We start from the raw sequence: 127,580 nt of genomic DNA, 5'->3' as shown, positions 1-127,580 counted from the left end.
CTTGTTTCCTTGATTTCTTCACTTTTTCTTTGAATTTCCACCTAGGTTTTCTTGTTTTTCCCTTTGTTCTTCCTTTGTTCTTGTTGCTGGTTGCCTAGGCAGAATATGGTGAGAGAATTGGGGATTTAATGGGCTGATTTCTATAGAAAATAATAAAATAATCAAGCATGCCACGTGTCACATGCTTATTGGCTCAATTTTTTTAACTTTTTGACTTTTTCTTCTTAATTTTCCACCACAAATATTCTGGTACTTATCCAATCCTACCACAATTAAAATCCCTTGGTCTTGACAAGTGCTGGGGCGAAAAATTTACCGATTTGCCTTCGGGGTGAAAAAATTACGATTTTACCCCTATACTCCGAAATATACCAAAATCACATTATTTCTACTTTTCAACCTCAAATAACACTAATATTGATCAATATTAACCAAATGGGGCAAAAATCGTTTTATAAAAATTCTTGTTTAGTCCTCTAGTGACAAAATTATCATTTTGCCCTTGTGCTCCAAAAATACTTGAAATCACAATTTTTCACTGCTAAATATCATTTTATACTCCAATAATCATAATTATATTTCATATAATTATTCTTGGTCAAATGTGATCAAATCTTGGCTAGAAATCTCCATTTAATCATCAAATGGTAAAATGATCGTTTTGTCCCTAATCAGTCAATTTTTCTGATGGACTCCAAACTGGATCTTGAACTCCGAATCACTATTCTAAGTCATTCTGTGGGTTTCAAAATTTTCAATTTTCTCTTAGAATTTTTATTTGAACTAGTTCAAGGCTCGATTTAACTTAGTTGTACCACTCAGTACAATACCGTCTTTTAATCGAGCTTGACAGGGTCTCACAAGGTCACCATCCAAAATCACAATAAATATCAAAAATCATATCAAGACAATCATCCAAAATATGAAATAAGCATGCCACATACTCGTGTTGAATCCTTAATTATTACATACCTCAAACAACATGGCTTTTAGTCCATCATCGTTAAGAAATCGCTAGCTCTGTTAATACCTTCACTAGTAAGTTGCTTTGTAGCACTATTAGCCTCATTTAGTATTTGTTGGATCCACTAACCCTTCATTTATGTTCCCATGTATTCGATAAATGATATGTGGGATATAACTTCCATAAAGCAGTTGTAGGTTTGGTTACCTAGTTAACTGTGTTGCCCCGAGTCACTCTTAGTTAACAACTAATGTGACATGACCCATTTAGACTTTGCAAACATCATGAAAGCTTTTTTTTTCTTTTTTGCTCAACCAATCAAGAGGATTGCATTAAATCACTAGAAATATCACTACAAAAAAATAAGCATTTTCCAACGAAAAATTCTGTTGAAAATAGGCTAAATTTCGTTGGAAATGCCTATTTCCAACAGATTTCCAACGAAAAATTCTGTTGAAAATTCTGTCGGCAAAAGCCTAGTCGACAATACTTTTTGTTGGAAATTCGTTGGAAAAATGAACTGACTGTAGGATACCCAACTGGATTTTCGTTGGAAATTTCCAACAGAATTTCGTTGAAAACAATTCCGTTGGAAAAGCATTTCCAATGGAATTTCGTTTAAGCTAGTACAGATGATCAAAATTAAAATCTTTTAATATTAAAACAACACAATTACTCAATTAGGTTCAAACCTGGTAAAAACAGACTAGTAAATGCAAAACATATACCAAGATCTACTATAATAAAGAATTGCAAACAAAAATCAAACCATGTCTAACAATGGAGATGGTAAGTTTCAAACATACGGCCTTTTACAGTTCCTAATGGTGGTATTGACCTAAGGTTTAATCGTCTTCCTCTTCATCACCATCTCCACCAACAGCCTTCTTGACAGCTGCCCTCTGGTTCCTTCTTTTTACTCTTCTAGGGCGACCACCTCCAAATGGACTTGTGAAGGAGAAGTCAATATGCTTTTGAGAGTCCACCCTCACCATGAAAGATGGGATGTTGACCACCTGCCTCCCAACCCTATCAAGGAAACAAGAAACATCAGGATACAACATTTAATAGCATTTATAACATCTTTCAGGCAATGAAAGAATATGTTTACAGATATATTCAACTAGGCTAGAAATATGAAACAGCTCAAACAAGACAATGCATTAAAGAACATGCAAAAACATGGGGCAACAATTCACAATTTGCAAGCAAGAAGCCAAAGTGGCATCCTTATGCCAAGACAAAGACGCAAGGATAAAAGGATCAACAAGTACCATAAAAAACACCAATCAATAATCAGTCTAGAGATTTGATGTAGCAACAATTATTGCAAATCTACCTCTAAAAGTCAATCACATAAATCACATTAGTGTTGAAGCAGAGGGAAGGAGTTTGCACGTGAAAAAGCCAAACAAACATACTTTTAAACAAATAGTTATGCACATTCATTCAAGGGATAGCTGACACATATAAAAAGTAACAACAATGGAATGAAACATAACAATTAACAGATATAAATCAAGCAGTAAAATATCACGGCAGCTTCTAATGATCAAACATAAACTCTGTAACCAATCACATAATGCTACCATCTCCAATTTAGCTACATAACACAATACTCTGGTTTATAACTAGATTAATAATATTTGAAATATCCAAAAAATATACAAAAAAAAAAATGGGAGAGACGGCGATGGCCTAGGATTTTGGGTTCAGATTTGTTTGGGTTAGGGAGATTTGTGATTTTTTTTGGAGGGTTTGAAGGTGGGATAACCGGCATCGAAAAGGAGGGAGAAATCGGAGTTCTTTGCACCGATCAAGAACTGGCCAGCAAATAGGATATAAAGATTCAAGTTTTTTTTGTTAGATCTAGGGATTGCCGACGAAGGGAAGAGATATTTAGGGTTTTGGGTGACCGAGCTTCAAGCCATCGATGAAAAGGAAGGTGAGAGAAAAGGAGAAAGAGGCAGCTGAAAAGTGTAGAGAGAAGTGAAAGGGAAAGAAAAAAATGAAGGGAGAGGAGAAAAAGAGGAGTTTTTATACCTAGGGTTGGTAGCTATTAAACGACGTAGTTTTAAGAGATAGAGGAATTGCCTCATAAGCACCAAACGGTACGTTTGGTGTGAAGCACACCAAATTGAAGAGACAGGCCTGGGCTGCTCCTGCGTGGATCGGTTTTCTTGGGTCACTATTTAAGCCTAAGTCAGGTAAAATCTTTATTTTTTTTATATAGATCTGTTGTGGCTTGGGCTGATCCATTTTGTTTGTTCTTAGGATTATTGTGTAATTGTGTAGGATTGAGTTCAAATTATTTTAGCATGATATTATAAAAAATCTCTAGGTAATATTTTTAGAGTTAGGAAATTAATGCAAACAAAAAAGTATGAAAATAATAATAGCAAAAAAATAATAAAGTAAAAATATATTTTTTAAAAAAAAATTTTAGTTATAAAAATTATTTGAATTTAGGAGAATATTTATAAAAAATATATAAACCTTGGCAAATGAAACATACATATAAAACAAAATAAATAAATGTCTAAATAAAGTATAGTTGTAGTAATGAATTTAGTTTAGTTAGAGAAATAAATAATAAAAAAAGAAAGAAGGATAAAAGTAAAAAGAAAGGAAAAGAAGAAAAAGGACATGGGAGTAAGTAAATGATTAATAAAAATTAAAAATAAATAAACAAGTAAAATAAAAATATATAAAAATATGATAATAAAATAAAAGAAAAGTAAATATTTGTCAACAAGGGTTAAAATGATGACATAAAAATATATTAATTATAATAATAAAATTTATGTTTTGGGTCAATATTAAATATTAAGAAAGCATAGAAATTGAGTTTTAAATATTAATCACAAGAATAATGTATATATTTATGTAAGATATTTAAATATCTCATATACTTACATATATATATTAACTTATAAAGTTATATCAGTTAAAGAATATAACTTGTAATTTAATATTAATACAATAAGGTTTTTTCTTTTAATAATGCAGGTTTATATCTATAGTCTAATATAGCTATCATTCTAATTTGTATACATAGATATAATAAACTAATATATTGTAAATATATTAAATTAATAAGTTCATTATATATATATCTTCTTAATTTATATATATTAACTAATTAACCCTAAAACATACATAAAGTATTAGTATTTTTTTAAAAATTTCTTATTAGATCTTATCATGTGTTTTTTTTAATTTAAATATTTATTTTCTTCTTTTTATCAATTTTATAATGTTATAGAATCAATTAATTTGAAATTATTAATTTATAATTTATGATTCAATAAAGTTTAAAAAAAGTAAAAAATAAGCAAAAGAAAACATAATTAAACTTTTAAATATTATAAACTTCACATATGAATATATTTGCTTTTAATAATATCAATTTTTTATAAAAGATTAATAAATAATAAATTTTAAAATATTTAATAAAAAATATAAAATTATTATTACCAACGGAATTTTCCGTTGGTAATAACTTTTTCCAATGGAATTTTCGTTGGAAACTTCAACTGGATTTTAAATTTTAGAACTTTCCGACAGATTTCCAACGAAAAATTTTTCATTGGAAATTTTCAACGAAAATTTCGTTGAAATTTTCGTCGAAAATGGCAGTCTCTTGTGTTTTTGTTCTCCCCAAAAATTTTTCTAACGAAAAATTTTTCGTTGGAAATGGTGGTCTCCTGTTTGTTTTTACTCGCCAAAAATTTTTCCAACGGATTTTCAATGGAAATTCAGTTGGAAATTCCATTAGAATTGGTTGTTTTCTTTTTTTTTTGCTTGCCAATAATTTTTCCAATAGATTTCCAATGAAATTTTTTCGTTGGAAATCCGTTGAAAAAAATTGATTGAAATTTTTTTAAATTTCTATTGGAAATTTCCAACGAAAATTTTTTTGTCAAAAAAAATCAAATTTTTTGTAGTGTATACTGTGAGTTTCAACCATAAGGTCATAGGTTCAAGCAACTACCTATAGTGTTAACAAAATAGGGTTGATGGTACACAGTACCTCTAAAAAACATAACAGCTTAGGATACAAATAACCAGCAGTATAATATCATGAAAAAATAGACAAAGCTACACTAATCTGAGACAAGAGAGTCCTCCACAACCAGTAATGTATCATGACAGAATAAAAGGTCACCACCAAGTAGAGAAAGTGGAGGACTTATCAACACCATACTTTGCCAAAGAGTTTGGGAAAAAAATTACCTTCCTTTAGGATATGTGCAAAAGAAACTATTCCAAAGGAGAGTTGCAGCAAGTCAATCTCATTGAAGATGTGCCATTTGTTTCAAGGTCTCTACTCCATTTTCATCACCCATGAAAGCGTAATTTTAAAATCTAATTCAATGATCAAGGAAGAACTTGTATAAGTGGAGACAAAAAAATGTTGCAAAGCATGAAAAATTGCTATTAGCTCTGCATAGTTAAAGTCACGTAAACTGAGAGGACAAAAAAAAACCCCAACCACAAAACCATTACAGTTCCTTAACATTCCTTCACAACCTACCAAGCCTTATTTGCTTCTAGTCGAGCCATCCACATTGAATTTATACTCACCCATTGACGGTGGTTCTTATGATACCCCAAGTCAATGGTGAAGAAAGATCCTTTCTATGGCAAAGTTTTGTGGCTTTGACCACCAATAGGACTCATCAATCACATCATTTTCATCACATGCATGGAACTAAAACAAAGAGCGCATTCTAATAAGGAAAAGAATTCCATATCCATCCCATAGCTTGTTATTAAAACTAGAATCATTACATGCCAACCAAAGAGACCAAAGAATTTTCCCACATACAATCATCCAACTCTTGCGAGTGGTGCCCAAAATAGGATAGTCAGACCATGCCTGAATAACCACGAAAGCTTCTTTTATAGCCAAGTAATGTGAGGAAAGCTTATTTAACTAACACCCCCCTCGCCTACACAAAAGGAAAAAAATATATATAAGAGAAGCCTAGGTGAGGCTGCATGATTTGTTTTTGATGCATCATGACCCGAGTTTAAACCTCCTATTTTGGATTTGCAAAGCAACCATGATAAGTTCCTATAAGAATTGTTTTCAAAAACAAATTGTACTAGCAATATTTATCTTATGATTATTTTATATTATTATAATTTTAGTGAATTTTTAACAATAAAATTACCCTTTAATTAATGAAATTTTTGGTTGAAATGAAATTAAGGAGAATGCTAAATCTTAAACTTAACAAATTTTCTTTACAATTTTCACAGAAATGATTTTACATTTAATTATAATACATATACATTTTAATAGTTCATAGTATAAAGTTATTTAAGCTTTCACTAAACATTTTAATTAGAAGGCTATAGTCTTATGATTATTTTTCAATACATTGCTAATGGAGTGTGAAACTTCACAAGCAAATTTGCACTCTTTTGTTTCCACTCTATAATAAATAAAATAATTTTTTCCATAAAAATTAATTAATTAATTCGTAATCATGAAGTTAACATATTTAATTAAATGTAAACATGGAAAAAAATTAAAAAATCTTGTCAGAGTTTTGCACTCTATTATCTATAGGTTGAATATATAATCCTTAAATTACATTTTTTTTAATATTTGATTTTAAAAAATAGAATTTATTTAAAAAGATGAAGACCAATAAAGAATAATTATATGCTTTATATATGATTTTTACAATGCCCAATGTTGTATACAAAAAATAAATAAACCCTAAACTAAAATACACACAATCTTCTAATATCCAACGTAACATGATTTGTATCGTCAAAGGCAAACACCACACCAACATCACAAATCAACAAATGGTAGTTTTTTTTCTTTTTTCAAAGTATACAACATTTTTTATAGGAAAACCATACTGTTGTCAATCTCAAATCTCATGTCCTCCATGTTGGAAGCCACCCCATGATCTCCCAAGCTGTTTTCTTCCATGTTCATGTCCCACAAGAACTCGTACTCGTCATCAACTTTGGAGCTAACTTCGTTTGCGGGATTGTTATTGATCTTTTCCTGAGAATATTGAAGCAGGTTTAGCAAGCTTTGGCCGTGGCTTTGATGGGTAGGTGTGGTGGATAAAGAGCTGATTTGTTGATACGCACAAGCCATGGTTTGGTCTGTTAAAGAAGGGGCATGAGTTGAGGTCTCGAACATCATTGGAGGGCTGAGCTTGCTGCTGTTCTCTCCTTTGCTCTTGTGGAAAACTCTACAGAGAACCCAGTCTTCCTGTCAAACATAATGTCAACTTTATCAGCTACATAATAGCAGGACGAGAAATGTTAAAAGAGAAAATCGAAATAAAATATGACCACTATCATTTAAAAACATTCTTTATTTTTGAATGATTTACGATTCATGTCACTATATATAAATGATAAGATTGATCTGATATATATTATTCTTATAAACAAAGAAAACCAATTTATTTAACCGTATTCACAATTGAGATACATATAAATAGATACATAAAAAAGTAAATAAAAAAGGTGATGCAATTCTTCATTCAAATGTTTTACACTTAACAAGTATCTAAACTTTCAACTAAGCACTCAAACCTAAGTAGAGTAGTACCAAATTGGCATTTATATAAAGAACATGCTTCATGGCTAAAAAAAAGAAAGAGGGGATTTTCAGACTTATAATTAAGATGGAGATGTAGGTTTAGTGAAAATATAGAAAAAAGACAAATGGTAAGCACACATATATGGTAGCCATCAAATTTGGGTTGGTGAAAAGCCTGAAACATCCCTGGACAATAATAATAGTATTAGCTGATTAAGAGAAGACAGTGAAGAAAAGTAAGTGGACAACTTGCATGCCCACTGCTTTATATTTGCTAATAAGTTCCCCTAGAGAAAACACGTTATTGATTTATTTATACATGTGTATGTGTATGCCTGGCTGCAATAGTGTCGACTCTCTCTTTCTCTCTCTAGCAGTCATTGTCAAGATTACACAGACATATGATGATGAGTATAGTTGAAAACAGAAGCGAGGAAACTGACCTTGGGAGGCATATGTGGGGTCTCGAGGCGAAATTCATGCATGATCCAACCCGTCTTGATTCCATTAGGGGCTCGGTTCCTGTAAAACACCAAGGTCTTTCTCATCCCTACCACCTCTTGCGTTCTTGGGTCGACCACCGTTCGATCCTTCCCTGTTGCTTTCCAGTAGCCAGATGTTGTCGCCCGATTCGTTCGGAATCCCGTGGCATACTTTCGGTCACGAAAGCTGAAGAAGTACCACTCGTTTGCGTTAAGCTTCGCCACCTCTTTAATTTTAGTCCCATGCACACACAAAACAATAATACGTGGATAATTAGTTTTAATTTAATTGATACTCAGATAAAATAACTCTTCCATACGGTCAGAATATAATTAATTACTGTTCGTGCAAAATATATTATTTACCAAGGAGACAGAAACTTGGGTGAGTTACATCAAGCTTTGCCATGGAATGCTATTTTGCTTTCAATCAACTTTTAAAAAAAAAATCAAAGAAATCATCTTCACTAACTTTTTCTCCTTAATTACTTGAATTACTGAGAGTGTTGGTAAGTCTACGTCACCCAATGAGTTATGTCTAAGAAAGCTAAGGATTTGTCTGGCATTACATGCTAAGGAAAAACAATAATTCCTATAATAACTAACAGTACTATTTTGTTTGCCTTGGACGATTTTATTAAAAACTTAAAAGTGACGTTTTGGAGAATTGTGGGGAAGCAAACTCTCCCTTAGTAAATGCTATAAAACAGCTAAATTAGATACACTTGTCTTGTATATACCTCAAATATCCTAGAAATAAACTTTAAAACAAAATAATTAATAGTTACGTACAAAATTCTTCTTACTGCTCGATTTATATTTAGAAAAATCTTTATGTTATAAACTTTTAAAGTCTTTAAACTAAAAAAAGAACTACCACGAGTCAAGGAAGAGTGGGAAAAAAAAAATAAGGAGACAAAAAGAGTAGCTTCTATTTCGAGGCCTCGTGTTATTCCAAGACCACACTCAACATTTTTAGGCATTATGTCTTGTGAAACTTTCTCTATTATAGCAATCACCCAGTAATTGAATTACCTGGCATGAGATCGTAATGATCTTTCTCCCTAGTGTAGGACTTGCCAATTCAGACTATAAGCAACATTATTCTTAATGAACACGACTGTATTAATTGGAAAGTGCACGAGATAACAGGAAGAGTGAGAAAGAGAGAAAAATTAAGAGGATATATGGGCCAAGGTATGCTACTTGCGTATGAACACCATATATATATCTACAGTTTCTACTTTTGAAAATGAAAATATCACAGTTCCTGCAACAAAAGTGAATGCATTTAGGGGAAGGCAACCCCTTGTATTTACTTGTGGTGGCTAAACACCACGTCAACATGCAAATGCTAGCTGTTTTTCTGGCTAAGGGTTGGCATAGAAATAATTGATAGATATTTTAACTAGTAACTATTTGTTCATATAATTTATACGAAAACACTAATCCTAACGATAAGTTTAATTAATAATTGAGATTTGACAAAGGGGAAAAATGTAGAATGATGAAAAGTTGAAATCCTCACCACTTGTTGGTATTGAATGGAAAATATATCCGTGACATCAGGCTATAGTTCTTAAAATGTATAACCAGAATCAGACCATCACAAGGTTAAAAAACCTTTCATTTTAGTTCTTGCAATGTGCCAAAACATAAGCATAAGCAAATGAGAGAAAAAACAAACAACCTTACCTGCATGACTTAAAGAAGAAGGTGACAGCATACAGAATATGAAAAAAGAAATACTATTGGTGGATTCGTCCGAAGAAGAATTATACGTTTTAGGAAGTTACCACTTACCACTAAACAAGTTGGCATTCTGTATTTCTATTCAAGGGAATGAAGATGAATAAACTATATATATATATATATATATATATAAGATATACACATGCACGTGTATATGTTTGTGTGAGTGTATATACTCTAAGAAAAGTCATGTGCATCCTTTCCTTTCTCTCTCTCTCTCTCAGAGGGACGAAAAAACGTGTTTATAATTTGTCTGCTGTTTCTAACACCTAACATGGCAGATGGCACCCCATGTTTGTCTGCCTAGTACCAGAAGAAGTCAATAATTTTTCTCCTTCCTGTTTGTCTTTAACATGTTGAAACAAACCAACAACAGCAGCAAGAGACTCCCCTAGTTTGCTTAAAAATTTCTTATCAAGCAATGATTGTTTTCTTCAGCTTTAATGGAACATTTACCGAAAAAGCCGAAAGGCAGAAAATATCCAGAATTCATGGAAGACCGAAAAAGATCAAAAGAGAATATTTCAAGCAACCCTAAAGGCAAACCGTGGAAGGAAGTAATTAATAAGAAAGCAGAGAGAAACATACCAGGAAGCTGCCATGGCTCACATGTATGCAAATCAATTTCCACCAAAGTACCCTTCAAGACTTCCTCATTGGCAATCTTTTTGTACAGATAATGGCAGACCAATTCCTCGTCGCTTGGATAAAACCTAAACCCAGGAGGCAGTGTAGCTCCAATGTCCCTTAGCCCCATATTTATGATGCTAAGAAGGAAAAGGGGGGTGGTGGGTGGGGAAAGAAAAGAAACTTTATTTCTCTAGGAGATCCTTGGTACGGGGGGTTTTGCAAAATTTAAGGTAGGAGATGTAATGAAAATGAGCTAAAAGAAGATATGGTATGATTTTCTTTGTTTGGGACTTGGAAATATTATATGGAAGAGGAAGGTTTGTATCATAGATAATATATATATAGCTAGTTTGGGATGAAAAGTGGCTTTGCCAGTTAGAATTTCTTACAATATTCTAGCATATATAGGGGCCATGCTTGTGTAACTAGTTAGTTATAATTGGGAAGTTTCAAGAAAAACCGAAGTTACAAGAAATCTTGTTTATTGTGGGTGCTTGGAGGTAGGGGTAGAGCAATTGAGGCCAATAGATATATATATGGACAAGGATCCAAACAATTTTATTAGAGAAACACTCCAAAATACCCCTTTTTATCTATCATATTTTAAAACGGATTATATGTGTAAAATAAATAAATAAAAAGATCAAAATAAAAAAGCTCATATTTCTTAGTGTTTGTAGGGAGACCCCTTTTAAAAGAGAAACTGTGTCATCGAACCCAATGATACCCAAAGATAAGAGTATTTTTCATGGTCATTATCATTTACTTTTGTTTTGGTAACAATTCTACTTTGTGTGGTTTATAAGTTTCATTAACCTTTGTGCAAGTTTTATCTGATTACATTGTTTGACTATCTTTACATATAGTTGATGTTCATTGGACCACTTGTGACCAATTAGGAAGAAAAAGGGGTAAAACAGGATACGCAGAATTTTCCTATGACAAGAAAACACGTAAAATTAGAATTGGATTTGGAATTAGAATATTCACCACTACTCCCCTTAATTAGTATGATACAAAAGTGTTTGATTTCATTGGAAAAAAATAATTGCAAAATATGCTAATTAAATCAACATGTACTTATTTTTCATACGTGGGAATAATAATTAATTGGTCGGACAATTCCATCAAAGGGGGCCATTATCATCTTCAATAGAAAGGCCCTCGGAAAACCTAATGTCCACGACCACGTGAACCATTTGATTGGTCTGAGCAACAACAGAGACAGCTCAAGAAAAAACTAAAACGAAAAAGAAGAGGAAATAAATAATCAAATATTAATAGCTGGAACCCTTTTTTTTTTCTTTGAATATGTTCATAATTATAATCATCAACTTCAGAGAGAGAGTCCCATCTGTTCAAATTTTGATCACACAAGAAAAATTCTGGATGGATGCAAAGCGAAAACCAGAGGGCCTGATGGCTTGTCTTTGATCTGGGGTCCACTAATGATGAAGGGGCATCAGACCCATCTCAGAAAATAAAATATAATAAAACTAAAAAAGAGTGAACTTATCTATACATTAATAATACTATTTGGTTGATCTTCCTTTTGTTTTGGTTTAGAGGTGAGTAATGTTAGAAAGGCAACTATTGCAATAAGTTAATAATAACAATAATAGAAAATGAGGACAGAAGGATATTTGTCACAACATGTGTCATCTGATGATAATAATTAAGGGATAGTATATAGCAGATGATGACTGGACTGGGGTCACCAAGAGCACACAATTAGATTGAAATAATGGAGCTCAAATTTCACTATACCAGTGAATGTGACAGAAACACACACCCAAAAAAAAAAAAACCCTAAGACCTAATTAAAACTTCTAGATATAGAGATATATTTATATGCATATATCCGTAGCCAAAAGTCGATATTGTCCTTGTGATTTAGCGTAGGGGGATAACTTGCATAGCAGGTCAAGTTGGCTGGCTAGCTATTGAGATGAAGGGTCATTTTCGCCATTAGCCGATAACTATTGCCCTCTTTATTAATTATGTGGCATATACGGGAAGAAGAAGAAGAAGCAGAGGCAGATGAAGAATGCGATGCGACAGTTGTTAAAAATGGGGGTTGGTCTCTTTTGATTCTTGTCGGAAAACAACGGTAATTTAATGCGTATTAATTTGCCAGCATATATTAATTTATCAGCTGAGTTAAGATATGAAAGTGAGGTTCTAGTCATAATCATAATCTACATATGTGTAGTTGTTGCACACTCTGATTAACTTGGGATATCAATCAATGTTTCATAAGTGACCCAAGCTTGGGCAGAAAATATTGACAGAGGAGTTTACGAGAAACGGAAACAAGTAAAGAAGAAGGAAGAGTCGTAAACATTTTCAAGTCAAAGTAGGTCATGGAGTTTTCTTACTAATCTAGAGGAGTAAAAACTGCCCAACATATAGTCTTTCAAGCGAGCTTGATGGATATCGATACACATGTATATTATAATGTTAAATTTGATTTTTATTTTTTATTTTTTATTTAAAAAAAAACCCTAAATTCACGGGGGGATATCGAAGGCACCAAGTAGTCATGTGATCCACATAAAAAGGTACACGTCATAAGGGGGGATGACGTACAGATTATTCTAAAAGAAATCATGGAGAGATCCCTAGCAAGGAAAGATAATTGAAATGATTGTGAGTTCCAGGGTTAGGGTTTTTTGCCAGGGAGGGAACTTGGGTTAGGTGTGGTTTGATGTTGGACGATGAGTGACGGCTTAATATTCCTCTTGGGAACCAATAATTCCAACAGTCCCTCTTCCCTCTTCCCCAAAATCCCTTTCAGAAGTGTGTCCTTTTTGCTTGATACACTTCCATAAGTTATGGGCTTCTTCTTTCATGGGATCACAACCCTCATAGCAATCCGTCCGCTTCCTCGCCCCTTTCCCACCCTCGAGATTTCAACGTCCTCATAATTAATTAGAAAGTTACATATTTTTCCTTGTGGGGTCCACCTAGACATCACCAGATTGCTTCCAATGGCGTCCCGCCAACTCAGCCGATGCGTCGGAACCCCCACGTGGCTTTCTCTAATGTTCTTTGGCCGCTTCTTCGTAATTGGCAATTGGCGTTTGTGATGGCAAATCATTCCATCCATGGGCACCTCCGCCTATAATAATAATAATACTTGCCTCCATCGTCCATAGTGCATATATAGTCTATATTTACGCGTAGAATCATGTATAAAATTAATACAATGTTATGATTTCAATGATTATCCTAAGATTTGCATACTGACTTGACAAGCTACAACTTTTTTTATTTATTACTCCCCTAGTTAAACGACGGTCGTATACCAACAAAAAAGAGGAATAGTTTTCTTCTTTCCTTCCACTTCCTATGATTCAGACCCCAACCTTGCTCCCCTCTCTCAATGTTTTATCTTCACAATTCTTTATTATTTATTTCCAGATGCAGCACCAATGTTCGCTATTCAAATATATAATCTCCATTCCTTCCATTTTTATTACACATTCTATTCTAAAGAGAGTGAGGGATAATATTATTATATTGATATCTCTAATTTATTTATTTTTTCCCTGGCGGCTGCGTGATTTTCTCTTCTTTTTTTTTTTTTTTTTTTCTTAAAGTTCCTCAAGAGTATGAAAAGGATCTTAGAAAAAACCAGCAGCCAGCCCAGGCAGGGGGCTTAAGTTGTAAAACGTTATCCTATGAACAACTATTTACAAACAGAAGTTGGGCATGCCATGGTGCAAAAGGCAGAGAGAGATTTACATCTTCACCCTCATCAAGAAACGTACTAACTTTTTGCAAATGTTTCTTCTCATTGTCAAAATTCAACAACTTTTCTGCGTATCTTCCATGAATGATAACTTTTTCAAAGAAAAACTGGAAAAAGTAATCTTTATTTGCTTTATGCACTTTTGAAAATTGTGGTAAGTGATGAGGATATCTTTGGTGAATGGTGACTAACACTATTGTCCAACTTTATCAAGAAACAACTTTTGTTTTGCTTTTATGAACAGATAAAACATTTATGGAGGCCGGAGATTGCTTTTTGCAAATCATCAGGGAAAAAAGATAAAGAGACTCCACTCGATGATTTCTTGTTATCCAATATTTTCTTAACCTAGGGCTGGGGTTAATTTGAAATTCCATCTGATCTCCTTCCGACTATAATTTAATATTTTTACTCTTCATAAACTCAGTTTTTTTTTTTTTTGTTTTGTTTTGTTTTATCATCAAGCCTTTTACCTCCAAGGCTTTATATTGTCTTCAAGTACATTAAAGAACTAATCCACGCTTCTTCCATGTTAAAATAAAAAAAAAAACGTGTTGGTTCATGTGATTGTAATCCTTCCAATTCAATGTTTCGATCCAAGAATTTTTCTTTTAATTCAATCAGAAATCAGTTTTATTACATATCAATAAGTTGATACGTATATATAAATGAGTTTAAAGCTGAACGAATCAAATCGAGAAAACAAAACAAAAATGAAACAGTATCTCAATAGATAGAGCTAGTCCATTACTTACAACACTTTGCAAACCACCATAATATAAAAACTGAGATTAAGCACAAATTGTTCAACCCAAGATTTGACTACTTCATTTATTTTCAATAATATATGCACAAGAAAGGAAAGATATAATTGCAGAAGCAAAACACTGAAAGCTAGAATTATTCGAGAAAATATATAATTTCATTCAATGTAAGATTAGGTGAATATGATGATTATTAATGTACCAAAGGGAGATGTATTTATATATGTATGTATATATAATATATATATATATATATATATATATATATATATATAATATATCTTTCTTAAAAGATAAATCTTTCTTAAAAGATAAATCTTTCTATATCAATCTTATCGACATTGGTTAACAAGATTTTAAAACGATAAACTAATCTTTCAATGACTTAAAACAACTTTAATTATCATGCATGCACTTTTGTTTGATGATTAATTAACAGTCTCGTCTTTGGCTTTTGAAAGGATTGTTTACCTTTTTGATTTGAATTAAAAATCTCATCAGTTTCACAACCCGAAGAAAGATTTTGCTAAGAATGGGCATTGATTTAATCTGTGTAACCAAAAACATGATGCTTAAAAGTTAACTCTAAGATTCTTAGGTATAGGAACAAAGTAGACACCTCATTTGTCAACAAAGCTATGGTAGATTCGAATTAGTTTAGTGAAGTTGTTGGCGATTACACCATCAAAAGGAATTTCCCACAGTGGATTTGAAGCTGATTTGGAATTAAATGCCACCCTCAAATGGGGTACATGATTACTAGACATATACCTTCATCACACAGACAAGAAGCAAAAAAAAAAAAAAAAGAAAAGAAGAAGAAGAAGAAATTCATAACTTTATGTCTTTTTCAATTCTCTCTCTCTCTTTTTTTTTTGGGAAGATGTAAGCACATCAAAAGATTCGGTTGATAGCTTGAAAACGCGGGAAATTGTTATCTACAAGTATAAGCATCGTTGATCACGCAGCCATGGATGTGATTGGCAGTCATAAAGGCTAACTCAGACAATTGAATCTACTAAGCTAATTTGTCACTCAAGTTATTTAGGGATTTTATGTTTGTTGATTTTAACACCAAAACTATTTGGCCGACCACTACATCGGCATTGGGCTTTTCTTTTCATAAAAAAGAAAGAAAAAGAGAGAAAATAATTTTGTGCTTTCCCAGGATTTGACGCGTATGCGACCAAGGGTGACGTTGCATGCTTTGTGTGGCGACAGCTGGAGACTCATACGGGGAGTAATAATAAGAAGAAGCTAGGTTTTGTGATTGCAGAGAAAGCGTGTATGGAGAAGGGTTGAGGTGATTTATGTGAGAGATAGACGCCAGCTCCTCCTTATGGGCGCCGCAAATGTTCCTGAATGAGCCCACAAATGCAGACACCAATGGAAGAAGAAAGAAAAGAGGAAATAAAGGCAAAAACAGAATCCCATGCATGACTATCATATGAAGGATTCTGTTCCTTTTTCCAATATAATTATTTCAATTTCAAAAGACGCACATACATATCCAAAAATAAACAACCCTACCCTGAACAACAACATCTTGGCTTCCTGTTTCCGAGGATGAGATCGCTCCCATCCATTCCGTTCCATTATTATTTGCTTGGTAATCTGGACTCCAGAAGAAGAAGAAGAAGAAGAAGAAAGAAAAAAAAAAAAGAACCCTAGCTTTGATGACTTAGTGTACTGGCTTTTGAAAGCTATTGTTCACCTAACAATTTTGTAGAACACGCACACAAACTCTGTGATCTATTTCTCATCCAAAGCTGTTGTTTTCACCTCCCCACCCTAATCTATTTGAGGGTAAGCTGTTGAACTTGTTCTGAAATCTGACCTACGTTGTTTGTTTCCTAATAATCAGCCTTTCTTTCTCGCTGCAGGCTGTACTTGAGATGTTCAATAATGGAGAAAGAGAGACCTATCAGATTCAGCAGCTGTCACAGTAATCCGTGATGTTTAAGCTAAGCTAAGATAGATCATTAGTCTGAAATTGATCCTCTCGTGTCAGCTCAAAGTATTTCAGAGAAAGTGAAATTAATTACAACTTGAAACGTGAAAATTGTTATACTGCTACAGCTACGGCTCCTACTACATACATCATACAAACATCTTGGATTCTTAATTTTACATGTTGTCAGAGACAAAGAAGACGCGTGTCTTGTACTGCTTGGTTGGCGATAAATATTGACAAATAACAATGTTTTCACAGGCTATATCAATCAATCTGAGATTCTTATGTAAAATGGCCTACCATCTCCCATAATTAAAAGTAAGCATCTATATACAATTAGGGACGCCATGATATCTGCTCTAGCTAATAACATCTGCAGGTCTCTGATTGCACGTTGGATTTAACTCTGGGTTCCACATACACCCCTCCTAAAGCCTAATCCAAATCCAAATCCAAATTATTAGTATTTTCAAATTTACCTATTTTCTTCTACCACATTAATGTTTATTTTGGCAGGTAGCTCTGATCTAACCTACAATCAACCCAACTTCATGTCATGCAATACCCTTTATTTTCTCTTCTACTCAAAGGCCAGAATGAGTGTTTCATTTAAACTGCTCTTTAGCCTCCAAATGAGAACGATCGAGTAAGGTATATGCCCCTTTAGTTCTTTACCAACTAGCTAGGACTAATACTACTATTCTCCTTTGAAAAAATCTTGGGAGTATTCTTTCTCAGTTTGGGTTTCAAGGGACCCTTTTTTCTTTTTTTCTTTTTTTCCCTTCTCCCTCTCAAACCCCACTTCATCCTTTATTTTTTTTCTTGTGTCAGCTTAAGAGGAACACTGACAAAAGTTTCATACTCCCAGCCCCTCTGGAAACAAGCCAAAAATGGTCCCTCAACCCCCACAAAACTAAAATTAAAATTAGAACAACTGTTGACACGCCACCTCACAATGATACCAACAAAAAACAATATAAATATATAGAATCTTAAAGCAAACCGTTTAAACAACCTTTAAGAAAACTTATCCGCCTAACTCCACTCTGTTAGTCTTAAAGCTCTTTCCTAACTACAGGTCAGAGAATTATTAAACAATCCCCTTCTGCCTATTATCTTGCGATTCTAATTAAATAGAAAATGCAACACAAAGAGTTATAATCAAACAAGAAACAAAATCAAGTATGTCACCAACATCTAAGATATTCCTACACCACCAGACAACAATTGTTTTTCCTTGTGTGAGAATATTTGCATTTAAATAAGAGATTTGAGATTTACAGATTACATGGGATTCGAGGAAGCTTGCAAAACTGCTGTTGCAATGTAATTTATCCCCACATTAATTCTCATGACGCTGATGCCTTTCTAATCATTATTTAAACTTAAGTGCAAATATTTTTGCAAGATTTTATTTGATTATTATGTAAAGGTATATCCTCTCTTCGTTTAAATTCTCGCTCTAAACGCGTATTCCCTCAAGGCTTTTTGTTAAATACCCTGTAGAGAGATTCCTATTCGTACCTTGATGAGGTCTTCTTTTTCCATTGTGATTAACATTTGTCAACTTGATTATTGTCACGTATGTAAATGATAATGATACTTTTGTATAGATGTATTATTATGTTAAAAGGGAAAAAAGAAAAAGAAATTAAGTTCATTGAAGAGCCTACACGGAAATGTTTTATCAGGCAACTATGTATATGGCCTAATTTGATAGCTGTTGATAAATCCAAGGGGGCGTGGAGAATTTTGGAAACATTACATCAACATGATTAGCTTAACACATATCAAGTTTTATTTGATTAAAAACTCCATGGGAGTAGAAAAAAAAGGATACGCGGTGGGGAACGAAAATATAAGATACTCTTGCTTACCCGTCTCAATCCCCCGCTTGGGAAAAGAAGAAAAAAAAACCCCAACACCTCTGAAATTCTAAGCCCACTTTGTGAAGAACGACTAAGAATGAGTAAACAAGTAGAATGAAGTTAATGGTGGCAAAATCATCATCGTTTAAAAATGGGAAAACAAGAGTTTAGCAAACCCTTTGATCGCCTAAGGACGAGCCTGAGCTGTCAACTAGCACCACATGACGTGGAGTTCTCGGCATTCAGCCCCACGGGCTGGCCTGGGAGGTTTTAGGCATGGCATTTGCCCTTAGTCGTCAGCATCCAGATGAATGATGAGCCCACATGGATACAAACCGCCAACAACATGATTGTTTTCCATAGCATAAAAGGGCTCAATTTTGGCAGCAAGGGAAGGTGCCTGGATGCTGATTTAGTCATACTTTTTTTTTTTATTTCTTTGGCTAAGATTTAGTCGCACTTTTAGCTACCTTTATTTTCATATTATTGGAGCATTCATGTCCAAACAAAATTATAATTATTAAGTTCTCTAAACTTTAATAGTTTATAGTAACATACATTGTACAGGGCATAGAAAATTAAAAAGAAAAAAAAAAACTGAATCACTTGCATATCATCCCTGGCATACTTTTGGATTTGATCCATTCCCTTGAAAAACTAGACAGCATCCTAAACACCCTATCTTAATACCTTTAGTCCTTAAAAGGGGAAATGTTGATTCTAAATTCAGGAAACTAATAATTCATGCCATTATCAAAGTGTTTTCAGATAAACATATTACCTATTGAGCATGGTACTAAAAATATGAAATCGGTTTCAAAACTAAAGAAATAAGTAAATCAACACACACTATTCAACAGCCGCCCATACACATCAATGCTCTCACTATCACAGGCAGAAATCCACATTCAATTTTCACATCTAATATTTCTATGAGCAACCAACCCGAAAACAACTTATCAAAGATAATAGATTAAATCTAAGCAATCGGATGAATGGATAGGGTTGAAGCAACCTAGGTATATAGTAAAATACATACAGGCCAATAGGACAGGATGGATTTTTTTAATTGAAGCAAATAGCCAAGACATGCAAATGATGAAAGCTTTCCACCTTATGGCATAGATGAAAAGGTACCTTGCTTTAATAGGATTAAAGTTCTTCTCACAAATCTTATCACATTTATGAGAACTCAATGCAAATATGACAAATCCTACGGTTATTAATGACCATGCAAGTCTACAACATCATGGACCCCAAAAAATAATCATTCAACAATTAATTGTCCTAATTATGAGGAGCTGGCAACAGGAGTCCAGTTCTCCATATAATCCTACTTGAAGTCATTTCTGCACGGAGATCTCAAGAATCTAAAATCTTGCTGGTCCTACAGGTGTTCTTTCTTTCTTTCTTTCTCTCTCTAGTTAGTATGACAATACAATTGATGTAACAATAGTAGATACACAAAATTTAGAAGATGTAACATCAGCTCCAATAGATGGTGATACTCCAAACTCGATCAATGAGAAGAATTCACAGTAGAGACTGTTGGGGAAGTAATGACGGAATAAAAGCATAAGCTTCTCTAACATTAAATTCCAATCCAACATCTTCAATTAAATCAAAGGTCAGATGACTATTCTCACAGCTTGTCACCACAAATCATATTTACCAGCATAAGCATCGTGTTCCATTGAATAAACACATTCCCCTAACACATAGATGACTTTCTCAGGAATGCATTTGTTTCTGATAGAAGGTTGATATCCTTACTTTGGACCAAATGGTCATGTCACTGAATTCAACTGATGTTTTTTCCTCATGCTAAATTTCATCAACTACCTAAAATTCTGAAGCATAAGGCATATCAGCCAAGTTACTACCAGACCATATCATGGATTTTCTCTCTTAAAGTAGGTTTGCAAACAAAGCAAAACATTTTCCTTAGAGATTGTTACACCAAGATCAAAGATAAATTTAACACTAATGAATGTTGCAGCAGCATCAATATATTCCTTCTAATCCTTTAAGATTCCACTAGGTGGTAGCTGCACCATTGTCAAAAACCTTAATCCATACCAATGTCACAATTTGATTTGATTCTTTATCCCATTGATTCAAATCTTATATCTTCTCTTCTAAATTTGTTTAAAACAGTTTACATTCTTAAGAATTTCCTAATGAGCGAGAGAAAAGTCTTCTAAACTCTTTATTTGTTTGACTATTTTCAATATATTACTTAGAAATTACCAGTATTTGATCATAAGATCATTTAAATGTTCAGCATTTCAAGGGGAAGATGTTTCTTACAGTTCCCTTTTTGTTTTTCCAAACATTTAAGCACACAAAGACAACAATTACAAATATATATATATATATATATACATGAAAGTGCTTATAAATGTGGTCAATGAGCATGAAATGTTTACCAACAAATTTTCACTTTCAAAATATTTTGCCTTCTAGTATGTATACAAATATGATATTAATAGTAAAGCATAAGGTTTTATTCTCAATTCAAGACTTTCAGCAGCCCTAACATTCCAATGTTCAAAATATTTTGTCAATGTCTTTGGTATATGTATTCAATTGCTCTCAGTTATGGTTTGGATCTGCATGACTGTATAATAATCATTTACAGTGGTTAACTTCAGTTTAAAGATGGGGAGATCAAAAGGGTAGTAATGAAACGTTAGATTTGCAAGTTGATAAAAACAAAAACAAAAAAGCTAGATGAATTTGCAATTGACCATGACATGCTACCAACTGAAATATTATTAGTGTTATGCCTTACAGCAGTTTTAATCAATCATGGAAGGTTGCCGAATAAATGAATAATACAAGATTTAGAAGAGAAAAAACTCACTTCATCCTGCATTTGTCAATTCTGATGTGCATGATTGCAAGAAAGTTATTGTTTGTTCTTCATTCATCAACCTGATCAAAATTTTTCATAATTTTATTAACAGATGACATAGAGCATTAAAAGCTAATGACTCCAGTGAATTAGTAACTACACCTCATATTCCAAGCTAAGCCAAAAGAGACGCAATAATCGAGCTGTCACTACTAGCGGTATCCTCCTGTGATCTAATCTTTTGAAACCCGAACAACTATGCCAGTTGGTGAATGGGCAGTTTTGAGATGTCCAGATCCAATCAAGTCACGAAGGTGAAATCTCATATCAAGAGGAGACAATCGAAGGCGCTTCTTCTCCAAAGGGACCAACATCATCTCTTTATATCTTCTACGATTTAAAAGAGAGAGGAGTTCCTTCCTTCCCTGTGTACCGAGCAAAATAAGAAACTGTAAGTACGGTGCTGACAGAGTAGAGGACTAAAAACTTAAATATCTCCCTATAAAATATAAAAACATTCTAACCTTGCTAGACCTAAACAGCATCTAAATTATTCAAACCGTTTAAAAAGTTTTGGAGGATAGGTATCTATATGTATGCAATTCATACTCAAGTATAAGTCCACAGGTTTAATATTACACCCAGTTCCTAAGTTCAGGCTCCTTCTGACCTCTTAATTTGATGGAACTCAAATATGCAAAACCACAAGTTTTGACAACTGGGAACCCAAAATAACATAAAATAATTCAATGGGATTCTAGGTTTTAAATATCTGTTTTAACTCCTTTTCATTATCAGCAAAATGGACCATTAGATTTACTATATAGTTCCAATAGTGCGTTAGTATTTTTAGAAATCCAAGCACCTAATTCACAATATGCCCACAACTTGGGATACATCAGTTAGCAACCTATCAAGGATAAACATTCTCCCCCTTCTTGGCTATTGCCTCAGAATTATAGGAGCCTAACAGACCTGGTGAGTGAAAACACTTAAACTCAGCAAACTTGTAAAAGATGGAATATGACAAGCAAATATTTACATCCACTAGTTATTGCAGAAAAATTAACTAAAAGAGGTTATTTACCTGGGAGATGCCTTTCAGTATTGAACCAATATTTGGGATTGCAAACCAATACATACTTGGATCAATCAATTGGCGAGTCTGAGAGGAAAATGTCATTGTTAGAACAGAAACAGACTCAAGGGGACATCAAGCATGTTTAAGAGCAACTATGCATTAAGAGGAAAAGAAGAAAACTAAAGGGAAATGGAATTGCATAAGTACCATCTGGGGGAAAATTAAAAAGAAAGAAAAAAGGAGTTATAAAAACCCCGATATGCATTCAACTACATACCAATATAAAGTAAGTGAAAAGCATTTTCATGCGCAAGTTTACACTTGTCCATTCTAGTAAATCCGTCCAGTGACATTAACAATATAGGATGTAATTCTAATTTGATCTAATTACTGAATTTAATAAAGGAAATCGCTTTTATGATGTAACACAGCAAGTAGTCACATGATATATCCAATCATGGAATTCCAACAAACTGAAACAATATGACAAATTCATCAGAAGCAGAGTTCACTTACAAGAAGGCCAGCATTGATTAGAAGGGAGATGTGATCATCTTTCACCCTTCCTCCTAGTGATAAGAGTGAACACTGCAGGAAAGAAAGAAAGCTATGAAACTACAGAGACAAACATGCATGCACATGCAATTGGTAACTCAAACAAATAAAGGTAATAACATTCTGCAAAGAATATTACTAACAAAAAGTAGGAGGAACATAATCCTGGTGACAAGGCATTCTTCTTAAGGAACATGAAAATTTCATGATATAAGATCTCAGAAGTCATCACATTTAACCCACATGTCATGTATTACACATAAATAAATGAGTCTGCCACCATATAAACAACTTGATAATCAGTAACTCAAAATTGTTTTAAAATTTTCACATCATAAGGAGTTAATAAGTGTGTCAAGCACACCAAACGTACACTTACCTACAACTAAAATAACTGAAATATATCAGCACCCAAAAATAATAATAATGTTAAAGACTGATATATGTTGTTATGTGTTAGGGCTATTGTAGGTTTAGGACTGTTTTAGTCTTTTCCATATTCTCTATTCTATTATAAATAGAATAACCATATTGTGGAAAAAGACCTTTATCAAATATATGAAAGTAGTTTACATGATAATAGAGCCTACCTATCCAAAACCCTGAAAAAAAAAACCCAAAACCCTAAAAAGAAAAAGTCCCAAAACCAAAAAAAAAAGGAAGAAGAAGAAAGAGGTACTCATCGGATCATTGTAACTATGTGGATTGGGTTCTATTAAGATTGGTAGAGCCTGTTAGTTCAATATTGGGTTGGTTAGTTTTTGATGTGTTAATTTTTTTTAATAGTGGTGGATGGCATCAGAAGGTTGTAAGAGTGCGGAGGTTGTGTCCTCACATCACAAAATAGTTGATGTTATGCTAGCTAGAGATGGTTCTTATTTTGTAGAATGGAAGTTTCTAGTTAAAGTTAATGTAAGAGGACTTGGGAAGGAAGCACATCTTACTGAAACCTATCCAGATAAAGAAGATGCTACCAAAATATGGATGACAGATGATGGAAGATTGTTTTCTTAGATTGTTAATTATATTGATAGAAAGATGGTTCTTTCAATGCAACATGGTACGATGGTTAAAAAGTTATGGGAGTTATTGCATGAGTGTTTTCCAGGCACAAAGAGTATGAAGAGATCGTATGTTTTACCACTAGAGTTTAGTCATCCAAGTCAAAATGGACGTACAATTATCGAATATTACTATGATTATAAGTGTGCTATTGAAGATTTTTACACTGCCATGCCGCTTCCTACTAGTGTGGCTCAAATGAAAGAATAGCGTGAGAGATTGTTTGTCTTTGGTTGGCTGCCTGGTTTAAATTTAGAGTATGACATGATTCATTCTCAACTCTTGGCTAACAAGGATGTTTCTTCATTGTTTGATGTTGTTACCACTGTTCTAAGTGCTATCAAGGAAAGTGTTTTTACCACTAATGATGTGTCTGATCAATCTCTGCCTTGGTCTCACGGGGTAATAAGGGGTTTGGCTATGGATATAGAGGAGGATCAGGTGCGGGATAAGGCAATTTTAGAGTAGGTCGTGGTGGAAAAGGAATAGATGCTCGTGGAGGTCCAAAAGTGCGTTATAATTATGGAGAACAAGGTCACCTCAAGAATCAATGCTCTAAACCCGGCAGAGACAACAAAATTATCATTATCAATCTACTTCACAAGGGTAACAACAACAGCAGCAGCAGTATCAAGTCACCTCTAAATTTGCTAATGCAGCATTACAAGTTGGCAATTATACTACACCCCGCATTGAAGGCCATATGACAGGAGTTTTCTAGATATACCCAATTCCAGAAGTCTCAGTAGCCTTCATCCTCTTCTATTGCAACCTTAGTTTAAGTCAGGTAATCCCACAACATGTCTTTCTTCTTCATTTCGTCACTGGGTCATTGACTTAGGTGCCATTGACCATATGACAGGAAAAGGTCAAAAGACCTATCCAGTCCCTGTACTCTTTAATTTTGTTCAATTTAATCCCTGTACTCAAAATCGAAGCAATTTAGTCTCTTGATTTTGGGAATTGCATCAATTTAGTCCTTCCCCCCAATGGCATTCAATTTTGCCGTTAAAAAATTACGTCAGGTTGACGTGTCATATTTTGATGACATAATGTTAAGTTGATGACATGGCATGCCATGTGGTACCGAGTGATGACGTGGCAATGCCACGTGGCACTATACGATGACGCAGCAATACTGACGTTAGCATGTCAGTGCCACGTGACAGATCAAAAAAATTTCCAAAAAAAAAAATTCTATCACGTCATAGGGATTAAATTGAACAAAAATATATAGTATGAGGGCTAAATTAAACAAAATTGAAATGTTAAGGAACTAAAAAAAATATTTGAAAAATACAAATCTTTTAAGTATATTATTGATATGCTTATTAATAAGTCAAATATTTAAGTATAAAAGATTTATAGTGTTAAAAAACATATATAAATATTTTTTTACTTGATTGCTTGATTCTAGAATATGTAAATTAATTTATCTTTTTTACAAAAAATTAAGTTTGAATTCTCCTTCTACAAAAAAAATTTGAAAAAAATTTCATAACTAAAATCAAATTTAGATAAATAACTTATATTACATTAAAATAAACTAATATTAAAAGACTAAATAAATTCTTTTTTCTCTTATTTATAATAGTATAAAAATTTGAAATTTATTTAACTTAGTTTTTAACTTAAGCTAAAGTCAAATTAGCAAAATATATTGATTTGATTTTTTTCTAAAAAAAATGAAAAACAGAGATATAGAGTTAACGATGATTATAAAAATAATTTCTCATTTTGACTTGCTTAATTTGGACATGATAAACCTCTTATTACAACCATAGAATTTGAGCTCCACCATTCTAATTTTTTATTTATTTTTTATGCTTTTATTTCATTTAATATTTCAAGTTATATTTTTTAAGTTGAAATTTCCTAGATTAAAGACTGCATTTATGGTTCATAAAATTAAATATAAGTATAAATATTTGACCATTTATTTTATTAATAAATTTTTTTGTAAATCCAAATTAATAATTTAAATTTAAATTTAACAAAATTTGATTATAATATTTGAATTTAAAGAAAATCGTTTTATAAGAAATTTTGAGTAAATTTAAATAAAAGATAAATTAGGTAAAAGTTGAATAATTTCAAAGGAATGTGTATTTGTAAATTGTGAAGTTGTAACTAAATCAACATATTTTGCTAATTTGAGTAAATTGAATCAAAAGGTAAATTGGGTAAGAGTTAAATAATTTCAAAAAAATATCTATTTATAAATTGTGAAAGTTATAACTAAATCAACATATATAGTCATTTTACATTATTTTATTTTAACGTAATACAAGTTATTCATCTAAATTTGACTTTAAGTATGAAATTTTTTTAAATTTTTTTTAAAGAAGGAAAATTCAAACTTAATTTTTGTAACAAAAAATTAATTTATTTATTCTAGAATCATATAATCAAATAAGAAAATATTCATATATATTTTTTAACACCATAAATCTCTTACACTTAAATATTTGGCTTATTAATAAGCATATAAAAAATCTACTAAAAGATTTGTATTTTTCAAAAAAAAATTTTCAATTTAGCCCCTCAACATCTCAATTTTATTCAATTTAATCCATGTACTATATATTTTTATTCAATTTAGTCCTTATGAGGTGGTAAAATTTTTATTTTTTAGAAAATTTTTTGATCTGCCACGTGACACTGACATGTGAACAATGCCACATCATCGTATAATGCCACATGGCATTGCCACGTCATCACTCTGTGCCACGTGGCACACTACATCGTCTCAACACCACATCATCAAAATGTGACGTCAGCGTTGACGTCATCCTTTAATGGTAAAATTGGATGCCGGTAGGAGGAATAACTAAATCGACGCAATTTTCAAAATCAATAGACTAAATTACTTTGATTTTGAGTACATTGACTAAATTGAACAAAATTGAAAAGTACAGAGACTGGATAGGTCTTTTGACAGACAGGAAATTCAAGTATTTTTATCCATTTATAGACATTCCAACCACTGTACAATGTCACTGTTGCTAATGGGTCATGATGTAGTCGAAAGGTTTAAGACAATTAGAACTCAACAATTAAGTGTGAATGGGGTTGATTGTGTTCAAAACAATAAAAGATAATTAGGTTTTAAAGAAACCTCCTGAATAAAACTTCAGAATAAACAAAAATTAATAATAATCCTCTATCTAGGATCACCTATTTATACTAGCTAAGATAAATCTTAATTCTAAATAAAGACTTAAAGTACTAAAATTTTAATAAAGAAAGGACAAAGAATCTCAAACTAAAGAAAATAAAATCCTAAGGTAACGAAAATACTAAATAAAATAGAATACTAAATGCACCTACATCAGTCCCCTCAAGTTAGAAAAAAACTCAACTCCGACGAGTAGGCCTTAACAGACTCCTCATAAATGTTTGGATTTACTTGTTACAATTCCTCTTCATTACCATCTTCAATTACAAAATTTTCAGTAGATAAATACCTAGCAATTTTGCTGATATTGCTACTTGTGGGGCTTGAAGTTGCCAATTGCTTAGCTTTTTCTTTAAGAGGATATGAAATATACCTCTTATTATCCTTATAGAAGGAATAGGTATTTGACTACGTTTTATAATCCATATCATGATCATACAACCAAGGTCTACCAACAAGAATATGACCAACATCCATTGGCACAACATCACATAAAGCCTCATCATCTAAGTTACCTCTCATAGTAAATTTCACCAAACATTAAGTAGTTACCAGTCCCTCACGTCATTTCTTTAACCACCAAATCTTGTAAGGATGAGGATGTTTGCTTGTAGGAAGCTTCAATTTTTCTACTGCCTCTTTTGAAATAATATTTTGCATCTTTCCTCCATCAATAACAAGATCACACACTTTACCTTCACAAACAACACGTGTGCAAAAAATACTTTGCCTCTTCCAATCTTTTGCTTCCTCATTAATTGTTGTAGTCATCACTCTTCGTACTACAAAGGACTCACCTTGTGTAGGGTACACATCAATTTCCTCTATTTTCTCATCATATTTATCATAAATGGGTTCTAAATCCTAAGGCATTATACTCTTGCCTTTATCATTCTTTTCAACATTGGTTGCACCTCCATTAGTTTTATTGATTGGGGTAGCCTTTCGATAATTTTGTAGGGATGTTTGGTAACCTTGTCTTGCTCCAGAATCATTTTGCCAATTGGTGCGATATAAGGGCTTTCTAGCACCATAGCGTGAAACTCATTTTTTTTTGCCGCTAAAGCATATTGACAAGCATCTTCAATAGTGTACAAATGAAATACTCTCATCTCATCTCTAATAGAATGATTCAAACCAGCAAGATAACGAGAAGTAATTTGTTCGTTACTCTCAGTTAACCCAACCGAAATTGATAGGTTATTGAAATCCGATGTATATTCCTCAACAGTCATGTTATTTTGTTTCAAGCAATGAAACTTTTAATAGAATTCCATAGTATAATCAGCAAGTAAAAATTGTTTTCGTAATTTACTTTTCATGTGCTCTCAAGTGATGATTTTAAGCTTCCCTTGTCATGCACGTTGCTCTTCAACTCTCTTCCACCATTGAAGTGAAGTACTCTTCAATTTCAACTTTACAAATAACACTTTTCGATTTTCTACCATGGGTTTCCATTCGAAGAAATTTCCAAACTAGCTTCCCAATCCAAATAATCCTCTGCATGAAACTTCCCATGAAAACCAACTACTTCAACCTTGATTCCTCCACCGTTTAAATCAAGGGCGTGTAGTAATCGGCCTTCCAATCCAACTCTTGCCGCTTGATTTGCAGGTCCATCTTAATGAAAGGGGTTCTCATTCTCAAAATCATCATCATTCTCGAGATCTTGAATCTCAAGGGGGTTGTGGTCACCTTCCAAATTCTCTATTTGGGCTCCCACTGGTTCCTGATGCTGCAAGGCATGCACAGCCCAAGTCAAGTCATCAATCATTCTCCTCATCTTTACCAACTCGTTGGGGCTGATTACCTCTACCTTGACCTCTGTCTCGACCAACCATAGTCTCCTAACTAAAATCCTTATACGATAACAAGATCGTTTGCTCTGATATCACTTAATATAGTAGAAAGGTTTAGGACAATTAGATTTGAGTGGGGTTGATTGTGTTTGGAACAATAAAAGATAATTGGGTTTTAAAGAAACCTCTTAAATAAAACTTCAGAATAAACAACAATTAATAATAATCCTCTATTTAGGATCACCTATTTATACTAGCTAAGATAAATCCTAATCCCAAATAAAGACTTAAAGTACTAAAATTCTAATAAATATAGGAAAAAAACCTTAAACTAAATAAAATAAAGAAAATAAAATCCTAAGCTAACGAAAATACTAAATAAATAAGATTGTTGATGCGCCTACATCAGGTCAACTACTAAAGTTTTAGGTAATGGTAGTACATTTGTTACTTTGTCATTTCCTTTATCTTCAGTTTTGCATCTTCTTAATTTTCTATTTAACTCGATGTCTATTAGCCAAATAACTAAAGCCTGAAATTGTTGCGTTGCCTTCTTTCCTGGTTATTGTCTATTACAGAATCTCTTGACTTGGAAGATTATTGATAGTGGAAATGAATCAAACAGATTATATTTACTAGATGAAGTTTTTACTGCTTCTGGTGGTGCTTCAATTGCCTATTCCAGTGATCTTTCCCCTTTCCAACTTCATTGCCGACTTGGTCATCCATCAGTGTTGAAGAAAATGTATCCTAACTTAGTATTTGTATCTAGTTTACCATGTGAATCTTGTGAGTTTGCCAAGCACCATGTGTGCCATATGTGTCTAGAGTTAATAAGAGGCTACGTCTCTTTTTGACTTAGTTCATTCACATGATTGAGGTCCATGTCTTGTAACTTCAAAAACCAATTTTAAGTTTGTAACATTGTTCATGGTTTTTCCATAAGTACTTGTTATATTTAATAAAATCTATATCTGAGTTATTTTCCATCTTTGTTACGTCTTATGCAAAAATTCATACTCATTTTCACTCTAATATTAGTATCCTTAGTGATAATGCTAGAGAGTATTTCTCTTATTGTTTTAATTCTTACATGATACAAAATATTATTATTCATTAGTCTTCTTGTGTTGTTAATCCTAAGCAAAATGTAGTAGAGAGAAAATCGTCATCTTAAAAGTTGTTAGAGCATTAATGTTTCAAATGAGGGCTCCTAATGTTTTTTAGGCTGATGTTCATACAACTACTTTTCTTATTAGTCACATGCCTTCAGCTGTTCTTCAAGGTCAAACACCATATTATATCTTTTCTCCAAACCAATCCTTATTTCTTATACCTACCAAGGTATTTAGTTGTACTTGTTTTGTTCAAGATATGCAAACCCTTGTTAGTAAGCTAGACCCTTGTTCATTAAAATGTATATATTCTTAGGTTACTCACGTACACAGAAAGGTTATAATTGTTACTCACTAAAGTTAGGCAAGTATCTTCTTTTCTTGTGATGTCACATTCTTTGAGCATAGTCCTTTCTTTGCTGGCCCTCCTTCCTTTGTTTTTGAGACTGAGCCAATAGATGATTTCTTGATTTATACAATGAGTACTCCTAGTCTTGATACTGTCTGTTTCATCTTGACCTCCTATCACACAGGTGGTACACCCATCATCATGGCACTGATGCAACAGTTCTTCAGCCCGTAGATACGTCATCGGATTCACTTTTTGTACTGACTTCTATGTCATCAGATCTTGATCTTGATCTCCCTATTGCTCTTTGAAAAGGTAAACATCAGTGCACTCATTCCATCTCTTTTTCTGTGTCCTATGACCATCTTTCTCGTTCTTCTCGTTCCTTTGTTGCTTCTCTTGATTCAGTTTCACTTCCAAACACTTTTACTGGGGCATTATCTCATGATTGTTGGCAACTGCTATCGAAGAGAAAATGTTGGCTCTTCAGACTAATAGTACTTGGGATTTAGTTTCACTTCCATCAGGCAAAAAGGTCACTGGGTGCAAATGGGTGTAAACAATAAAGGTGAATCTTGATGGAACTATTGCTAGACTGAAAGCCCTATTGGTAGCTAAGAGTTATGCTAAAACTTATGGTGTGGATTATACAAACACATTTTCTACTGTAGCTAAATTAACTTTTGTTCATATACTTCTTTCTTTAGTTGCTACTCATCGTTGGCCTTTATACCAATTGGATGTGAAAAATGCATTTCTTTATGGTGACTTAAAAGAAAAGGTGTATATGGAACAACAACCTAGGTTTGTTTCTTAAGGGGAGTTTGGTAAAGTATGCACGTTGAGAAAATCATTGTGTGGCTTGAAACAATCTCCTAAAGCTTGGTTTAGGATGTTTAGTGATGTGGTATTGGAGTTTGGACTGTCGCGGAGTTCATGGGATCATACTATGTTCTTTCGACATACTGAAAATGGTTGTATTTTGCTGGTTGTTTGTGTTGATGATATTGTGATTACAAGTGATCAACAAGGTATTCATGATCTTCAGGTTTTTCTTCAAGCAAAATTTCAAACGAAAGACTTGGGTTCCTTAAAATACTTTCTAGGGATTGAAGTAACTTGCTCCTAAAAGGATATATTTCTCTCCCAAAATAAGTATGTACTAGATTTGCTCAAAGATGTTGGATTGCTTGGAGCAAAGCCTTGTAAGACCCCAATGGAATCAAGTGTGAAGCTTATAGCAAGAGTAGGAGGCATTTGTATATCTTGAAAAATATACAAGGTTAGTTGGTAAATTGAATTACTTGACAGTGACTCGTCTTGATGTTTCTTTTCTAGTGAGTGTACTAAGTCAATTCATGTCAGCACCTACTACTATTCATTGGGATGCTTTGGTTCGTATTCTAAAGTATTTAAAAGGGACACCAGGCAAAGGGTTCGTATGTGGAGATCATGGACATACTTGAGTTGACGACAATTCTAATGCCGGTTGGGCTAGGTCACAAGCTGATAGAAAATCTACTACTGGATATTGTCTGTTAATGGCAGGAAATTTGGTATCATGGAAGAGTAAGAAGCAGAATGTGGTAGCAAGGTCTAGTGCAGAGTTCGAGTATTGCACTATGGCACTAACTACTTGTGAGCTTATGTGGATTAGCCATTTGTTGGAGGAAATTGGTTTTGCAGATTCATCTCCTATGAGATTGTGGTGTGATAATCAAGCAGCTCTGCATGTTTCTTCTAATCTAGTGTTTCATGAAAGGAAAAAACATATTGAGGTTGATTGTCATTTTGTACGAGAGAAAATTCAAAAAAAAAATTGATATATACTTCCTATATGAGCACGGGAGAGCAGTTAGCAGATTTGTTTACTAAGAATCTTTCTCAAGTTAGAATTGATTATATTTGTAACAAGCTGGCCATGATCAATATCCATGCTCCGGCTTGAGGGGAGTGTTAAAGACTGATATATATTGTTATGTGTTAGGACTATTGTAGGTTTAAGGCCGTTTTAGTCTTTTCCATATTCTCTATTCTATTACAAATAGAATAGCCACATTGTGGAATAGACCTTTATCAAATATATGAAAGTAGTTTACAAATAATAACAACAAAAAACCACATGGCAATCAACATCCAAAACAAATTTCAAAACGCTATTGAAATACGAATTACAAGTTGGCTATAGATCGGTAATGATTACTTAAGGAAATGGTTTGAACCACTTGAAATACAACACAAGTAGCAAATTTATCTGTAAAGGACATCGACAGATTAAATACAAAAAGCTTTTGGCATGTCAAATCTCCAAGTGAAAGGAAGGTGTGGTAAGAGATTAAACTTAGGTACTATAGTTGCATCATAAAGAAAATTAGGATTACTTGAACCTATGCCCATTTTAACAAATGTTAACCTAATTCAAGAAAAAGATATGTGCATCTGTCTGTTCTCTGCATCAAAATTCAATAAAGTAAGAGACCAAAGAGAAAAACACAAAAGCTGGAGATCCAAACTAAAGATTTAATAGACTTCTAGTGGCTAGGATCTATTAATTTGTAAAATATTTTTAATTATAAAAACCAATGTTCCTCAAAGGAACTTTCAAGACAATACCTTATAAAGGGGGGAAAACTAGGTGCACCACACATGGATTATAATAGACAAGCATGGTAAACACAAAGAATAAGCACCCAGACATACAAACACAAACAGACATGGAAAAAATGTTCACACAATGACTCAAAATTGTACTCACAGAATGCAGTTGGTGACTGAGGATTCCAATAAACACAGTTATGTCTATCTCGAGTAGAGTAAAAAGTAAATAAAGAACATATTTCATTGGTGTTTGGGTCACTCACTAGTTCTTGATGTTCAATGCTAGGTTCCAACTTGGATTCAATAACATACACTTTAAACCACTCAAAAACTTTGAGATCACGTTGTTTCCTCTCTTCCATTCTTTTGACAGCATGTTCTATCTGTACAAATATTATGGGACACAGAAAATTGGTCAAAATGTAACTCACATAGTTAGCATTGCAACAAAACAAACGTCCCTTATCAATAATACTGAGCAACATAGAACCTAATTTCTCAATCAGAGACCAGTCCAGCTTGTAACAGACTCTCACTTTGAACTATTGACATTAAAGTTGCAAAATAAGCATGACAAGCTAATCATCCTTAATCAAATGAATTCACAAACATCAATCAACCAACCTGCTTTATATAATCATCTAAAAGCATTATACCATGATCATCTTGCCCGGTATTTAGTTTGAAAATGCGCACTACTTTCTCCCTCCTTAGAGACTGCAGAAAAGAGAACATATAACATAAACCACATGGGACATAAAGAAAAAGTTATTCCATACATAACTGCAGGAGAGAAAGTTGCAAAAAATATGGCAATCAAAGAAACTCCTAACAAACTAGAACATATACATGCTTATTCCACAAAAACCAGGCACTCACTGTACAGACAGTTAGAATCTTTTCTTATCATTTTTCAGCCATAAAACATGTCCCAAATATCTATTTTACCAAGAACCACACGATGTATTAATCATGAAACAAACACGTCTAACTAAAATATGCAATATCCATGTGGATCTAATTCGAACTTGTAAAGTAGGTGATACCTTTTTCTCCTGAAAAACCACGTGATGCCCTAGAGAAATACATAAAGTGCAGAAAAACAACTAGAATATATATATATATATATATATATATATATATATAATATCATAAAATAAAGTCCAACAACTTGGATATAAAATTTGAGGCTTCAGCATAAAATGCAAGAATAACATGCCAAACACACAACTAATTATAATAACTTGTATAAAATTTACTTCAGATTGCAACAGCATTTAAACCAAAAATAAATAAATGAAAGCCTTTTTAATGCTACTCTCAAGATTCAATTAATAAAATAAACTTTTGGCCCAACTTAAATTGAATCGTAATTCCGGAACAACTTCGTATGCAAAGTAATTTTCCAAATTTCAAGGTTAGAGAACCAAACCTCTAGCTCCCTATCCACTTGAGTTCTGTCTTTTACACTGCTATACAATTGTGACTGCAAAATGAAAGGCTGAATCGCAACCTACGAAACAGAACCAAATCAAATGAACAAATTTTAGCTTTATAGCTTCACACAAAAGTTACATAATTAAAATTACACATTACAACCCAAAAACCTTGCTTTTAAAATTGAAAATTGCTAAACAAACTATTTTTATAAGGAAAGGTGGAAATTTAGGAAAAATACAAAAGCAACCATGAGGTTTAGTAGAAAATACACTTACCCTCCCTTACTTAGAAAATATCCTCTTACCCCCCTGAAGTTTCGTGAAAAATAGACTAATGAGTGTTAATTACAGAATTAACATTAAATGAAAAGACAAATATACCCTTTTTAATTATTTTTTGTCTATTTATTTTGTTTTTCTTTCTCTTTTCTTTATTTTTTCTTTTACACAAGATTTTTTTTAACTACAAAATTATGAGATTAGTTAGTTGTGAGATTTTATTTGTTTTAAAATGATCTTTAATTAGTATTAAATTAAATTTTAATTAAGTTGTACTCTATGTCAATTACATAGTAACATTTTCAACTTATCTTTAATTCAATCACATATAAACTTTGAAATGAATGTATAAAATTATATTTAGTTAAAATAAACCAATTACCACTACTTTCCAAAAAATAAGGTTTAGTGATAAAGAATTGATTAAAACTCAAAAAAGAAAAACCAAAATGACTGTATTTTTGGTATTTAAAATAAAGTTTGAACAAATATTAGTTCGGTTAACAAAATCCTAACACCAGTTACATTTTTGAAAAAGATAAAGAGTGTATTTCAAACTAATGGGGTAAGTTTATATTAAATAAAAAGCTCATGAATGATAATTATTTTTCTTAATGAATTATATATAATTTAATCCATAATTAAGTTCTATTTAAGCTAACTATTCAATTTGATAACAATTAAAGATGATTTACTTTAAAATTAATAAAAATTTTCAATAGTAATTATAATAAATTAAATCTCACAATTTTGTAAGTACGAACAAAAAGCTTTGGACAAACAAAAAGAAACGAGATGAAAAGGAAAAGAAGGAAAGAAAGACAAAAAGAAAAAAAATTAAAATATGAAATGGAGAAATAAATAAAAAAAAATATGTTGTCTTTCTGTTTAAAATTAATGAAAAATACACCACCATTAACATCTTAGGATAAGTGTATTTTCAAGGGAATTTTTCAAATTAATGCGATAACTGTAGTTTTAACCAAATCTCAAAGTTGCTTTGTATATTACCCAGAAATTGAAGGAGAAGTAGAGAGCTGACCTTATCAATTTGAGGAAACTGAGCTCGCATTATACGAAGCGCCACCAAAGTGTCGCTGAAGGTAAGATTTTGCTCTGCAAAATAAGAGACCAGTCATGATAAACATTCGCTATAAATCAAAAGGAAATATTATGTTTTTTGCTTAAGTAAATTTAATGGAATGGAAGCGTGAAATTTCATACCAAGAGAAAGAGAATGATCAGCATCGCTACTTTCGGCCTCGATCTCTTCCTTGTTTTCTTCTCTTGTGCGTTTTTTCCCTTTCTCCATCTCTAATGAGAGAAAAAAGTTCCCTTTCACAACCCTAACACGGCGGGAATACGAACACTGGCGGCGGAGCTCACGTCTCGGGTTTTGGACTTTTCGGTTTGGATTCTGTTGTTCAGGGCTGTGACGTGTAATTATAGTTAAAACGAAGTTTCTTAATTACATTTATCCATATTTTATTTATTTATTTATTTATTTGGTTAAATTTGAGCTGCATTTACGTCAGTTCCGTGCCACACTTCCACTATTATAGTTAGTTTGACTGAAACAAAAAAGGGGAAACGAAGAGATTTCTTCCAAATCTCTAACGAAAAGCCCAGAAAAAACCGCCGTCTACACCTGAATGCTGAAACCAACCAAACGACCACCTTCATTGTCGTTAAACTTAGTCTCTTTTTCTCCCGCTAACTAGACTGACAGCCTAAAAACGGAAACCAGAAACAGCTTTAACATTCTGGAAGATCTAACAAGAAACAAAAATTTTCCCTTTCTTCTCGTCCGTAAACGTTTCTTCACTGCTCCTCACGCGCTCTTTCCACTTTTAGCAAATTTTAATTTCTCTCTTTACAGGTATGTACATTCATTGATTCATTCAGCCGTTAATTATTAATTTTTTTCCGCTTTTTTGCCCATGTTGCCGACAGCATTTCTTTTTATATTTAATTATTATTTTTAAGGTGTAGAAATGTTGAAACTTTGAAAGACTGAACTGGCTCTATTCTATCCCTGTCAAAGCTTTTGATTTGGATGTCACAACGTAGTCGACAATGCAACTGTCGGTGCTTTACTAGTTGTTACTGTTATATTTGATTCCTTTCTTTTTCTTTATTTCCCTTTTTGCCCCCTAATTCTTTCTTCACTTGCGCTGTATTAATTCCAAATTTCAATGCTTTGATTTGTCTATTTACTGTAACTGCCCAACTGTTTGTTCTATTTGATCTGGGTTTGTCTTCTTTCATCTCTGCACTATCTTTCTCTTCTGTTTTAAGGTAATAAAGAATCCTTTTTCATGCTACCGCTTTGTTATTATTTCACTGCCAATGCTTCTTTAATGTGTTCTGTTGGATTCAATGTCTGTAATATGATAATGGTTTAGTCCTCTAAATGGTCTTATTTCGTGCATTTTCAACCATTGATTCTTGGAATGAATGGTTTTGTATTTATTAATAGCCGAGGAGCTGAGGGTGGGTTGTGTGGGTCTTTTTTATATAATGGCCTTTGAAATTTTGGATGTATTTTGTTTTCCTGTCAGTTTCCTGTGAATATGCGAGTTGGGGAAGATTCAAAAAAGACACTGCTAATTTGAGGTATTTTCTTTGAGTGAAATATTGACTTGGTTGTTTGGGTATTAAATGTACAGTTAGTCTTTTGAATCCAATAATTTGATTGGTAAAGATTCTGTCTTTATTTCCTCTCTGTATGTTGAAGTCAAAGTAGTAGGGAGATCCTTTTCCTCTTTCTTCCCGGTTTGATCGAAAAGGAAAAAAAAATAATATGACAAGGGGAAGAGCTGATGCGAATCCAAAGAAACGGCTAATCACTTGGATAGTAGTTTTGGTTGTCTGTTGTGGTTGCTTCTATGCATACACCCGAAACAACAGTTCATCTGCACTAGAGTATGGAAGTAAATCTTTGAGGAAATTTGGTTCTTCTTACTGGCATGGGGATGACGATACTGTTGATCCTTCTGCTAAACTCGATGAAGATGGAGATGATGGTGTCATGCTGAGGAGTTTCCCTGTGAGTGAAATTTATATGAGCCAAATTCTTTACCATTTTGCACTTGTATTTTTTTATGGATTACCTGATATAAATTGTTTTTGCTGCTAATTGGTTTGTCGAAGGTTTGTGATGATCGACATTCCGAGCTTATTCCTTGCCTAGACAGGAATTTTATATACCAGACAAGATTGAAGCTGGATTTATCTGTGATGGAACACTACGAAAGACATTGCCCACAGCCCGAAAGACGCTACAATTGTTTGATTCCTCCTCCACCTGGATACAAGGTGAAGCCTTGCTCTAGTTTTCCATGTTAAATGGAATTATAAAAGTTCATAGGTTTCTGGTCGTGCAGATTTAGGCATTATAAAGTGTTTAGTTCTTGATGGTTTCAGATACCTATCAAGTGGCCCAAAAGCAGGGATGAGGTATGGAAAGCAAATATACCACATACCCACCTTGCAACGGAAAAATCTGACCAGAATTGGATGGTTGTCAAGGGTGACAAGATTTCATTTCCTGGAGGTGGAACTCACTTCCATTATGGGGCAGACAAGTATATTGCTTCGATGGCAAATGTAAGTGAATTGTCCTGTTCAGGAAGGAAAAAGGACAAAATACTGGTTATTTGAATATATGAAACTCAGTCTGATCATCAGCAGTAATCATATTCATGTTTTCAACTGGCAGATGCTGAACTTTCCAGACAACATTTTAAACAATGAGGGAAATATTCGAACTGTTTTTGATGTGGGTTGTGGAGTTGCTAGTTTTGGAGGATATCTTCTTTCGTCTGGTATCATTGCAATGTCTTTAGCACCAAATGATGTTCATCAAAACCAGATCCAGTTTGCCCTGGAGAGAGGAATTCCTGCATATCTCGGTGTTTTAGGGACAAAGAGACTTCCTTACCCAAGTAGATCTTTTGAACTTGCACATTGTTCACGTTGTAGGATTGATTGGCTTCAAAGGAATGGAATCCTTCTTCTTGAGCTAGACCGGGTACTCAGGCCAGGAGGTTATTTTGCCTATTCATCTCCTGAAGCATACGCCCAGGATGAAGAAGATTTGAGAATTTGGAGAGCAATGAGTGCCCTTGTGGAACGAATGTGTTGGAAGATAGCTGCTAAAAGGAATCAAACTGTTATTTGGGTCAAACCCCTGACAAATGACTGTTTCATGCAAAGAGAGCCTGGTACTCATCCTCCCATGTGCAAATCTGATGATGATCCAGATGCAGTTTGGGGTGTTCCAATGGAAGCTTGTATCACTCCTTACTCCAGTAGTGAGTACTTCTGCCCTTTGTCTTGTATATGTCATCTGATCGTCTGCTTTGCCTATCTATGAACTATTGCTACATAAATATTGTAGAGAATTTTGTGAAGTTCCTGCAAATTTAGACTGAAGTAAGTATCCAATTGATTCTTATCATCTGCAAGCTAGAATTAAACATGGACTACTGCTACATGTATGTGTTGAAGAGACTAACATAAAGCTCAAGGACTTTAGACTAAAATAACTTTTTCTACCAAATATGCAAACTAGAACTAAACATGTTGACACAGCACTCTTTTTTAGATAGAAATGACTTTTAACTTTGAAGCCATTGTTTTAGAACGAAAAGCATACTTCAGAGTATAGTTACTCTTATGCTCAATGAGATTCTCTACTTACCTAGTGCAATCTTCTGGTATCTTAATGTTATTGCTTTTTGCATATGTAAGTTCTAAAAACTATATGCAGAAAGGCAGAATTAAGCATGTATTAATGATTGATTTTTATCTATTCTTTTATAATTTATGACAATTAGAGAAGTAAACCTCTATTATCAATATTAAATAAGGAGGTGAATTTCCCATAAAATTTTTATTTCTCAAAAGAAACATTGCTCTGCACCTTGCTTTCCTGTTGCATTATAAGCTGTTTCCATGCTAGAAGAGATTAATACTGGAAGTTGACATGCTGTTTCGATCCAATCAGAAATTCAGAAAGCAAGAGGGAGTGGGTTGGCTCCTTGGCCTGCTCGTTTGACTACTCCACCTCCCCGTCTTGCTGATTTGGGCTACTCTGATGAAATGTTTGTAAAGGACACGGTAATCTGTCGCAAAACTTCTACCTATTTATGTGTGCATGCATTAAAGAAGCTGGTTTATGACAGTGGTTGATGTGTTGCAGGATCTTTGGCAGCGAAGAGTTGAAAACTATTGGAATCTTTTGGGTCCACATGTTGAGTCTGATACAGTGAGAAATTTAATGGACGTGAAGGCAAACATGGGTTCATTTGCAGCTGCTCTGAATGACAAAGATGTTTGGGTGATGAATGTGGTGCCAGAAGATGGACCTAACACTCTGAAGATAATATATGACAGAGGCCTGATAGGAACCGTGCATAACTGGTATGTTCAGAATTTTAATTAGACAATTAATTTGACTTTGTTAGTTTAATATGCAATGGCTTCTTTTAGCATAGTCCTGCTTCGAGGGGGGCAAGGAAGATTGTGGTGAGGATTTCAAAATAGACATGCTAATACTTAGTTTAGCTTCAGAAAGGTTAATAGTTAGTTTTCTCGGAGACTAAAGAGTGCAGTAGGCAGGGTCTAGACTCCATAGGTTCCAAGAGACCAAACAGTTACAGCTCCCAGATCGAAGAAGTTATTAACAGCTAATATGAAACTGAGTAATCGACGGCTGCAATCAATTATCAGAAATGTTCTAAAGCCCTTTTACGTATTCTTTACCTAAGCGTAAGCAGTTTTTGCTTTACCCTGAATGAAATAAGGGGAAACCCCTGAGGTGCAAGATTTCACCCCCCACCGTCTTCCTCCCCCTGCCCCCCCTGCCCCAATTTTCAGTTCCATTTTCATATATTTCATTTTTGGTCTTGCTTGAAGTATCCTATTTGTTGCTAAAATTCGTGTGCCCGGCAACTAACAGGTGTGAAAGCTTCTCAACTTATCCAAGAACTTATGATCTCCTTCATGCTTGGACTGTCTTCTCTGATATTGAAAAGAAAGACTGTAGCATTGTGGATTTATTAATAGAAATGGACCGCATCTTGAGGCCTAAGGGTTTCATCATTGTTAATGATAAGCGACCAACAGTGGAGTTGATAAAGAAATATTTAGGAGCATTACACTGGGAATCAGTGGCAACAGCAGACTCTCAGCTGGACTCAGAGCAAGATGAGGACGTAGTGCTCATAATTCAAAAGAAAATGTGGCTTACAAGTGAAAGCCTTAAGGATTCGGAGTAAGAGAGCAAAGTTCCAATTCAAGAAATGCCTTTGACTTCATAAGGTCCCATCATTGGAGGGTGGGCACAAACAATGCCCATTTCTGCAATTTTTGTAGCCTTGTCTTCTTTTATATCTCTTCCATCTTCAGTGTAGAACATAGAAGACAGCTTATCCAGAATATTGGTCCTATTCCTCTCTTTTTTTAACCCATTTATATTGGATAAATTTATAGATTGTGTAAGATAATTATTCTTTCATCAATTAATTTCCTTGAATAATAAATGTAAGATTACGCACTGTTGAAGAGTTCCCTTATTCAATTGCGTGGGAAAGGAGATGTACTCTCCATGTTTATTTACATAATTCTCAAAATTGATTTAGTATAGTAAAATTTTGATAAATTAATAATCTCAATTAAATAATATTTTTGATCTCTTGATTTGGAATGAATGTGATAAATTAATAATTCGGTAAATTTATAAGATAATACATTTTTAAAAAAAAAATTTAATTTTACTTTATATATAAATTAATAATTTCCTTTTATGACTTAATTAGGAGGATTTTATAATATATGATTTTAATGTTACTTGTTTCTTCTTGAAGCTGAAATGTCGTTAAACCTCATCTCTTAACTTTTTAATTACATTAAGAAGTTTTGGTATACTATTCTTATATTGTAAGAGAAAATTGATATTGACTGATAAATAATTAACCTTCTTATCGTATTTAATATTATTGCTTAGCTCACTTGCAACTTAAACTTTTCTTACACTTACTGTTGCAATTACTTTTGAATGCAATTTGGATTTTTTATGTTATATTCACATAATACTTTTCGCATTTTATCTGTTATTATTGATGTCTTTATATCTTTAAAATGAGAAACCAATATGTTTAGTTTTACCATTTGTAATATTAATATTTTTTTATATATTTATATATATAGTAATATATATAATATTTTNAGTATATATCGAATGTAATTATAGTTTGTTACAAAAATGGCTAGATTCGTTACTTCTATTTAATAAAACTAATTACATTCATAGACATTGTTTTGATTAAACAAATACATAAAATAATGATAATTCGTAATTCAATAATTAGGCAATATTCGTATAATCACAATACACAATACATATATTAAATTCAGTATTTTGAAAAGATAAATAAAGAATATCTCAATAGTTTTATTTTTTATTAATTAATATACAAATTAATAAATTATTAATTTATCGATTAAATAATATCTAGGTTAATTAATAAATTTTCAAAGTCCTAAGAATATTAATTTATAAAGATTTTACTATACTTCATTTCATCATTGAAATTTTGATTACAGAATCTTTTCGAACTATTTATTTTTTAAATATGGATGTATATTTATTATTTTTTAATATTTTAACTAAAACTTGTTATCCAAATTTTCTAAATAAATATCTGATTCAATTTTCATATTACCGTCTGAACTTGCACTCAGATACCTTAACACTATCTACTAAATATCTAAATTACAATAAATTTAAAATTAATTTTTACATATATTATGAATAAATATTAAATTAATAAATTAAAATTAATTTACAAAAATTAAAATTAAAGCTTAAATTCATATGTACAATAATTAATTAACTTTAATAAGTATTACTTTAAATTTATAAATAATAAATAATATATATAATTAAATTTAATATTAAAAATCACTATGTACAATATAAATTGAGAAAAAAAATTCAAACCCGTACCAGGTAATAATTTTATTAACTAAATTAAATTACAAAATATTCTAATTTCTTTTAATCAAATCAAATAATGCAAAATATTCAATTATAAGATACCATTTGACATTCCTATTTGATACATATATATATATATATATATAGCCATTTGAATTACTTGTTTGGCAGAATCGAAGGCTCTAACAAAAATGATATCGAGCAAGTAATAAATCTTAAAAGGGTTAGAAACGTACATTGACTCCAGTCCAGTGGCAGGCATCCCAAAGAAGCCACGAATGTCTCAAGTCAACTCAGCATTTTAAATTAGAAATATTTTTGCTACCAAATATGGCATCGACACGCAAGTAGCATTGTATTTTCTTTTCTGTAACACTAATTACTAAGATTCGAAGCAGAAAATATGAGCCTACAAAATTGAGCTAATATGTAGGAGACAAATCTTTTCGTTTGTTCTTCAATCAGGCAGATTTCACCTTGGCTGATGCTGCAGCCAGGTGGGAAAGGATTCTATGTCCAACCAACACAAGGAAAACTCCCAAGAAACCAAGTAGTTTCAGTGTTTGGAATAGATCCAACTGCACCAACAACATCAAATACAAAAGTTAATGAATGAGATACAACATAATCAATTTTGGCAATTGACTTTGCTAACCACTACATAATAATACTAACCTTCAACCAGAAAAGCACATACAGCAACAGAACTGCTCCAATTCCAACATGGAAGAGAATGGCAAATGTGGCAGGTATGGCTTTGCTGGGAAAGTTCTTCAGGTTCACCCCTAAACGTAATACCTGTCAAACCAAATTCACCCTGTCACTATCAACAAGTCCAAAATAGAATGACCACGCTCTACTAAACTAAATACTACTAAGATATGCACGGATGCAATAACTAGCCAGAAACAGTTTAAAATCATGCCTCCAAAATTGCAACCCCCCATATCTTAACAGCAACACTGCCAATTGAAATGCCAGACTTCTACTGAGATCATTTAACAAGCTCCAAGAATGCTATTAAAACACAAAGCTTTTTCTTTTCCAGGCCCGAGACCAATGAGCTCAATAGCTCCAAAACCTCATGTTAAAAGACTTTCCTGTTTTCCAGTCTAATAAGTCCTTGTTTCTAATCTATGAAACACCCAATGACCCCCCAAGAAAAATACTAAGAAGCAACGGCAGGACAGTGGCATGCAACATGCTACAGACACACAGAAATGTGAGGAGTTGTGAAAATAAGTCCACAAGCCAGGTCCACAAGAAATGTTGATTCAACCTAAGATTTAAAATTTTCAAACAAATTTATAAGTTCACATGTAGAGTCAGGAAGCCCCCAGCCTGACTTTTGGACCAGAACTCAAGAAAAAGTCAAACAATTCAACAAACAAGCATAAAAGATTTAAAACATAAATAAATTAGAAATTCAGATATCAGTAACATTCTGGTTGAATGAAAATATAAAAAGCAACACATGCAGGACTCACCCCAACTAAGAATCCAAGTAATGGCAAGATAGTAAGACCCAGGAAAGCAAGAGAAAGCTCCTTAGGTGGATGCTTTTCAGGAGCCCTGAAGATATGTGTTATCTCTGCTTTGGGCCCATATCTTGAGTAAGGATCAACAGGTTGTGGAGGAGGGCGGGGTGCCTTCTCTGGTGGTTCTGGTAGATCTAACTCGATATGTCCAATAGCTCGTAACAAAGAGTTCTCCTGAAGAAAGCAAAAGATATATATTTATTTCAACATATTTGTGGACTCATACAAATTGAAAATTTTCTAAGAGTAAAAGCAACACTTACCATAACAGCATCACCAACTGCGAGCTCGATGTCATATCTACCTGAGAGATAGAAGAACTTCTCAACCAGCCCAAGAAAATTCTGCAAGACAAGCCATATAGGATTAATAATAAAAAAATGATTTTATAATCCACATAGAACTGAATATTTTTCATCTGATAGTAGTCTCAAATCTTAGAATAGTGCAGTATAAGTTGAGCCAGCTGAAGAAAATTTTAATTTGGGAACAGCTCTTAATAATAGAATAAAACTATAGACGTCTTCTCGTTTCCCAATGAAAAGACCAATTAGTCATTATCATTTGCCATAGGAAATAAGAGAAATCTCAAACAATACTTTGATAATAAGATTTTAAACTGACATACAACCCAAAAAGATACTCAACCTATGAACAAAAAGATACTTAACTAGAACAATCTCAAACTGCTTTCCAGAGTTTCCAACCACAAAGATGTGCTCAATCTTGCTCTCGTGCCTCAACTTGAGCAATGCCTACAAGCCAGCAAACTTAGCAACAAACTGCTGCAAAGAATACAATTCATTCAAAATGAAGACATGTAGATGTACAAACCTGATGTGGCTTAAAAGGACGTCCACGAGGAGTTGTCAACTGAAAGGATATACGCAGCTTCTGGAGGTGGTTTGCTGATAACGATACAACATTTTGTCCAGCTAAATCTAGCCTATATATATAGGATATAAGACCATGAATAAAACTACAGGTCATTGAAAAAAACATAATCAAACACACTAGTCACTTACTTGTGAAAGTGTCGTCAGGACATTATATAGGTATCCAACACAGTCATCAACTATATCAATTATAGGAATTATAGAAACCAACAAAATATAAGTGAAAGAAAAGGTAGACAAATACTTTTTCTGTGTTTCTATGCTCCCAAGATCACCATCAAGTACTGTAATTTCTGCATTTTCAATTTTGATAAGTCCTGTGACAAATATTGGTACTTTTGTTTGGTTCCCCGTAACATAGACCTTTTCATGCTCCGATTCATGAAGCACAATCTACAAAGATTCAAAGTTCATATGTCAAGGAAAGCCAGATCAACATAAAGCTTCAATCCAAGAATAAATTACAACAACAATACCTCAAAAACAAATGTGTAACTTCCAACATCAATGCTCTTCGGCAAGCTGCTCAAGATATGTACCCCAGTTACAGCGTCAAACTTAAGTTCCTGCATTTCATACTTTTTGTAAACAGTGAATCATATTAAACAGAATAAAAAAAATGCAAAAATAACACTTGTAGGCAGCAGAAATTACATCCAACAAAATGAACACTACTTGAGGGAACAACAGACCTGGCTTTCAACTAGAGATGCATCCTTTGAACCAGAACTAAAAGCTCCAACAAGCTTCACTGTTAGAGGTGGTGCATTTGAACCAAGCACAGTGTTAACTCTAACCTGTTAACATTCAAAGAGCAGAAGTAAAAGTCAGTAATAACAGAACCCTCTAAACCAGATTAAGTGATTCCAAATCTGGTATAAATCAAGGAGGCTTAAGTATGTGAATGGATATGAATAAAGGGCGGAAAGCGAGTCAATGGACCACTTATATGCATCATGAATTTGATGCAGTTGAATGAGACTTAAAAGAAGATTCCTTTTTTGATTAAAAGACCAGAACAGGGATCAGCATACACTACCTCAAATGACAAAGTATCTTCATGAAGCAAAATGGAAATGCCACTAACATTAATACCATCAATCTGGGTGGTACGTTTTGGGCACTTTTGAGGAATTTAAGTCACTACTTATTCATGTGAAAGATTTTAACTTGGGACAAACCTTGAGTGAGTCTTTTTTAGTCAAAGAAAGCTCTGTAGATGGAAGTGATAGTATCAGTGGGATGGAAACCCTGCATGGCAAATGAAATTTAAGATCTATTAAGTTCCAGAGTTTCATTATACAAAACCAAAAAAAAGGGAGACATTGGCACACTAAAATTATTACTCATCTCTCTGAATATCATAAGATAAAATGCAATCTCTCTGAGCCTCAAAAGACATAGAAAGTGAGAAAACATGTTGAGAAACACTAAGGGTGCATTTGGATGAGGGAATTTCTTTTGTAGAGAGAATTTAAAAATTCTGAAATAAAATTACCTTGTTTTGCAAAATAAAAATATGAATTGTCAAAATTCTTGGAATTTAAATGAGGAATTTATTAATGGGTCAAATTCTACCATAAGAGGTGGAATTTGTGAAATTCCTTGGTCTTTTAATTAGATATCAACATTTATTATGTTCCCTTTTTTCTCAACTTTTACTTCCTCTAACTCTAACTACAAAAACTCATTTTAAAATATAGTTCTTGATTTTTCCCATATTTATTAGTAATACTTATACATTTTTAAAAAATCTAATGGCACCCATATTGCATATTTTTCTCAACATTTTTCTTCATTCTATCCCTAGCATAATTGTTTTCTTCTACAATTATGTTTTCCAATACTAAAAATTTCTTTTTAAAAAGTACTTATCCAAACAATGCAAGAACAAATGCCATTCTTTTGAATTGAGGCATTCAAAATGCCTTCATTTCAAAATTCTTCAAACTTTCAATATTCCTCGCACAAACACACTCTAAGCTCAATTCCAGAACATACACAATAAACCTAAAACTTCGGCAAACTAGAGCTATACAAATAGGCATGTTCATAATTTCTTGCTTTCTTTCCAGGCACAACCAGAAACTGTATTATTCAAGAGTGACAAAAACTCAACCAAGGTTAAGATATCACTATCATTAAAAAGCTATTGAAATAATCCCATGACCTAATATCATCATCAAATCATATGAAATAAATGCAATGTATTAAAACTGCCAAAAGAAAAACCTTGCCTGTTGCTTTCCAAACAAGCTAAGGAGTCTATTTGGTTGAAGAAATCTTTGGCATCACCAGGAACTCCAATACCAAGGAAGAATTTTGCCAATCCGAGTATTTTGTCCCCTGGAAGCTGTAGACATAAACCAGAAGAATAAGTAAACATTTCAAAAACATAAGATAAGTGGACTAAAAATGCATGATGAGTGAGCTCTCTGTACAGACATTGACACTTCCAGCAGTCACTGCCGCAAATGCTGTTAGCCCTCTAACAACAGATGAGGTGGTTGACAAAGGACCTTGATGTTCATGTCCATCAACAAGTTTATCATCAAAGTAAAGGGCCCCATCATCTGAAATAAGAGATAACTTGATTAACACAGAATGATATTAGAATAAAAACAAATATCAAACTAAATAAGATTTAAAAATAGCAAACAATTCTCTCTTTTTTTTTTTTTTTGATTGAGAGATGATGAATGGAATTATTAGGAGCAAAAAGATTTTGAAAAAAAAAAATCAAACAAAAAAAATAGAACATAGAAAGAACCTGGGAAAAAGGAGAAAATATACATACCATATTTCTCAATACTGTCAAAAAGCTTGCTTATATCATTCTTTAGAGTAATGATCTGCCAACAGTATGCAAACATATATTATGGCATGCCCAGATTAACAATAGAAATGATTGACAAACACAGATAAGAAGGAACAAAAATAAGCGTTAAAATGAAAGCATAACCTTTTTACTAAAGCAGAGATAATTGGATGTCAATAGACACCAAGATATGATTAAATGAAACAATAAACTGAAAACATTTAAAAATATTCATAGAAATGTTGATGATTATGAGCTCATTTGATGAGTCTTGCATTGTTTATAGACCTAAAACATCCCTCTGCGACTTAATATGTTTTAAGAAGTTTAATCAGACTGCCTAGAGTTTTAATATAGCCCTCATCACTACAGAAAGTGGTAGTTCTATGCTTACAAGAAGGATAATCCAATTTTCCTTCTAAGAGTTGTAATATAGCCCTCATAACCACATAAGGGATAATCAATAATCCACTTTTCTCAACATAATAATTTAATAATTAAATAGACACACATAAGAATTGGAGATCTAGTAACATATACTAATCCTTACTTATATTGCTTTTAAAAAACAATAATTTAAGATCCATCCAAGTCTATGAGCTAGATATCCCACATGATATGACTAGCAAATGAAGTAAACCATTTGTAAAAAGACATAGGGCAAGAAAATAATCAATCCAAATTTGAAACAGCAAAATATATACAGATAAAAAAACTGCATATGCCTACAAAAAAGGGGGGCAAAATGAAGATTAATGGGAGAACATGTTAGCATCTATTTAGAGCTAATTAATGTATCAGACTCATGAACTGATCAAAACTTTGACCAGATCAAAGCAAGCAACATTGACTACTTACCAAAGATTGGTCCATTTCTGAAGATGCTAAAGAAACAATTCCAGCAAGTGTTTCAAGTGCTATTCCTGCAAATATATTACAAAGCCTAAGTGGATTAGTATCACACAGTTTGATTAAACTTAATAAATGGGAGAAGAAGATAAGCAGCATTAATCAAAGAGGTAACATCATGATAGAAACAAAAAAGCTATATGGTCAGCTTTACTGGACATCTTCTTTGAAAAACAAGTTGTAGAATCCAGATAAATCATTACCAGCGGCAAAGGCACTAGACTCAGGATTATTTGAACTATAACGCCACCTGCCATCACTCTGGCTGAAAGCCTGGCAACAATTTATAACATAAAATCAACCATTCATGACCAATATACATTGCAACACAAATCAAGCCATAATATTGGCTGACGTGAAAAGGAAAATATAAATATAACAATGGAGGTTTGAGTCAGTTCAAGTAGTGAGCCTCCTCCACAAACCCAAATCTCACCACATGAACAACAAATCCCACCAAAATGGTAGGCCCAGCACCATATCTAAGTCTGACCATAAAACTAAAGCTAGTTATAGCAACAAACCTTGACTGAGCGGAAAACACCCTCAGCATCAGTAAGATAAACATCAGCTTTAGAAGTCTGATCCTGCATTGACAAACAATGCATTAGAGAGTAGGGCAAAAAATGAGAAACAACTTAAAGGTATAGACCCTGTAGAACAGAAGCTAGGTTAATAAGGCCCCTTGATCAACATAACAAAACTGAAGCAAATTTAGGGCATACACAAATCATATACAAAACTCAAAAAATTTCTTAAGCTACATGCATAAAAATGAAGTACATCATAATTGTTAGTATCCCGCATGCATTCATTACCTTGATGAGTACCAAACCTCCTATCGAATAATAGAAGTCCAGCAACGAACTTGCACCATTGACAGCAGTATTAAGTCTTGTAATAATACCCTTTTGCAAAGTAAAAAAAAAAACTAAATTTGAGAAGGGTTAAACAAAGTTAAATGATGTTGAACCATATGTCAACACACAAAATTCAAATACTACCTCAGAAGTTTTCTCGTTTATCTTGCATTTCACTATGCTATTTGCTTTTAGAGCATAGAAAAGATCCTTTGGGGTTGAAGTCAATAAGCCTAGGGTTTCCGAAATGGAGCGGCAAGCTGTGGCAGTCACGTCAGGCTTCTTTCCAATTCCGAGAACCTCAAATGTTCTTAGCGCCTCGTATGTCTCTTCTAAGCTGGTAATCAATTGCATCGAATAAGATAGGCATTGTAAAACCTCATTCTCAAAGATCTCTTTTCTACTTCCAATTCAAACAAAAAAAAATACTAAAATCTTAAATTTCACATCACTAAAATTATTAAGAGAGAGTTTAAATGTAACTGAATTTGACCTTCAACGGTATCTTTCCATTTTCTCCTAATTTCTTTTCCGAACAAACAAACACCAAAAAAAAAAAAAAGAACGGTGTGCTCAAAAAGATTAGGGTTTAAGAAAACCTTTTGAAGGATCCATGGGTTGGAGTGAAGAGCTCAAGAGCGGCAGATCGATGAGAATCCGAGATCGGTTGAAAAAGAGAAGCGGCTCCGCAGATCAATACGAAGAGAAAGAGAGCCAGAAATCCAGCTAGACTTCTGGCCATTCCTGCAATTAAGATCCAAGACACACACCCTCAGTCAGTCAACCGCCTAAAATCTGACGTTTATTTTGCAAAGAAAATTTTTTATAGGATTCAAAAACCAAGAGGAAACTGGTGATAATTTGGGAAACCCGGGTTTAAGAAATATTTAGATCGAGAAAGGGTAAACGTACGTGAAATGTGGGAGAAATTCGTCTTCGTCTGTGTTGTGTTTCTTTTTTCGGTGAAGTCTTCGCAGAAGCGATGGACTACTAGCAATGGAGTGAGTAGTAGTAGGAGAAAATAATGTAAATTACCCTATTTGTCCAAGTTTAAGGTGAATTTACCCAGTTTGTCCCACGTACATTTCCCACCAAGATGGTATGGGCTGGGCCCAACTGGAGAAGCCTCAATTTTTGTAAAAAGTATTATATATCTAACTAGCTGGTGACGGACGCTAGGCCGTACGAGTCCTTACTTGTCAATAATATTTACAGATTATTTTAAGTAATTAAATAATTTTATAATAAAGTGAAAGCACCAAACCATGGTACAGCAAAGGAATTGTGCATGATTCTACAAACTTTAAACAATTTTATTATGCCACCTCATAGTTCAATAAAAAGGAAAGGAAAAAAATTTTAAGTATCTTAATTTAAACAAAATGCAAAATATGTCAGCAAATTTGACAAACGTAAACAAATCATTTTTTCCCAACTTCACATAAGTTGATCCAGCTTTGTCCCCTGAAAAACAATTTGTAAAGAGATTGAAACACTATTGGTAATAAAAATAATGCAGTCATACAAACATGCTGAGACAGGTTTTGCTCATTATTGCTAATAATATTAGATTGTGCCTCGTGGGATGCGCTTATGTATCCCACAAGATTAAATGAGGTTTGAATAAAAAAATTTATTCGAAATAGTTTATTGTTTTCATTAGAAAATGGGGTAGCATATGATAATTGTTTAAAAGCATAAATTATTTGTTTTAAAGGCAATAAAAAAACAATTATTAGGATAATCTACTGAATTAAATGTAGAAATATTATATGTTGTTTTGATTTTTTGCTAGTTGTTATGTATATGCAAAAGCTATCATTGCAACTGTGCCTGTCAACAAAACACGAAGGCCCTTAATGGAAATTAAGGCCATGATCCCATGCTTTGCTTTTGTACATAAATGTATACACAAAATAACAAAAAAAAACATGATAGTTTTTCATGTATAGCAGTGCTTGTTAATAAAAATAGAAAGCATTTTAGGGCATAGGTCTCTTTGTAGTTCCAAATGCTGTCAACATCAAATGACTGGTGAAGATTCTTCCCTGATTTTGTTTTTGGGTGTGTGAATAACTTTGGAGGTAACTTTGTAAAGAAAAAAAAAAGAAGTAAGAAATTTGATTGTTAATTACTATATAAGGTAAGGAGTGTTTCAATCAATGCCGATTTGAAAAAAACTCACTTAAAAATGTTAGGAGTTGAGAGAGTTTGAAGAAAGGTGAGTCGCGGGATGAGAGAAAATGAGTCGTCAAAGGCTTAAAACCCCATAATATATCAATATATGTGCTCGTGTATCAATACATATGATAACTCTATTATATAGAGTTATTTTGATAAATTTGAGAAGCTTAAATATCTAGATCTTTGAAATTTTAAGTTCGAATTATAGTATTTTAAGTGTTTTCCTAGTTTAAGTTTAATTAGATATTGAGTAGTTAATTTAAGTTTTTTTAGTTAAATTTTATATTATTTTGTTTAAATTACTTTAAGAGTAGTTATTGTTGGTTTCTCTTATTGCTTTTGTAGAAAATTTAATGAAAAAAGCTCATTTGATGAAAATTCGTGCAAGTATGGTGATGGCTTCATTTGTATATGTTTTGGTATTTTGACCATATCTCTCTCTACAAAACTCCAAATGAACTTAAACCACTAGAATATTAAGAGGAGGGGCTACAAGATTTATGTTTACCACTTCACCCAATTCTGATTGGATCATGGTCAAAATATTTGTCTAAGTCGGAGTACTGCAGTAGTATGTACGGACTAAACATGATTCGGTATTTGGAGTATATCTTTTAACTCAGAAGTCCAATTGACTTGATTCTTTAGCCATTGGAAATTTAAGAGATAGGGCTACAACTTTTATATCTACTACTTTCCATAGTTTGGAGCAAGTCAGGGTGAAAATTATGTTCAAAGTTGATAGATGGCCGCAGCACTAGACGATTTTCCAAAAATTAAAATTTGACAGGATTTTAAAAATTAAGTTAGTTAGAGCTTATTTAAGGGACCTTTTTTAAAGGTTTTGAGAAGAAGGCAGCAAGCAACTATTGGGGAGACTTGGAGCTAAGAACAAAGAAAAAAAACAAGAGAATTTGAGAGAGAATTGAGATCATAAAGCTCTAATAATTAGTTTTTTTCTCTGCTTTTGTGTTTCTTTTATTTTCTTTGATTTGGTTTCATGGCTAAATTTCTTTGGATATTGTTTTTATTAGATATTATGAGCTCAATTATTTTTCTAGGATTGTAGTGGATTTTAACATGTAGTTTGAATGTTATTTTCTCTTTTATTTATCATGAATGAGTGCAGTTTTGCTTATTCAAATATGTTCTTAATGCTTTTGATTTTTTTTTTCTTAATGCTTTTAATTGTCTAGCTAACAATTAACTGATTGTAAAACTAATTGACACTCGACAAAAAGATATTAGATTAGACTAAGATTTGAATAGCGTATGTTCGCATCACTTAAGTGATTTGATTCGTCATTCAGGTAGACATACGTCAATTGCCATCTATAGCCACATTAGGACACTTGCTCAATGAACTTAATTTAATTTATTCCTATAAACATATAGTGAACTAATTAAGTTAAGTACTTGTACAAGCAACTCGACGAAGACTCGTCTATAGCTTTGAATTCTAGGTTTGTAAAACCACCTAGGAAAGATAAATAACAAGAAAAGATGGTATCAGATGAAATGTTGAATGAACCTATAATCCAAGGTCTTTAATACACTATTTTTCTCAACTTATTTAGTTTGTTAGTTTATTTAGTGTCGATTTTTAATTATTTTTAATTAGTTTTGCTTTAATTTTTGGATTACTTAAATAAGATTAATTAATTTTATAATTTTAGTACTTAATGAAACTTTAGAAACAAATCCTTGTGGGAACGATAATCTGGACTTACTATCTATATTACTTGTTCGATATGTATACTTGCGTGTGCAAAATTAACATCAAGTTTTTGACGCTGTTGCCGAGGATTATGTTTTCTTTGTTATTTGATAATATTAAAATTTTTCAGATTAGTCTTAATTTAAGTTTTATTTCTTTGGTTTGCAATTGTGTTCAGCTATTGTATGAGAAGAGCAAACAACTTTGATACTATCCCATGTGATTTAGAAATTGAGCGACCATTACGCAAACTTTGACGAGAGAATCAACAAGGTGTTACTACAGTAAATACAATGGTTGATCAACAAGGTAAATAGCAGATCCAAAAGTGTGTAGTAGCTGTCCATCATTGCTTAAGGGATTATGTTGTTCCTTTGGTACAAGGAATTCCATCAAGCATTGAAAGGCAAGCTATTCAAGCAAACAATTTTGAAATCAAGCCAGCTATCATCACCATGATTCAAACATTGATTCAGTTTAGGGGTCTTCCAAATGATAATCTAAATGGCCATATATCAAACTTTTTTGAGATTTGTGACATGTTCAAGCACAATGGTGTCACATATGATGCAATTCGGTTGAGGCTTTTTCCCTTCTCCTTAAGGGATAAAGTTAAGGCTTGGCTAAATGCACTCCCTGCTAGCTCCATAAAAACATGGGATGATCTTGCTCAGAAATTCCTTGCCAAATTCTTCCCTCCAGCTAAGATAGTGAAAATGAAGAATGATATTACATCATTCATGCCGCTAAATTCTGAATCATTGTATGAAGCTTGGGAAAGATACAAAGAACTACTTCGACGTTGTCTTCATCATGGTCTCTCAAAGTGGCTTCGGGTGTAGACTTTTTATAATGGTTTGAGTGGGCAGGTTCGAACCACCACTGATGCCGCTATCGGAGAAGCTTTAATAGCAAAATTAATTGATAAGGCATACAATTTGTTAGAGGAGATGGTTGCAAACAACTACTAGTGGCCAACAGAGCGAGCAATGCATAAGAGAGTAATTGGAATTCATGATGTAAATGCTTTTTCGGCATTATCCGCTTAGGTAGCTGTACTAACTAAAACTCTTAAATCTTTTGGTATCAATAGTGTGTGAAGTCCTTTTATAGCTTGTGAGTTTGTGGAGATAACCATGCAAGTCATCAGTGTCCAAGCTCAACAAGAACAGTGCAATTTGTAGGTAATCGACAGTAAAATAACCTTTACTCCAACACTTACAACTCAAGGTGGAGGAATCATCACAATTTCTCTTGGGCTAATAATCAAGGTTTGTCTTCAACTCCAAGGCCAAAGGCACCTCTAAGATTTCACCAGCAAGCCAGTGCACATATTTCAAAAAAGAAGCCAACTGTGGAAGATCTGCTATGGCAATACATGACACAAAATGATAGCATTATACAAAGTCAAACAACTGTCATTAAAGTCAAGTAGCATTAATTCAAAACCTTGAGATTTGGGTTGGTCAACTTGCCAATTTATTAAACAATCGACCTCAAGGAACATTGTCTAGTGATATATAGGTGAATTTAAAGAGAGAAGGTAAGGAACAAGTTATGACAATCACCTTGAAGAGTGGAAAAGAGGTTGAACATAGTCTTAGGCAAGCTAATCTTCAAGAGAAGCCTATTAAGAATAAAATGGTGATTGAGACAGGTGACAAGCAAATTCAAGAGTGAAGGCAACTTTACCACCACCACCCTTTCCTCGACGTCTTCAAAAACAAGAGCTTGATAAGCACTTCCAAAAATTTCTCGAGGTATTAAAAAGGCTTCACATCAACATTCTTTTGCAGAAGCTTTAAAGCAAATGCCATCATATGTGAAGTTTTTGAGTGACATATTAACGAAGAAGAAGAAATTGAAGGACTTTAAGACAATTGCACTTACTGAAGAATTTAGCACAATAATCTAGAATAAGCTTCCACTGAAGCTTAAAGACACAGGGAGTTTTTCTATCCCTTGCTTAATTGGTAATTTTAATTTTTAAAAGCTTTGTGTGATTTAGGTGCTGGTATCTTAATTATGCCTTTGTCTATTGCTAGGAGAATTAGACTGCAGGAGATTCAACCTATTACAATCACCTTGCAACTAGTTGACAGAACGATAAGGCACCTATGTGTGGTTATAAAGGATGCCTTGCTTAAGGTTGGAATACTGTACATTCTAGTGGATTTCATTGTACTTTAGATGGAGTAAGATCAAGAGATTCCAATTATACTAGGACTTCTATTCTTAGCCACTGTAAGCGCACTAATAGATGTAAGAGAAGACAAAATAACTTTCAGAGTTGGAAAGGAAGTAGTTGAATTTACTATTTTCAATGCAATTAAGAGTCCTTCAACCATAAGTTATTGCTATATAGTGGATGTAGCAGATAAAGGTAAATGTAATCTTACTCCACACCTTACAAGTAAATAAGCATCAATTCTTGAATCAGAGCCACCACCACCACCTCAACTCAAAACTAAACAGTGTTATGATGAGTATGATCCACCATCCTCAGTTAATATTGATTTTAAGGTCGGACAACAAGTGTTACTGACCAAATCAGTCAAGCTCATTCCATGGAAACAAAAATCAAAATGGTCAAGTCCGTACAAAGTGGTTAAGGTATATCAGTGTGGTGCAGTTCATATTTGTAGTGTCAAGCCCAACTCTACAATATGTTTATTATGCCATTCTTACATAAGAATGCATGTTTGCTTACTTGGGTACCTCGAAAATCGTTAAAGGACAACAATGTAACAAATGATACAATTAAGTTGAATTAATCCTCGAACTAGTCCAAATAGAGATTTTAAGATGAAATTGAGAATTTTAAAACCCCAAAGTGACTTAAAATGGTGATTTAGAGTTTGAGGATCAATTTGGAGTCAAATTAGAATTTTCATGACCTAGGGGCAAAATGATCATTTTGCCACCCGAGGTTAAGATGTGAGTATTGGATGAAATTTTTGACTAAGATTGATCATTTGGAGTATAATTTGAGTTTGAGAAGTGAAAAATTTTAATTTCGGCATTTTTCAGAGGATAAGGGCAAAATAGTCATTTTGCCACCCCATGGGCAAGATTGGAATTTTACACCACCTAACACTTGTCCAGCACATGGATTTTACCCAATATTATCATGGATAATTGAGAAAATTTAAGTGGTGGAGAGAGATTGCTTAATGGGTAAGTATGTCACATGGACCAATGGAATGGTGACATGTGTCAAATTTTCATCCATTTATTATTTGGCTTAAAAATCAGCACAAAATCAGCCCATTTCTTTTCATATGGCCGGCCAAAGCAAGAACAAAGGAAGAAAAGAAAGAACAAGAACCCTAGGGTGAAAATTCAAGAGAAAATTGGTGAATTTCAAGTAATCAAGCAATCAAGCAATCAAAGGTAAAATTTCTTGATTTTGACTTGTGATCTACCTTTTCCATACATTCTTTTGCATTTTCCATGGTTAAATCACATGATTTCATGATGGGTATCTTACTGGCTGAACACTTAGAGGGAGGTTTTGATGCTTGATTTGGTTAGATTTCAATGTATTTTAGTGTTTTTAGTTAGTTAGTGATGTGTAACATGAAAATCAAGCAAGAAAAATTAATGTTCTCCCATCACCCATCATTGACCGAATTCTCCATGTAGAATATTGATGATGATTTTGATTTTATTTCGAGTGATTTGGTTAGAAATTAGTGATTTATGGTGTGAGAATCAAGCTTGAAAAATCATAGTATTGATGCACCCACCATGGCCGAAATTCCCAAGAGAAAATGTGAAGATGATTTTTTCATATTTCAAGTTATTTAATTTGTGTTTGATGATTTGGAGTATTGGGAGAAAAATGGAATTATTTGGAGTTGAATTGGACATATTGGCCAATTAATCGAATGATAGATCGAATTAGGCCAATACCGTTTTATTTAGGTACATAATTGAATTTATATTGAACACTATATTTAGATTGTTATCCGAGTATTTCACATCTCATTTCATGCATTAGTATAGAGCTTGAATTGGTTTATAACAAATTAGCACCAATGTAGTAAATGGCTTATTGTGCATTATGTCTATGTGGTGAGCATTCTGGCAAAAGTAAAGAGATAGTATCCGAGGATCAAGAATCGAAGTACTAGAAATTCGACTCTTGAAATAGTGAGTAACCTTATTATCATCTTAATTATCTAAAGTGATTTTTATCCGATTTTGTGATTTTATAGAAAATGAGATAAATGGTAAATCTTTATGTTTTAAAAGTAAAATGTGATTTAATGAAATGATTTTATAAAATTGTCTAGAAATTGAATGATGGTTTTGGAAAATAGAGTAATTGGAGACTATTTGATGTGTTGTGAATTTATGGTTCTAATTGATTGGCTTATGGCAATATTGGCATGAATGGCTGAATTGGTATTTGTGTTGAAAATGTATAAACTGTTGTTTGCCTTGATAGGCTGGATAATGATAAAATTATCATGTCATGCTGTTGAATTTTTATTGTATGGTGGGTTATAAATTGGTCGCTGCAGTAGACGGGGTTTCGTGGACCAGCTTATTAAAGAGGGCACGGTAACCCTATTATATTCATACCTCAGCATGAGAGGCGCGGATGGATAACTCCTGAGGTTAACACTTTAGAGTTCACTTCACGCCAAACCACCACGTGAGGGTGAACTCAGCCAACGTCAAGGAACGGCTATATTTTCAAAATAAAAACATGATTTATGTGTACATAACTTTTTAATAGCCTTGGCGGACTCGGTTGGGATAACCTCCGACCAAGGTATCCCTGATAACTAAGTATAAGAATGATATTGGCACGAGCCAAAGCTTTTAAGAAATTCATAAGCCATGTTGTTTACTCGATTTATATGAATTGATTTTATTTGGTTGAAATGAGTTGAAACATGATGAATTACAGTATGTTAAACTATTTTATCTATCTCTATTTACTCAATTTTAGATATTTTAGATGATATTTGTTTACTTACTGGGATTATATAATCTCACCACCCTCCTTTCCACCCATTTCAGGCTCAAGATAGTCGGTAGATAGCTCACTTTGTTGAGGGCTACAGTTGAACTTGCATCCTCAAAAACTATAGGTTTACTGCTTTTGATACTTTTGGTCGTTTGTGAGCCCACGTGTCACTGTAAATTAAATTTTATACTTTGGTTATCTGTATTACAATATGTATGAATTTATTTAACTTTTACGCTACAAAAATTATTTACCGGTAACTCTATAAATATTGTTTTATAAGAAAATAGAATATTTTATTGAATATTTTTATTATATTCAAATAGTTATAATTTCATTTTAAATGAAGGTTTTAGACGTTTATACTTATTTTTGATTATGAATTATGTGTTTTATACTCGCATACTACATTTTTAGCTGGTTTCGAGATTTTTGAGAAAAAATGACCAAAATGTCTCTGTGAGATATTTTATTTTTCTATTGTTTTGATTTGGAAATAGTTTATAATCTCTCAAAACATGATATTTAACAATTGTCGCTCACAGGGGAGGTGAGAAAAACTGATATAAAAGCCTTGTCAGGTTTCGATCAGTATTTCGGACGATGAATGTCTATTGGGACATCACGACGGTTGTCACGGGCTCGAGGAGAGTACCGGGTCATGACATGTAGTGAAGCTACTGGAAAATTCAAATTGAATGGGCAACGTCTCTAACATTACTAGGGAGGTAAATTGGATCGTCAAAGATCCTCACATAATTTAGTTGGCTACAAAAAAGGGTATCATAGTCAAGCTAGTGACTATAAAGAAGCACTTCTCGAGAGGCAAGCCAAGCTATATCTTTTTAGGTTTAGTTGTTATTTTAGTCAATTTTTGTTTTTCGATTTAAATAAGTAGTTCTAACCTCTCCCTAGCTTGTTTGTTGAGTTTGCAGGTTTAGAAAGAATGAAGATAAAGAGGACGAAAATTAGAGCTTTCAATACACTATCACCATTGATAAGGGTGTTTATTTTCCTTATTCTATTTAGCTTATCACATTGAGGACAATGTGCAATCTAAGTTTGGGGGAGGGTTTTATTGTTGATATTTTAGGTTAGTTTATTTTAGCTAAGATTAGATTAATTCACCTAAATTAACTAATTTAAAATAATTAAATAAAATCTACTAATTTCTATGCATTATTAGAAGAACTAAGCTAAATTACTATCAAAATTAAGCTCAAATAACTCTATATCATAAAGTTATCAATGATTAACTAAATGTGTTAATTAAGCGGGTTTGACAAGTTTAAGATACGAAACACGATTATTCTAAACCCAAACTCGTATAACTTTATATTATGTTATCATGTAGTTAACAAAATTATCAAATCTACAACATGCCTCATTCATCTTTAAGTCAGAGTCAGAGAATTACCAATATTACTATGTAAATGTCTTATATTACTAATTTGAAAGTAATTAATTAGATGCATAGATGTTTATGTAGTTTTTTCTTTAGCAGGATATACCTTATGTCACGAGTTCACATTTACAATCCAAAAAACATGCTTGTAGGTGGAGGAAAGCATATGTTTATATACCTAAGACCTACCCCATCTCTTACTGATGTGAGATCTGTGATATTTTACCCCACTTAATTGTGCAATGAGTACATAGCACAAGCTATTTACCCATAGAGGAGAATGACCTTTACATCGGTCTAGGACTACCTCAACCTTTGTAACTCTCATAAAGGTCTCACATTAGTGAAGATTTGAATCTAACATGTTTTTAACCTAAAAAACATGCTTGTTAGGTGGTGGAAAGCCCATGTTTATAGAGCCAAGACCCACTCTATCTCTTAGGGATGTGGGATCCATGACATTTGTCACGAGTCCACATTTTCAACCTAAAAGACATGCTTGATAGGTGGAGAAATACCCATGTTTATATTCTTAAGACTTACCCCATATCTCACTTATATGAGATCCATGACATTTTACCCCACCCAATTATGCAACGCCCTCGTTGTATTGGCTTTTTACTTAGGAAAGGGACCCTTATACCGGTTCGAGTCTACCTCAACCCTTTTATCTTTCATAAGAGTCCCATATCAATGAAAATTTAATTATGCTTTTATATCACTTGTTATGAGCCCACGTTTTCAACCCAAAAACATGCTTGATAAGTGGAGAAAAGTCCACATATATACACTTAAGACTCACCCTCTTTTTTATGGATGTGAAATCTATGACACTTACTTGCTTTAATAAATAAAATTTACCATTTTTTTAAAAAAATTAAATATCCAAATAACCCCCTAAACTACATAAAAAAAAGTCAATTAAAGTCTATCCTTTTATTGCATTCAATTAAGCCCTTAAACTTTTTTTTTGGATCAAATAAGTCATTCTCATTAATTGTTGACTAACTTCCGTTAGTCAATGGTACACTTAGCATTTTTTATGCCACATTATTTGCCACGTTGCATGTTGACATGTTATTTTGATGATATCAATGTCACATGGCAAATGACGTGGCAATAAAACTTGCCATATAAGAATTATGAGTTTACATTTTTACCCTACTGTGTATCCAAAAATAATTGGTTGAGAAATTTCTAAATTTAATAAATTATTCAAGAAGACAAAAAGCAAATCCCTAACTTTCATTGTCCATTGTTGAAAAAAAATTCCATTAGAAACCTTCACATCTATGTTCATATGTTGTAAAAAAGCTTTAAAAGGAGTCAACAGCTTTCATCTTTTGTAATGAGAAATAATTCCTAGAGAATGATTCAATCACCCTTTGGCAACCCCTCGTTTTATCTTTTCCTAAATCTTTCAGGGTCTTTTGTCAATGGAGCTCTCCATTGACTCCAAGGGAACAAAGTGACAACAGAAATCTAAGCTTTCAATTTAAAGATTGAGAGATTTAGTAGAGTGCGAATGCCTTATAAGCCACAAACTTCCTTTATTTGTTTTAACATGGCGGTTCTTGATGGAAGACTTTGCTTAACATTTTATAATCATAAATTTTATCTTAGATGGAAAGCAAAAGCAAGGCAAAGACAAGAAAAGGAAGAACATGTCATGAGGTTGTTATCCTTAAATCCTTAGGATGAAGATAATCCATTTTGGCCTATCTATTTCACATCATCCTTTTGTTTATTTGTTTCACCAGCTTGTGGATTATGTTTTTCCAACCTAAAGAGGCAATTCCACTCAATCTAGGGGCTAAAGATTGAACTTAATGGGATAATGCTTACATTAATTAACTCGTCAATTTGGGATCTAATTTAGGGTTTATTTGATTTTTTGCATCTAAGATAAATTTTTTTTTTGTATTTAAGATGATTTAGTTAGTTTTGTTAAAAATCCTATTAGATGATTTAGTTTGTTTAGGCACAAACGATTGTTCTATTAAATTAGAGAAAAATTGAATAGAATAATTAGGCTGTTTTATGACAAACCCTATTGCATGATTTATGACATATGATTGGGCAAAAAGAGAGAACATTGTTATTCAACAACATTTTATGTCATGTCATTTATGATGTGGTATTAATAATATCATTGACCAATAGAAGTTAGTCAGCAGTTAAAGGAAAAGACTTATTTGATTCTAAATAAAAATTTAAAAATTTAATTAAACATAATAAAAAGATATGAGTTTAATTGATTTTTTTATATAGATTTTAACAAAAAAAACAAAACTTTCAATTTCAAGACAAGAATAAGGGACTAAAGGGGATAGCTCAAGGGCCCGCGTACCAATAATCCTAGTTCGACCCAAAATCAAAGGTCCAACAGAGCAGAACACACAAGAAAGCCCACGAGCTACGGGACATGGTAAGGTATGGATGGGCACAGGTGCCCAAATGCCCGAAATCGACATTTGGAAAACAGCAGGGATAAAAGAGTAATTGAATATAGCTCCCCCACCCGGAAAGCGGTTGACATTTCAATCACTCTCTTTGAATCCACGTCTCTCTGCCACCCAAACCTCTCAACATCCGATTATTCCCTGCCACCTCTCACCTCTCTCTCTCCGAATTTTCCCTGAAAAATCTTTCAAAGTTCTTATTTTTTTCCAAAGAAAAAACCCTAATCTTACCCCCCTCTGCATTTCTGCGACATGTCGTTCGACGAAGAAGAGTCCTTCGAACACACCCTCCTCGTCGTCCGCGAAGTCTCCGTGTACAAAATCCCGCCCCGCTCCACCTCCGGCGGCTACAAATGCGGTGAGTGGCTCCAATCTGACAAGATCTGGACGGGTCGGCTCCGGGTCGTCTCGTGCAAGGACCGTTGCGAGATCCGATTAGAGGATCCCAACTCGGCTGAGCTCTTCGCCGCTTGTTTCGTCCACCCGGGCCAACGCGAGAGCTTCGTCGAGCCCGCCCTCGATTCCTCACGATACTTCGTGCTCAAGATCGAGGACGGGCATGGGAAACACGCGTTTATCGGGCTTGGGTTTAATGAACGGAACGAGGCGTTTGATTTCAACGTGGCGTTGTCCGATCACGAGAAGTATGTTAGAAGAGAAAATGAGAAAGAGACCGGTGAGACGAGTGAGAGTGACTCTCATATTGATATTCATCCCGCTGTTAATCACAGATTGAAGGTATCAATTTTCTAGTATTTTTCTTTTTCGTAGTTTTAAAAGTTCAAATTTGACTGATCTTAGAATGTGGGTTGATTTCTTTTTTTACTGATTTTATCTTATTTTTTGAGCTATTTACGTGAAATTGTTGGGTTACCATTTGATTTCTTATCTTTAATTTAGTATTATAAAAGTTTAAATTTTGATTGATTTGAGAATGTGGGGCCAGGGCAGGTTGTTTTGATTTATTTTATTGTGTTTTTTTGAGCTATTTAAGTGAAATTGTTGGCGTTATGTTTTGAAAGATCATGATTTTATGAATGCGAGCAAAGAAAGATACATAGTTGATTAATTGGTTCCATTTATAATTTAATTTGTATTATAATTTCTAATTTATTTTCTGAATTTGTATTTTGGTATTGATGTCTTAAAGAATCCAAATATTGTGGAGAGATTGTGCAATTTCTTTTGGCCAATGTGCCATGTTTAATAAATAATTTATATACTTATTTTTTTAGGTTCCATCTTTCTGATATTTCATGCTTTACTGATAAATAGTAAATAAGGGTTTTAATTGGGTAGATCGTTTATCATTTGCTGTTCTAAAGAGTGCAATTTAGTCTATTATTTTGTTCATTATTTATGGGTTTTGAATACCGTCTTTGTTTTTATTATAGGTGGATTTTGATCTTATGGTGTTTTGGGTTATAGGAAGGTGAGACCATCCGGATTAATGTGAAGAACAAGCCATCTAGTGGAACTGGCATGCTTTCAGCTGCAGGATTGTCAGGAGGACTTTCAGGTAGTGGAAAGCCTAAGCCTTTGGGCCTAGCCCCACCACCCACTGGTGCAGGAAAAATAAGGTCTCCTCTCCCACCCCCTCCCAACGACCCTGCTACTGCTCGGATGACCTCTACTAGTCAAGGTGTTGGTCTAAGAGCACCCAAGGAAAACGCAAGACGAACTGACCCTTTAACAGATTTTTCTCAACTAGAGGTATGGCAACCTGAAATATGTTTCATGTACTGTACGCAAACTTTGATGTCTTTTTCTGAAGGTTATAGTTTTTGTATTCCCAAATGCATCAGTAGGCTGTTGCCAAAAGAAGATGATCTTTATTCACTGATTGTACTCTTTTTTTTTTTTTTTGAGATGACTGTAGTAATGTGTGCTTTGGATGCAGCTCTTGCTTCTCTTGGGAAAAGCATTAGAATTAGTAAAATGGTAATGATGTAGTTTCAAACTATTAGGGCTTGTTTTTTACAGAAAGAAAACTTGAAAAATATAAGAAAATATATGGTAGAATATTTACATGTACTGATCAATTGGACAAAGTATTAACTGCTTTTAATAGCGAAGCAGAGTTCTATGCATGTCTTAATCATGGAGGTAATATGTCTGAATGTAGCTTTGCTGGGGAATTGGCATTGTAATATATTTAGAAGACCTTTGTTTCCCTTAATGTATACTCTCTACACCATATGCCTGATTTTTCTTGACTTCTATGCATGTCTTAATCAGGGAGGTAATCTGAATGTAGCATTGATAGGGCATTGGTATTATAATATATTTTAGAAGACCTTTGGTTTCCCTTGATGTATACTCTTTACACCACATGCCTGATTTTTCTTTGTTGGATATAAGTTATACTCAAAGCCCTTGGCAAGCAATGTCATGCCACCATGTCTTCAAGATGATTCTGGGTGTCCATTGTTTTATAGATGTTATATGTGTTTAGCCGCATTGACTTCTTCTATATTTTAGTGTACTAATTGTGCTGTGCTAAAATCAATGCTTATTGTTCCCTAATCCCTAGTGGTGGAAGAAGCTCTAATGTAAAATGGAATTATGTTTTGGCTTTTTTCATTCTTGGGTGATGTTATGGATGTTTTCTTGCGTATTGTTTACCTGCATGATAAATGTTCAGTATCTTGAAGGTCTGCTGTATTTTCTTAGAAACAGAAACTTGTTTATGGCTGCACATTTAACAACTTTGATGACATTTACAGAGGAATCTTCCTGCTACTGGATCAGGATCTAAGAAGACCACTGCATCAGGATGGGCGGCTTTCTAATTGTGTGAACATTTGTCGAGTATGTAAGATCCTCTGTTTGATGTTTTTGATATTTGAAAGGAAAATGAAGAGAGAAAAAAAAAAACAAAGAAAGGACAAGGTATCAAATACTTCCAAATGTTTGGAAAATAATGATTCCAAGATCATAATGATATGCCTCTTTTGTCGTACTTGAACGTGTATGATTTTGTCTTTATACTATTTACATATAATGGAGAAATTTCTCATTTTTCTTTTAAATCTAAAGTGAATTGGATGTGTAAATTGATGTCTGACATGTGTCTCCATGGCGGCCTATCTACAAGGCAAGATACCCCTCCATTTGGATTTTGCTCTGAATATAATTTGCTGATCTAAACAGCTCAACCATCAATCCTGGCCCTTTCCGGTCACCACTGATTTCTAGTGTTTTATGTGTGAATGAACTGTGGATGACTAGTTTGATCTGGTAGGGCCTAAGGCTAGTTTTAGTTTAGAATAGCACCTTGACTTTTCAACTGTGCTTCTTAGAATCTCAAGCTGGTCTCCACTCCCGTTTTGCTAGCAAGAATTAGCAATAGTGACAGGGACTCAGGGAGCTGCTTGCACAAGCATTCACCTTTAAAAGCAAGGGTAAGGGTATTCTACATTTCAGATATTTTAATTTGAATCTTATCCGATTAAATTTTTAAATTGTTATCTGAACTTGTATGGATTATTTATTAAATATTCAATTGAAATAATTTTGTCTGTATATTATTAATAAAAATAAAAATTAATTTATAAAAAATAAATTAAATTTAAAATTATATTGAGAATAATTAATTAACTTTAATAAATGTTATATTAATTATAAAGAATTTAGAGTAAGATATTGATATTTTTTAAAATTTTAATCAAAATTTCATATAAGTTTATTCTTATGGAAAATGGATTATTTGTTTTAAAAATTATTTTTCGTTGGATACATGAGTTCAATTGTTAGGGTTTCGTTGATATTTCGTTAATTACTTGATGTGGTTATATTTTTCAGATAATTTTATTTTTTTATTAATTTTAAAAATTACATAATATATAAATTATAATTTTATTTTTAAAATTTTTCCTATTAAAAAAATATTTTCACTTTTATTTTTTTTCCTTTCAAATGGTTGGTCGGTGACACTTCTATCGTCGGTTGACCCCCTTTTGGGTCAGATTTTTGGACATACTCCTCTGGGGAGCACTCGACGGTGCTCCCCAAGCAAGGGGAGTCGAATCTCTGATCACGGAGTGGTCGGTCAATGTTCAATGGTCAACTTGAGAGAAAGGGTAAGAGTTAAAAAAAAATATATATATATATTTTAGACATTTCGTGTATACATTTAGAATAGAGAGTTTATTTTAAAAATTAATTGATTTATGATTAAAAATTAAAAATATATAAATATTTTACTTAAAAATATATAAATAAAAAATAATAAATATAATTAAAAATTATTATTTATAATCAAATTCAGATAATAAAAATCTTAAAATCATTAATTTTACTATTTAAATCTTACCCAAACTAAATTATAAGGTATTCTAATCAATCTTAATTAAAAAGTAAAAAAATAAAATAAAAGAAGCCGAAGGGCGTCAAATGAGTGCATATTGACGAAAATAGTTGAGGAAAAAAATCAATTAAATTATATGCATGCCCCATTAAGCAATAAAAAACGTACATTTTTTCCATGGGTTTCGAGCTAACCATGAACGTCATGTCATGGTCAAGCAAAGCAAAAACCTCAAACAAGTGAAACTCTGCTCTATACGCTGATGTGCTTGTCAAAATGCGCGGCAAACAAGGGCACCAAAAATTTATGGACTAAACTCTCCCCTTTTGTCCATTGTCCCCCTAAATGAAACTGGTCGCAGCTCCAAAGACAAAATTTAAACCACTTGGGTAGGATTGGTGTATGGCCTTAAGAATGAGTTCAAAGGAAGTAAACTATGAGCCCTGTTGAAGCAATAAATCTCTGGATAAACAAATTACTGCTGCCCATACTCTGGCTTTAGAATCCAAACTGATCCATTTGGATCCTTCTCTAGTATAGCAATTTCCTTCAATAGATTCTTAAACAAAGGCAGATTGCTTGGGGGTATTCTGTCTTTAAAGTGATCCACAATGCTCGCTGAATCAGTGCTGCCACCTCTTTGTTGAAGAAATGTACATATCTGACGTATCAATACTTCAGGCTGCACACTGGATACATAAGAAGAAGACCTAGTAGCCCCATTAACTACAGACCTTGCCCTGTTAAAAGAACTTGAAGACAATCCAAACTGCTGTTCCAGCCCAGCACCAACTGCTTCTTCTTGGTTTCCTCGAATTCTAGCTAGCAATTCTGCTGAAGACAATGCCTTCCCCGCAGCTGCCCCAGCTGCTATGCCATTGCTAGACGACTCACCTGGGGGTTTTACTAACTGAGAGTTCAAGGTTGACCCAAATTTCTTACGCACTGCTGATGGTGCACCGGCCGCTCCTGATTTCCCAGTCCAAGTTGGAACAGAAATACTATCATGGCTTCGAAGCATTCGTGACTGGCGTAGTGCTTCTGCTGCTCTTTGTGCCACCTGTGAAGCCTGTTCCTCAAGCCTCACCTTCTCTTCATCATGGGCACTCATGATGGCATCATGGTTCACTGCACTCTGGAGGAAAGAAACAATAGAAAATAAAAAGCAAACCAAAAAAGATCACATTCAACGGTGCATAAGAAGGAAAGGCAAAATTCTTCAGTTATGTGGAAAAAGGTTTTATAAGAATATAATGGATCTAATAAAATCTATTTATCAAAAAAATTTTGTTAAACATGTGCACCAGCAATAGAGAATACTACTCACCATGGTCTCAAAAAGAAAAATTTTAAAAGAAGCAGTTTTCAGATAGCACTACTAAGCAAAGAATGTGCTCTGCTTCGATTTTCCAGATACAACAAAAAAATGTGAAGGAAGTAATACATTTTACCTTTTTTGTGGATTTAACAAGAAGTTGTAATGCTTTTAAAGAAGCAGTATCCTAAACAAAACAGTGAAACTACCCTTAGATAAAGGAAATCATTATCACAGATAGAGGCACATCTTACATGTATCCCTTGGGCATCAAAAAGGCTCCTCAAAATATTTTTTTCTTCATCTACTTCACCATCACCATGATCATCTTTTTCCTTTTCTTTTCCTTTTCTCTTTGAAAGACCAGTATTTGAGTAATTTCCTTTTCCACTGGCAGTAGGATCAGCATCAGGAACAGCAGCTTTCAACTGTTTCTGCTTATGCTGCTTATCTTTCTGAGCACCTACAATATTTACATCTGCAGACAACTGGCTGAATATATTAGATGTTTCAGTTGATCCATTCTCTCCATCATCATTCAGGGTGAAAAGATCCTTCATATCTCGAGCTTTAAAGAACCTTCTCTGCTGGGGGTTCTTCAATATCTTATTTGTAAGAAAATGCTTGTAAATTTGCCGATGATACACCTTCTCCTCAATTGTTCCACGGGTAATCAATCTATATACAGTTACATCTCTTTTCTGGCCAATACGCCAAGCACGTTCCCTCGCCTGTTATATATGACAGCGATCACAACAACCTTCAAATTGGAATATCAAGCAAAATGCAGCCAGATCCACCACAGGTCTATTTTTGACTATAAATTCATCTGAATTAATGTTTTAGGTATGTTTTGTTATATCTTAAACAATATGTTATTAAAAAGAAGAGTCAGTCAAAAGATACCTGCATGTCTGTCGATGGGTTCCAATCAGGATCAAAGATAATCACCCTGTCTGCACCTGTTAAATTTGTTCCTAAACCACCAACTTTTGTTGTCAGAATGAAAATAAATATATCATCAGAGTTATTGAACTCATCTATTAAGGCCATTCTCTGTTTTACGGGAGTATGTCCATCCATTCTTCGATAGTCATAATCACTAGTAATTAAGAAATTTTCAAGAATGTCAAGCATTTGCTGTGTTTGAGCAAACAAAAGAACACGATGGCCCTGCTCCTTCCAAACCTTGAGCACTTGGGCAACGACTTTCATTTTCCCGCTGCGTTCAGGATTTCCATAGTCTTGATTCTGGCAGGAATGATCTCTCTCAAGCAGGTCAGGGTGGTTGCAGATCTTGCGCATCACATCAATTCCATAAAGAGAATTTCTACTCCCATCCAATATTTGTTCCACCTCTGAGCTAGCAAGAAATGCTCTATAAACAGATCTTTGGTCTGCAGTAAGGGTGCAAAAAAGTACATGTTCTGTCTTTTTAGGCAGTTGGACATTCACATCAGCCTTCATGCGCCGGAGGAGATAAGGCATGATCAAATCACGGAGGACAACAGCACACCTGCACAATATCCAAATTCAGAAATCATTCATAAAGGAAAACAGTCAAAGAATTCAGCATGAAGAAACACAAGGCACTGATGACAACCACTTCTCCCAACTTGCTTAAAACCAACTAAAATTTTCGGAGATACATAGTGTGCACCTGTAGGCTGTGGATACTTGTAATGGTGAAGCATTGGCATATCCACCAACAGATATAGGGACAGCAAACTCTGCCTCAAATACAGGTAAGACACCCAACTTTCCAGGGAAAACAAAATCAAATAATGACCACAGTTCACTAAGCTTGTTCTGAATTGGTGCACCAGTCATTATTATACGGTGAACTGTCTGAAGCTGTTTGCAAACCAGAGTGATTTCAGCATTTGGATTTCGGATTCGATGTCCTTCATCCAGAACTGCATAACCCCATTGTATGTCAAGCAACTTTCCCCCTAGCAACCGGAGTTGCTCATAAGTTGTAATTAGCAACCCAGATTTTGATCTCAAAACTCTATTTATCAAAGAATCCCATTTTTTGCTGCTTTTGGAAGAAAAGTTTCCCTCATAATCGCTGTCAAGTGAACCTTCACTTTCATGATCACTTTCTCCATGAGATTTGGCTTGACTCTTCTCATAAGCAGGATCCTGAGCAGAATCATGTAGTATCTCAATGTGAAATTTTGAATACCATCTCCGTGCCTCCCTTTTCCATTGTCGCAAGAGTGTTACAGGGCAGACAACAATGCTTGGTTCATACATGTTACTGAAGTGTAATGCTCCAAGAAAAGACAAGACCTGGATGGTCTTGCCAAGACCCATTTCATCCCCTATAATCCCACCTGCTCTTTGGCAATGCAGTTCCCACAACCACTGCACTCCCACTTTTTGATAGTCAAAAAGTTTACTAAAAATGGTTTCAGGGATCTTTAGCCCACCTTCAAGTGTAACATAAGGAGGCTCACTATCATCCATATCCTCCCGGTCCTCTTGGTTTTCTTCTTCATCATGGGAAGTCAACTTATCCCTCTCATCTTCTGCACAAATGTAAGAAAAAAATTGATGCAGCAAAAAAAGCTTTCAGCACAGCATATATTCAAGCAACTGTCAGCACATTTTCAGCAGAAAACAGAACAGTTACAACAGTGTTCATCATAAAGATAATGTATCACAACTATCAAGAACAAACATTAGTTCATATATATTTGCTGCCTGTTAAGGGATGATGGTTAAAATGGTAAACTAAGCAAGAAACTTCTTCTTTAAAAGAAATCATGGTAGTCATAGAATACATAGTAACTTAAGCAAGGACAAAGTGAGCATACCTCCCTCTTCCAGATCCCTTTCCTCACGAGAGATGTGCTTTCTCCATTTCTTGTCAGGCAAAGGCCTCTTCTTTTTCCGTTTCAAACCTTTATTCTCCTCTACCTCTTTAGTTTGAGGAAATTTCAAAGGTTTTCTTAACCTTTGAAAAGGAAAGGTGGGTGCATCAAGCTTTGGCAAAGCTTCAGTATCAAGTAGTTTGGTTGATGGGCGAGCTTGTGCAGCCTCTGATATTGACTTTGCAGCTCTAGCAACACTAGAAGAAACAAGAGTATCATTCTCGTCTTCCTCAACAGGTGTGCTGTGCCCATCAGATGTCCCAGGCTGTTGAAGACGACGCTCAAAGCCCTTAAGCTTATGAAAAGGAGTTAAGATTCCCTTCCGCACCAGTTGATCCCTTTCCTAAGCCATAAATATTATAGAGTTAGTAGCCTTCCCTTCCCCCAGCTTTAAACAGAGGGAGGTGATAAACATATACAATTTAAAACTTCAATCACAGGCATAAAAAATAATTATCTAATCCCTTCTCTCTAACTATTTAGTATTATGCAAGCCAATAAGTATCAGACCTAATAACCCTGATTAACTTACCGTTTCTACAAATCCAGCAGATGCCGCGTCCAACACTGCATCAAAATCAACATCATCATTAAAGGAAACTGTTTTCTTCCTCTTTTCTTGATTTTTGCTGGGTCTCTGGATTTCTTTTGACTTTCTTTTTGGTCTAGGCTCTTCCTTCACCAGGTCTTTTATCAACTTGTCATGCTTAATGCCCTCAGATGAACTTTCTACAAGTAAACCAGACAGTTCTTTCTCAAGTTGAGCCTTAGTTTTCTTGAGGCTCTTCAGTCTATCAGTAGCTAGGGCATGCTGAAGGGTCAACTCAAGTGAAGACACATGCATAACACTTTCATCATCCTCTATATTCCCTTTCTCCGTGCTATCATCATCAGCATCATGATCAGCTCGATCATCACCACTCACAACATTTCTCCCCTCTTCAACAGTGGATGCAACAGCATCTATTTCAAATTCTATGGCCCTCAATTTATTCAAGAGTTTTGCTTGGTTGGCTAATGAGGAAGGGTCATTGCTTTCGGACTTTCCAGTAGGTTCCTCCTCAGTGCTCCCTCCTACTTCACTACCATCCCCAGCATTATTTTCCGCCTGTCATTCAACAATTGGCCATTATCAAATATCCACAATATAATAGCACTATTTATAAATGCTAGTAGTAATTCTAATGAAAAATAGAGTCAGATTATAGAGACTAAAGCTGAAAATGAGAGAGAGGTTGAGGTGATACCTTGGCTAAGATATCCCGTTCGATATCCTCAGGATTTGCAGACGTGACCCCCAAACTACTCAACAAGATCCTATCCTCCTCTTCCTCCATCGAATTTGCCTCAGTCTGCCACCTCCAATCTCGTCATATAAACCACCAATTCCACCTACCAAATCAAAATCACAGTAAACTCTTCCTTCAACAACCGTTTCCGCCCCCTAATTTAACTGCAAATAAATTGTACAACTCTGTTAATGATTCGATTAAATCCATTCCTGTTTGACTACTAAGCTAAGCTACTGAGATTCTAACGAGCACGAACAAGGTAATACGCGATATAATTATGATTTTTTATTTGTTTTTTTTCCTTAAATGAAAAAGAAAAACAATTGATAGAAAGCTCATCGTCGTACCTAAAGCTTGCAACTCGAATCGTTGCAATAGGTTTTAAAATTTGTTTCCTTCTTTAACATTAATAACGAGAAATAATCGAGAATTCCATTCTTGAGCCGTCTCTCTCCCTCGCTCCCTCCGGTTTCTCTGTGGCCCCGATACGACCCAAATGGAGGTCGTATTAGCACCTATATTTCTTTTCCTTGTCTTCGTCCGCAAGGAAAAACTCAAGAAGCCAACGTCCGCTTCTAATCAAAGCGCAGCCTCACATCCGCGTTTCGCAACGAATAACGTGTCAAATCAGACACCCGGCACGTGTAGAAAAACTACTGCTTGGAAATGCGGTTCCACCAACTATATACGTGTCAATTTCCTACTGGCTCTATCTCAACAAAGAAGGACATGCCTATATGATCGCCAAAAGCAGCGAGGGCTCCGTGCTACTGCCCCCAAAAAATGGCGGAGCAAGCTTGTTGCAAATCAAGAGAAGAAGAAGGGAATGGAGAATCGAAAGGCATCAGAGTATGTGGCATGCAATTCGCATACGAATTACAGCCTCCGCTGTTCGTCGATTTCGATGTCGACATCGCTCCTGGATCGCGTTGCCTTCTCGTGGGCGCCAACGGATCTGGTAATCTCAATCGCTTCCAATTCATTTCCTTTTCAGTTTTACCTTCTAACCGAAAGAATTTCCTACAAAAAATTCTAAATTATATTTGTCGTTGTGGACAGGGAAGACGACATTGTTGAAAATTTTAGCTGGAAAGCATATGGTTGGTGGAAGAGATGTTGTGAGAGTGCTAAACCGTTCGGCTTTCCATGACACTCAACTTGTTTGTAGTGGCGATTTAGCTTATTTGGGTGGATCTTGGAGTAAAACTATTGGCTCTGCTGTCAGTAAACTTTCCTAAGCGTCTTTTTTTTTTTCCCAAAAGATTTAAATTCACCGTTTTTGTTTAAAACTTATCCTCAAATTGTTGTTTTACCGTGCCAAACATATGCAGGGGGAGGTTCCATTGCAGGGGGACTTCTCTGCAGAACACATGATATTTGGAGGTGGGTGAATTAGGCTCCGTTTGACCGTTGCTTTCGCTATTTGCTTTTTTGTTCAACTTTGAAATTGATTTGTCTAATTTTACTGTTGGCAGTTGAAGGGATTGATCCTGTGAGGAGAGGAAAATTGATTGAGCTGCTTGATATTGATTTGCAATGGCGAATGCATAAGGTATCTGACGGGCAACGGCGACGAGTCCAAATTTGTATGGGTCTTCTTCATCCTTTCCAGGTATTTTGAAGTTATGAATTTGCCATTTTTATATGAGTAATATCACCAGATGAAGCTGCACGCCATGTATGCTTAATACTATGATTCTAAGATTGATATAAATCAACGAGTGGGTGAATGAAATGATGCCTTGTATACAATCTTGTGACAAACAAAACTTCAACTGCCACCCTCCACTTTAAACACAGGAAAACTGTAGATAAATTTTGTGGCTGCTAACCTGCATAATTACTAGTTTTTCTGATTTGTTGTAGCGACTCAAATTTTTTTCTCAGAACTTGAAATTATCTTTTACTTAATTGCAGGTTCTTTTGCTAGATGAGGTTACGGTGGACCTTGATGTTGTTGCGAGGATGGATCTACTTGATTTCTTTAAGGAGGAATGTGAGCAGGTAGTGACTTCTGTTGTGTGTTATAAGGGATAGAAAATGAGGGATTACGTATGAATAGGCTGCTGGAATAGTCATTTATCTACAATATGTTCAGGAAAAGGATATAACTGTTGATATAGCTTTTCAGTATCTGATACATTTCTTTCTGCTACAATTAGTTAAATTGGCAATTGCATTTTAATTTATACATTGGCTCACTTATCCAATTGCTATCCACGTGTAGAAAATTGATGTTCTCGTACTGTCCAAGTACTCTCATTGATGATTGCATCATCATTACTAAAACCAGTGTGTACTGCTTCATTCTTTAACTAATATTTACTATTATATTTTAGAGAGGAGCCACAATTGTATATGCAACCCATATCTTTGATGGGTTGGAGACATGGGCAACACATCTGGCTTACATCCAAGATGGTGAATTGAAGAGATCTGAGAAGTTGACAGAAGTTAATGAGTTGAAAAGTTCGGAAAATTTGCTTTCTGTTGTTGAGGCCTGGCTTCGCTCTGAAACCAAGTGTGAGAAAAAGAAACCCATCAAAACCCCTGCCCAAGTCCAGAAGGCCTCGCCCTTTGGTATTTCTCCTTTCATGTCATCCAGGCACATGGCATACTATCGTTGATCTCTCTCAATCCAGCAATTTTTCAATAATTTTTTGAAAATCGAAGCCAGAAATACAAGTGGGGAAAGTTTTCTGAGGTCAGCTACTATTGACGTTTGCTCTACCCACTATAGAATAATATACTTGTTAGCTCCATCTTGTCTAATTAATAGGGAATAGCCTTTCTCTCTTTGTGGTAATTCTGTTTAAAAATGATAATGGTGAAGCACATGGTCTGTCTTGGGAAAATAGTGTTGTAATTTATCAACCATTTTGGTAATGGAGTCAATGCTGAACAGGTGCTAGCTTCTGGATCTCGATGGCTACACCAGTGAAGCCCTGATCCAACAATCTGACTTCGGCAGATATTGTTTGCATCATCACCATTTTATTAATGGAAAAAGCTTTGAGTACATTGTAAATATATCTTTTTGAGATTTATAATTAGTTGATACAAATGTTTGGGAAAAATTTTGTTTCCTGACTTTTGGTTTGGTACAATCTTGACAAGAAATTTTTTCTTTTTGCAGCTGTAAGTAAACTTTTAGGCCGTAATTTCTTAGTTTTAGTTGGATTGAAGGGATGACTTTCTTAGTTGCAAAATCTTGAGTTATGGTTCTGACTCTTCTTCTTTGCATGATTTGAGAATGATTAGAGTAAATAATAATGCTAGAAATATTAGAAAGTCTACTTACTGATACAAATGGAGATGGGATATGATGAGGCGATCTGACCTGCAGCTAAAACATGAGTGATTTCCCAGAAAACTTCAAATTCCTCGGTTTGATATGCTACTTGATTTCTTTTTCAATACTCTACTCTGCTTGTGTCATCCTCAACTCCTTTCAAAGGGATGCAAGCTAATGGTTATTATTCTTCAAAAAATTAAGGGAAAAATATATCACTTTTTAAGTTTTAATTGAAATTCTAAGCAGGTCCATTAATTTTTGAAAAGAACATTCCTTCTCAAAAGTATAAATATTATTAACAAATAATATTAAAAGATTAAAATATTTTTTATTAATTTAAAAAATTATTATTATATAATTTTTTTTTAAAAAAATAAAGAGTACTTTTGGTGTTCTCAGTTTATTTTTTTAAAATTAAAAAAAATTAATAAAAATTATATAATAGTAATTTTTAAAATTAATAAATAGTAAAATTGTTCTTTCAATATTATTACGTCATCAAACTAATAAAAATATTAACGGTTAACTAACGGCTAAACTTATGTGCTCAGCAAAACATATTTTTTAAAATGAATTGTCTATTTAGAAAATTGTCAGTATAAGTTGTAATTATTAATTTTATGAATATCTTGGGATAAAAATATTTTCCTATTTTCTTTTAACTTTGCTTGTACTATAAGAAAGTCTCGCGTTAGAATATTTCCTTATTTACAATTTTCTTTACTTGCACACCAAGTAGGTTTAGATTTAGTTGGTTATTATAATTACTTTACTTACACACCAAATAAGTTTAGGTTTAGTTAACTATTATAAATAGCTCCTTATGTAATTTTTTATTTTGTATCAAGTAGTTTAGTTCTATACATAGATCTTCAACATTTTTTACATGGTATCAAAGTTGTTCTAATCCAAAAAGAACTCTTTAACGCGAATCTCGTATTCTAAAACTTATACTCAAAAAATCGCCACAATATTTTTTTTCTTATATTGATCTGAAATTATATGGCAAAAACCAATTCCATTGTTCTAACCAAACCAATCAATTCCATAGTTCCAATCGTACCAGGCAACCCAACACCACCAATTATTGTCCACCAAGATAATTCTGTGTTTCTTACTAATATTACATTGAATGAGACAAATTACTCATTATGGTTTCAACTCATAAAGATGAGCGTTGGCGCTCAAACAAAACTGGATATATCATCGGAGAAGAAAAAAAATTTGCACCCCAAAATCCTAATCTTGGAACATGGATTAATAAAGATCACAAAATGAAAAGTTAGCTTATTGACTCAATGAGTCAATCACTAATGCAACGGTTTATTCGTCTTCCCACAACCAATGAGATATAGGAAGCTATATCGAAAATCTTCTATGATGGATTGGATGAGACCTGTATTTTTCTAAGTGGACTTGATTCTAAATTTGATCAGGTCTGTGGAGAAATCTTACGAAAAGATTCAAAACTTGATTTGGAAAGCACGTATACATATGTCAGGAGAGAATATAAACAAAGACAGACAATGGGAGGCTCTCGTACGAATCTTGAAAACACGGTTATGCTAGCCAACCAAACTCGACATGGACCATCGTCTAGCTCCTTCAAAAATCGAAGAAATCAATCAATCAGAAAATTTGACATTCTGGTATGTATTCATTTTGGTGAAGCAGGTCATTCGAAACAATGATGTTATGAAATCATTGGCTATCCTAAGTGGTGGGACTTCATAAAGAAACCTAGAAAGAAGATTGCAAGGAAAGCCATTGTGACATCCACGAAAGAAAATAAATCGAAGCCTACAACAAACGTTACAAACAAATTGTAGCCTACGACAAGCATTGTTCACTCAGGTATGGGTGGTAAGGCATCGATATTCTCTGCAACTTCTAAGAATAACACATGGATTACTAATACAGGTGCATCTAACCATATGACTAAGGACTTTAGTCAGTTACGATCAATCCTCATTTTTTCTCAATCTATTATCTCCATAGTTAATGGTAGTACATGTCTTATTATCGAATAGGGATTTGTCATATTATCCAATACTCTTACATTGGATACAGTTCTTATTGTTCCATCCCTTAAATGTAATCTTTTGTCTGTTAGCCAAATTACCTTTACTCTTGATTGCACTGTAACTTTTGGGCCCTTATTTTGCATTGTTCAAGACATTCTGACACGAAATATTCTTGGTTATGGTGTTAAGCGAGACAAACTCTACTATTTGGAGTTAACAGAAAGTGGGAGATAGAAATTCAACAAGGCGAATCTAACTAGTAGCAAAGACAAAGCTCGAGCGACTATATGGTTATGGCACCGAAGATTGAGACATCTTTCTTTCGGTTATTTTAGGAAGTTATAACCACATTTATTTTCAGGTCTGAATGATTTGGATTTTCATTGTGACATTTGCGAACTAGCTAAGAGCCATTGTATTTCTAATCCACCAAGTTTGAGTAAAAGTTCAGAACCTTTTGTGATTATTCAGTCTAATGTTTAGGGTCTTATAAAATTCCTTCTATTTCTAGAGCTCGTTACTTTGTTACATTTATTGACGAATGTACTAGAATGGTTTGGGTATCTTTGCTTCAAAATAAAAGTGATATATGCACAATATTTCAGAAATTTTATACTACGGTGGGCACTCATTACCAGAAGTAAATCCGTGCTCTATAAACGGACAATGGTACTAAGTATGACGGATCTCTTGACAAATTTTTGAGCCTTCATGGGATTTGTTATCAAACTTTTTGTACGTATAAACCACGACAAAATGGTTTAGCGGAGAAGAAGAATAGACAGATATTGGAAATGGTTTATGCCTCTCTCTTTGGCATGAACATGCCGCAATTTTATTTGGAAAAAGCTGTAATATCTGTTACCTGCCTTATTAACCGAATATCTTCTCGAGTAATAGACTTTCAAACCCCTCAATAAAAAATGCGATTTTTACTTTCGATTACCCACCTTCCTAATCTTGAACCACGAGTTTTTGGTTGCACTGTATATGGTCACATTCCTAAAAACTTACAAAATAAACTTGATCCATGTGCAAAACGATGTGTCTTTGTTGGCTATTTTGATTTTAGAAAAGGTATAAGTGTTATGGCCTTCAAACCTGTAAATTACATGTAACCTTAGATTTTTTTTTTTTGTGAATTAGAGCCTCATTATTCAGGGGGAGTTTCTGGACCTTCTCTTCAAGGGGAAAGCTCTAGTGAAGAAAATGTGTTACAACAAGTGGTGGAGGATAGGAGTTTATGAAGTTAGAGAAAACGGATGAACGTTTTGGGAAAAGTATTCAACAAAGTTTTGATAATATTCTTGAAATTGAGAATGAGTTAGTTCTTCTTGTAAATGAATCTTGTGATTCTGTCATAGAGTCCTCAGAATTGCCCATGCCTACGCCTACACCATTAACTGAAAAATCAACCCAGAATGTTCTCCCTTAAGTAATTCTGAATCTCATATATGATGAATCTCATGTAATTTTGAATCTCATATTTGATGAGACCTATGAAACACATGTTCCTATAGAAAGGATAGTTTCTAAATATCCACAAAGATAGAATAAAAGAGTCTTAAAGGAACAATATGAACCTGATCCTAAAGCTAAGGTCAAATACCTAATTATCAACAATGTGTCCTCCCATAGATTGTCTGAATCGTATGTACTTGTTATTAATCAATTATCCACTATGTCTATTCCTAGTAGTTTGTAGGATGCATTAAAAAATTTGAAATAAATCAAGGCGATGAACAAAAAAAAATGGAGGCTTTGCAAAAAAATGCTACTTGGGAACTGGTTCTCTTACTAGAAAGAAAGAAGATGATTGGATGTAGATGGGTATTTATTGTGAAACTCAAAGCAGATAGCAACATTGACAGATATAAAGCAAGGTTAGTTGCAAAAGGGTATAAGTAGAGGTATGGGGTGGATTATCAAGACATTTTTGCACTAGTAGCCAAGATCAATACAATTCGCATTCTCATATCTATAACAACAAATTGAGATTGGCCTTTACAAGAATTTGATGTTAAAAATGCTTTTCTCAATGGAGACTTAGAGGAAGAGGTCTACATGGAGTTACCACTTATAATTAAACATAGTTCTTTGTGTAAAAGGAAAGTTTGTAAACTGCAGAAGTCATTATATGGGCTGAAACAATAACCTAGAGCTTAGTTTGGGAGGCTTTCTTTAATAATGAAAGCATTTGGTTATAAGCAAAGTAACTCAAATCATACTTTATTTATAAAACACAACGAAGGGAAGGTAGTAGCTTTAATCATGTATGTCAATGATATGGTCTTGATAGAAGATGACCCAAGCGAAATGAAAGCATTATGGGAATATTTGGTTGCTAAATTTGAAATGAAGGATTTAAGGCAATTAAATATTTCTTAGGGATTAAGGTTGCAAGATCGAAACAGGGGATTTTCCTTTCGCAACAAAAATATATGCTAGATCTCTTAATCGAAACTGGAATGCTTGCTTGCAAACCAGCAGATACGCCCATAGAGATGAATCATAAGCTTGAAATTTTTCCAGATCAAGTTCCACCAGACAAGGGTTGTTATCAGCGATTAGTTGGAAAATTAATTTATTTGTCACATATAAGATCATATATGGCTTATGCTGTAAGTGTCATAAGTCAATTTATACATGCACCAAGTGAAGAACATATGAAAGCAGTATATCGAATCTTAAGATACTTAAAGATTTCTCCAAGCAAAGGTTTGTTGTTCTTGAAAAATGGCGTCTCTTATATTTAAAGATTTACGGATTCTGACTGGGAAGGTGATTAAACAACCAGAAGATCTACATCTAGTTATTTACTTTCGTGGAAGGTAATCTTGTCACTTAAAAAGGTAAGAAGCAAAAGGTTGTAGCAAGATCAAGTGCAAAAGTTAAATTTCGAGGTATGGCTCATGGTGTATGCGAATTATTGTGGATAGGGAGTATTCGCAAGAGTTGGGCATTGAATATGCAAAACCTATGAATCTTTATTGTGATAATAAGTCAACCATTGAAATTGCACAAAATCTTGTCCAACATGATCGCACCAAGCATGTTGAAATTGATCAACATTTCATCATGGAGAACTTTGATAAAAAAATTATACAATTTCCATTTGTCCAATTTGAAGGTCAGTTAGTTGATATTCTCATGAAAGCAGTTTCAGAGAAAGTGTTCCATGGTATAATTGACAAGTTGGACCTAATTGATGTCTATGCTCCAACTTAAGGGAGAGTGTCAGTATAAGTAGTAATTATTAATTTTAGGAATACCTTAGAGTGAATATTTCTCTATTTTCTTTTTTTTTTGTACTCCAAGAAAATTTAGGGTTAAAATACTTCCTTATTTACTATTTTCTTTACTTGCACTCCTAGTAGGTTTAGGTTTAGTTGGCTATTATAACTTTACTTGCACACCAAGTAAGTTTATGTTTAGTTAGCTATTATAAATAGCTCCTTATGTAATTCTTTATTTTATATCAAGCAGTTTAGTTTTTTGCTTAGATCTTGAATATTTTCTACAAAAATTAATAAACTCATTTGAAATTTTAATTAAATCGTAGAGGTGACATATTTTACCCAAAAATGAAACTACCATTGGACAGAACCAAAGAAGCCTCCTCAAAAGTAAAGAATAAGGCATATGCTTACTGTTGCAGGCTCATCTTCCATTGGAGATTAACTTTGCATCTGAATTAATTTCACCTTAGGTAAATACCCTGAAGGTTGGTAGAAACTTTTTTTACCTCTTTATTTTGAAACATACCTTCTTATCCTCCTTTTGGTAGAAAATACAATTCCTTTAACAAATAATAATAATAATAAAAGCTATAAAAAAGAAAGCAAAAAGAAAGAAGAAAAGAAATAAAATTCATGAAAAAATAAATAAAAAGGAGAGCGTATTTATCTTTTCATTTAAAGTTAACTTGGTAATTAACAGCATTGTATTTTTAGGGAATAAATGTATTTTCAATGAAATCTTATGAAGTAAAAAGGAATATTTCAAACAAATGAGAGCACGTACATTATCAACCAAAGGCCTTTTCATAGTCTTGAGTGTTGATAGAGCTTAATGTTTTCTTCGAAATTTTAGGCTATTCATTTGTAAGAGGTTTTGGTTTTGGAGCACAAGTGTAGTAGATGTCAAGAGAGAGCAGCATCCTTAAATGCCACGAAACAGGGCATTAGACGGCTAGGATATGCTAACTAGTTTGTTCAAGTGCTAATGCCTAATAAGAATTTAAGGTCGAATTTGGCCTTTACCAAAAAGAGATGAGAGGTTACGAGAAAGGGAAGGCATAGTTATTATTATGTTGCTCCAGCATGCAATTAGGGAAAAGAAAGAAACTTGCAAGCATGGCTAACAAGGTGAAAAAGAAGACAGCATTTGTCTTACTCATCTCAACTGTTGGTTGCAGTGATATTTTATGATAGCAATGCTTCTCCGACTCCCCCACTCAACCACCTACTCAACTCAACAGCAACACTTGCCACCCCCAAGCTCAACTCTATTTCACATCATTTGTCCATTTTCCATGTCCCTCCTGCTGGAACTAACGAACTAACGACTTACACCCATTACAAGATAATCAACCTTGTTAACAATAACAAAACCTACTTCCTCTCACTATCTTTGTTGTCTCTTCTTGTATGCTTTGGTTGCATAATTTCTTTTTTTTAATATAATGATAAAATAAGTGCTGAAATTATGATAAAATTTTTACTTAAAATTCTTATTCTTTTATCTATATCAATTGAATTCTCAATTTATTATTTAGTGCCCAATGAAACCCAATTTGGTTGAAAAATGTTGGCATGACTAATGGTTTGATCAACTCACACTTGCTCAAAAAGGTTATGCCAGTAATCATGTTCATTGTTTTCTATCTAAACTGAATTCATTTGACATGAAATAATAAATTGAGAGCTCAATTGACACAAATAAAAATAAATAAATACTTAAGTGAAAATTTTAAATAATTCAAGAGCATATTTTATCATCATGCCAATTTTCTTTTCGATGATGCATGATCACAGCTTAGGTGCCCTTCTAACACTTGAACACATCAAAATACTTAGTGACAATAATTAAGTCAAAGTTACATTGTATTTTACACTTGTGAGACACTTTAATATATATATATATATATATATTTGAGCATAGAATTTGGATGGATATATTGATACCCAGAACAAACATGTAGTGACTAGTTGAGACAATACGAGAGACATTCCTATAATCTATATGCCTAAATTTGTGGATTGGTGACGTAAGCGCGGATTTGGTTAGTTGGCGGTGCAAGGAAAAGGTTGGAAGGTGGGTGACTTGGCCTGGCTTCTTTACACAGCTCTTATTTGCTTTTGATGCCTACTCAATAAATAGACCAAGGATGGTCCCATGATGCCCTTCCTGCAAGAAACCGCTCAGCCAAATCCGTTACTTTTCCCAATTCTGATCCAACCAAAAAAATTTAAAAAAAAAAGAAAAAAAAAAGGCTAAAACATTGAAACTTTATAACTAGCTTAATGTATTAGAGGTTAACCAACCCACTAACAGGCTAATCCCGTAATCCGAGGAGCCATCAATTTTATGTTAAAATCCTGATAAATCATGATTTCGTCAGTTCAATTAAAAAAGAAGATCATTTCAACAGTCAAAAGAAGGGTAAAATATTTTCATATTTTTAAGTTTTAATTAAAATTGTAAACGAGTTCATTAGTTTTTAAAATAAACACTTCATCGTAAAAATTTAAATACCGTTAACACATATTATGAAAAAATTAAAATATATTTTTTATTAATTTAAAAAATTATTATTATATTTTTAAAAAAATAAAAAAGGAGCACCTATTGGGAAGTATGATAGTGCTTTTTTTTAAATAATAATTAATAAAAAATATATAATAATAATTTTAAAAATTAATAAAGAGTAAAATTATTATTTGAATAGTATCACGTCATCAAACTAATAAAAATAATAACGATTGATTAACGATTGAATTTATATGTCTAACGAAAGATATTTTTTTAAAAATAAAGTATTCATTTCAAAAATTAATAAACTTATTTAAAATTTTGATTAAAACTTACGAGTGGAAAAACAATAATTTAAAAATAACCACAAATTGAGAATCGTCTACTCTTTTATAGCACTAATACTACAAAGTTATCAATATATTCAAATTTCTTAATATATATATATATATATATATAAGCCTTTTAGGTACAATTTTGGTTGAGTTTAATCAATTAGAATCACACCAAATCATAATCCCAATCATTTGCTCTGGTTAACAAATTATTGAACAACTTTTGAATTATTAAAAGTACAATGTATCCCAATATATTTACTGCTACATTTTGAATATTCCAACATTAATCAAAGCACAAAAGTGGAGAAGAAAATATTCCAACATGCTATAAGATCATAATTGAAACTTGAGTAGCCACTCTAAAAATATATTTAAAAAAAACTTAAAATTGATTTTAATTTTTTGAATCAAATAAATTTTTACATTTAACAAAATAATATCTGTCATTAATAAAAACATTACATATTTTTTTGAAAGATGATATTGAATGATGAGATGATCTTGTGATTTATTATACTTTTTATTTTAATGCTACGTCACTTTTACGAAAATAAAAAATAAAAAATTATATTTTAATTAAAAATAAATAATTGTAAGAATTTATTTAATTTAAAATAAAAATAATAAAGTTTAATTGAAAAAAATAAAAAATATTTTATTTAAATTTTACGGAATAGAATAGGGATTTTTTAACGTATTATACTATCAATTTACTTGGAAAAAGAAAAAAAAAAAAACCTATATAACATGAGGGGTCTGCAGTGAGAATACAAAAGAGAGAATCACGCGCGCGACAAGAAAACGGAAAACCTTTCTTTCTTCCTTCCCTTTCTCTGATTCTGATACAAATTTTCTGTTTCCCATGCGCATTTTCTTTTGGAAAAAATAAATAAAACGAGGCGAAATAGCCGCGAGCGCTTTTCGCGAATTGTATTGTCTCACGCAAACTACGCGGCAGCGCGCATTTCTTAGCTTTGCTTAACTTTCCTTTTTATTTTTTTCAAAAAATGAGAATCTGTGTTTTTTTTTTTGGTGAAGTATTTAGGATTGAAATGCAAAATGCGGGGGGATTTTGTTTAGGTGAAGTTTGATTAGAGGGATGGATTCGGCGAGGAGTTGGTTTTTGAAGCTACAGCCGAGGGATAAGATGAGGGCTTCCACGAGGAGGAAGGGGCCCTCGGCCAGCGGTGAAGGAGGAGGAGAAGGGAATGACGAAGCGAATATGGACGAAGAGGCTCTCTCCAATGTCACCAAACAAAAGGTCGCCGCTGCCAAGCAGTACATTGAGAATCATTACAAGGAACAAATGAAGAATCTGCAAGAAAGAAGAGAGCGGTACGCCTCCCTTCGTCCCTCTATCTTCCTATCTAATCTCATGCTTAAATTTTTTAAATTATCCTTTATTTTTGATAAGCGAGGATATTTGTGTAACGTTGAAGATGTCTAAAATAATATTGAATCTGACTCTTGGTTGTATGCTTTAATCTGAGTACTAATTAATGAGATATAATTGATTTGTAGTCATTGTACTTAGTATCACTTGCTTGCCCCTATAATTAACTGAATTACTCTAAGACGACTCCACCTTTTAAACGGTACGAGTTTGTTGCAGCTAGAGTCAGAATAAGCAGGGAATGGCCCCTTTAGGTGCGGATTTTATAATGATGTTTGATATTGAGAATTTTATTACAATATGCTGAACTTTGGTAGATTTATTATCTTCATTTAAACGGAATCCATTTTCTGATAATTCTTTTTATAATAGACGGACGATCCTGGAAAAGAAGTTGGCAGATGCTGACGTCTCTGAGGAAGATCAAAATAACTTAATAAAGTTCTTGGAGAAAAAGGAAACCGAATACATGCGCCTTCAGAGGCATAAAATGGGTGTTGATGACTTTGAATTATTAACTATGATTGGCAAGGGTGCATTCGGAGAGGTATACTTCTTTATTGTGTCAACTGTCATATATCATGTTCTGTTTGTCTTTGTGCTAGTGTTACTGATGCTATAGGCTACTCAGTTTCCCTTTTATCCAATAAAATTTGATCTTTTGAATTACTTGAAATTTGCTTTATGGTGCAGGTTAGAGTTTGTAGGGAAAAGACAACAGGCCATATATATGCTATGAAGAAGCTTAAAAAATCAGAAATGCTGCGTAGAGGCCAGGCATGCATACATTCTAACCATGTGGTATTATTGAGGTTTTGTAACGCTATATTCATTCAGATGTTTCTATCTTATTTTAGGTTGAGCATGTGAAAGCTGAAAGGAACCTGCTTGCAGAAGTTGACAGCAATTGCATTGTCAAACTCTACTGTTCTTTCCAAGATGAGGAGTTCCTTTATCTTATAATGGAATATCTACCTGGTGGAGATATGATGACGTTACTTATGAGAAAGGATATCTTGACTGAAGATGAAGCTAGATTTTATGTTGCAGAGACAGTTTTGGCTATTGAATCTATCCACAAGCACAATTATATTCATAGGTTAGTATACAGACAAAATGAATAGGTGTATTTTTTTGAGACGTAAGGTTAAACTTTCAAGTTTTAAATGTTGCAGGGATATCAAGCCTGACAACTTGCTATTGGATAGATATGGACACTTGAGATTGTCAGATTTTGGACTATGTAAACCTTTAGATTGCAGTACTCTCCAAGAACATGATTTTTCGGTAGGAGGCAACATTAATGGGGTTACACAGAATGATGAACGCCCATCAGCTCCAAAACGAACACAGCAAGAGCAACTACAGCATTGGCAAAAGAATCGGAGAATGCTTGTAAGTTCTCAGCCATTATTTCTCTACTTTCATATCTATCTCTCTAGATCTCATGCTATAAATGTGTCATAAATTAATGTTATATATTGATGGCTCGGAGGTTTGTTGACCTTGTTTGGTGAATTGAAGATGGTCTCATATATGCATCTTTTCACTTGTGGGCTGACTAAATGAAACATATTGGAACCCACATAGCTTTTGTCTCAGCATATTTGTAAATAGTTTTGTTTCTGTCTACATTTGTTTGTTTGTGTTTTAAAAGTATTGGTTATGAGCTTTTGATAGAACTCAGCTGTGACTGTTAGATTCATCTTTTATTGCGATTGGCAAATATTTGGATTTTGCAGGCTTATTCTACTGTTGGTACTCCCGATTATATAGCTCCAGAAGTCCTCTTGAAGAAAGGTTATGGAATGGAATGTGATTGGTGAGTAGTTGTGCATGTTGAGATGAAATCCCATTTTGTTTCACATACTAATCTCTTTTTGTTTGTTTGACATAGCAATTGAAATTATAACTGTTTACTTTAAAAACTGAATTGATTATGTCTAGTTGCTGGTTTTAGGATCTTTCATTTTTAAGTATTTTATATAGAATGGTGACTTCATTTTGAAAGATTAACTTGTATCTCTCAATAACATCTGGTGAATTAAAGTGATCTTGTCTTCAGAGGATGCCTATAATGCCCTAATTTCTTGTAGAGTATTATAGATAGTTGTGACTGATGATAATTGTTTTCCATAGGTGGTCACTTGGTGCCATTATGTATGAAATGCTTGTGGGATATCCACCATTTTATTCGGATGATCCAATGTCAACTTGTAGGAAGGTAACGTGAGAAATATTGCCAATTGATGTTATGTACTTATTCTCTAAGTCATCTCTTATTTTTTTTCTGGATCCTACTTGTGTTATCTTTGTTTTTACATTTCCGTTTTTTATTTGAAGAACAGTTAATTGGTCTTGATTATGGTGAGGCAGTGATGTGAAAAGGAATTGCCCTCCAACAATTTAAAATTGCTGTTTTTCTTGTAACATTTTCTTGGCATAATGCTTCAAAAATTCTTGAATTATTCAAAAAGATTCAAATAAGTCTTTATTTTTTTATTATGTTCAATCAAACCTCTATATTTCTATTTTAAGCCAACTAGGCCTTTATAATTAGTGGTTGACTAACTGTCATTAGTCAAAATACTACTTGTCATTTTATACCCACGTGGCACTAGCATAGAAGGTGAAGATACCATGTGACTATGTCATCATACTATATTAGTATGTCACGTTATCATCAACTATGACACATCAGCATGTCACGTTTTATTGCCTTGTGGCATATATAAAATGACAAGTGACGTTTTAGCTAACAACAATTAGTTACTTGTTAGTCATAAGTGCTTATTTCGTTCAAAATAAAAATACAAGAGCTTGATTGAATGCAATAAAAGAATAAAGTTTTATTTAAATTTTGTTAAATAGTTTTGGGGCTTTTTTAAAGTATTATGTTTTTTTTTTTTACTTTTTGTTTATGTGCTGTTATTCTGGAATCTTTACAAAACTTTCTCCACTTTCTTCTGTTCGTAAGGCAGCTTCAAGTGTAATCCTTTTTTCAGCTGCGTAACAGCTATCTGTTTTAGTAAAATGAATGAATTGATGAAGGGAAAGGAGTATATGAAGAAGTTTCATTTGTCTAATACTGTTGTCAATTTTTTTTCCTTACATAGATAGTAAACTGGAGAACTCATCTTAAGTTTCCTGAAGAAGCAAAGTTATCTGCAGAGGCAAAAGACTTGATTAGCAGACTCTTGTGCAATGTCAATCAGAGACTAGGATCAAAAGGGGCAGGTGAAATTAAGGTGTTTCTTTGTTTGTGTCCTATTCTAGATTCTTGGATTTGCTCCTTAAACTTGTTTCAGATAAAGGAGATTATCTTGCTACTTTTTTACTTCTCTAGGACCACCCATGGTTTCAAGGTGTGGACTGGGATAGGATATATCAAATGGATGCTGCTTTTATTCCTGAGGTTAATGATGAGCTAGATACTCAAAATTTTGAAAAGTTTGAGGAGGTATTGATATCCCTGAAATTTTGGAATTCTGAAGTGCAGATTATTTTGGGATGTTTTGGCATTCATAATGTTTGTTTTATGTTTGCTTATTTTTACTTGTGCAGTCTGAGAACCAGAGTCAAACACAAGCAAAAACAGGTCCGTGGAGGAAGGTAAGCTTCCAGTAGTTATTGTATGGTATTCAACTCATCAGTCCATTGCAGTCAGTCTGCTGTTAGCTGCAAGTGACAAAGTTGTCATTCTTTCGTTTAGCTCTCTAGAATGACCATTTTGTCTGAACTAAGATTTTCTAATTAGATGCAGCAGCAGCCATAACAAAGGATTTCTATTGTTATTGTTATTATTATATAATGGTTTTTGCATGAGTACTGTACAAATGATGTTTGAGGTGCTTCAAACAGCTCATGCAGTTCTGGCTGGCATTAGGGGGGTGGCGTTGGCGCCGGGGGNGGCGTGGTTGTGTTCTTTACTCTTTAAGGTGTAAGGGTGTGGTAATGTTATTTATGTGAGTGATAGTGAGGAAATAATTTAATTAAGGAACAATATTCGGTACCATGAGTATTTTAGAGTTTCCCTTAACTGATAGCAGAAGCTTCAAAAGTACAATTTTGATTTTTAAAAGTTCACAGAGGGCTTTATTATAATTTCTGGGAGTCTTCCATGAATGTACATTTCCTGATTTTGTGCTTCTTAATCCTAACATGTCATGGAAATGTGTTTCATATGCTAATGGTTCATGACATAACTATTTTTTCTTGATCAACCCATCCCCCCTTCCCCCACCCTCCCACCACACCACCACAACCACCCCCCCTTGGAAAAAAAAATTCCCTTTTAATTTTCCCAATCCCTACTCTACAATTTTTTTTTTCTAAGTTTTTCCTCAATTTTCTCCATGTTGCAGATGCTTTCATCAAAGGACATCAATTTTGTGGGGTACACATACAAAAATTTTGAAATTGTCAATGGTTATCAAGTGCCTGGGATGGGTATTCTTCTTCCTCCACTATATGTTGGAATTATGTAGGTTACACATGCCTGGTATGGGTTTCAGAATCATGTGTTAGAATGCCCCTCTGGCCAGTCTTTCAAGTCTTCAAGATTCTCTGGCCAAAAACAAAAGTCTTCAAGTTACTAAAGCCTCATATAATCATTATTATGTTGTATAAGCTGTGTCTGACTAAGAATGGGTGCATTGTTGTGTTTGTCTGAATAATGCATCTGAACTTTATAGCTTGATTGTGCTGTATGTGGAACAGAGTTGTTTTAGTTATTTGCACTAAAAGATTTATCCCCAATCACTGAATTTAAGGGTTATTGGTTTAGATTCTTGGGGACTGCGAGTGGAATGGTTTGTTATATTGCTATAATTTCATTTGGGTTAAATGGTCAAATGGCCAACCCAGAATAACTGGGAACTACAGCATAATCTATCTAGCCTGTTTTGATTTATTGTTGGTATTACATAATGCTACCAGCACAAATTTTCTACTATTTGTTAGTATTTTGACTTGGGAAGTTACCTTTATAAGATGACAGTTTCTTTCTCTTTGTAGCTGAGTTGAAGAAGAAGAACACGAAACCAAGGAGGCCGTCGATCAAGTCACTTTTTGGTAGTTTTACTTTTTCCTTATTATACTTCATATGTTGTTGATTGTACATTCGCAGACATATTCCTGACTGTCTTAGCATATATGAATTTTCTATTTAATTCACTTGACATAGAGGGTGAGTCAGAGTCATCAGATACTTCAGACTCGACTACTAGTGATCAGCCTGTTCAAGGGAGCTTTTTGAATCTGTTGCCTCCCCAACTGGAAGCCACTGAAAAGCAGTGTGGATCCCAGTAACTCGGCCCATCTTTCGGACTGTTAGAAGACAAGTTCGTCTGCGGGTCACTAACCAATCACATTCTGACACTCAAACGGCGTTTTTCCATGACACCTTTTACATTTGGATATGTTTGTGGCTGTATCTGCAGGAACTTCAGGTTTGATAGAACAGCTTAAGGCTTAGATGCCAAGGAAAGCTACTGCTTATCAATGTTGACTTGGGCAAGAGTGGATTAAAGTTTTATTTGTTTCTTCTTTTAAAATAAAGATCAAAACAAACAGGGAGTATAGAAAAGGAAAAAGAAAAAGAAGGGAGTGTGAGGAGTAACTACTGATTCATTCTCTAATGATAGGTGTAAAATATTTTCTTCTTTAGTAGTGTCAAAAGCAGCAAAATGTTGTACAAAGACACTCTTTTAATTTATACCATCATGTATGCATGCATTACTTGCTATGTGTTAACAGTTAGCAGATTTAAACGCTCACACTGCTCTCTATTCGTATCTAATCCTTGAACTGTTTATGTTCACCCTTAACCTTTTAATGCCCAGTTTCTTCATGTGTTGAAGTTTTGAATGCCTTGATAGATGGTTTGAACGTTGAAGAGGTTAGCCTATAGATACTGCCGCAGGCCAGCAGATATTAACAGATTGTTTTGCTCCCAAACTTCCCTAAGCCCCAGGGGCCAGGACCCGGAGGGACCAAATCTTTATGTTGTGTGTTTTTTCTTGGTATAGAAAATGGGTGCAGATACGGTCTAAGGAGCATTGCCCCCTTACCCTTTGACTACCTAGAGGAGAGGAGTAAGTTCAATCCCACCAAGTGGTCATATGGTATGGCTCGAACCCTAAACTTGGCAAATGCTTACCACTAAGCCAAATTCTAGGAGGATGACGAATGACAAAATGATTAATGCTTTAGATTGACTGATATAGAAGTTGATCACAATCTATTTGACCTCTCTAGTCTTTTGTTACCCAATTCAGAATCTTGTCAACAACCAAATAATTTGGCATGGTATTGGAATAATATATATATTAGGGGCCCAGATTCAGGTTTTGGGTGCCATCTGCCAGTATATCATGCAAATGTAGTGTCACCATCAATTTTGTTTTGTTTAACCAAATTTAGGATCTAAATTTGACTATGTGACAAGCCAAACTACATTGAACCCTTGGTAGAAGCGAATTTTGTGAACTAGTAATCAATCATTGAGTGGTGAAAGTGAGCTCAACAACTAAACTGATTAAGGCTGAGACTGAGTTTACTATATCATAAAAAAAAATTAGAGTAAGATGCAGCTTGATTTTCTTTTATAAAGATTTTGAACTGTACAATGCAAATAGTTATAGGTACAAGTTTTTTTATGTTAGTTTGGTTCAAAGTATGTAAGTACTTACTGAGATGAGAACAATGCAACTCATAAGACCTTGCAATTAAAATCTGCACCCAAGCAATAATCATTCTCCCTTACCACTAGGTGTAGAATATTTTAGATTTATCAACACCCAACTTTATTAGGAAATCTGTAAATGAATTTGCTTCTCTACAAGTATACATAAAAGTAGCATTCCTTATTTTTTTCTTCTTTAAATTGTCAATTTCATTAAAAATCCATCACTTATCCTATGATCTTAAATTATTATTATTATTATTGATTAATCAATTATCAATAAAATTAACTTACTTCTCCATATTAGACTCCAATTGAGACACACCATTATGGTTTCACATTTTCTTTACCTAAACTTCCTTATTAAATTAGGCTTTTCAGCTGATGGAGAGAAGTAGTTTATCTGGATTTTAAACCAACCATGAATTTTTATTTTAGTCACCCAAGTCTTTGGTTGGCCTTTCTCTAATATTCATCCTTTTTTTTTTTGTTTTTAAAGTCATAAGGAAATATCCCTTAATTTATAGCAAACTCCAAAAGTATGTACTGCCTATAAATGTTCATATTCATATTGTAATTGTGTGAGTTAGTCTAATAAGTATTTTTTATTTTTGGCTATTCAATTTTTTATTTTATTTTCTTAAAAATGATTTGCTAGGTATGGTTGTGAGTGCTTCAATTGTTTGTGTGTTTTATGACATGGTTTGATCATCGATAACATAATTTAATATTATAGTATATCATAATTCATAGGATAAAATATCTTTATCTCTTAAATTTTGATTGAAATTACATGAAAATCCATTAGTTTTCAATATAAACACTCCGCCTCAAAAAGCTATTTTTCACTGGACTCGTAAGTCTAGCCGTTAATCAACTTTTCGTCAACTTAATGACATGGTAAAGGTAAAAAGATAATTTTACCCTTGATTAATTTTTAAAATTACTATTCTATAATTTTATTAATTAAAAAAAAACTCTCCATCTAGGGAGCACGAGATCTCCCCTGATCAGGCTCGCCAAGGGGAACAGCAGTGCTCAGTGCTCTGCTTTCTTGGAGAGCAATTGATGCTTCCCATTTTTTTTATTTTTATAAAAATATAATAATTTTTTAAATTAATAAAAAAATATTTTAGTTTTTTTATAATCTCTGTTAATGGTGTTTGCATTCTTGAGACGGAATGTCCATTTCGAAAACTAATGGATCCTTTTAGAATTTCGATTAAAACTTTGGAAATGGAGGTATTTTACCCTAATTCATAATATGTAATTTCCAATAAATACATAAGTTGAAGAAAGTTGCCTTGTGGTGCAAAAACGCTTTTAATAAGATATTGATGCTGCTTTAACAACTCCCACCATGGCAATTGAAAGAGACATCACAAATCATGCTCATTCAGGAAGACAGTCACATATAGAGTTGAAACACTTTTTTTTTTTGGTTGTTATGACCTTTCTAAATGGACTCACTAGTTAATTGGCATTAAATTATCAACAAAATCATTTTTTAAAAATTTTATTACCTTCTTTTAATAAAGTTTTAGTAATTTGTTTTTTTAATCTCATTATTTATACTTTTATTATATATATATATATTGCAAGGTTAAATTTGGTTGAGAATGTTGTGACATTAATTATGTGTCTGTGGTCGTTAACCTATGCACTTGTTTGGGTGCGCAATGGCTTCAATCCAAGTCCCTTGAAAAAAATTGAAGCAGGCGAGGACTGGTTGTTTGAAGGTTTGGCCCTTTCTTGTTAGAAAAAAGGGCATTTGACCCTTTAAGAGCTAAGACAGCTTCCATCTTTGATTCTGAGACTGATTTTTTTCTTTTGGACTAGTTATTACTAATACCCACTTTTAAGCACTACTTCCCATTATTATATATTGAGTTACAACTAATCCTTATCCGGCCTGCTTAATTTCTTTTCTTTTTCCCTTCTACTCCTGCTTAATTTCTTTTGTTATGGCAATTTGCAGGAGAATCATTAAATTGATCTCAAGTTATATATAACTGCATTTGTATTTCATGGCGATTTGAATATGAGAGTCTAAAGATCATCTTGTGGTATGTACTTGTATGCATTTATCTTTACAGAAAAGGTACTAAATCACAAGTTTTGCATTTCCATTTTCTTTTAAGCAAAGAGACTTCATTTATTTAAAAATAAAAAGAAACATTAAGAATATCTTCCTAAACAATCAACAAACTGGTTTAAAATCAACATCATATCCTGTGTTCATCATTACACCAGTTTTGATAAAATCATTTGTCAAGTCATCAGTAGTCCGAGAGATGTATTGATCATTTTCAAACTGAATTGATAAACTTTCATTACATAAAACAATTTTTTTCTCATTTTCCATGAAGAAATTAGAGGATTTAAAACTCATTTAACTGCATTGGAGGAATCACTTCAATTAATAAGCAATGAGAATTTGTCAATTTCAAAACAGCAAAGAAAACAAGAGTGTTACACCCCTAATTTTTCATTATAAATTATGTGGATGACTTAAGTAAATTATAGGGAACGAATTTAAATCTATAATGTATTTGAGGATTTTTGATGATATGTTAAATATGCTAAGTGTATGGAAGCCTACACTAAGGCATTTAGGCAAATATTTAGGAAAATTATGTGATGGATCTTAAAATTTGAGGCTTCAATCTAAGTTTGAACTTATATTTGAGGATATATGTAAGAATTTTGAGTCATATCAATGATTTGAAGTGTTTTGATTGAATGAGGATGAATTAAAGGTTTCATGAGTGATTTTGGGGACTTGGAGAAGCAAAAATCTCAAATCTGGGCATGATCTAATGATGGATGTTCTATATCTATCGATATATACAAGAAAGAAGGCCTAGGAAGACAATTTGGACAAACATCTATCGATAGATCCCTTTAACTATCGATAAATGTCCACTAGAGCACTTTGCAAAACATAATGGCTCAAAAACTGTCAATAGATTCGAGGAATCTATCAACAGATGGCCATATGGGATGAAAAGCAAGCAAGTTGAGAAGCAACTATCAATAGACTCGGGGAATCTATTGATAGATAGCCAAATGAGGAAAAATATGAAAGGGTGCTGTGCACAAATATTGATAGATTCAAGGAATTTATCGATATATGAAGGTCAACATCCAAAAAAATAATAAAGTGATCTATCGATAGATGCTTTCCATTTATCGATAGATGAGTGTTAAAACGCAAAAATAAAAAGGGCTGAAGGGCGTTAGTTGTTTCAAAACAAAAGAAAACTCTCCCCTTTCTCAAACCCTTTGAAACCCTAACCCCCAAACTAATTTTTGGACCTGGATAAGATTAAACGTTTTTATTGATTGATTTTCAATTTAATCTATTAATAACTTCGAAATCTAATCTTTTTTGATTTGGTGATAAACTCTTTTGATTTTGCTAGAGATTTGGGGCTTGGATTTGAGTAACCTAGCATTTTTAAGGTAAGGATTAAGCTCATTATTGAATGATTTGAGCTTGTATATTGATTTGCTAAGATTGGATTATTTTCAAAAGGTAGAGAATTTTCGAAAGTTAGGAAATAATTATTATTTTGATGTTTTGATGTGTTCTAAGGGGTAAATTGAAGCTATTGATGCATTTGTGAATTGGAAGACGGTTGGAGGCTAAAAGTTGAGCTTGGTTGTGGAAACGCCTTCGATTTCCATTGTGAGTGGGTTTTAGTTAAAAAGCATGTGATGCTTATCGCATTGTTAATGCGCTGCCATGGTACTAGCATAATTTGTATTGTATTTAATTGCCTAGATGAATGTGCCTAAGCTAGAGAACAATATGTGCGTGTGTGTGTGTGATTATACGTGTTGTGTATTGTGAACCTTAGTGGTAATTGTTTAAGCCTAGACTAAGAGGTTTACTCTAGTCATTGAACCTCATGGAGGATTATGATCATTTGATGCCTTAGAGATTTAAGGGCATTTAGATCTATATTGGGCTTGTAAACGATTGAAGCTCGTGAAATGTGGTTTATGATATGAATGTGGATATATGTGACATTGAAGGCATGATGGCCTCACTTGTGGATTTGTATTCCGTCCAATGATGAGAATTCCAGATGTTGATTTGATTAAGGTTAAGTGGAGTCCTATGCCATGTGACTATGTATATGCCTGCAGGGATGGTAGTAAGTAAGAGCTGTGGTATAAATCCCGCTTATGATTCTTGCTTGTAGAGCTATGACGCCATCTATTGAGACTACTTCGGATGATTATTGTGTTTATAATGCCATCTGTTGAGACTGCTGCGGATGATGATTACCTTTATGATGCCATCCGTTGAGACTACTCTGGATGATGATTATATCTATGATGTCATCTATTGTAAGATTACTCTGGATGATGACTTTGATACTCAGCTTATTGCTTCAGCACGCGCTTGATTTGATTCTTCATTGGCAACTTAGCCCTGAGCGGGATTTGACTCCGTCGGTTGGCCACTGTGCGTGATTTAATGATGTCTAGGGGAGGACCACTTGTGATATGAAATTAATATGACATAGCCTTAGATAGGTAGAGGGAGGAGTTTGAAATTAATATGCTACTTTGGCAACTAGAGTGTGCTGATGGAGAATAATGTTAAATAGCTTTGAAGATAAGCTGTCACAACCCGAAACTCACATCGAGCCCGTGACAACCTCTGTGACGTCCCGATAGACATTCATTACCCGGAATGTCAATCAAAACCTCGCAAGGCTTAACATCAGTTTTTCTCTCTTCCCCTGTGAGGATTAGTCACTAAAAATATGTTTTGAGAGATTATAAACTATTTCCAAATCAAAACAATAGAAAAACAATTTTTTTCTCACAAGGGCATTTTGGTCATTTTTTCTCAAAAATCTAAAAATGTAGTATGCGAGTACAAAACACATAATTCATAATAAAAAATAAGTATAAACATCTAAAACCTTCATTTAAAATGAAATTATGATTGTTAGAATAAAATAAAAATATTGAATAAAATATTTAATTTTCTCATAAAACAATATTTTTAGAATATTGCATAAATAATTTTTACAGCGTAAAAGCAAAATAAATTCATATATATTGTAATACAGTAAGCCAGAGTATTTAATTTAATTTACAGTAACAAGTGGGCCCACAAACGACCAAAAATATTAAAAGCAGTAAACCTACAGTTTTTGAGGATGCAAGTCCAATTGTAGTCCTCAACAAAGTGAGCTATCTACCGACTGTCCTAAGCTTGAAAGGGGTGGAAAGGAGGGTGGTGAGATTATATAATCCCAGTGAGTAAACAAATACCATCTAAAATATCTAAAACTGAGTAAATGGAGACAGATAAAATAATTTAATATACTGTAATTCATTACCTTTCAAACTCATTTCAACCAAATAAAATCAATTTATATAAATCGAGTAATCAACATGGCTTATGATTTCCTGAAAAGTTTGGCTTCTGCCAAAATCATTCTCATACCTAGTTATCAGGGATGCCTTAATCGAGGACTATCCCAATCGAGTCCACCAAGGCTGTTAAAAAGTTATGTACGCATAAATCATGTTTTTATTTTGAAAACATAGCCGTTCCTTGGCGTTGGCTGAGTTCACCCTCACGTGGTGGTTTGGCGTGAAGTGAATTCTAAAGTGTTAACCTCAGGAGTTATCCATCCGCGCCTCTCATACTGAGGTATGAATATGACTAGATTCCGGTGCCCCTCTAATAGGCTAGTCCACAAAACCAGCTCACTGCAGCAAGCTAAACCCACCATATAATAAAATTTACAATAGCATGACATGACAATTATTTTATTATATTTTACAACCTTTCAAGGTAAATCAACAATTTATACACTTCTAACACATTTATCAAATCAACCATTCATGCCAATATTACCATAAGCCAATAAATTAGAATCATGAATTTACAACACACAAAAACTGTCTCCAATTACTCTATTTTCAAACCATCATTCAATTTTAAAACAAATTTATGAAATCATTTCATTAAACCACATTTTGTTTATAAAACATAAAGATTTACCATTTAAACTCATTTTTCATAAAATCACAAAATCGGATAAAAACCACTTTAGATAATTAAGACAATAGTAAGGTTACTCACTATTTCGGGAGTCGAATTCCAAGTACTCCGATTCTTGATCCTCGGGTACTATCTCTTTACTTTTGCCAGAATGCTCACCACCTAGACATAATGCACAATAAGCCATTTACTACACTTGTGCTAAATTGTTATAAAACAAATTCAGGCTCTATACTAATGCATGAAATGGGATGTGAAATACTCGGGTAACTATCTAAATACGGTGTTCAATATAAATTTAGTTATGTACCTAAATAAAACAGTATTGGCCTAATTCGATTTATCTCTAGATTAATTGACCAATATGTCCAATTTAACTCCAAATAATTCCATTTTTCTCCCAATACTCCAAATAATCAAACACAAGTCAAATAGTATAAAATCTAGCAAAATCGTCTTCACATTTTCTCTTGGAAAATTCGGCCATGGTGGGTGCATCAATACTATGATTTTTCCTACTTGATTCTCACACCATAAATCATCATTTCCTAAGCAATTCACTTGAAATAAAATCAAAATCATCATCCACGCTCTACATAGAAAATTCGACTAATGATGGGTGATGGGAGAAAATGAATTTTTCTTCCTTCATTTTCATGCTACACATCACTAATTAACTAAAAATACTAAAATATCTTAAAATCTAACCAAATAAATCATCAAATCTTCTCTCTCTAAATTCGGTCAGCCATTAATCCTTCATGATATATTGTGATTCAACCATGGAAAATGCAAAATAATGCATGGGAAAAGTAGATCACAAGTCAAAATCAAGAAATTTTACCTTTGATTGCTTGATTACTTGGAATCCACCAATTTTTCTCTTGAATATTCACCCTAGGGTTCTTGTTCTTTCTTTTCTTCCTTTGTTCTTCTTTGGCCGGCCATATGAATGAAAAATGGGCTGATTTTATGCTGATTTTTAAGCCAAAAAATAAAAAGATATAAATTTGACACATGTCACAATTCCATTAGTCCATGTGTCATACTTAGCCATTAAGTAATCTCTCTCTATCACTTAAATTTCCTCAATTATTCATGATAATATTGGGTAAATCCATGTGCTGGACAAGTGTTGGGTGGTGTAAAATTACAATTTTGCCCCTGAGGTGGCAAAATGACTATTTTACCCCTATGCTCGAAAAAATGTTGGAATTAAAATTTTTCACTTCTCAAACTCAAATTATGTTCTAAATAGTCAATTTTGATCAAAAACTTCTTTCAAAATTCCAATTTTAACCTCGGGTGGCAAAATGACCTTTTACCCCTAGGTCATGAAAATTCCAATTTGACTCTAAATCGGTCCTCGAACTGTGAATCACCATTTTAAGTCATTCTGAGATTTTAAAATTCTCAATTTGATCTTAAAATCTCTATTCAGACTAGTTTGAGGCTTAATTTAACTTAATTGTACCATTTGGTATAATACCGTCCTTTAACGATTTTCAAAGTACCCAAGTAAGCAAACATGCATTCTTATGTAAGAATGGCATAATAAACATATTTTAGAGTTGGGCTTGACATAAGCCTAATGATACATACTACTTGTGGAGACTCCTAAGGATGACTAATATGCCTTTAGCATTGGAGATGTTTGTTAGAACTCTTAGTTGTTCTGATAGTGCGATATATATATTGTCAATTATATATATATTTATATTTAATTTATCTGCACCCTCACTGAGTATTAGATGACTCATTCATTTATTGTACCATCGTAGATAAATAAGCCACAGGATTGCTTGGCAAGGGTCATCCATTGATAGACCAATTTTGGCATCCAATAGGTCCCCATTTTGACATGTCTATTGCACTGAATCCATCATAAGCTTCTACCTTTGGAGTTCGATTTAACTTGTAATGCCTGAAGGCACACTATGCCATTTAAATTTATGCAAGTGTTGTAAAGTAAAAACTCGTTTGATGGCCAACGTAAGATCATATGAATATTGTGTTAAGACTTATGTATGAACAATGTGCCAAGGATAATTTTATATATATTTGCATTTAATTTATATTTATGAGTTTCTGTGATGTGAAATCCCTTGGCTAAAGATACATGAAATGATTTTGATCCAAAATTTTGAGGCTTGTTCGTGTCTCGCCAACTTTGCCTGTCGAACTCATGCACCAATCACAAACCTTTGGTTTGGGTTGTGACAAAGTTGGCATCAGAACCTAAGTTTTAAGGTGCCCAAGGTCATCCTATGTCTGCTAGCGGAGTGTTAGGATTAGTGTAGATTCTTGTTCGTGGTTTGTGATTGTAACACGAGTCATGAGCGGGGTTACACGAACTCCCAAGTTCCTAGTAAACTAGCCCTCATTTTGGAATGGTAAATTTTGAAATTTTAAGCATGGTGTTACTTCGTCTTGGTACAAGATGCCCCTTAAGAAAAGAGCCGCTTTTAGGGCTTTGGTGAACAAAATGCTCCAGATGAGTCTAGAGAACAACCACAAGCTTCCTCGTTAAGAAGCCATGGCAAAAACAAAGCCACTAGGCATGCTCGCGATGTGGAACTCAATTATATATATATACGGGTGATGAGAATGTGGGAGCTTGGAATGACTACCCTATAAGAAGAGGTGTCACCCTAAAAGATCTAGCAACAAGGCTGTAAAGTTTGGCTAATGAATTTGCTAAGTTTCGTTGCAGAGGAGAGGCACAATTTTAGGAATGGGTTAACTCCAATTAGCAAGATCCGGACTATGTGACTTAGTGTGAACATCAAAGAGGGGCTATTAAGGTCACTTTGGTGGATTTTATGAAGCTTAAGCATTCATCATTTACTGGGTCAGATGTGGAGGAAGATCCGTAGAGATTTTTGGAAGACATGGAATGTATTTGTTCTGCTTTGGGATGCTCCACATATTGGTTAGTGGAATTGGTGGGATTCAGATTGAAAGATGTGGCCAAAATTTAATTCAGATTGATAGATATGTGCGACAAGTTACAACTACCCCACTTATAACGACATCGATAGATAATGACACATCGACAGATCTGGTATTGCTGCTAACTTTGGATTTTGATGTGATTTTGGAGATGGACCGGTTAGCGTCTTCATTTGCTAAAGTGGATTGCCACTATAAACTTGTGAAGTTTAAGTTTCCAAGGGAACCTTCGTTTGTGATCTATGGGCATGATAGTCCAATAGCTGTGGGAGTCATGTTAGCTATGGCCATTAGACAAATGCCAGGGTAAGAAGGCCAAGGGTATCTAGCGATGACAAGAGATGTTTCGATGAACGAGAGGAATGTGGATTATATATTGATAGTAGGTAAGTATTCAAATGTATTCTTAGAAAAATTGCTTGGATTGCCTTTTGAGATGGAGATTGAATTTTGCATCGATTTGATTTCAAATACAAAGCCAATCTCGATACCTTCGTATCGAATGGCATTAACTGTATTAAGAGAGCTTAAGGAGCAATTGTAGGATTTGTTGAACAAGGGCTTTATACGCCTGAGCGTTTCACCTTGGGAGCTCCGATGCTATTTGTTAAAAAAAAAAGATGGTAGCTTGCGATTGTGTATTAACTACTAACAGCTTAAGAAATTGACAATAAAGAATAAGTATCCACTCTTGAGAATCAATGATTTGTTTGATCAATTGCAGGGTGTAATGTGTTTCTCTAAGATTGACCTATGCTTGGGGTATCACCAATTAAGAATTCGAGAGAGTGATCTATCCAAGATAGCGTTTCGCACACGCTACGAGCACTATGTATTCCTGGTGATGTCATTTGGACTCACTAACGCCCCTACAGCCTTTATGGACCTGATAAGCAGAGTATGTTGGACATATTTGGATAAATTCGTGGTCATGTTTATAGATGATATATTTGTGTATTATAAGAGCCCGAAAAAGCATGCCCAACACTTAGGAATTTTGTTGTAAACACTAAGAGAACATAGATTGTATGCCAAGTTTTCAAAGTGTGAATTTTGACTGAATAAAGTCAGTTTCTTAGGACACATTGTGTCTAAACAAGGGGAACAAGTTGTAACTAGTACAATAGAAACTGTGGAGAATTGGCCAAGGCCAACATTAGTAACGAAAGTTAAGAGTTTTCTGGGTTTAGCCAGATATTACAAATGATTTATACAAGACTTTTCTAAGATCGCATCCTCTTTGACAAGATTAACTCAGAAAAAAGTTAAGTTTGATTGGTCTAATGCATGTGAGGCTAGTTTTTAGAGGCTTAAAGCCTGTTTCACTTCTGTGCCCATGATAAGCTTACCATATGGATCCGAAGGCTATATTGTGTATTACAATGCATCACGGATTGTATTAGGTTACGTATTGATGCAACATGGAAATGTTATAGCATATGCTTCCCGACAACTTAAGAGACAAGAATGGAACTACCCTATGCATGATTTGAAGGTGGTAGTGATTGTATTTGCCTTGAAAATTTAGAGACATTATTTTTATGGAGAAACTTGTGAAACATATACTGATCACAAGAACTTGAAGTATATGTTTCAGTAGAAAGATTTGAATTTAAGGCAACATAGGTGGTTAGAGTTGTTGAAAGATTATGATTGCACCATACTCGACCATCTCGACAAAGCAATTATAGTGGCTGATGCCTTGTGCCAAAAATCAATGGGGAGTTTGGCACATTTTATCGCAGAAGGACGATCTTTAGTGCAGAGTTTATATGACCTAGGCAATATAGGAGTACATTTTGAGATTAATGATTTGACATTTTGTTGGCGCAATTCAAAGTCCGACCAATGATATTAGATCAGATTAAAGATGCCCAAGATCAGGATGAGTATTTGGTGAAAAACTTTAGAGACATGAGCGAAGATAAAGCTTGAGACTTTGTTTATGGCACCGATGGTTTGCCTAGATATTGATCACAAATTTATGATCCGAATTTGGATGATTTAAGATATGAGATATTGGGAAAGGTTCATGTTACAACTTATGCGATACACCTAGGAGCCACTAAAATGTATCATGGTTGAAGCTAGTTTATTGGAGGCTAAGATTAAAGAGAGACGTGGCTGAATATGTCTCTAAGTGTTTGGTTTGTCAACAAGAGAAAGTTAAACATCAAAGACCTTTGGGACTGTTACAACCACTATTGATACCCGAGTGGAAGTGGGAACATGTAACCATGGACTTTGTAGCAAGTTTAGAATGAGCTAAAGGTGGCTATGATGCCCTTTAGGTGATAGTCGATCGACTAAGTTAGCCTACTTCTTGCCAGTAAGACTAAGTATGGAATAGCTTGGTATGTCCAAATTTATATTAATGAGATTATGAGGCTACATGGTGTTCTAGTAACGACAGTGTCCGATAGAGGACCGTAGTTAACTGGTTTGTTTTGGAAAAAATTGTAAGAGACCTTAGGCATAAGATTAGATTTCAATACAGCCCACTTCTTGTGCTCGAGTTTGGAGTTTCATGGAGTCATTACTTGCCTTTGGCCAAGTTTACTTGTAATAATAACTATCAAACCACTTTTGGTATGGCACCGTACGAGGCTTTATATGGTTGAAGATGTAGATCGCCTATTGGTTATTTTGAAATTAGGGAATGAAAGCTCTTAAGATCGAAGATGGTCTAAGAAGCTGAGCGAGGTGTCCATATAATCTGGGAAAAGATGTTGATGGCTCAAAGTTGGTAGAAGTTATACACTAGTAATAGGCAAAAACCTTTGGAGTTTGAGATTAGGGATTATGTGTTCTTAAATGTTTCATCGACCAAAAGAGTTAGAAGATCTGGGAAAAAAAGGAAATTGAGCCTTAGATACATTGAACCCTTTGAGGTGCTAAAATGCATAAGTGCAATTGCTTATCACTTGGCGTTACTACCTAAATTGTCTAATGTACATATGATTTTCTATGTGTCTATGCTTAGGAAGTATGTTCTTGATCCTTCGCATGTGATACAGTATGATGAAGTCTAGTTACAAGATTAGCTTAATTATGAGAAGTAGCCCGTAGCCAAGTAAAATGACTTCTTTTCAAAGATATTGCTACGGTGAAAGTGTTGTGGCAAAGCCACTCGGTTGAGGAAGCCATATAGGAACTCAAAGAGGAAATGCAAGCCAAGTATCCCTACCTCTTTGAGGTTTAAGATGTGCTTTGGTCAGCGGTGTGTAATTTAAGTTTGGGGATGAATTTTCTATAAAAAGAGGAGAATGAAGGAAGAATGTAACACCCTTAATTTTTCAATATAAACTGTATGGATGACTTAAGTAAATTATAAAGAATGAATTTAAATCTATAATGTATTTGAGGATTTTTGATGATTTGTTAAATCTGTTAACTGTATGGAAGCCTAAACTAAGGCACTTAGGCAAATATTCAGGGAAATTATGCGATGGATTTTAATGTTTGATGTTTAGATCTAAGTTTGATATTATATTTGAGGATATATATAAGAATTTTGAGTCATATGAATTATTTGAAGTGTTTTGATTGAATGAGGATGAATTGGAGGTCCTATGAGTGATTTTGGAGACTCAAAGATGTAAAATCTGAAATCTGGGCATGATCTATTGATAGATATTCTACATCTATCGATAGATGCAAAAAAGAAGCTTGGGAAGGCAATTTGGATGAACATTATTAATAGGACCCCTTAACTATTGATAAATGTCCACTTGAGAACTTTATGAAGCATAGTGGCCCAGAAACTAACGATAGATTAGAATAATCTTTCGATAGATGGCCACACGAGATGAAAAGCAAGCAAGTTAAGAAGCATCTAACAAAAGATCTGCAAAATCTATTGATAGATAGCCAAACGAGGAAAACTATGAAAGGGTTTTATGCACAAAATATCGATAGATTCAAGGAATCTATCGATAGATGAAGGTCAATACCCAAAACAAAAAATAGAGTGATTTATCGATAGATGTTTTCCATCTATCGATAAATGAGTGTTAAAACACAAAAATAAAAAGGGCTAAAGGGCGTCAGTTGTTTCAAAAACAAAAGAAAACTCTTTCTCTCTCTCAAACCCTCTGAAACCCTAACTCCTAAGTTGATTTTTGGGCTCGATTGAAGTGAATTGGAGCTTGAAAAACGCTTCTAAAGGTAAGATTAAATGTTTTTACCAATTGATTTTTGATTTAATCGGTTAATAACTTCGAAATCTGATTTTTCTAGATTTAGTGATTTTCCTCCTTTTGATTTTGCTAGAGATTTAGAGCTTGGGTTTGAGTAACCCAGTGTTTTAAGATAAGGATTAAGCTCATTGTTGAAAGATTTGAGCTTGTATATTGTATTGTTAAGATTGTGTTATTTTCAAAAGCTGGAGAATTTTTTAAAGTTAGGAAATAATTACTATTTGGTTGAAATACTCAATCACCCCTAAGTTTTGATTAGAATTACATAGAGGTTTATTAGTTTTCAAATTGGACACTCAGTTCCAAAAAAATATTTTTCCTGGATACATAAGTCTTGTCGCTAGTCAACCGTCAATATTACTATTAGTTTGATGACGTGGTAATATGTTTAGGATAATTTTACCTTTTATTAACTTTAAAAATTACCATTAGGTAAATTATTGTTTTTATTTCGTTTTCAAAAACAAAATTTTGGTCTCTCGCAACCTGCGATAGGGCTCCTAAGGGAGCACCTGATTCAGTGCTCTTTTAGGAGTTCTAGTGCTCCTTTGAGGAGCCTGATTTAGGACTCCTTAGGGAGCACCTAGGGAGCTCAATTTGCGGTTCCCTAAGGGAGCTCCAGTGCTCTTTTGGGATTCCTGATGCTCTCAAAAAGCACAGATTTGGTGCTTTTTAAGGGAGTAAGGTGGAGATGGGTGGTCGGCCAGTGTAAAGGGACACCATCAGTAGACTTGAGAGAAAGAAAACAATAGAAAAAGAAAAAGGGTATTTTAGACATTTCATATTTAAAGTTAATGCTACTTAGATGTTTGGGGTGGAGTGTCCACTTTGAAAACTACTAGATCTCCGTATAATTTTGATCAAAACTTAAGGGTGTCTGGGTATTTGACTCTTAGTATTTTGATGTTTTGATATGTTCTAAGGAGGAAATTGAGGCTATTGATGCATTTGTGAATTAGAGAATGGTTGGAGCTTAAAAGCTGAGCTTGGCTATAGAAGTGCGTCCAATTGTCATTGTAAATGTGTTTTATTTAAAAAGCATGTAATGCTTATCACATTGTTAATGTGCTGTAGTGGTATTAAAATAATTTGTATTGTATATAATTGCCTAGTTGAATGTGCTTAGGCTAAAGAACAATATATATGTGTGTGTGTGTGTGTGATTATACATGCTGTGTATCATGAGCCTTAGTGGCAATTGTTTGAGTGTAGATTAGGAGGTCTAGTAAATATGATGGACATCTAAAAGTAATTTACTTTAGACATTGAACTTCATGGAGGATTATGATTGTTTGATGGCTTAGAGATTTAAAGGCACTTACATCTATATTGGGCTTGTAAATGATCGAAGCTTGTTAAATATGGTTTATGATATGAATATGGATATATGTGACATTGAAGGTATGATGGCCTCATTTGTGGATTTATATTTCGTCCGATGATGAGAATTTCGGATGTTAATTTGATTGAGGTTGAGTGGAGTCCTACACCCTGTGACTGTGTATGCTTGCAAGGATGGTGGTAAGTAAGGGCTATGGTATAAATCTCACCTATGATTTTCGCCTGCAAAGCTATGATGCCATCCATTAAGACTACTCTGAATGATGATTATGTTTATGATGCCATCCGTTGAGACTACTCCAAGTGATGATTATGTATATGATGCTATCCGTTGGGAGAGTACTCCAAATGATGACTTTGATTCTTTGCCCGTTGCTTCGGCATACATGTGATTGACTCTCTAGCACACGTGTGATTTGACTCTCCGCTCATTGCACTGATAGTGCAATATATATTGTTAATTATATATATTTATATTTGATTTATCTTCATTCCTCACTAAGGATTAGATGACTCACCCATTTATTGTATCATGGGTAGATAAATAGGCCACGAGACTACATGGCAAGGGTCATCCATTGCCAGACCAATTTTAGCATTTAATAGGATCCTATCCTGACATGTCCACTCTGTTGAATCTGTCACGAGCTTCCACTTTTGGAGTTTGGTTTAACTTGTAATGTGTGGGCATGTTGTGCCATTTAAATTTGTTCAAGGGTCGTAAAGTAGGAACCCGCTTGATGGTCAATGTATGACCTTATAAATATTGTGTTAAGACTTATGAATGAACTGTGTGTTAGGGATAATTTCATATATATTTAGATTTAATTTATTTTTATGAATGTTTGTGATGTGAAATCTCTTGGCTAATGATATATGAAATGATTTTGAGTCGAAATTTTGAAGCTTGCTCAGGTTTCGCGAGCTTCGTCTGTCAAACTCGTGCACCTATCTTGGACTCTCAAATTTGGATCGTGACAAAAAGCTTCTCTAATATCAAGTAAGAGCTTCTCTAATATCAAGTAATTCCACAAGATCCAAATCACCAATAGCTATTGATTTTGACAATACAAGCTTCACATACCTCATCACTTATCCCTCCACGATTCATCAACGTTAAACTTGAAGGTGCAAGGAGGAGGACACAACCCTTATCTTCGTAGGCTTCAAATTTTCTAGAACCAACAAATGAAAATCTAAAAAGATCCATAATCCAGTTTTCATCGCCCGACCATCTAGCAAGCAATTCTCAATTTGATGAAATCAAATAATTACGTAACGTTGATAAATTTATCTTTAAAAATCATCATCTCATTCTTGAAAAACCAAATACATCAAATGACAGCAAATAAAAAAAAATAATTCACCGTATCTTTTCACCTTTAACGCTTCGTAATAGTAGAATTTCAAACCAAAAAAAAAAAGGTATAGCTGCCTGTGAAGCAACCCAAACAATGAAACATATAGAACAAATTAATCTTTCAAGATTCAAAACAAGTGAAAAAATAAGTATTCATTCTTCAATTTACACAAGAAACGAACAGTGGAACCCCTATCCAACATTCCTCTCTTAACTACTTCTTTTTCTAATTCATTTGATACTTGCATATGTTTAACATATAAGATATAGCAGTACAGAAATTGGTATTTAACAATTTTGCTAAAAAAATAGAAAGTGTTTAACTAAGGTTAAGTGAGCTATGATTTTCTCAAATTTTGAATTCATGGGTATAATCCTTTTTTCATTGGTCAGTAGTACTTAAAAATGTTTTTCTTTTCTATACATTAAACATTGATAATAGATTTACTCAGGAGAAGTATTATAGATCTAACTTGAGTTAATCAAGCAGGTTCACAAATTTATCAGGCTCTTATCAATTATCTGGAGTCATGACTTTTAATGAAATTTGCACCTAAAATAATGTCTCAACCATTGACAAAAAGCATAGGATGAAACACATTTACCATTTCATGCTATATATTTCAAAAAACCTTAAAAAGAAAAGAAAAAGGAAGAAGTTTGGCATCAAAATATAACATATAATTTATCTTGGAGATTTTTATAGCTTGATGCATGTCATTGTCACCCCGTCGGCCTCACCGTGCGCCACTGTCATTAACCAAACCATGTATATTACTTTAATTAATTAAACCCTAAATGCATTTTTACCTTTTAAACTGTCATTATGAATAGCTTATTAAAGTAGCTTAGCCAAACCACAAAAAGGTCAAGGGAGACCAGGCTGTCTCAACATCACGACTAAAAAACCAACTTGTGATTGCTACGTGTATATATGATCTTAATTCGCAAATTCTAGAAGAAAGCCATTTGATAAACAAATAAAAATGAAATATCAGGTCGTATTTTTTTTCTCGATCAAATTTGGTTACTTTATTAAATATCATACATAAAAGTTGATTAAAAAACTTCGATTAGAGGTAAAAGTGTGACCAAAACGAACCATACAAATAAAAATCCGGTAAAATTCTATCGACATAAACACGCTTAAAAAACCAGATTTACATCTTGAACCATGTCATCACATAATCTACAAGTCTACAAACAACTCACACTGTAAATATAAAACATAAAACAAAGTCATAACCACGAACAAAGATATGAGGTCGTATTTGATATAAACGATTAATCCTGCACAGCATCTAATTAAAAACGTTTTTTAATGTAAGGAAAAGGAAGATTTGAACTTGAAAATTTTTAAATATTTTATATTACCAAATAAATATAAACGTAATATAATATAAGACACTTGTAAGTTTATAATGTTAATTTAAACACATGAGCCATGATTTGCAGTTTAATTTGTTTATTATGATAATTTTATATTGTGGTAGTTCTTCTTTCTACATCTATCATGGATGCAAATTCCACCCTCCTATGACGCTCTAGTTTGCTCCTCATACATCTTCAAATAGATTTTTAAGTTCAATGCTGTCAATGGCTTCAATACATACTTGTAGGAAAATCTAAAGAAAGTTAATAATGAGAAAATCACTACCAAACTGACGTGTGCTCGGCTTTTAGCTTCTTGTCCTTGTCTATGTGTCTGGCTATGCCGGCCGCGCTGTTTCATTAAACAAGTCCCCAAATTTAGTAACAGACCATTTCTTTGGTCATCATTGCTCCAAATTTCCCCTTTAAAAATGGTCTCCAGCTCTCCTTAACACCCTCCCTCACCCTTCTGTGATTTTTCTCCTTTTTTCCTTTACGCCATCTTTATAGCATTTCAATGATGAAAGGAGGGTTCGAAGTGGTTCATGCGACTCTAGATATGATCCAGCCTCATGAACCGATATGGGACTTTGCCTCTGTTGGGTTTCCAACAACGAGTGTCAGCTCCATCCCGAGACAAGCAGTTGAAAATCGTTGCTCAAACTTGGAGAGAAATGAGCTCTCTGAGTGGGTGGAACAAGTCACCAAGCAGCTCATTGATGACTTGCCAGCTGAGACCGAAACCGATAGCAGCTTGCTAGCTGACACGTCAATGGTATGCGAGGATAGCTTTGCCCCATCGCCGTTGGGTGATTTTAGGGCAAGGAAAACAGTAAGAAGAAGTTTTTTGGATGGCAGTGGTGAAGAGAACCAATGGAGCAACGAGCAAGGAAACCAAACAAATAACTTTTGTGAAAATGGAGTGAATGGTAGAGGGTTAAGTAGGTTAGACGAGCAAGGGTTAAGCTTGATAACGCTTCTTTTGGAGTGTGCTGTTGCTATCTCGGTTGACAATCTTGGGGAAGCTCATAGAATGTTGCTTGAACTGACCCAAATGGCTTCTCCTTACGCTCCTTCTTGTGCTGAAAGGGTTGTCGCATATTTTGCCAAGGCCATGTCTAGTAGGGTTATTAACTCATGGTTAGGGATATGCTCTCCTTTGATAAACTATAAAAGCGTTCATTGCTCCTTCCAAGCCTTCAACAACGTCTCTCCCTATGTCAAATTCGCTCACTTCACCTCCAACCAAGCCATCCTTGAGGCTCTCCATAGGCGAGATAGAGTTCACATCATAGACCTTGACATCATGCAAGGCTTGCAATGGCCGGCCCTGTTTCATATCCTAGCCACGCGTATTGAAGGGCCTCCGCACGTCAGGATGACCGGCATAGGCAATTCAATGGAGCTTCTGGTGGAGACCGGAAAACAACTTTCCAATTTCGCTAAACGGCTTGGAATGTCTTTCGAATTCCACCCAATCGCAAAGAAATTTGGAGAAATTGACATTACAATGGTACAAGTCCGAAGGGGAGAGACACTAGCTGTTCACTGGCTACAGCATTCACTATATGATGCCACGGGACCTGAATGGAAGACATTGAGACTGTTTGAGCAATTGGCTCCAAGAGTGATAACATTGGTTGAGCAAGACCTCTTCCATGGTGGATCTTTCTTGGACCGTTTTGTGGGCTCTCTCCATTACTATTCAACCATGTTTGATTCACTTGGGGCGTATCTGCCAGCTGATGACCCTAGCAGGCACCGCATCGAGCATTGCCTTTTGTATAGGGAAATCAATAATATATTGGCAATAGGAGGCCCTGCAAGAAGTGGGGAGGACAAGTTCAAGCATTGGAGAAGTGAGCTTGCAAGGAATTGCTTTGTGCAGGTGCCAATGAGCAGCAACTCCATGGCTCAGGCACAACTAATATTGAACATGTTCCCTCCTGCTCATGGGTATAGCCTGGTGCAAGGAGATGGAACACTTAGACTTGGATGGAAAGATACTAGCTTGTTCACTGCTTCTGCTTGGACATCACAAGCCTCTAGATAGCTGCTGATCCTGATGTTTTTCCCTTCTTTGTTATTTTTTCCCTCCTCTCGTTGATCTACTGTGAGCTTGCGTAAGTATAACATACACTAGATGTAATTTCCTCATCCTTGTTCCATAATTCAATCTTGGCAATGCAGATTCTGAGAACTCTCCAGGCAACTATACTCTTTAACCAAAAGCACCAACTTGTTTCTCTATCTATGGTAATAATTCGCACACAAAGTCCCAAACATTAATTTGGTTTTTCTTCTTCTTCTTTTTTCTTTTATGCACCCAAAAGCCAACAAATTGGTTGGCTTCAAGGATGAATTTGTCATCAGTTTTTCCTCTCCAATTAGATCGGTGGCTTTCTGTTATGCATCACATTTCATAATCAATGAATTACTGGAAGATCAGCTTGTCATTAGCTTCTAACTTGTTATTCCCCTGTTGGGATTTGTTTGGTCTTTTTCTGGTCTCTAGATCTGTTTGTATACTTCTCTTAGGGATCTGGGAGGGGAAGGGGCTTAATCGTTTAATAATAGTCATGAGTAGGACTAGGTGCCACAATCTGAATGCATGTGTGTGTGTGTATATATATATATATATATATCCGGTACATGAGTTCATGATCATATTTTAGTAGACGCCTGAGTCCATGGGAAAATCTGAGCAATTAACGTATGTATAGGTTGAACTTGGTAAGATGAAAGAAAGATACAGGAACAGGTGCGGAAATATATGATTTAGCGAGAAGGATGATTAAGTATATATGGAAACCACTTTATATCTGTACATTGTCATTTAATTTTGGTATGTGCCAAGATCAAAAAGATCATGACACCCATGTCTCCTTAATTAATTAATAGGCGTATTAGGTGAACTCATAATTAACAATATCAAGAAGTGATCAATTAGTAAAATTACTTCTCAAAGTAATTAAGATTATTAAAATGAACACAGTTCTTAATTAAACTAACTAAAAAAGCATGATCAATATGTTGCTGGTTTTATTGCAGCGGTATTTTGATCATCATGCATGCTAGTGTAGTTAGCTAATTACGAGGATACATTGAACAGCACTTGTCCTGATGTCCATTATTGGAGCTTAGGATTCTGTCAGACGGGTTGTGAATGATAAGCGTGCGGGTTGTGAATGATAAGCGTGTGTAATAAAAATGGAAGCAAGGGGAGGCCCAGTACTTGCAGTAAATTATAGATGTGGAAGAAAGGCACAACACGAAGCATCTGCGAGATGGGTTTCGGTGTTTTGGAATTGAGAAAAACATCCCGCTCTCGCTGTGCCCTTATACCTAGCTTGGAACTCAACCAAGACAACAGCATACCATTTTTGCGTTTCATTTCCAAAATTCGTACACACATTCATTGTACCAAACAATTACTCATCTCTCTCTCTCTCTCTCTCTCTCTCTCTCTCACACACACACACACACACTATATACATTATTATATATATATATATATATATATATATATATATATATATATAGTATTAAGTATATGTAATTAGTTTTCAATTGCTAACCTCTGAAATGCTTGTTTACTTTAATATACGTGTATATGTATTTGCATGTAAACACATAAACCTCGTGTAAAAAATGAGGTAAAAAAATACAAAAACAAATAACAATGTAATAATCAAATGTAGAATTATCATTTTCGAGAATTCTTTAAAATAAAAGAATAATGTTGTGATTCTTTCTTTCAATGAATTCACTTCAAAGGTCTTGATGACTTAATCTTGAACAAACAGAATTAATATCTTTCCTCGGATTGAAATAAAATCAAAGAGCAACTTCTTGAAAAATCTAGAAGCCTAATATCGACGTTCTTCAAGATTATTTCACTTTTTAATAGCTTGAAACTTGAGATTTTGGAGAACTTTTGAGTCTTCAAAATCTTCTTCTGAATTGCGTATGTCAAATGGCTCGCAGAAGCACAATATTTATAGTGCTAGATGAGAGACTTCCATGAAGATTTAACTTATTTGATTTTATCTCTAAATTATTTTAACTTAATTAGAGATAAAGTATAATGACTTATACATAGTTTTTTGATTGGCCCAAATATGAGTTTTTGAATTTTAATTGACTAAATTTGAGTTTTATCTTTAAATTATCTTTAATTTATTTAGATAATAATGCACAACAATTTTAGGATTCAACCCTAATATCTTTTTGTAAGTCCATGCAAAGACATCTTGATACCTATCAAGAGATCAAGATAAGATTTCCCTTCTTCTAGAGTTAAACTAGCACTTATGAGAATTGGGCCCGAGAACTTTTGTAGTGTCAATGTTAACCCTTTTAGCTCATTAATCGTAGGTCGATTTCCTTCTTCAAATGGGAGAACCTCTTAAACATCTTCTTCTTCAGATTTTTCATCACTTTCTTTTATTGACACATGATTAGATGTGAAGATCTCCATTTCTTTAGGCTTTTCCTCCTTCAAAGATGAAATTTGATTAATCACACCATTGTCTGCTTCTTTGCTTTTAATGCTCTAACAACCATTACAACCCATTTACTTTGTCTTTTCCTTCGCAAAGAGATAATGCTTTCATCTACCATGAAGCTCCCTTTTTTCTTTCATTGTAAAGGTTTTCTTCTAAGCCTTGGATGTGTAGACTTACTTAAAGAAGCTTTGATGTGCCTTTGCTAAATTCGACCAAAACTTGAACCTCTATTAGAAGGCATACTCAAATGATCAAAAAATGAAGTTCGAGTCGTGGACATACTCAAACAATAAAAATTTGAAAACCTAGAAGGCTCAATTGGATTCCTCTTCCTCATCAACTTCTTTTGTTGTTATGTATCTTGAAACCTTTTTGCGAATTTTCAATTTCCATGGAAAAAATCTAAATCTTGGCATTTAAGTTTCTACAAGATCAACCTTTTTTCACCAAACCTTATAAATCTTTATGGGACTTGTGTAGCTTTTTAAGTTCTTTCACTTTATTCGTGTGTTAAGTTTATGACATCCTTTTTCTTGTATCCAACTCTTACTAGAAATTTATAAATATTAGGATCAAAACTATTTGTTCGTTGAGAGGGAAGATCATCATGTTCAACCAATGGTTTTTTTGATGGCCTTATAAATTTTTTTAATGAAGGTTTAGAAACATTTGACTTTTCCAAACTAGTGAGCAGAAAAGTCAAATTCTTTAAGCCTCAAATAATTTCATAATCTTCCTTAGTTGACGAGGATGATTTTTTCCCTTTTTGCTTGATGGACTTCTTCACCATTTTGTTGATCTTGTATATGTTATACTTCTTCTATGCAGGTACTTTCCAAATAAACTTAGCATTAGAAAAATGTGCCTCTATTATAGTAAATGGTTTTAAATTTACAAAATTAAAGCATTGAAGTGTTGAAGAGAACACACCATTTTGATGCATCCATAGATGCCTCAACAACATGTTGTATGTTGTTTTGGCATCAATCAGATGAAACAATGAATTTGATTCCCTGTCATCCATAAAAAATTATATTCTAACTTTCTTAAGATCCCTTTGCCCATCTTGTTTAAAAGCTTAGATCATCAAGCTACTTTTCAATTGTTCGATTTGAGGAACTCCGAGCTCTTTCATTGTCTTTCAAAAGAGTATAGTGATAGCAAATCTATCATCCACCATGATTCGAATAATCTTCTATTCATGAATACATTTCACAACCAAAAAAGTCCAATTATGAGTAACAAATCTTCATAAAAGAATTAATATTTAAAACACAAGAATGATTAGATTCAAACTTCACTTTATCTTCGTTCTCAACATATTCATAAACTTGGTAGCAAAATTTTGAAACCAAACTTTCTCTTAATCGAATTGGCATGAATTTATTCAGGGTGATAGGTCGTCTAGACTTTTCCATAATTGATGTTTCATGCCTGAATGGAATTCATTTTCTCTAAGTTGCCTTTAGGATCACCTTTTTGGGTGATTGTCTCACAATTTTGAATCCTTTTGGCACTTGCTTACCCTTAAAAATATTCTTTTCTCAACCTCTTCCATGGGTAACTAGACCCATCCTTCATTGTCTTGATCTTTAATTATATGGCCATAAGTATTACCTCCATTTTCTTAACAATCGATTATTACAATTGCATTTGGGGTTAGCATCATAAGGTCAAAAGATCCTAATTTTATGGTTGTACACAATACATTAGGTTGAGAAACCATACTTGTAACTTATAAATAGTTGATTTTGGTTAACGTATTATTACTCCTTTAAGTATTGTTCTGTAGAATGAGAACAAGCATAGAACAACTATGTCATATGGAAAGCAATGAAGTAACTTAGAACAAGTGGTAGGATTCACGAGTTATTTTCACCTTTAGGATGTTTTAGAAAGCTTCGCTCGATGGCTTGGATATGGAGGTAGTTAAAGGTTTTCCTTTTATCCTCTCTTTGAGTTATTTTCATACATGTTTTACGTTTTCCGCTTTTCTAAAGAAATAACGTGACATATTATTAAGCGTCACTAAACTCCATTGGCCAAAACGTCCACGCACTATCCAATACATGTAGTAGGACAACATGCTCTTTTCACAATGCCCAATGAGTTATTTTTCCCACCATTAATACATTTCTTTATAAAAAATGTATTCTCCCTAAGTGTGTTATTCCCATTTATCCAGTAAGCATTTTCTACCGATTGCTCCTAAGTTAGCATTTCTACTTAGTATATATATAGGAGCTTGGCACTTTAAGGAAGAGCGAGAAATGGATCAAATTACTCTCTAAAAGGCTTTCTCCAAACTCTTCCTAAATACTCTCTCTCTACTTAGCACTTTTATTCTATTCTCCACTGTGCTGCGCCATCTTGCCTCTTCTACGTGTTCTCTAATTTGTATTCCTCACCTCCTACCATGAAACACTTAACACTTCAAGCAGTACTTCAATCTTCCTCTTTATCACCTTTAGTGCATTCCTTGTTGCAACACATCTTTTTTCCTTACCAAAAGAAGTCATTACGTTTTGGTACCTTCTCTAGGGAAGAGTGATTGCACTAAGTAAAAACAAAACCACTGAAAAAATGCGTTAATATAAAATATGGAGAGTTCTCCTAAGAACCAAGAAACGCCCATTCCTACCAACGTTCAAGAGCTCACGGAGATGCTCTAACCTTTTCAAGAAATGATGCAAATGTTGGAATAACAACAAGCGAATGATGGAAACCATTGCTTAATTTACATCCTCTAATGCTACAACTCCTCAACCCAACTCATGCCACCTGATAATAGCGAAAATGTTGTTAATGGGGTCAATAATATTAATGTAAATGGAAGAAATGGAGAAAGCACGACCAACCCTTTGGTCAATACCACAAATCCCTTTGTTGATGGGAATCATATTACAACGACTCCTTCAACAACTAGTTAGAGCTTTGTCACAAAAAAAAAAAACTTGAAAAATTGTTAGACTAGAAAAACAAAAGTATCAATTTCTCAGAGTTTGACTTGAAACTACCATATCCCACCAAGATAGCGGCCCAGTCATATCCTAAGGGTTACATTAGCCCCAAATTCAAGTAATTCAATGGCAAGACTAGTGATACTCGAGAATATGTCATGGATTTTGTGGAAACCTTAAGAGTAATAAGTTTATGCAACATTTAAAGTTGAAGAAGTTTATGGAAACCTTAATAGCTTAGACTTGATATGTCAATTTCACCCTCGGTTCGATAGAATCTTAGAATCAGATATGTAACATATTCATGAAAAACTTTTTCTCCACCTAAGAAAAGGTGATCCTTATTGATTTGGGAAGGGAACGTCAAAAGTCTAGAAAGGATCTTATGAAATACATCCAACATTTTAGAGATCGAGTACTAGATATACAAAATTCGAATGTTGAAAAGAAGCTAGTCAAAGTTTGCATCCAAGCATGTTTGATGAAAATAAGGTGCATTTGAAAAACATACCTTTTCTTACTTTTGTCACTCTTATTAAAGCTGCATGACAAACCAAAAATATGACTCTAGGCAAATGAGAGTCAATTGTTTAATAGAAAGAACATCTGTTCTCAATTCCACTAAATACAATAAAGGTACTTCTTCAAGAATGGATCATAGATGGACAAGTGAATCTGCCTTACATGCCACGACCACCAAAGATAGAGGAGAAATCCAATCGAAGGTATTGTAATGACCATCGCATGATTGGTTCTATGTTTACTGAATATAGGAACTTGCATAGGACATTTTACTAGAAAGAGCAAAAATGAGAAGTCGTGATTGGAAATAATAAGATTCAAAATAACCCACTCCCTCTTTATCCAAATGATTGGAGGTATGTGAGTGCTATTGTTCATATTCAAGAAAAGCTTTCCCTTTTTTCCAACCAAGAAAAGGACACACATGCAGTTACTATGGTCACCTCTTTCATTGTCGACTTACTCGTGAAAATACCTAGCTTTAGACATTTTTTGATCAACTTAGCTTTTAAAAAGAGTCAACGACGAAAACAACCACAACAGTAGTACAAATAACTGGAACGCAACATGGGGAATGCAACTTGATAAGACAACCTTTAAGGAAAATGGTTAGTGGAAATGAAAATGCCATAATATTCACAGAAACAGACATATGTAAATCACATCTCTATCACAACAAACCACTCTCTATGGAGAGCAATGTCAGTGGGTATCATATTCAAAAGACATTCATTGATGATGGATCCTCCATTAACCTCATGTCATTATCTACTTTAAAGGTTGTGAAGATAAACTTGAAAAGTTTAAGTCATCCCATAATCATGACTCCCTTTAATGATAAAGAAATTATGACTCTAGGACAAGTCATGGTGAGTTTCAAGATGAGACTTATTTAAGACCAAACTTGCTTTCATATTATTAAAGTATATGTGGCTTATCATGTCCTCATAATACGAAAGTTCTTGCACACACATAACATCATTCTTTTCTCACATCACTAGTGAATCAAAGGTTATTGGAAAAAGAAGGAACTATTTATTCCAGCTATTAGAACACTATTTGAGCACCATGAAGTAAGTTACATTGAAGCTTTTTTTTTTTTTTTAAGAAGCTAATAAAGAAATGTGAAACTGTTATAGCTAGGCCCATAGTTCCATTTCCATTATAGGAGGAATACTCCCGTAAAGAAAGGGAAACCATAGCAAAAAAAAAAAAACAAGCATGGACGAAAAAGAATACATTTTTAAAGGAAAAGGGAAAAACTTTAGTGGAATAAGCTCTTATACTCATAAAGATGGGAAGATGGTTTATTACTTATGATGAGATGTAAAGTCTAGAGAAACTCTCTCCTAGCCCATATCATAAGAATCACTAACATGCTACCGTTTTATCTTCAAGTGGAAACAAAAGAGGAAGTACACAAAGCACTATTTACGATGAAACGACTTTAAGTTATATGTAAGTTATAAAGTGATGAGTTGGAGGAGGTAAACTTGGCTGAAGAAAGAGAAAATAAAAACTTTTTAGAAGAATATAAAATAATAATGATTCAACTCTTAAAGTAATTTCAAGATGTGTTCACTTAGACGAACAAGAAAATGCCTAAATTAGAGGAACAACTTGTTACTCATGAGTTGCTTATGTTTCTTGGAATCAAGTCAGTGAAACAATGTACACAAGTATTTCTCCATGAAATAGAAAGTTAAATAAAAGAGGAAATCAACAAACTCATTAAGGTTGGGTTCAAGCCAATACATCACCCAACTTGGCTAGCTAATGTGGTTCTTATGCCTTAAAGATGACTTTCTTCTTTTAAATATCGATACTCAGGTCGATGTTATAGCTCACCATGAGATGTTTTAATTCATTGGTAGATTTATTGGATACAATCAAATAAACATGGAATTTGGTGATGTAGAGAAAACAACCTTTGGAATACCATTTAGTAACTTTTACTATATCGTCACGCCATTTGTATTAAAAAATGTAGGTGCAACTTATCAATGTGCTATGATAGCAATCTTCCATGACATGATGCATGATTACTTGGAAGACTATATGGATGATGTAGTTGTGAAGTCCAAGAAGGCTTCAAATCATCTTAGAGACTTAAAGAAGAGTGTTTGAGTGGTGTTGAGAACACAAGCTATGTATGAATCCCTTAAAGTGTGCTTTTGGAGTAACGATTGATAAGTTTTTACGTTTTGTGGTTCACAAGAAAGTCATAAATGTTGGCCTTTTCAAGATAAAAATTATTAAATCTATGCCACCTCTATTGAATTAAAAAATAGCTCAAAAGCCTATTGGGGAAGGTTTCTTATATTCGAAGGTTCATTCCAACCTTGAGGAAGATCATTATGCCTTTCCAAGCTCTTCTCAAGAAAGGAGTTCCATTTTCATAAGATGAACAACAAAAACAACAATAAGCATTTAAGAAAATAAAGTGTGTTCCCACTTCTCCCATGACAATGACTATGCTAATATAAGAGAAGCCAAAGATATTGCACCTTATTTCAACTCTTCACTCCATTAGTGCTTTACTTGTGCAAGAAATGGAAAGACAAGAACAACTAGTCTATTACTTGAAGAGATGCTTGCATGGGATTGAATTGAACTACCCACTAATGAAGAAATATTACCTTACATTGGTGTACACAACTTAGAAGCTTCACCACAACTTCTTGGCTCACTAGTTTAAGGTAGAAACTAAGTCATATCCCATCAAATTCTTGCTCTCTAAGCCAGACTTATGTGAAAGAATACTAAGGTGGCTCCTTTTACTTGGGGAATTTGACATAGTTATTGTTCAACCCAAGGCCATCAAGTCTCAACCTTTTTCAAATTTGTTGGCACACTTCCCATCTTAATTTGAGAAAGTGATATCTAATTCGACTTTAGGAGAACTTCAAAAAAAAGTATGTTCTGTCAACTCAAAAGAAGAAGAATAGGAATTTTATTTTTATGGTTCTTCCACTTCATTTGATAAAGGTGTTGGAATTGTTCTAATTCCTTAAACAAAAGTTCACTTAAAAAGTGAGTCATCCTCCCATTTACATAATAGTCGAACCCATCTAGAAGAAAAAGACATGATGAAATTGCATGGCTTACTAAATGGAGATGAAGATCTTTTCAATAAAAAAATAGAGCTTTACACTCTAAAGTGAAAGATGAGACCTCTTTCTTGTTGGGTCCATTAGATTTTGATAATAATAAAACTTTCTCATTTATTTGTATCTAATTCCTTTATTTAAGTGTGTAGGAAATTAATACATGAAATTAATTTCTTAAATCTTCAAAGAGCTTTTTTTTTTTTAAAGAAAAAGAGGGATAAAATCAACAAGATGTAATTAAATAACAAGGAGGAAGCTTGTTGGTTTAACAAAGAAGAACATTGATTGACCAAACTTCAAATTGGAGAAATGGCGAGCTCAAGAGTTTGAGAAACAGAACCAACTTAGTCAACCAAGTCAGTCGACTATGTGTTCTCTGCCAGAAACTGCAAACTAGAAACAGAATCAACTTAGTCAACCGAGTTAGTCAACTAAGAGCTCTCTGTCTGCAATTTGAACCAGAACACTACAAGACAGATTAACGGCTAGAACTCATCCTCAACTATTTTCAACGGATATAAACTACCAAACTGCCATCAGAGTTGCATCTCCAAGTATAAAAGGGTCTTCCAACAATGAGAAACAAGTTTTTAAAAGCTTTGAATGAGATTTAAGCTATAGAAAGTAGAAAAACCAGAAAAGCTTCACTGCACTTGTTTGCACTTAAACGCCTACTCTTTGTCATTGTATTTAGCACTCATTTTGTACCAATCAAATCAACTTGTGATCATAGGTACTTTCTTTTACCACTTCTTCTTGTATGCTAAGAGTGAGAGAGTCACTCTAAGGGGTTGTTCAAGCTTGGGAAAGCTTGAATGTTATAGGTTGTGGTTGAGCCTTGGAAAACCACTTTGGGTTTTAGTTGAGCCCGTGAAAAACTAGTGTAAAGGTTTTGGCTGAGCCTGCGAAAGGCCATTGTAAAAGCTTGGTGAAAGTTTGTGAATTTCACTAGATTCTTAGTGAATCATTGGAAAATTCTTAGTTGGATAATCAAGGTAGTGGATGTAGGTCTTAGACCGAACCACTCTAAATTGTTGTGCATCTTATACTCTGCTTTTAATTTCTTAAGTTCTGAAAATTAGTTCCACACATTGTCAAGAGTCAAATTGTGCTATTCACCTCCCCTTTAGCATACATTAACGAGACCAACATTTCTTTATCCTTTAAACTAGATTACCCATGCACCAATAGCTAAGTGTTTTATGAAGCGTTAATTTTGGGATTGTATGCAACCACTGTTATGGGACTCAATAACTTATGCATCCATGGAAAATCCAATCTCATCATGAAGTAAAGAAATGGTGAATTTTCCTTTAAAAAGCCAATGTTCATATCTTACCAAACTCTTGTTTAGTCTTTTTTACAAAAATTTCAAAAAATAAGGTGTGAACATAGTTCAAGATAAACAAATTGGCATACAGATGAAATTTTTACTTTGGCCTTCAAGATTCGAATGTCACTTGAAAATCAAAGTACTATTTCTATGGTGAAGAGAAGATCCCCATGTCCATCCAGTGAACTATTATAACCTTCAACTTATGAAAAAGAGGATTAGGCGTGCACCTATCATAGAATACTTGCTCAATTCAAGCTCTACTATTATGCCACGACAACACTTCACTCTCATACATGGTGTGTTATACAAAAAATGAAGCAATGAGGGCTAGCTAAATGCATTTCCAAAGCGAAAACAAGAGAAAAACTAAGAGCAATACATGAGTAGTGGTATAGAGAGGAAAGACCATCATTGCACCGGTTACTCTAAAAAGCATAATATTTTTGACCAATTGTGTCAAAAAATGCTCTATAACTTCAAACGAGCGAGAATTTCATTTCATGGGAAACATTGGAAATTAAAGTAAACCTTACATCAATTTCCTCCGAAATGGAGTTCTTTCAACTAATTTCTAATATACAAGGCAATTAAAAAAAAGATCTCAACACTTCTTCCATAAAGTGAATGAATTGTTTAGAATATCATTTACCGGACATCTATTGAAGTGTGTTTCTACTATTGATGTAAATCTCTTATTAGAAGAACTTCATGTTAGAAGTAGTGAAGAGCATTAAAGGGAGGAAGCTTTATCAAGTCTTTTTGACCTTGGGTACTATTGGCCTACCATGGAAATGGATGCGATAATTTATGCAAGGAAATGGCAAGTCCATGGAAACACCATACATGCTCCAACTATAATACTTCATAGCATCATCACTCCCTAGCTTTCCCACACTTAAAGCGTTCAACTGATTAAGTTTATCAGTCCTTTTTTTAGAGGATATACATGAAACTTGTAGCAACAAAGTGCTTCACCAAATGGGTAAAGGCTACTACCTTGAAGAATGCAATTAACCCAACTGTTGCCAATTTCATCAAAGAAAACATCATATGCAAATTTAAAATACCTAAGCATATTTTGTCAAATAATGACACTCCATTCATAAATCCCATTGTGAGAGAACTACTCGCTCTCTATGATGTGGATCACGTGAAGTTAATCTTTTATTACCCTAAGAGGAATGATCAAATTGAAGCTACCAACAAGACTTTGCTCAAAGTGCTAAGTAGAATGGTGCATGACAATCCTAAGATATGGCATTATGGCCGTACAGAACTTCCAAGAAAAGACTATCAAAGCTAATCCCTTTTTCCTTAGTATATAGGAGAAAAACTGTAATACTCGTGGAAATTCTAATTCCATTAGTAAGATTTGCCTTGGATGCTACAATGGACAACGATGTTGTACTGATGTTGGAAATAAAAATATTGCAAGAAAGAAAAGATAGAGTTAAGAAGAATTTCTCCCATATCAAAGAAGATTAAGTAAAACATATGACAAGTTGGACACTTTAGCCTTGTCTATATAGGTGTTGAGACACTTAATTTTGTAATCATTTGAAGAACATCTTTCATGAGGTGTTCCATCTACTTCAATTATTCTAAAGAAATGTCTACCCATGAGGTATGAGTAATTTCTAAGGCATTACCCAAGATGCTTAGAACATTTACAATCATGTATTCGCTCTAGAAATGCCAAAATTCACATTTTACGTTATACATACACTCCAAAAGCTCCAAGTGTTTTGACAAGAGAAGAAAACCATGAAAGACTCTCAAATGGTCTAGCTCAAAACATGTTGTCTAAGTGTCAAAAGCACCACTATCTTTATATTTTGTCATTAGGGAGGAAGATACAAAATAAGCAGCAAACAGAGAAGTAACAATACCTAAGTTGTTCTAAACTCTTCAAATAACTATAAAAGTCTCACCAACATGAGTAGCACTAATGCCTAAGTTGTTCTAAATACTTCAGGTAACTCTAAAAATCCCATAAAAAATGGTATTTACATTTTGTTGTGTTGAGTAACTCCAAAGCCAATATCAGAACTCGCATTAGCTCAAATCATCCCAAAAGTAATGTTTTATGAGCAGTTTGATTAACTTCAATAGAGGCATTCATATCACTACTAACATTTTGAGTAGTAGAAGGCAAGAAATTAGTCATATATATTAGATCATGAATGTCTTTTGATGTAGTATTAGCTTCCACCTTTCATTCCAAACGTACACAATCATATTTGGGAAACCTCTCCTTGACTGACTCATTGTTTGACTCATAACTACACATATTCACATGAAGATATTTTGTTCCTCCACTCGAGAACTAACTTTTACACTTGGAGTTGATTCTTTCTAAAAGAAAAAGGAGGAACACACTTTAGTAAAACATTGAGAATGTAAAGAAAAACAAATAAGGAGAATAATGAACAAGCTTACTTAACGAGAGGTTTTACACTTTTTAAGAAAAATCAAGCACAAACACAAATCATTTCTACTAAGAAAGGGAAAATGCAATTGCGTTTTTAGATTAAGTACAACAAGAGAGGTCTATTTTTCAAAATACTCTCTTTAATAGGTAAATTATCTAGTAGGGTAAATGTTTAATCTAGTAAAGGCTAAGATAACATAATTCTTGAACTTAGCCACATGATGCTAAAACGCTCCAACAAGAAATAAAAAAGTACAAATCGAAAAGTTATCGAGTGAATGGGGATTTGTATGGAATTGGCTGATGATGTTGAAATTGACACGTTGTTTTATAAGAAGAATATACCTCAACAGAAAATGAATCTCTAATAACACTTGAAAAAGTCTTCTCAATCATGGAATGTAATTGAGAAGCATGAATCCACAATAAAATGTCCAGTTCACATGAGCTCAATTTTTTGAATTGAAATGGTTGTTTATTATAATAAATAACAAGATCACCAAAACCATTGTTCGATTACATATGAGGCCTCAGAGTAAATTTTTTTGCCACAAGAATACTATACTTCGAAGACTGATCATTCCATGCCTAAGCCCTATAATTGTCCATTAAGGTTTTACTCATGACACAAAAGACTGATACAAATTAAGTATGAGGGCACATAAAGTCTTTCCCAAAAACACATTTAGATGAATTATACATTTACGTATGTCAAAACTTTATAGTAGCCAATTGGTTTAGTAGTCTTAAACTAGTCAAGTCTAGTCTTTTATATAGAGATCCCAAATATAGTAGAGTAAGAAGAAAGCTCATCCCTTTAGCAATCTTGATTGTAGAAGGAATAACTAAAGAAGAAATTTTGTCATTTAGACACCTTAGAAGAACATGCTGAGCCAACCACATGATCAACAAAGTCGCTAACTCATGAGCATGATCTAGATACTCAAAGGACTACTCTCGCCCTTAATATTAAATTTATTATAAATGAGCTTAAACAAGTTAGAAAAATGTGTAACTTTAGAAGTCCCAACTTGGCTTTTAAACAAATCCAAAAAGAATTTTGATGCTTTCATTTTCTCTAAAAAGTATGATTGATCAAAAATCATCTCATCCAAGATAAGAAAGTTCAAGAAGAATGCATACATCTTCAAGATTAAAGGTAAACTCTTTTTAAGTAATAATCATAGTGTGCGAAAAAGTACTCTACCTTGCAAGTATAGCATGCCATACCTAAATTCTTCTTTCCCTACTAATATGGAGGTTGGAGATTACTCTTGCAACATCAAGTATTTTGACATCGATAAGCGCAATCACATATATGGAGTTCTTCAACACCTTCTCCATTTATTCATCTTAACCTTGGATCCATTGCGAGTTAAAACCAAATTTAGGGACAGATGGTGGAAATTCACCATGCTCAATTCTAAACTTCAATATTGACACTATAGGGATGGAACTTTTCTTACCATAAGTGGCTTCAGTACAAATACAATTTCAATGATGTCCAACAGGACCACACAAATGCTTTGCCATTTGACTTGCACGTACTTCCTCCCAAAAGCAATCCTCTTCTTTGTCCCTAATGCTGTCATCCCCCCAATTTTCAAGCACATGAAGAACTTCATTAGTCTTCCTTTCTCACACTTTCTTAGGAGAAAAAGTTGTAACAGTAACTTTCCTCTTCTTCCTGAAAGCAGTTCTGCTACACTCATCATAGTGGACTTTTGGTGTAAAATGAATCTTAGACATGGAACAAAAGATCAAAATTCTTGCAAGCATAAAGACAAACAACAATGTAAGTACTCATACATTATCATTACTATTTGCACACATTGTTACACCTTTAAAATCACAATAATTTTGCATATTTATTCTTAGATATTTTTGTTTCAAGGAAAACAAATAAATAAATATGTACATATATTTAGTAAAAGAGTAGAGCCTATGACAAGTTGATAAAGAAAAGAAGCTTTGAAGAAGGTGACTTAATACTTCGTGCAGTATAGCATAATGGAGGAGCTTTTTTAGTCTTCAAAATCTTCTTCGCTTGAACTGTGTGTCAAATGATTTGAAAGAGCATGTATTTATAGCACTAGATGAGAGACTTAGGATTTAGTCTTTTTTATTTCATCTTTAAATTATTTTAATTTAATTAGAGATAAAGCACGATGACTCCTACATCGTTTTTTGATTGGCTAAATTTTGAGTCTTTGAATTTTGATTGGCCGAATTTGAGTTTTATCATTATATTATCTTAATTTATTTAGAGATAAATTGGATAACCAAACTTGAATTTTATATCTAAATCATTTCCATTTATTTAGAGATAAATTGGGTAGCTCACAAGTAAAATATAATTCGCCAAATTAGATATTATCTCTACATTATCTCAAGTTATTTAAAGATTAATAGATAACTCATAGGTGAATTTTAATTGGTCCAACTATGTGTCTTTGTGATAAGTAGCCATGAAATTAATTATTTTGCAAAATGTATGACTAATGTAAATTGTGTCATCAAGTCCACACGGTAATACATGATTTGTCTTTGAAAAATTCTTAAATTTTCTAATTTTAAAAGACCTGTGAACATATTGTAATTGGATAATTTTTTTTCTTCTACAGCATGTATGTATTATATTTAAATACATGTAAACTTCACTGTTCAATTTTATCTAAATCATGTTCCCTTGTGGTTTTATTTGATGAATAGGAAGTCTTGGATTCATATTCATAAATATTGAAACACCTTCCATTACTTGAGGTAATTTCACTTATAGCTTTGGCCACTTCAAGCAAGTGCATGCGTGATCTATTTAAGTAAGGACATAAAACAATACAACTTCACATGTACCTGGAGACACTCAAGGCTATAGAAACTTTTGTTTAGCTAATTTCGGCATTTAAATTTTTTTTTTTTGTGTAAGAATGTTCAAAGGTGTTTAAGATTTAAAGACTAAGCTAGGTCCAAAAACAATAAATAAACATGAATAAATAATTTCATCAAATATATATATATCAATTAATATACAAATTGAAAAAATATCTACTAGTCAACAACCAAGCAAGTCAAGAAAAGAGCAATTATATTCACTATTAATTTATGCATTTGATTTGTTCAAGCTCCAATTTAAATTTCACCTAGAATTATTGTGTGGGCAATTAAAGCAAGGTCTAATTTGTGAGCAAAATTATAGTAACAAGGACATCCATATGGCAATATTAGTTAGCTAGCAATATATATGATGATATAATAAGTTAAGAATAAATTACACTTGTACCACTTAGAGTTTTTCAAATTCCTAATATACTATTTTGGAATGATTTTGACA

The 127,580-nt window shown here is 33.8% G+C and overlaps 9 protein-coding genes across 18 annotated transcripts; 5 read left to right on the top strand and 4 right to left on the bottom strand.

The window, feature by feature from the left end:
- LOC18613123 (NAC domain-containing protein 21/22) lies at window positions 6,649–10,826 on the bottom strand. Its single transcript, XM_007050205.2, has 3 exons — window positions 10,370–10,826; window positions 7,991–8,256; window positions 6,649–7,211 (listed from the first exon to the last, which is right to left on the bottom strand). The coding sequence occupies exons 1-3, from the start codon at window positions 10,536–10,538 to the stop codon at window positions 6,831–6,833; spliced, it is 816 nt and encodes a 271-aa protein (XP_007050267.1). The 5' UTR covers window positions 10,539–10,826; the 3' UTR covers window positions 6,649–6,830.
- Window positions 19,848–36,741, bottom strand: LOC18613120 (serine/threonine-protein kinase 19 homolog). 4 transcript variants are annotated; one of them, XM_018121321.1, is made up of 10 exons: window positions 36,288–36,741; window positions 36,106–36,179; window positions 34,778–34,858; window positions 33,970–34,062; window positions 33,609–33,728; window positions 23,206–23,277; window positions 22,696–22,773; window positions 21,771–22,033; window positions 21,618–21,688; window positions 19,848–20,601 (listed from the first exon to the last, which is right to left on the bottom strand). In XM_018121321.1, the coding sequence occupies exons 1-8, from the start codon at window positions 36,373–36,375 to the stop codon at window positions 21,842–21,844; spliced, it is 798 nt and encodes a 265-aa protein (XP_017976810.1). In that variant the 5' UTR covers window positions 36,376–36,741; the 3' UTR covers window positions 19,848–20,601; window positions 21,618–21,688; window positions 21,771–21,841. The 4 variants fall into 4 exon arrangements, with proteins under 4 accessions (XP_017976810.1, XP_007050262.1, XP_017976812.1 ...); XM_007050200.2 differs by having other exon boundaries at window positions 19,848–20,296; XM_018121323.1 differs by lacking the exon at window positions 19,848–20,601 and adding an exon at window positions 21,284–21,371.
- LOC18613119 (probable methyltransferase PMT3) lies at window positions 37,259–41,644 on the top strand. Of its 2 annotated transcripts, XM_007050198.2 has the most exons (9): window positions 37,259–37,361; window positions 37,625–37,679; window positions 37,801–38,112; window positions 38,217–38,381; window positions 38,490–38,672; window positions 38,785–39,379; window positions 40,075–40,187; window positions 40,270–40,490; window positions 41,029–41,485. In XM_007050198.2, the coding sequence occupies exons 3-9, from the start codon at window positions 37,867–37,869 to the stop codon at window positions 41,345–41,347; spliced, it is 1,842 nt and encodes a 613-aa protein (XP_007050260.2). In that variant the 5' UTR covers window positions 37,259–37,361; window positions 37,625–37,679; window positions 37,801–37,866; the 3' UTR covers window positions 41,348–41,485. The 2 variants fall into 2 exon arrangements, with proteins under 2 accessions (XP_007050260.2, XP_017976791.1); XM_018121302.1 differs by lacking the exon at window positions 37,259–37,361 and having other exon boundaries at window positions 37,597–37,679; window positions 41,029–41,644.
- On the bottom strand, window positions 43,252–51,095 carry LOC18613118 (dolichyl-diphosphooligosaccharide--protein glycosyltransferase subunit 2). Of its 2 annotated transcripts, none has more exons than XM_018113909.1 (20): window positions 51,002–51,095; window positions 50,689–50,833; window positions 50,234–50,426; window positions 50,048–50,137; window positions 49,754–49,816; window positions 49,433–49,502; window positions 49,179–49,243; window positions 48,300–48,354; window positions 47,948–48,075; window positions 47,740–47,855; window positions 46,684–46,753; window positions 46,195–46,299; window positions 45,979–46,080; window positions 45,747–45,895; window positions 45,441–45,552; window positions 45,278–45,361; window positions 44,870–44,950; window positions 44,556–44,780; window positions 43,744–43,866; window positions 43,252–43,646 (listed from the first exon to the last, which is right to left on the bottom strand). In XM_018113909.1, the coding sequence occupies exons 2-20, from the start codon at window positions 50,829–50,831 to the stop codon at window positions 43,530–43,532; spliced, it is 2,091 nt and encodes a 696-aa protein (XP_017969398.1). In that variant the 5' UTR covers window positions 50,832–50,833; window positions 51,002–51,095; the 3' UTR covers window positions 43,252–43,529. The 2 variants fall into 2 exon arrangements, with proteins under 2 accessions (XP_017969398.1, XP_007050256.2); XM_007050194.2 differs by having other exon boundaries at window positions 45,979–46,068.
- LOC18613117 (uncharacterized protein At1g03900) lies at window positions 62,908–65,870 on the top strand. Its single transcript, XM_007050192.2, has 3 exons — window positions 62,908–63,576; window positions 64,267–64,551; window positions 65,565–65,870. Exons 1-3 carry the CDS (start codon window positions 63,091–63,093, stop codon window positions 65,628–65,630), a joined length of 837 nt encoding a protein of 278 aa, XP_007050254.1. The 5' UTR covers window positions 62,908–63,090; the 3' UTR covers window positions 65,631–65,870.
- LOC18613116 (protein CHROMATIN REMODELING 8) lies at window positions 67,226–73,184 on the bottom strand. The gene is made up of 8 exons (XM_018126416.1): window positions 72,981–73,184; window positions 72,589–72,794; window positions 71,874–72,449; window positions 71,285–71,684; window positions 70,123–70,996; window positions 69,369–69,978; window positions 68,717–69,193; window positions 67,226–68,282 (listed from the first exon to the last, which is right to left on the bottom strand). Exons 2-8 carry the CDS (start codon window positions 72,676–72,678, stop codon window positions 67,623–67,625), a joined length of 3,687 nt encoding a protein of 1,228 aa, XP_017981905.1. The 5' UTR covers window positions 72,679–72,794; window positions 72,981–73,184; the 3' UTR covers window positions 67,226–67,622.
- On the top strand, window positions 73,370–75,833 carry LOC18613115 (ABC transporter I family member 21). Of its 2 annotated transcripts, XR_001929147.1 has the most exons (7): window positions 73,370–73,591; window positions 73,693–73,853; window positions 73,965–74,016; window positions 74,109–74,245; window positions 74,551–74,637; window positions 74,973–75,337; window positions 75,539–75,663. XR_001929147.1 is itself a non-coding variant. In XM_018126420.1 (6 exons), the coding sequence occupies exons 1-6, from the start codon at window positions 73,417–73,419 to the stop codon at window positions 75,258–75,260; spliced, it is 900 nt and encodes a 299-aa protein (XP_017981909.1). In that variant the 5' UTR covers window positions 73,370–73,416; the 3' UTR covers window positions 75,261–75,833. The 2 variants fall into 2 exon arrangements, 1 of the variants encoding a protein (XP_017981909.1); XM_018126420.1 differs by having other exon boundaries at window positions 74,973–75,833.
- On the top strand, window positions 84,822–91,176 carry LOC18613112 (serine/threonine-protein kinase 38-like). 4 transcript variants are annotated; one of them, XM_007050180.2, is made up of 14 exons: window positions 84,822–84,998; window positions 85,125–85,379; window positions 85,810–85,984; window positions 86,131–86,214; window positions 86,295–86,536; window positions 86,613–86,832; window positions 87,180–87,259; window positions 87,577–87,661; window positions 88,554–88,685; window positions 88,784–88,897; window positions 89,002–89,049; window positions 89,802–89,886; window positions 90,454–90,510; window positions 90,623–91,176. In XM_007050180.2, exons 2-14 carry the CDS (start codon window positions 85,144–85,146, stop codon window positions 90,745–90,747), a joined length of 1,683 nt encoding a protein of 560 aa, XP_007050242.2. In that variant the 5' UTR covers window positions 84,822–84,998; window positions 85,125–85,143; the 3' UTR covers window positions 90,748–91,176. The 4 variants fall into 4 exon arrangements, with proteins under 4 accessions (XP_007050242.2, XP_017972526.1, XP_017972607.1 ...); XM_018117037.1 differs by lacking the exon at window positions 84,822–84,998 and having other exon boundaries at window positions 85,083–85,379; window positions 90,879–91,176; XM_018117118.1 differs by lacking the exons at window positions 84,822–84,998; window positions 89,802–89,886 and having other exon boundaries at window positions 85,083–85,379; window positions 90,879–90,893.
- Window positions 109,903–111,435, top strand: LOC18613111 (protein SCARECROW). Its single transcript, XM_007050179.2, has one exon. The coding sequence runs from the start codon at window positions 109,903–109,905 to the stop codon at window positions 111,433–111,435; it is 1,533 nt and encodes a 510-aa protein (XP_007050241.2).

This window comes from Theobroma cacao, chromosome 1, assembly GCF_000208745.1.
Source record: "Theobroma cacao cultivar B97-61/B2 chromosome 1, Criollo_cocoa_genome_V2, whole genome shotgun sequence".
NCBI classification, from domain to species: Eukaryota; Viridiplantae; Streptophyta; class Magnoliopsida; order Malvales; family Malvaceae; genus Theobroma; species Theobroma cacao.
The sequence above is the reverse complement of the archived record's forward strand: the minus strand, read 5'-3'. Positions and strand labels throughout refer to the sequence as shown.

Coding starts and splice junctions, on each gene's coding strand:
- LOC18613112 (XM_007050180.2), top strand. CDS start 85,144: ATGGATTCGGCGAGGAGTTGGTTTTTGAAGCTACAGCCGAGGGATAAG. Junction 85,380..85,809: donor CTGCAAGAAAGAAGAGAGCG/GTACGCCTCCCT, acceptor TTTTTATAATAG/ACGGACGATCCTGGAAAAGA. Junction 85,985..86,130: donor GCAAGGGTGCATTCGGAGAG/GTATACTTCTTT, acceptor TTTATGGTGCAG/GTTAGAGTTTGTAGGGAAAA.
- LOC18613118 (XM_018113909.1), bottom strand. CDS start 50,831: ATGGCCAGAAGTCTAGCTGGATTTCTGGCTCTCTTTCTCTTCGTATTG. Junction 48,076..48,299: donor TGACAGTATTGAGAAATATG/GTATGTATATTT, acceptor CTCTTATTTCAG/ATGATGGGGCCCTTTACTTT. Junction 45,362..45,440: donor GTCCTTTTAAGCCACATCAG/GTTTGTACATCT, acceptor GCTGGCTTGTAG/GCATTGCTCAAGTTGAGGCA.
- LOC18613117 (XM_007050192.2), top strand. CDS start 63,091: ATGTCGTTCGACGAAGAAGAGTCCTTCGAACACACCCTCCTCGTCGTC. Junction 63,577..64,266: donor CTGTTAATCACAGATTGAAG/GTATCAATTTTC, acceptor TTTGGGTTATAG/GAAGGTGAGACCATCCGGAT. Junction 64,552..65,564: donor CAGATTTTTCTCAACTAGAG/GTATGGCAACCT, acceptor TGACATTTACAG/AGGAATCTTCCTGCTACTGG.
- LOC18613111 (XM_007050179.2), top strand. CDS start 109,903: ATGAAAGGAGGGTTCGAAGTGGTTCATGCGACTCTAGATATGATCCAG.
- LOC18613119 (XM_018121302.1), top strand. CDS start 37,867: ATGACAAGGGGAAGAGCTGATGCGAATCCAAAGAAACGGCTAATCACT. Junction 38,382..38,489: donor CTCCTCCACCTGGATACAAG/GTGAAGCCTTGC, acceptor TGATGGTTTCAG/ATACCTATCAAGTGGCCCAA. Junction 39,380..40,074: donor TATCACTCCTTACTCCAGTA/GTGAGTACTTCT, acceptor CGATCCAATCAG/AAATTCAGAAAGCAAGAGGG.
- LOC18613120 (XM_018121321.1), bottom strand. CDS start 36,375: ATGGAGAAAGGGAAAAAACGCACAAGAGAAGAAAACAAGGAAGAGATC. Junction 33,729..33,969: donor TAGATGATTATATAAAGCAG/GTTGGTTGATTG, acceptor ATATTTGTACAG/ATAGAACATGCTGTCAAAAG. Junction 22,034..22,695: donor TACTGAAAGGCATCTCCCAG/GTAAATAACCTC, acceptor CTCGGTACACAG/GGAAGGAAGGAACTCCTCTC.
- LOC18613116 (XM_018126416.1), bottom strand. CDS start 72,678: ATGGAGGAAGAGGAGGATAGGATCTTGTTGAGTAGTTTGGGGGTCACG. Junction 71,685..71,873: donor CTGCTGGATTTGTAGAAACG/GTAAGTTAATCA, acceptor TTTATGGCTTAG/GAAAGGGATCAACTGGTGCG. Junction 69,194..69,368: donor ACCCATCGACAGACATGCAG/GTATCTTTTGAC, acceptor CATATATAACAG/GCGAGGGAACGTGCTTGGCG.
- LOC18613115 (XM_018126420.1), top strand. CDS start 73,417: ATGGCGGAGCAAGCTTGTTGCAAATCAAGAGAAGAAGAAGGGAATGGA. Junction 73,854..73,964: donor GTAAAACTATTGGCTCTGCT/GTCAGTAAACTT, acceptor AAACATATGCAG/GGGGAGGTTCCATTGCAGGG. Junction 74,638..74,972: donor TTAAGGAGGAATGTGAGCAG/GTAGTGACTTCT, acceptor ATTATATTTTAG/AGAGGAGCCACAATTGTATA.
- LOC18613123 (XM_007050205.2), bottom strand. CDS start 10,538: ATGGGGCTAAGGGACATTGGAGCTACACTGCCTCCTGGGTTTAGGTTT. Junction 8,257..10,369: donor TGAGCCATGGCAGCTTCCTG/GTATGTTTCTCT, acceptor CTAAAATTAAAG/AGGTGGCGAAGCTTAACGCA. Junction 7,212..7,990: donor CCCCACATATGCCTCCCAAG/GTCAGTTTCCTC, acceptor TATGTTTGACAG/GAAGACTGGGTTCTCTGTAG.